We start from the raw sequence: 128,576 nt of genomic DNA, 5'->3' as shown, positions 1-128,576 counted from the left end.
CACACACGGGGGGGGGGGGGGCACGAGATCACAATATCAACAAAGTGGTTATTGGCCTGCAACTATCACATGGTACCTGGGCCAATCACAGCACCCTATACCATGTGATTTGCTGTAGCCAATCATAGATCACTAGTATTCATAGCTGTCATGAACTTAACCCATGACAGTTCAAAGCATTGCTGGTACAATGATCTTCAGCAAAAAAAAGATAATAGCAAAAAACAATACCCTGATCTCCTCTAAAAAGCAAAACGCTAAATATTGTAGCATGTCCAATTGTGGCTGAGGTCCCATCACCCTGAAACTCAATTTCTGCACTGAATAGCAGACACACAGAAATCTACTAAAAAGCTCCAACAGACTACAAGGACAAAACTTACCGGAACTGCATGGGACTTCAAAAGACATGAAATTAATCAAGTAAAGGCACAAAGCTGGATGATATTTTTACACAGAACACTGAGCTCATCGCCTCCACTGAAGTGCACTTAATGCTGTTTTCTTTGAAAGAAAATGGAAAATATATTTAGAACAAAGTTTTTTCCCCGTAACTTTAGAAAGGTTAAAAAAAGAAAGAAGAGGTCCTGAGACCTAAACACAATGCCATCTCTTTTGGCAGAACTTGCCAATAATGAATGGTCCAGGGTCTTTGTATATGTTTAGGCTAGCTTTCATTCAAGGCTTGCTGGTTCAGTGTACTGAGGGGGGGGGGGGGTCACATTTTTATAAACATACCAGCTTACATGACATGGCATCTATGGTAAGAAGGTGGCATTTAGAAACCTTTCACACAAGCATTCTGTTTCGGTAAGTCTGTCAGGAAAAAAAAAAAGATCTGCGTCCTTTTCTACTTTTGTGGATGTAAATGGATGTTGTTCATTTATGTCTGTTTATGGGCAAAAAAAAAAATTTTTTGTTTAAACTTTTGGCACCTATGAACATTTTCTTCAAACAACTGAAAATAATGGACAAAGAAAAATGGATTTAAACTGAACTGAAGATGGATGTGAAAACGAATGAATCTGATCAGTATTCACCGGGGTAAGAGGTGTAAAAGATGACATGAGTAAAAAAAAGATACATGGTCTTTTGGCATAGACAACCTACTGAAAATGCTAGTCTGGCTGCCATGCTGATCTAAAAGCGTCTGCAATTTCCAAGCTATTGACTTCACAATTGTGAAGTCAGTGATGTCAGAACTCCCAACCAGTATAACTGGTTTCAGAGATTAGCAATGGCAGTCTTTGCATGTATGCCAGTAACTTCAAGCAAACTACTACAAAAACCTCAGAAATAAGCATATACATTATCCATTTTGTCACCTCCCTGCCCCATCCTGTGATTGGACGGTGATGGAGCAGCAGTGAGAGATGAGGTCATCTCTCTCCTGTCAGTCTGTTTCTGGTGAGTCTATATATGCAAAAGGAAGATCACAATTCAAATAAAAGGTGTTTTTTACACTGACTGTATTAAAAAATGTTTTTAATGCATAACTGCCCTGATAAGTTTTCTCTGCCTGGCGAATGGCCTTAAATAAATCCATTCTTAATAAGATGAACTCCAGGCAGCTATTAAAAAAAAAAAAAAAAAAAAAAAAAAACAACACAAATGTACAACCTAAATTCTGAAAAAGTTGGGATGCTGTGTAAAATCAACATAACAATGCTGTGATTGGCAAATTTCAAATCTTTAACTTATTCACAATAGAAAACATATCAAATGTTAACACTTAGAAAATATAACATTAACCGCTTTCCCACCACCCTATAGCAGATATACTGCTACAGGACGGCAGGGGCGCGCAAAATCACCTATAAATACATGCCGTAGCATTTCCAGGTAGGGGGCACACGCCTTACCCAAGCTGCTATTCGCAGCCTCGGCTGTCAATCACCGGGTCCCAGCTATGATTACTCACTGGCACCCGGTCATCACCAAGCATTACCAATGGGGGAGAGAACTGTATGTTGAAAGCACACACAGCTTATAGTAAACAAGCACAGTTAACACTTTGATCGCCCCACATAACCCCTTCCTGTCCAGTTCCATTAGTATAGCGTCCGTGCTTTTTATTAGCACTGATCACTCTATTGGTGTCACTGGGGATGTCTGTGACACCAAGTCAGTTCCCCCCCCAGTGTCAGAATGCCCGCCGCAGTCCCGCTATTACTAGAAAACAAACAAAAAAAATTCCAGTATATATACACCACCACTTGTAACCACTAACTTTCACGTAAACTAATTAATTTACACGCATTGGGATTTTTTTTTTTTAGCAAAGACAAATACATTTTTTTACTGGACATGTTTAATAGCAAAAAGCCATAAATATTGTTTTTTTTTTCTCAAAATTGTTGGTCTTTTTTTCATAGCACAAAAAAAAAAAAAAAAGCACAGGCGATCAAATGCCACCCAAAGAAAGCTCTATTCTTGTGAAAAAAAAAAAAAAGACGCAAATTTCATTTGGGCGCAGCATTGCATGACCACGCAATTGTTAAAGTAACGTAGCGCTGTATCGCAAAAAATTGGCCTGGTCAGGAAGGGGAGGTAAATCCTCTGGAGGGCAAGTGGTAAAAAAAAAAAAAAAAAGTAATTTTGAAATTGATGGCAGCAATAAGTCTAAAAAAAAGTTGTGACAGGGCTATGCTTACCATAGTGGCATTCCCTGTTCTTTTAACAATACTCTAAACATCTGGTAACTGAGGAGATCAATTGCTGGAGTTTTGGGAGAGGAATGTTGTTGCATTCTTGCCTGATATAGGATAACTGCTTAACAGTTCTGGGTCTTCTGTCGTATTTTTCGTTTCAAGATGTGCCAAATATTTGCAATTGATGAAAGGACTAGACTGCAGGCAGGCCAGTTAAGCACCCAGACTGTTATTACTAATCCAAGCTGTTGTCATAGATGCAGTTTAACATTGTCCTGCTGAAATACACTATATTGCCAAAAGTATTGGGACACCCCTCCAAATCATTGGAATCAGGCGTTTCAATCACCTCCATGGCCACTGGTGTATAAAATCAAGCACCTAGGCATGCAGACTGCTTCTACAAACATTTGTGAAAGAATGGGTCGGCTCTCAGGAGCTCAGTGACTTCAAGCATGGTACCATGATGCTACCTGTGCAATAAGTCCATCCATGGCAATAAGTCCATCCATGAAATTTCCTTGCTACTAAATATTCCACGGTCAACTGTTAATGATATTATAACAAAGAGGAAGCAACTGGGAACAACAGCAATTCCGTCGTGAAGTGGTAGGCCACGCAAAATGACAGAGCGGGGTCAGCGCATGCTGAAGCACACAGTACGGAGAAGTCACCAACTGTCTGCAGTCAATAGCTAAAGACCTCCAAACTTCATGTGGCCTTCAGAGTAGCAAAACAACAGTACATAGAGAGCTTCATGGAATGGGTTTCCATGGCCGAGCAGCTGCATCCAAGCCTTACATCACCAAGTGCAATGCAAAGCATTAGATGTAGTGGTGTAAAGCATATTGCCACTGAACTCTAGAGCAGTGGAGGCGTGTTCTCTGGAGTGACGAATCACGCCTCTCTGTTTGGCAATCCAATGAACGTGTCTGGGTTTGTCAAATGCCAGGAGAAAGGTACTTGCCTGATTACATTGTGCCAAGTGTAAAGTTTGGTGGAGGGGGGATTATGGTGTGGGGTGGTTTTTCAGGGGTTTGGCTTGGCCCCTTAGTTCCAGTGAAGGGAACTCTTATGGCATCCAAAAACCAAGACATTTTGGACAATTTCATGCTCCCAACTTTGAGGGAACAGTTTGGGGATGGCACCTTCCTGTTCCAACATGACTGCGCACCAGTGCACAAAGCAAGATTCATAAAGACATGGATGAGCGAGTTTGCGGTGGAGGAACTTGACTGGTCCTGACCTCAACCCGATAGAACACCTTTGTGATGAATCAGAGCGGAGACTGCGAGCCAGGCCTTCTTGTCCGACATCAGTGTCTGACCTCACAAATGCACTTCTGGAAGAATGGTCAAACATTCCCATAGACACACTCCTAAACCTTGTGGACAGCCTTCCCAGAAGAGTTGAAGCTGTTGTAGCTTGAAAGGGTGGGCCAACTCAATATTGAACTCTATGGACTAAGACTGGGATGCCTTTAAAGCTCATGTGTGTGTAAAGGCAAACGTCCCAATAGTTTTGGCAATATAGTGTATGCAAGGCAATCCCTGAAAAATACATCATCTGGATGGGAGCACATGCTGCTGTTATAAAACCTGGACATATATTTCAGCATTGATGGTGCCTTTCCAGATGAGCAAGCTGCCCATCCCTCCTCTGTCCATCTTTACTTATGACACAGACTCTCTAAGATGCCCTTTTTATAGCCAATCTGTTGCCAATTAACAGATGTAGTTATTCCCGCCTTCCTCATTAGTATCACTTACTTTGCCAGCTTTTTGTTGCTCGGCCCAATTTTGAGACGTGGTGCTGCCATCAATTACAAAATTACTTTATATTTTTTCTCAAAATGGCACATTTTCTCAGTTTAAACATTTGATATGTTTTTTCTTTTCTTTTGTGAATAAAATATGGGTTTGTGAGATTTGCAAATCATTGCATTCAGTTTTAAAGTAGATTTTACACATCGTCCCAACTTTTTTTGGAATTGGGGTTGTAACTCTGTATTTATGAATACATAATTAAATGTACATTTAATGCAATACTTTAGGTTATCCTTTTGGAGTATGTTACACCCATATTTAGGGTATAACGTGCAACATGCTCCAGGTACATCCACTCTGCCGGGCCCCCAGATGCCCTAACCCTGTGATGGGGGAGGGTGGGGGAATGATTCCCTATCCCAAACCCACTGTCACAATTTAACATTGGTGCAGCTGTGCGGGAATCTATGAATGAAGAGACTACAAGTTCCACTGCAGCAGACGGCTTGTAATTCTCTCCAAAGGAAGGTATGGGCAGGAAGGCTGGAGAGAGTGGTCTGCAGGAGCCCGATACTGCACCCACAATCTTATGGTTGCAGCTGCAAAAGCTCTGCAAGCTCCTTAAAAAAAAAAATGCACTTTTCCCTGAAAAAATACAGTGGGGCAAAAAAGTATTTAGTCAGCCACCAATTGTGCAAGTTCTCCCACTTAAAAAGATGAGAGGCCTGTAATTGGCATCATAGGTAGACCTCAACTATGAGACAAAATGAGAAAAAAAATCCTGACAATCACATTGACTGATTTGGAAAAAATTTATTTGCAAATTATGGTGGAAAATAAGTATTTGGTCACCTACAAACAAGCAAGATTTCTGGCTCTCACAGACCTGTACCTTCTTATTTAAGAGGCTCCTCTGTCCTGCACTCATTACCTGTATCAATGGCACCTGTTTGAACTTGTTATCAGTATAAAAGACACCTGTCCACAACCTCAAACAGTCACACTCCAAACTCCACTATGGTGAAGACCAAAGAGCTGTCGATGGACACCAGAAACAAAATTGTAGACCTGCACAAGGCTGGGAAGACTGAATCTGCAATAGGCAAGCAGCTTGGTGTGAACAAATCAACTGTGGGAGCAATAATTAGAAAATGGAAGACATACAAGACCACTGATAATCCCCCTCGATCTGGGGCTCCACGCAAGATCTCACCCCGTGGGGTCAAAATGATCACAAGAATGGTGAGCAAAAATCCCAGGACCACACGGGGGGACCTAGTGAATGACCTGCAGAGAGCTGGGACCAACGTAACAAAGGCTACCATCAGTAACACACTACGCCGCCAGGGACTCAGATCCTGCAGTGCCAAACGTGTCCCCCTGCTTAAGCCAGTACATGTCCGGGCCAGTCTGAAGTTTGCTAGAGAGCATTTGGTGACCCAGACGAGGATTGGGAGAATGTCATATGGTCAGATGAAACCAAAATAGAACTGTTTGGTAGAAACACAACTCGTTGTGTTTAGAGGAGAGAGAATCCTCAGTTGCATCCAAAGAACACCATACCTACTGTGAAGCATGGGGTGGCAACATCATGCTTTGGGGCTGTTTCACCGCAAAGGGACCAGGACGACTGATCCATGTACAGGACAGAATGAATGGGGCCATGTATCGTGAGATTTTGAGTGCAAACCTCCTTCCATCAGCAACGACATTGAAGATGAAACGTGGCTGGGTCTTCCAACATGACAATAATCCTAAACATACTGCCCGGGCAACGAAAGAGTGGCTTCGTAAGAAGCATTTCAAGGTCCTGGAGTGGCCTAACCAGTCTCCAGATCTCAACCCCATAGAAAACCTTTGGAGGGAGTTGAAAGTCCGTGTTGCCCAGCGACAGCCCCAAAACATCACTGCTCTAGAGCAGATCTGCATGGAGGAATGGGCCAACATACCAGCAACAGTGTGTGCCAACCTTGTGAATACTTACAGGAAACGTTTGACCTCTGTCATTGCCAACAAAGGATATATAACAAAGTATTGAGATGAACTTTTGATATTAACCAAATACTTATTTTCCACCATAATTTGCAAATAAATTCTTTCCAAATCAGCCAATGTGATTGTCTGGATTTTTTTCTCATTTTGTCTCTCATAGTTGAGGTATACCTATGATGCCAATTACAGGCCTCTCTCATATTTTTAAGTGGGAGAACTTGCATAATTAGTGGCTAAATACTTTTTTGCCCCACTGTATGAGCATTTAATATTTTTTTCTTGAAAAATATAAACCTAGCTTTTAAATACCTAAATATGACTTGGTGACCTCTTGCAATTCTGTACAGTAGAGCTCTTTACTGGGAGAGCAAGAAGCAGCAAAAGGAGCCCACTGGCTGTCCTTTGAGTGACAGAAATGAGCTCAGCTGTCCGTGGATTCTGTTTCATGGTCTAACCACATACTGCGGGTGGAATACGTTGTGTTACTGAACTGTAGCAGAGAAAAACCATGTCTCCTGCCCTAAGGTTTCAATCACACGAGAAATTTGTAGTTTGAAGTTCCAAGCTCTAAAAACACTCAAACCTAAAAAAATTGATTGTTCTCTATGGTGCCTGTTCACATGATCAGGTATGAACAGGCATCACAGAAAATAATTGACTTAAGTTTGAGAGTTTTTGGAGCTTCGAGCTCAAGTGTGAATGCAGCCTAACAGACAGGTCTGGGCTGTGTGAGAGCTGTGTACATCTCAGGACCAGAGGAAAATAAATACAAATCCTTTGGGAGGAAACCACTCCTGTATATATTTATTTCAGCTTTGTATTTAGCTGTGTGCATGGAGTTCAGCTTTCAAGATCTACCAATTTTAAAGCTGCATACTAAGCACTTCTACTCTCCAGCACACTCGGTGCCATGTGCACATCAGATTTCCCTATTCACATCAAAGGGACTAAATCATGACACTACAAATATGTGAGAGCTTGGAGCTGGACTTTCAATAACAGTGGAAAACAGGGAAAATTTAAAAAAATGTCCATCTCCTAAACCTCTACCAACTAAAACACCTACATACCCCCACATATTCCCAGCAGCAGTATGTGTAATCACATTGGGTAATCACAACATTCATAAATAATGAAAACACACTGCAACAGATTTCCAAAATGTCTCAACATAATTTATTTTTTTACGTTAAAATGTACAGTTTTTTTTTTCTGAAAGCACTTACTAGAAAGGAGGAGAGGGGTCTGGGAAATGGGGTGAAAGTCTTATTACATACAAACCAGATGGGGGCAAGTAGAACCCCACAGCGTCAAGAAAAGGCCGGAGGAAATAAAATAAAAAAATTAAAAAAAGATACAATTACAATATGAGCTGAGAGGATAAAACCATTATTTAAACCCTAGAAATGTATGGAAGGAAGGAGATGTCAGTTTGTATAAGCATCTTCGGAACTCTTTACTGCCTGTCTTTAAGGAGTCAAAGTGTCAGAAAACAGCTGGTGGTCAGGGAAACTACAGGTTTTCTCATTTCCCACCTAAAGCCACTTGTGTGGTCACAGGCAGACTTTAATATCTACCTAGGGCAACGCACTGCCATAGAGCGATAAGCAGGACAGACTTTGGATCTCTTTTACCATGAGTGCATTGACTGGATGCATTTCATCAAAATGCACTCATGTTTAAAAGAGATTATCTGCTCCGTTTGGGGTTCCTTGCAACAAGGTATCCATGAGGTGGGAACACCTTTAAGCATCCATATCCAGCTGACATTCAACTGTTCCATCTAGGAGGAATCTTCATAAATCGTTCTTTGATAGAACTAGTCACCTATATAAGGGTGAAGGCTACAGTTTCATGGATTCAATGTATGTCTACTGTACTTGTTAGTAAAAACCAGTTCTATGAGAAGAATTAACAGCAAGCAAAATAACTGACTTCCCTAATGTTGGCCATACACATCTATGTAAGCTATATGAAAACAAAGAGCAAGAAAAGATGCCTGAAGCCTTCCAAAGTTGGTAATGACATCAGATATCTTCCAACAAGCTGGAATACTTTTAACAAAATCCAGAAAGAAAACAGAACTTGAAAAGAAAATACTGCAAGTCATAAAACAGATATTACAGGGAGAATTTAGAGTCAAGCAGGGCTTTTTAAACTTTATGCTGTTTATTTGGCAACAGAGAAGTAGACATATTGCATTTGCACACCTTCCCTCCTGTACATGGAAAGTATACGATAGCAATTGTGTATTTGCTGTTTGCCACTGCAAACCTTCCAACAGTTCAAATTATTGTTAGGGCCTGTGTCAATTGGCTTTTGTTTTCTGCAGAATTGCTTCTCTATGGGATTACAAAAGCAGCTTAAAACAGGTCAACTGCACCTGCAATGAATTCTGAATAATCTCAAAAGTATATCATACTGATATAAAAAACACTTCATTTTTCCTCATCAAAACCTGTTGACACAGGCCCTTACAAAATTATGTAATACTTTATGTGGCTAGCTTTAGTGAAAGCTGAACACCACAAGGACTAATCCATGTTCTGAAAAGTAACTTGAGAAAAAAACAATTTGTACAGGATGGGGATCTGTTTTACGAGCGCCATGAATTGTTCTGTGTACAGCAAGACCCTTGTGGCATATGGAGATCTTCTTGAAAATGCAAGCCCTGAACAGATCAGGGTATTGCAGCCAATCATATCTTATTAACCGTGGATGGCAACTTCTCTCTCAACCATGCTATCATAGCTCCTATTTGGACAGCTGAAGGCAAATTTTACAAAGATCACATGGTTTTCACATAGGCAAAGAACAAGACACTGCAAAAGTACTGAAAGCTTTCTATGCATTTTTCGCTAAATATGGGCCAGACATTGCCTGTCTTTGTGGCTGCTCTGCTATATAACAGAAAGAGGAAGGAAAAGACGGCATTTGCTTAATTCCATATGATGGGAGCAAGGGGCCATTGAGACAATGTGTATGGAGAGGCACTGCTCTTGTGAAGATCTGCCCAGCTATTGTGATTATCTACATCTACCTCATAGGGCACACAGACTGGCAGGCACACATTATTGCTATGGCAAGGCATCAGCACACTACATAATATTACTTCCCTTTAATGCTAAACTGGAAAGGAGTCATGAAGACACAAGCCAACCCATCTGAAGAGCAAAACTGGCCAGGAAGAAAGTGACGATATATCATATATACATAGGGACTCTAAATACTTAAGAGTAAAACACATTTAAAACGTACTAAAAATATAGATGCAGTCAGTTTGCACTCTTGATGAGTGACTATATAAGACAGTTATAAAATGCCCACCCCTGCACATAGGGGGGTTTATACACAATGACATGGGTCTGTTCTTTGCCCAGCGAACTATACCTATTGATCTCTGGCATTAATCGTGGAACCATCACCCTCAAAAGACTCCAAGCAAGGGTTCCAGTGGAAGAATTTTATGTAGAGGCAGTCATATAACCATCAATCTGATGACATATACAAACTGTTCCTATGTACCCCCTTCCATCTGTGGCAATAAGTGCTTATTATTAGGATGAAAGAAAGGTCAAGTCAGCTCGCGTGGACAAAGCAGAGGAGCATTAAGTTTAGGGAGGAGTCCCATGTGAATAATAAAAAGACGTCAAACCACAATTAAATGTGAATGCAGGGTGAGTGCTTCCAACAATGTTGTCATTCTTTAAGCTATATATCCAGAAGAAGGCAACATTGCTGTGGCAGAACTCAAAATCCCAGCATTCCTTGACAGATTCTTGTAGGGCATACTAAGCCTTGTAGTTCTTGTTGCTGGAAAGCTAGATGTAAACTTACAACTGCTTTACCACAGCCTTCAAAAACCACTAAAAGAAAAAAAATGTTCCAAGACCACTACCTGAAACACTTGATCTTCAAAAATTCTCTTCGTCATGTGACTGGGGATAATTTAATGCTCTTCTGCTCCCAATATGAGCACTAAAGTATTGTTCTCCCTTCCAACCCCATTCTAGAGATCGAAAACGATGAGCAAAATAAACAGCGGATGCACGGTTAAAGTACACAGTCACCATGGCTCTTGTAGAGGCCTATGGCGGAATAAGGCTACAGGGTTACAATTTTTTTTGTCTTTCTTAATATTTTTTTCTTTTAAACTTGATTTCTAAAAACAAGAATTGTCTTTTTTTTCCTATGACCGTGCGACTTTTACCGTTAACCGTTTGATCTGCCATTTTTGTGTGTTTTTTTATTCTGTATATCAAAAAGAAACAAAAACAAAAAATAAAAGCATGGGAAAATTTAAAAAAAAAAATCCGCCGACACTTTTATATAAACTGAAGAGAGAGAGTGAGAAGATGAAAAAAAAAAAAGAAAAGAGAAAAATACCTTTCTACAGAAGAGAAAATAACAGGAAAACCCCACAAAAGTATATTTTTTGCAAGGGAAATAAAATAACAATAAAAAACATAATATTAAATCTACAGCAAAGGGATATAAGGTAGAGGGGACACAAGTCCTGTCAGTATAAAAGGCCGTATTTATAGTCTGCAAGAGAACATGAGGGGTGGGTGAGCAACTTGCACAGGTTGCACTAGGGCCCCCCTCATCTCCCTCATATAGGGGGAGTTGAGAGTTTGTTTGGGGACTGCAGGGGAATTCATATAGGAGTGGTGAGGAGGTGGTGTGTACATCATATTTCCATGGGGATTCGGCTGCATAGGTTGCTGGGTATAGGCTTGGGCACCCATCATGCCCATGCCAACCTGCATGGGGTACTGTGTTGTCTGGTTCATATAGGCTGCGTTGCTATGATAGGAGCTGTTGACCATAGGTTGGGACATGCGGTACCCTCCCATGGCATTGAGTGGGTTCATGGTGTTGACATTGTACGGTCCGGTGGGCATAAGGTTGACACCCATGTTCATGCTTCGCTGGACGGTAAGTGCCCGAGTTGCAGGCTGCATACCTGGCGTGCTGCGCCCGTACAACTGTTGCTGGTGAGGGGATGGAGGAGCGGGCAGTGGTGCAGATTTGGAGCGGATTGAAATATGCCCCTTGACAGGCATTTGACTCTGAATACGCTGGCTGTGGGGAATGCCAAGGTTGCCCGTTGGCATGTTGCACTGGAGTAGGTTCATGGCAGGAGGTGGGGTCATGGTGGCTTGTGCTTGGGATGCCCCTGCTAGTGGATGAGAAGAAGTAAGCTGGGGAAGGCCTGGGTTAGAAAGGGACACACTGTTTGCATAGGAGGTGACGGCCGGAGCATGGCTGTAAGGCATAGGATGAGTGTCCATGATAGTGTTGGTAAGCTGCTGCAACTTTGCCAGGCTGAAAGTGGCTGAGGGCTGAGAATAGCCACCAGCCCCAAAATCCCCTGGGTAGATGCTGAGATTGCTGCCATTACTCTGGTCTGGGATCTCCATGATCATTGGTGAGGGGCCAAAGCTGTTGTTCATACTGCACTGTGACATTGGGGGCTGCTGCTGTGGGGGAGGTTGGGGCTGCTGAGGGGGCATCGGAGGTGGTGGAGGAGGGGGTGGCGGCTGGTTGTTGCTGCTGCTGCTAGGAGGGCGTTCTGAGGCACAATTCTGTGGTGACTTAATGCTACAAGCCTGCGTCGTTTGCAGCATGCTTGCCATTCCAGCCATTTGTTGGCTCACAACACACCCATTTTGTGCCATGCTGGCAGAAGAAGGCAGCCCCCCAGCTCCACTAGCATTTCCACCACTGGCATACGAACAGCTGCTTTGGGAGGATATGCTGCCGCCTCCCATGCTGGAGTCATAACTGCTGGGATTTTCATAGTTTTCAGTCGTGCTTTCAATACTGCCCAAATCACTGAACCCACTATCCACAACCTGTTGTGAATGGTCTGACACAGAGGGCACGTCCATCATTGGGCTGGTTGTTTCCAGGTTCTGCATAGATGGAGCAGAGAGAGATCCTGCATCAGGGCTGATTTGCGGATAAGCCCCAGTTCCATTACTTTCCAGTGCTGGAGGCACACTGGGACTGCTTGCTGAGCGCACCGACTGACTGGGGTGAGAATGAACTGAAGATATTGGACTACCATGGGCAGAGGGATGGCATTCATCTGACAAGCCCAACTGTGGGTCCTCCTCTGCTTGTGTAAAACTCTGCAAAGTCTGGCAAGCTGTCAGGGTCTCATCCTCACAATCCCCATATGTGCCATCATCACGTTCACTGCCTTCTTCCCGTGTTAATGATTGCACTGCTTGCACAGTCTCTAAGTCTAACTCAGTGTGGGGGATTTCCTCCTCAGCATCATCCTCCTCTTCTTCCTCTTTGGGGTCCTCGTCTACCTTTTCTGGACTCTCCTCTTCCTCTTCTAGACAGGAGGGTTGATCAGGCACCTCTGTTGCCTCTTGCTCCCCTTCTGCTTTCTCCTCCTCTTCACTGCTGCTTCCAACGCAAGGTTCCTGTGGTTCTGGCTCCTCAGGAACAGGGCCCTGTTCTGTATCTTCCCCTTCATCGGCCTCCTTTGCCCCTTCATCTTCATCATCGGCATCATGATCTTCTTGGTGATTTGATGCAGGTGCTATTGTTTCTTTTTCCTCCAGCACTTTTTCTTCCTCCTCTTCTTCTGGTTCTTGCTCTTCAGCAATAGGTTGTGGCTCTTCTACAGGCTCTCTTTGCAGTTCTGGAGACTCTGAATGATTTTCTACTTCCCGGGAGGAACCATCACTACTACTGCTACTACTGCTGCTGCTCTCAGAAGGGGATGCTGGTTGCACAGCAGTGATGACAGTCTCGGGCTCCTCTTCATCATTAGTCTTTTCTACCACTGTTTGTGTCTCTTCCTCTTCTTGTTCCTTTATCTCAGGGACTTTATCCTCTGCTGGAGGCTCTTCCTCTCTATCACGTATCCTTGGTTTGCGCCCAGGCCGGGCAGGAGGGGGATGATGTGTGGGCTCTGGAGCAGGAGGGGGATCCCGGTTGAGCTTGAAACCTGGTTTACGCCCAGGTCGTTTCTTCCAGTGAAGAGGTTTTCTGCTCTTCCCTTTAGGCCATCCTTTCTTCTTTACAGGTGGAGGAGCAGGGGTCTCCGGTACGGCCGGTTTATCCTCTGGAGGGTGTAGATTTGCCACAGGTGGCTGCATTGATGCCGCTGCAATGACAAAACACACATTAAAACACTATTATGTGTAACTTTATTGCAAAGCTAAACAAAGGAATGCAGTATTCAAGATGTAGTCAGAGCAATCATGAAGGCAGTAAGCACACTCAAACCAGGTAATACATTTCTATTAGCAATAATTAAAAAGGCTAAAAAAAAAAAAAAAAAGAAAATTCTAAAAACACATGGGACACACTGGCTGCATAGCTTCCATGATTGAACCAACTCCGATCAACACAAAACAAGAATGGAAAAAATATGCATACGGTGTCACAAATAAACTGTGCTATAGTCTCACCTTGTAGTTGCTCGCTGATTGATCTCCTTTTGCCCAAGGGGCGGTTGCGTCTCAGAAGAGTGTGCGGGGTGAGGTAGGGGAAGTAGCCTGGAGGGAATGGGCCGCCTCGGTCGTTTCCCTCCTCTTCTGGCTCCAGTCTTGGCATAGGACGCTCAGAGTCAGAATCATCAAATGGTTCATCTAACACCTGGGTAGTCTCAGATATGGTTTCGGTTACTACACTGCTGTTGTGATGGTGCTTACGCCGCCGCACACGCCGTCTTCTATGTGGCCCGGGCTTCTAGAAAAACAGAAGACAGCAGTCAAAAACAAAAAAAAACACCATATGGAATATCATGGATACTTGTGTAGTAAAAACATTTTTTTTTCTTTTAGAGTGTGGATTTCTGTAAGCTATTTGCAGGGAATTTGCAGAATAGAAGAAAAACAAAAAAGTACAAATCAAGAAGCATTTTTAAAGGACAAGTGTACTTTAAGTACACGATTCAGAGACAGGCAACCTCTGACATCAACGGTTTCAAGCATTGTTGCCTGTCACTGCTGCAGAGAAATCTTAAATGTACATCCTCCTCTGGAAGAATAAATATGAAGATTGCAAGGTGCATGTGCAATAAGTGGAGAGCCCACCTTGGAAAATTTTCAAGAAGAGACTATGCATTGAGATCTCTCCCTCCGAGTGGGACTAGGCAAGTATAACACTTGAAAGAGCTGCTGGGAAGGGTACCCAAGGATAACAAAAAAAAAAAAAAAAGTCAGTTAAAGGAGCTGCAAGTTTTAATCGGTTGAATATAAAACAAAATATTATCATTGGTAAATTTAATCAGTGATTAAAGGGAATGGGATTTAGTGTACATAACGTTACTGTATTTTTTTATGTTGTTTCTATGTACAGTGGGAAATTAAATGCACAACCCTATTTCTATTGAGCATGCTCCCAGCACAGGATAGGGACGTCAGCTGACTACATATCTAGTGGGAACCCACTGTCATGCTACCACGTATACGTGTACAGCCTTGCGGGGATGGGTTAAGAAGTTGATATGACATTTTTACTGTCCAAGTTATAATATAAATAATCTGCTCTGGGTACTCAGTGGGTATGAATTACTAAAGAAGAAGAGACTATTCACTTGTTAAATAGCAAGTTAATTTTTCAAAGTAAATAGCATGCAGAAGAGTACACGGAGCTGAGAACTGAAGACAATGCCCAGAATTGTTAAATCACTCTTACATAACTCCCCATGTAAACAGGGAGCTGTCAGTAAAGTCACTAGTGACACCTGCAGGCTTCATGCAGGATAGCCCATACTATTACAACAGTACATACTAGGAATAATTTACAAAAACAGGATGGATGAAAAGGGCTGCTCTGCCACAGAAACCAGAGTTCATCCAACAGAAGAAGATGAGTTGTTTCCATTGACAATCACCCCCCCAAGAACTCTTCCCTAAAACACCAGCTGCATGGTTGGCTTCAATGTTTACTGAGTAGATGACCCAGAACAAGGTTAGAGAGCGATTCAGAACTCCTGGTCTACATACTTGTCCCAGGTCAGTGACTTAAAGTACTGAGGTGATCGGTTCAACTTGACAGCTGACAAATTTCAGAAGAAGGTATCAGATTTTGTAGGTTTCTCAGTACAAGCTTGCTTTCATTTCTTTGAGTTTTCAGTTTAGTGGGCAGAGGTGGTATCATGTGATTGCTGTGACCAATCACAGCACGTCACACGGCAATTCTACACAAAGGATTCCATTTATAGTCATTCATTGCGCACTATTGTGTTGATCTCGGTGATTGGTCACAGTGATTACATGGTACAGACAGGGCCAAATCACAGCCCATTTGTACCATCCAATTAGCTGTGGCTAATCACAGCTAATCACAATAGTACAAACAATGAATGGATGTCATTCATAAATAATGGTTGCCTACAACAGTGATTATCACAGTCATAAGCAATCATAATGCATTAAAAAAAAAAAAAAAAAAAATCCTGATCACCTTCCCAGAGTAGTACAGTGTTACTATGGTAACACTGTAATGCCCTGGTCACAGTAGAAGGGAAAAAAAACAACAACACAAGACACCACACCAGTTATACGATGACGCTGTACTGCACTGGTGACAGTACAAAAAAAAAAATTGTGAAAAACATTTCTTCACTTTGCAAAAAATGTGATACATTTTAAATTTTTTTATTGTAAAACTCGCCATGGTTCTACCGAAATACATTGGACGGTCTACTTTCCAAAAAGGGGTATCTGTACTGTCTTGGCATTTTTGGCTCTCAAGAAATGAGACAGGCAGTCAGTACATCAGAATTGATAAGATTTTCATACTACATTTTGGCCTAAAATTTAAGAAGAAAGATCGTTTGCACAATTTTAGAACAGAAACGAAGAAAAATACTTTCTTTCAAAAATGTTTGGCTTTTTTTTTGTTTATTTAGCAAAAAATAAAAAAAAACCCAGTGGTAGTTAAATACCACCAAAAGAAAGCTCTATTTGTGTGAAAAAAAAAGAATGATAAAAAAAGTCATTGGGTACAGTGTTGCATGACTGAGCACAAGTGTGACAGTGCAGAAAACGGGCCTGGGCAAAGTGTCCCGTATTGAAGTGGTTAAAGCGTGTGTAAACTCTTAAAACAAAAAAGTTTCTCTTACTTGCTTTCTTTTGGTCTTTCAAATATACCATTGAAAGCATTTGAATATATCTGTTGAACAACTGCAATAAAAAAAAAAAGTAGCTGTTCAACAAGCCAGAAAACTTGTGGGTGAATATTTTTCTATACTCTCTGCCTCTGGACTGTTAACCATTGGCATGGTTACCGTGCTATCTCTGGACTACAAAACACCGCCTCCTGTTATGGAGAAAAGAGAGGTTATGCAGTCCTAACAAACTCCCTGTCTTGGGGGGGGGGGGGGAAATGCTGCACAGTTGTCATCCTAGGACAGGATGTGAGTTATTGGTAAGTTAAAATAAAGTGGGGAAAAAAGAAAACTAATGCAGCCACCACATCTAACCACAGGTAAACAGCAATAACATCATATTTTGTTCCTGATTTTAGATATGCTTGAATACATCATTAATAAATGTATTTTTAAAATGAGCAGTAAAATGTCCTCAATTTGACATATTAGCTTCTTACAATTCCAGCAGAGTTCAGATTAGGGGAAGGAAAAGCAGCACAAGGAACCAGTCAGTTGTGCTACAGTGCTTATATGCCAACAAGGAGCAAGCTGACAGGATGACAGCAGAGTGACAAAGATGACATCCTGCTGCTTCTCCTTTTATGCTCTAATCATGGGCTTGAGGATGAACAAGACCTGTAAGTGTTTAACTGCAGCTGAGAAAAAAAACAGGTCTCCTGCCCTGGCAGAAAGATCAGTGCCGTCTGACAGAGCAATGTAAATGATAGACATGAATAGGCAAATACACATCCTTTGGCAAGTAAAACAGCTCCATATATACATTTCATGTTACCCTGGAGTTCAGTTTTACTTTTCAACATCAGTACACTATCAATAAAGTAGTTAGTGGCTTTTCAGCTACAGCAGAGCCAACAGTGCCCAGGTCTATCTAGGGAGAAAAAGGCTGCCACCATCTGCCATACTAATGTTAGTATCTCTAATTTCCCCTTAACTGCTAGGTAAGCAAGGACTGCCAGGTGACTGGGAAATAACCTAGTGAACTGGTTATTATTGAACCCATAATTAGCTACATGGTTCCCCCGCTGTAAAGGTAACAGCATTTTACATGATGCAGCTGCGGGGGTTTTCCCCTTACCTTGCGTTTGAGCGTTGGTTTGGTGAGAATAGGTGGGGACTCGGAACGCAGACTGCGATTTTCTTCGTCATCTTCTTCATCCTCCTCCTCCTCCTCACTGCTCTCACTAAACCTTCTTAACTGGGAGCGTTCACTCTCATACCGCTGGGAGAGCCTTTCCTGATGCTCTAAGAAGTCTCTTCTTAGGATAGAGTCTGCCAGTCTCTTCAGTCTCCCTCTCCGAGAGCCAGAACGGCCACGTTCACCATTGCGCCTTGGAGGTCCTGGGACTTCCCTTGCCAGTAAGCGCAGCAGATCGGCACTTCTGCTGGAAGCGGAGCAGGGAGCCCGTCCACGGCGCCCTCGTCTCCCTCGACGTCCTCTTCCTGAAGGTGGGTTATTAGAGGGTATGCTTTCCCGCAATAAATCCTGAAAATGCCGTGGATTTGGAAAGCAAGGTACTGTTGACTGTGGACTGAGAGGCCGCGGAGGTGGACTTTTCTCCTTCTCCAACACAGGGCATGCGTCTCTCTCTTTGAAATCTAGAGACATGCTTCGTAACACTGGTGTCTGTAAATGAAGAAAGATTCTCTCACTATCAAGGATTAAAGAGCTAACAAATTAAAAGGCATATAGACTTTATACTATATAAAGCTATGGTTTGTATACAGAAACAACCAGTTCTGAACAAAGGATTAAAGGAGAAGTATGCCAAAGCTTGTTTGGCTGTAGTTCTGTGCATCACAGGAGTGAAATTCGTTCTGCACTCCTTGACCTGTTTTCAGCCAACAGCGGACTAAACTCCACTGTTGGTTGATGTCACTCAACCGATCCAGGCTGGGGAAAGACCGTGACCATATACTCAGGATCCACCCAGAAGCCTAGACCGACACCTACCTCAGCCTCTCAGCGATTCGCTGAGAGCCGAGCCTGAACCAGCAGCTCCCACCCCCTCCACAGCCCAGTGCTCAATTGAGCACTTGGGGGAGGTGAGGTGGCAGAGCATACAGTGAACACGGACAAGCTCAGAACGGCAGGGCAAACTGAGCTATTAGCGGTGTCTGATCGCTCAGTTCTCACCCTTAGAGGTGGGGAACAGATACAGCATCAGATCTATGCTGCATCAACCTAGGAAGGTATGATTTAAAAACAATATACATTTCCATACTTCTCTTTTACGCTATTAGAAAAAGTGCCACAGTTAATGTCGTTGTAAAGGCTGAAGGTAGAAAAAAAAAAACCCTCAGTGCTGTATCCCACCCAGTCCCCTTAATAATCACCTAAGCCCCCTCTCGATCTAGCGATGTGCAATGGAGTATCGGCTATCCCGGGACTCTCTTCTCATTGGCTGATACAGAAGCGGGAGCCATTGGCTTCCTCTGCTATCAATCACAGCCAGTGAGCCAATGAAAAGAGGGGGCGGGCCAAACCACAGCTCCATGTGTCAATGGACACGTGGAGCAGCAGGTGCCCCCATAGCAAGCTGATTATTGTGGGGACACCCGACAGGAGGGAAGGGCCAAGAGAGCCTCCAGGTGACCCAAGAAGAGGAGAATCTGGGCTGCTTTGTGCAAAACCACTGCACACAGCAGGTAAGTATAGACTTTTTTTTTCTATAAAAAAAATAAGCTTTTAGAATCACTTTAATATTTAAATACTGAGCCTTTGAGAAAGTAGATTGGGACGCAACGCGTCAGATGGGCAGTGACCTCATCACGCTGGCCAACGCTTAGATGCCATTTTGGAGGGTTGAGTATGCCAATAGCCTGTTACATGCCTCTAAGAACTTTTTTTAACACGTGAATGGATTTTTAACTTTGTTATGGAAATAAACTAGCGGTCTCCACTATTGCATGTTTCTGTTTATTGGGGGGGGACGGGGGGGGGGGGGGACGGGACTGTTTCTCATAAAGGATTATGGTATGAGGATAAAGGATATTTGATTTATGTTATACTGGAAGCGCTTCACCAGTGTTTGATATAGGATATTAAAACACTAGCAATTAACCTAAAATTCAAGCACATAATATGCAAAGACAATTTGACTTGAATGAAAGCAGTATTATTGTCCGATAAAATACACCTTTCATCTGTACACAAAGTATGGTCACTGGTTTTGGACAGAGGAGAGGAATTAGAACCCCAGTTTTTATTGTTGTCTGTGACCCCGTTAGGGAGATTCAGCCTCTATTTGTTCTGGTGACCATTATCACTGAGAGTGAAAGTAAAAGAAAATCCCACAATTTTGATGGTCATCAGAACAGGAAGAGAGGAAAGCTTCCAATGGAGATGCTAGTTCTGGTGCCCTGGTGTCAACTATGGATTGCCTCACTTTGCTGATATTACCTCTCACTTCCTCTTTTGGCTGAGGGACAGTAAGTAAAGAGAAATCTATCCAACACAGAAAAAAAAATACCCCAAAATATCCTAACAGGGGTTTTAACCCTACCTTACTCTATCCAAATTAACAAAATGTCTTCATTTCCACTTTAACTGTAAACTAAGAGTAGGTAGGCCTTGAACAGTGACCTTTCCATACAAAACACAAATCATGCATCCTCCTTTGTAAGAATAAGGTTCAAGGCACCCTCTAAAGTGTCGATATTGTCACAGATGGGCATCTCCCAACAACCTCTAGTGGTAATGAGAGTGTGAGCATTCCAGTACTTCATAAAGCAGTCACATGGAAAATTTCACCTATAAGCTGACAAACTTTAGTAAAGCATCACCTAAAGTTGTAAAAGATTTACCAGGACTGTACACAAGCAGATCCTGCATTTAAAGCGGCATGCTGTCTAGCGGCTCAGAACAGCAGCACATCTCTCATGCTTTCCATGGACCACAAATAAGAACCTCCTAGTACGCCTGCTCATCTGCAGCCTACTATTGCGACTTACATTGTTTTCTTTAAGGGGCTGCCCTTCTCCCTCCTCTTCCTCATCTTCAGACTCCACTTCATCATCAGATACCACAGAGTTGGTCACTATGACAGGTGTCCACCTCAAGGCCTCTGGGTCTACTTCCACCTGCCGCGGCCGAGCGTGCAGGCGGCTCATGTGGGCTTGTATTTGTTTTTCTCGGCGCACCATCACAATCCTAAATTGAGACAACAAAAAAACCATATAATAAAACTATTAAAAATAAAAGAAAGCACTGGATAGGAAATCAAGGAATTTACTGAAATCATACCGTTCTCCTCGTAACTCGAGCATGTGCAACTGATGTAATGTAGCTGCAATGTCCTGGGGACATATCCCCGTCAGTTTGGTAAGTTTCTTGATACTCAGCTGATGGTCCCGGTTGTGGTGTAGACACTCCAATACCACACTCTTCCAATAGGCCATGTAAGATAGACGGCCAAGGTCTGAGAGTGGCTTTTCTGGAGAACCAGCTTGACCTTCACGCTTAGACAAAAGATAACCTAAAACATAAAAAGATACCAGTAAGGCACCAGCACTCAGGGCAAAAACTTGGCACGTCTTTCTGTGCCAAGAAAGGGGCATTCTGGAATCTATGTCAGTTTAATTTAGCAGGACAAGACAGATAGTGTCACTGGTATCACTGGAGTAGACACTGCCCCCTCCCTCCCATTGTCTCCTGTCCTTACTGAAGTCTATGAGGAAGCGGCCGTATCCTTTTCTCTGGTATTGGGGAAGGATCATGATGCAGGACACGTTGTACTTCTGTTGGCAATGCTTCTCCTGAGGACAAATGAGACACAGCAAAGTGTTACAGCATAGGACTGGGCCTTCAATTCACACAGCGTGAAGATAAGAAACATTACCAACATACACAGACAACTATTTATCTCACACAACCAAATAACTTCATTTTTAATATACTATAAGTAATATAAAAGAAAAACAATTTTACAGACCCTGCACTGTAAACAAAATGCACACCAGATAAAAAGTTCCTCTATAACAATTTATGCAAAAACATCTGATCTGACTAGATCACATTAAAACTAATTAATATGCCTTGCTGATCTCAACTGCTTAAATACACTTCCATGTAAATCTCATAAGTGCTACATTGAGGGGTTTTTTGGGAGCGGTTTAAAGGAAACTTGTACTAAACTACTGCTTGGCTGTCTTCCTCATCTGGACTTAGAAAGTAATGGCTTTCCTATGATTTTACTTACTGTATGTGTGTTATGAGGCAAAACCAGAAACAGCCAGACAACTACCATTTCCAGAAGCAGGTCTGCAATGACCGCTCACATATTTACCTCAGTAATGGTTCCCTTTAAGCCCCCTTTCAGACCTAGCCATTATAGGACACTGTCGCATCGCTGTGCTTTTCATTGAGAATGGCACACCAACGCACATGTACAGTAGGTGCCAATGGACCTGTATTACAGCACACAAGATACAAGATGTGCATTGTATATAGAAAAAAATTATAAAATATATTACATAAACAACCTGTGCTAGGCAGATGACACAACACTCATCACCAGCAGCAAAGAAGATATGCTGTATCAGCTGAGAAAAATTAAAATCGAGAGTCATAACATGGGATTAGAACTGAATATAAACAATTTTGAGCTTGATGTTGACAGAACAGAAGTTGCAAATCATATTAATCTCCTTGGCTCTCTCAAACAAGAAAGCTAAAAGCAGTGATTATATATTCCGCAGAATTGCACTTGGTAGCTACACAACGAAGACTCAACAAAGTTTTCAAATGCAAAGAAATTACATTGAAAACAAAGATCAGACTTGTCTAAGCTCTCATTTTCTCAGTTGTCAAGCTGGACACTACGGAAACAGGATAGAGATCTACTCACTTGAGCTTTGGTGCTGGAGAAGGAATTTATGTGTGCCATGGACAAGCTCATAGAACTAATATCCGGTTTGATCCTTTACAAAATTTGTGTGCGCGTGTATTTAATATATAACATTTCCTACCTATGGACAATTGATGAAATCAACACACAGCTTTTTTTAGGCAGTAGCACAAATACTTACCTGTGATGTGCCTTACAATGAGAATGTATCTCCACCAAAATTAGTTATGGATGAAAAATCTCATTTTTCCTCATGACCACTACACTGTAAATCCTCTAATACAACATAACTGAATGCTTATTGTTCAGCTACACAGGGATTATTTTAACATCAAAATTTCTCAAATTTACACCCTGCCCTCTAGTGGTCATACAAAAAAGTTCATGTATATGGTTTTTCTGCGATGGGAGGAGTAAGATATCCTTGCTATTTATATTCAGTTAGAGCAAGGAATAGCGGATTACAAGTGTGTGTCATCAGCCTCTGTACTGATCACATTTGGGCACCTAAGGAGGCATGAGTGAAGGAGACACATTGCAGTTTAGCCATCTGGAACCTGCATTCTACAGAAGAGAATTACTTTTTTGCACTCACTGTAAAATCCTTTTCTTAGAGTCCATTGAGAGACACAGAAATCTACTGTTGCCTACAGGACTGGACACTGGCAAAAATAGTATGATGCATTCCAGGATGACCCCTCTTACTCCCAGCATGCCTCAGTTTTGTCGTAAAACGATACCAAGAACACAATCATAAACAAGGGATTGGGACCTGTGTCCCTCAATGGACTCCAAGAAAAGGATTGCAAGGGGAGTACAAGAGAATTATATGTTCTTGTCCATTGAGGGACACAGGAAGTTGTACACGGTTGAGTTGTCCAAAAGTAGTCCAACTGAGGGGTGGGCAAAAGCAAACAAAATGCTAACAAGTCCAAAAAAAAACCAAAAAACAAAACAAACAGCAAAGGAGACTGCCTGCAAGAGCTGCCTGCAGAACCTTATGTCCGATGTGGAGAACACGTGTGTAGTAAAACTTGTAGGTGGTGTCAACAAGAAGGTCAGGTGGCAGCCTTGCAAACATAAGAAACAATGGCCTGATGCCGAAATGCTCAAGAGGTATTTGCAGATCTAATGGAGTGTGTCTTAAGGGGAATGGCTTGAACCGGACTCTTGAAACCATAAGCTTGCATAATGTCTGAGCCACTAAGAAATGGCAGCTCACATTCACAAGGACAATCAAATCACAAAGTCAGTCAGTCTTTCTGAAGGATGGAATGGCCACAAGAAACTCTCACAGCCCAAACTACATACAGGCAATGCAAGGTGATCTCTTTCTGATGAACTGAAACCAAAGAAATAGACCAACAATATTCCGGTTGAGGTGAAAAGCCAAAACTACCTAAGGCAGAAAGTTCTAGGCCTCAACACCACTGTGTGCAAACCCAGAAAGGATCCTTTACAGTAGAAGTCTGCTAGCTCAGAAACTCGCCTCACAGAGGTGATAGAAACAAGAAAAGCAAACCTGCAAATGTGAACAGGGTAATATTTTCAATAGGTTCATAAGGCATTTTTTTTCTTCTCTCAGTCAAAAGGGAAGTGAACAGGGGGAGCTACGTGACAAACTTCCAACACTAAAATCTTGATCAAAGAATGAGAAGCAACAGTCTCTGGAAAATGATAGCAAGAGCAGAGATCTGACCCTTGATGGTGCCAATGACCAGATGATAATCAAGACCAATCTGTAAAAAGGAAAGGATTCATCCCACTGACAATTTTGTGGGGTTAAAACCCCTTGCCTCGCACAAAGCAATGTCTGGAAAGCACAACATGCAGAAACCAGAGCCTTAAAGTCACATTTCAAGCTAGCCACACAATATCCAGTATGGTGGTATCCAGGTACATGATTCTGAATTCAGAGTATATGCCAATCAGGATAAATGCCAACTAGAGACCAGCTCTATCAGAGATGTAGGAGGAATCTTGATTGAAATAAAAAAAGAAAGCTAGAAATAAAGCTTACTTTTCTCAGCAAAGCTGAAGAGACACCTCACATATACACTAGCAAAAAGTGGAGGCAGGAGGAATAATCCTGGTCTGGCTTACAATTATTTTTGTTTTTCAGTGTCCAACCCTCCTGTTAGGTGGCAGTGTAACAGACAGTATATGATCTCCTGTGTCCTTCAAGTGATAGAAAACTTCCACTGCACACAATACAAAATATGGTACTAAAAAGCATAGCTGCAACTGTCTGCAAAATACAAACCTGTCAATATTACTGAAAGGAGACAAATTCTCTGCTTCACGTTTTTAGACAATGAAAGGAAGAATTTGATTGAAAATTATGGACAGTATCTTGTATAGGGTTCACTTTTCGTGTTACCATGAAAAACGTTTTAAAATGTGTTTCAAATTGAATTTCACTATTACTATGATTTAAACCATAACTTCCATTCATACAGACCTTCTTAATTTTGGCATCCTCTTGCACATTCTTGCTGCATTTCATTCGGTATCACCGAGTTGCCAGTATTGTTACTTGTGCCTTAAATGATCCAGTTATATGTGCAAATAGATCAATAGATAGTCCATTCCTACCCAAAGTCCAAGCTTTCCACAAGAATAGTGAATTCACATTCATGGTGAGGACCAAAGTAAGGAGGACACTTTAGCTTACCTAGGTGATAGCCACACAAAGCCCTTCTCTTATGCTGACTGAGAGGATATCCCTTTAGACTGCCACAACTGTATTGAGACACTGCATTTTGTCTCCTTTAAACCAAACATGCGTTTACCCGGGTATTATCCCTTCCCACCAGAATATTCATGCTTTCCTTACGCTGCTGCTCTACAAGGAAATACAGCCCTGAGTAATCTCAATTTGAGTTTGCTGCAGGAGGAAACACACACCCAAGTGACATCGTCAGGCCAGTTACTATGCACCAGCTTAGTAACAAGCATTTCACTGAGTTCATGTTTTGACCCTAGCACAGCTGCAATGATCTACTGGAGCCTCACTAATTAGTTTCTCTTGTTTAAAATTGTTGCTTAACCTTGTCCAAGTTACTGAATTGGATTCCCTAGATCTGTTCTGCTTTAGCATGACCTATGCTGATGAAAACTACTGGAGGGGAGCAGTTGTGAAACACTAAAATATGCCTCTAAATTGTTACCTTTTGCAGGTTGGATGCTGAAAACTACACTTTTATACGATACTCTGAGCCACTGTCACCCACAACACAAGTCATCAAAGACTTATAATATGTGGTCCACATAAGTATGTAATATATGGTACATATATAGTAGTTAAAGTGGTTGTAAAGGGTCAAGGTTTTTTTTTTCGTTCTATGCATGAAGGTAAAAAAAAAAAAAAAAAAAACACCTCTGCGCAGCAGCCCCCCCCAAATACTCACCTAAGCCCCCTCTTGATCCAACGACGTGCACTGGAGTCTCAGCAGTCCCTCTCCTCATTGGTCAATCACAGCTAGTGAGCCAATGAGAAGAGAGGGGGTGGGGCCAAGCTGCAGCTCCATATGTGAATGGACACACGAGGCAGCAGGTGCCCCCATAGCAAGCTGCTTGCTGTGGGGACACCCAACAAGAAGGAGGGGCCAGAAGCACCAGCGGGGGACCGGAGAAGGAGGAGGATCAGGGCTGCTCTATGCAAAACCACTGCAGAGAGCAGGTAAGTATGATGTGTTTGTTATTTAGAAAAAAAAAAAAATTGCAGAGCATAAACTTTTCTTACCAAATCCCTCTCAAATTGTACCCAAAGCCAAAACCTTTTTGGGCAAAATGTGGAAAGATTAGAAATTCTATTGGGTAATAATTGCTGTCTGTGTCCCCGTTCTCTACTAGTCCTGGTGATCATGGTCTCCAGTACAGAAAGTACAGTTTTGATTTGTCAAAAATAGAAGCGGGAGGAACTTTTCCTATGGGGAAACATTCTGGTGACAACTGTCTTCAAGGGGATATTTGCCTTGGACAGGTCCGCTCTTACCTTCTGCTCTGCAAAGAGAATCTCCACGATGGGACACAGAAATGCAAACAAAAAAAATAAAAAATAGTTTTGAGTCCAGGGAGGAACACAGATTTCTGTCACCTTCGCCTACAGGAGGATCAGACATTGAAACTAAAACTGCTGACTCACAAAGTGGGGTAGAATTAGAGGGGAGGTGTTCAAGGGGTGTGTCTTCTAAAGCTTTGTCAGTGTCCAGTCACTTGAAGGTACACGCCTATAACCGATGGCATATGAATATTATGCCCATGTCATACACTGGAAGATTAAGATACATTTTGGCTTGTCATGCTGTAAGAGCAATACATTTAGCAATTTTTAACAAAGCTTTGTTTTTCTTAGGATGTAATAAAGATACAGAAGCTCATGTTGATTATCTAAAAGGTGGGACATGTGGAAGTGTGTATTACAATCAGGTCAACCATTAAGTCACAGGAGAAGCGTGCAAAGACCTCTACTAAATCACAGAAATACAGTGGTAGGTGTGGTTTACTGCACAATAGACTATACTGATAAAGTTTAAGGTCATTGTGACACCAACACATTGTCATGAGTGTTCATAACTCTTCCAAGTCAGCCCAGCCATCTGTATTAGGCTGGAAAAGAAGCAGTTTTATGTAACCCTTTTTCTGGGGAGCACTTGAATTAGAGGTTCTTCCCAGTGCCATAAACTCACCTTAGAGAAATAGCCAACCAAATGACAACCTTTTCCATCATTCTGGGTCAGCACATAGAAGAGGAAGGGTTCCACATCATAATACAAGGTCTTGTGGTCAAGGAAGAGCTTGGCCAGAAGGCAGAGGTTTTGGCAGTAGATCGTGCTGACCTTTCCATCCACCTAAAGAGGGTTTTAAACAAGAGTGTGAAATCAGCTTTTAATTATATTAGAGAAAACTGCTGAAATGGCTCAGTATATAGAACACCTCCAAGAATTCTCCAGAACATAAAAGTTAGAAAGTTGGACAACTGAGGGGCAAGAGAGCGATGCATTTTTATTCTTTTGAGGGCAGTGATAAACGCCGAAAAATTCTGCAAAGATATCTTACTGTTAATGTTTCAGAGATATTTATGATGATGGTGGGCGATTCAACAAACCATTCAGCTTCTAAAGCAAACCTCTGCTTTTCCTTTACTGGCTCAAAGAAGATACCTGGCATATCTGGGTATGAAGGAGCATCCTAATCAATGTGCCAGCATTGGGCCAATCAGCTCTGTCACACGAGGAGTCCTATTACTCTGTGAAGGCTACAAATCCAGGGACTGCTTATACAGGGCTTTTCATTTGCTTCCCATGGCTGAAAAGGAGCAGCATAGCAGTAGAAGAAAGGTAAGAATGCTTCTGGGAACATCTGCATTAAAAAGAGAACCTATTGCTTTTCTCTGCATGAGCAAAACAAAAACTCACTTAACCACTTGCCTACCAGGCACTTATACCCCCTTCCTTACCAGGCCAATTTTCAGCTTTCAGCTCTGCCGCACTTTGATTGACAATTGTGCGGTCATGCAACATTGTACCCATATGAAATTTTGATCATTTTTTTCTCACAAATAGAGCTTTCTTTTGGTGGTATTTAATCGCCACTGGGCGCTTTACTTTTTGCGCTATAAATAAAAAATTGCCAAAAATTTGAAGAAAAAAAAAAAGTTTCTTTGTTTCTATTATAAAATTTTTCAAACAGGTAATTTTTCTCCTTCACTGATGTGCGTTGATGAGGCAGCACTGATGGACACTGATAGGCGGCACTGATGGGCACTGATAGGCAGCACTAAAGGGCACTGATAGGCAGCACTAAAGGGCACTGATAGGCAGTACTAATGAGGTGGCAGATAGGCGGCACTGATAGACAGCACTAATGAGGTGTCACGGATAGGCGGCACTAATATGCAGCACTGATAGGTGACACTGATGATGGGTACTGATAGACGGCACTGACTGGCATCACTGCTGGGCACTGACTGGCACAACTGCTGGGCACTGACTGGCGGCACTGCTGGGCTGCACTGGTGGGCACAGGTGGGTGGCACTGGTGGGTGGCACTGGTGGGCACAGGTGGGTGGGCACAGGTGGGTGGCACTGCTGGGCACAGGTAGGTGGCACTTCTGGGCACAGGTGTGTGACATTGCAGAGTGGCACAGGTGGGTGCACTGCTGGGCACAGGTGGGCGGAGCTAGTGGGCGCACTGCTGGGCACAGGTGGGCGGAACTTGCGGGTGGCACTGCTGGGCACCGATCATCAGGGCACTGATGATCGGTGCCGATCCCCGCTCTGACAACTGCCGGTTCTCGGCAGTACTTTCCTCACGATCTGACAGCGTGAGGAAAGTGCAGCCGAGAACAGGCACTTGCATTTCCCTCTGATCAGCGTGTCATTGGACACCGCTGATCAGGTGGTAAAAGGCCGCTGTGATTGGCCTTTTACCACATCACGTGATCAGCTGTGTCCGTAGGACACAGCGATCACGGAGATCGACGGGTGCGCGCCCCCTGGGGCGCGCAGGAGAGCGTGTTCTGGGGGGACGTCATATGACGTCCACTCAGAACTGGCCGGCCGCAGTGCAGCCGTCATTCGGCTATCTGCGGTCGGCAACAAGTTAACCACTTGCCAACCGTGCTATAGCCGAATGATGGCTACAGTGCGGTTGTTCAGTTCTGGAAGGGAATCATATGACATCTCTCCACAATGCGCTCTCCTGCACGCCCCCAGCGGCAAACACACGGCGATCTCTGTGATCGCTGTGTCCTACAGACACAGCTGATAACGTGATGTGGTAAATGGCCAATCTCAGTGGCCTTTTACCATGTGATCAGCTGTGTCCATTGATAGAAATCACTGGGTAAATACAGTTGCTGGTTATCGGCTGCACTTTCCTCACGCTGAAGAAAGTGCTGCCGATAACCGGCAATTATCAGAAAAGAGATCGGCACTGATCATCAGTGCCCAGCAGTGCCACCCACCAGCGCTGCCTATCCTTGCCACCTCATCAGTGCCCAGAAGTGCCGCCTATCAGTGCCCAGCAGTGCTGCTTATCCATGCCACCTCATCAGTGCCCATTAGTGCTGCTTATACGTGCCACCTCATCAGTGCCCATCAGTGCAGCTTATCGGTGCCACCTCATCAGTGCCCATCAGTGCAGCTTATCCGTGCCACCTCATCAGTGCCCATCAGTGCTGCCTATCCGTGCCCATCAGTGCTGCCTGCCTCATCAATGCACACCAGTGAAGGAAAAAAAGTACCTGTTTGCAAAATTTTATAATATAACCAAAAGAAAGCTCTATTTGTGTGAAAAAAAATTATAAAAATTTCATATGGGTAGAGTGTTGCATGACCATGCAATTATCATTCCAAGTGCGACAGCGCTGAAAGTGGAAAATTGGCCTGGGCAGGAAGGGAGTATAAGTGCCCAGTAGGCAAATAGTTAAAGTGTTACTAAACCCACAACAGTAAAATCAGTCTGCATATGCAGTAAAGCATGCTTGTTATACTCACTGTGGAACCAAAGGGGTTAATCCTCTGCATTGTGTAAAAAGGCTGTTTGATCCTGATTTCTCTGATCCTCCCCTTCTTCCAGTGCTCGCTCCCCCCCCCCCCCCTTATCTCCTAATAAAACATATCGTGTGGAGACAGACACTCTGTACATGCTCAGTTTGGGGTGTATTGCTAGAGAGGGTTTCTTTTTGCTTTGGATAGTGCATTGTAATCAGAACAGGGCCAATCAGCAGTCAAGGGTTCTGCATTCTCCTAGAGCAGAAAGAAAACTCCTCCTTAAAGCTTTAACCAGTGCTCTGCTGAGCAGTAATAGAAGTCACAAGACTGTTTGAACTGTTGATGGGAAAAGGTATTTAACAGTTTATATTTACTAAAATATTTGCATTTCCATGCTCTGTATAGTGTGGGAGACCAGATATAGTGAATGCAGAGTCCTGGGTTTAGTAACACTAAAGGTTTAAAAGGCTAGTTCAAGTCTAGCTCATACTACACATATACCGCATCTTACTAATGTATATGCTGCCAGCTGAACAGCAAGCTTGTTAACATGAAATCTACTTTACAACAGCTTTACGCTATCACAGTAGTTGCCATTTGCTTTAACCACTTGCCATCCTGAGGATTTACCCCCCCCCCCCCCCTAATGACAAGGCTTCTTCTTGCTACTCGGCGCTGCACTATTTCAACTGATAATTGCGTGGTCATGCAATGCTGTACCCAAACTAAATTTACATCCTTTTTTCACACAAATAGAGCTTTCTTTTGGTGGTATTTGATCACCTGTGCAGTTTTTATTTTTCCCGCTATAAACAAAAAAAGACCAAAAATTTTGAAGAAAAACGATATATAGTAAACTTAAAGTTAGCAATAAATTTAGGCAAAAATGTATTCTGCTACATGTTTTGGCAAATAAAATCCCAATAAGTGTATATTGATTGGTTTGTGTGAAAGTTATTGCATCTACAAACTATGCTACAGATACTGCAATTTATGCCATATTTTGCTATACAGCGCTACACTAGTTTAACTGACAATTGCGTGGTTTTTTTCCCCACAAATAGAACTTTCGGTGGTATTTGATCACCTGTGCGCTATTTTTGGCACTATAAACAAAAAAGACCAACAATTTAAAAAAACTATATTTTCTCATTTCGGTCATTAAAAAAAATCCCAAAAAACTAAAATTTTGTCATAAATTTAGGTCAGAATTTATTCTGCTACATATTTTTGGTTAAAAAAATCCCAATAAGTGTATATTGATTGCTTTGTGTGAAAGTTATAGCGTCTACAAACTATGGTATAGAGAATGGAATTCACATAGCATTTACTTTCTGACTGCCTATCACATTTCTTGAGGTGCTAAAATACCAGGGCAGTACAAACACCCCCAAATGACCCCTTTTTGGAAAGCAGACACCCTAAGCTATCTGCTGAGAGGCATATTGAGTCCATGGAAGATTTATTTTTTTTCCACAAGTTTTTGGAAAATGACAAACTTTTTTTTTTTTTTTTTTTTTACACAATGTTGTCATTTAAACAATATATTGCTCACACATGCCATGGGTATATGTGGAATTACACCCCAAAATACATTCTGCTACTTCTACCAAATATGTGGATACCACATGCATGATACTTTTTGGGAGCCTAGCCACATACAGGAGCCTGAAATTCAATGACCACTTCAAAAGCCTGAAAGTGCGCAACTTCCTCATCTCACTTCCTCACTACCCATCACAGTTTCGGGGGCCCTGAAATGCCAAGACAGCACCAAACACCCCCCCCCCCCCCAAATGACTCCTTTTTGCATAGTATTTTGAATATTTAATTTTTTCTCACAGCATTTTGAAAAAAAAAAAAAAAATATATATATATATATATATATATATATATATATATATATATATATATATATATATATTTATATAAAATATGTTTGTTTTCTTTCTTCATTTTCCAAAAACTTGTGACAACAAGATCTACAAAATACTCGCCATGCTTCTTAAATTCCTTGGGGTGTCTACTTTCCAAAAAGGAGTCATTTTTGGGGGGTTTGGTGCTATCCTGGCATTTCAGGGCCTCTGAAACTGTGATAGGTAGTCAGGAAGTGTAATGAGGAAATAAAGCCCTATAAAAGCCTGAAGGTACTTATTGGATTTTGGGGTCCTGAACTTGGCCAGACTGCCGAAAAGTCTCACACATGTAGTACCCCCATACACAGGAGAAGTAGCAGAATTTATTTTTGGGAGTAATTCCACATATACCCATGGCATGTGTGAGCAATAAATTATTTAATTGATGATTCTGTGTAAAAAAAAAAAAAAAAATATTTTTTTGCCATTTTCCAAAAACTTGTGGTAAAAAAAAATATTCTTCTATTGACTCAACAATCCTCTCAGCAAATAGTTTGGGGTGTCTACTTTCCAAAAAAGGGGTCATTTTGGGGGGTTGGGGCATTTTATGCCAACCATTAGAAGTTTTTGCCACACATCATACACTCTAACCACTGAAGCCTTTGTTTTGCTGGGGAGTATAGACATCTGCAAATTTTTGGTTAAGGCGATTTATGAGTGGCTGAATTTTGTGGAGCCAGTCAAATTCAGGGTCACCCCGAGGACGACAGAGCGTGTTGTCATCATAAAACACATTATACTCTCATATCTATGCCTGGCCATGGCAGCAGAGAACACAGGCATATGAAGAATCGAGTCTGTGGACCAACACAACCTCAATTCAATTTTTTTCAGTAATGCTCATGTTGAGGGTTAGGCCCAAAAAAAAAAAAAATGTAAATTTGGAAACCGTAATGGGTTTCAATGCAAATGGTCTGACAAGGTTTGAGAATTTGGGTTGGCGGCGATAAATTGTTGTGCATAGAAATTGCTTTCATCCACAATCAATGCATACAGATCTTCCGTGAAAAAAAACTCCAAAAAAATCAAGGGGTTGTAGTTAAATTCACTGTTTCCACCTGAATTCCGGGTTGGGCAGTGGAATGGGGGAAGTACAGGTGCTGCAGAATTTGTGGGCTGCCAATCAGGATTTGCAAGTACATCCAGAAGGATACTAGAGGCTCTACGGGCCTGTGTGCATATTCTTGGTGACTGCAGGACACTATTTGTGCTCGCCACCACACTGGCTTCTACTGCACATATGGTACTCGCCACGTCATCAAGTGATACTGCAGTGCTGGTATGTGAAAGACCAGGATGTACTAGACCACTGGTGCTCGCCAGTTCACCAAACGGTAGAGCGACACTAGTACTGGCACTCTGTTGCATATGAGGGTCATCAAAATTACCCGCAAGTGCTAACAGACATCAGGCCTGATCCTGAGAACATTGTTGTTTTGTGTGCAATGTATCAAGTGACAGTGACCTACTGACACTGCACTTGCTGGGGGAGAAGGTGAGGGGGTAAGCGTAGGGATTAAACCGCAGGTGCCGGGGCTGATCCCACGAACGCTGTGTTTTGGGGGACACTATACTAATGTGAACGCTGGTATAGTGCTGATCTGATCAAAGATATTGATCCGTTCACACACTATACTAGCAATGGAGGTTTATTGTGTATGAGCGTATTCCTGGCAATCAAGGGGTTAAAATGTGATTACTGGTGTACTGACGGGCAATCTGATGCCATCTGGGAGGGGCGTGAAAACCATGGGAGCGCGAATCACACATATATATATGTGATTTTGCGCATCCGTGCCGCTGCGTAGCTGTATTTCTGCTATAGGGTGGCCAGGAAGTGGTTAAAGAAGCGGTTTGCATTACTTTAACTGACAATTGTGCGGTCGTTCAACGCTGCACCCAAATGAAATTATGTCCTTTTTCCCCCACGAATTGAGCTTTCTTTTGGTGATATTTGATCCCATGTGTGGTTTTTAAGCGGTTAAACAGCAGAGAATAGGAAAAGAATGCAAAAGGTTAGCCCACTTTCTGGAAATCTTGGTGCTCCTGAATGTGGTGCTTTAGACCTGCATTGCAAATGAGTTTTAGCGAGACATCTCGTTCCTACTGTTGGTTTGACATGTCTGAAGTTGGCAAGTGTGCTGCTAAGGACTGGTCAATCCAGTTATCAGTACTGTAATTATTGCCCAACAAGCACAATTTACTGCTTACAGTATGTGTTGCCACCGGCTTAACCCCTTCGCTGCCAGTCATATTTGGCATAATTTTTTTTTCTTGCACACGTTTAAAAAAATAATTTTAGGCCTGAAGATTACACAAAACCCCAAAACCGTTATGTATTTTCTGAAAGCAGACACCCTAGAGAATAAAATAGTGGTAGCTCCAATTTTTTATGTCAGATGATATTATTGCAAAGGTCTAGGAAATGCACAATTTCAGTACAAATCACACTAAAGTGAATTCTAGGGCAAACAAAAGCAATACATTACCCAAATGTTTAGTAAAATATAAAAGAAAAGGTTGTGGCAAGTCAATAGATACCCAGCATGCTAAACCTTTAATTTGTGTGCGACTATGAAATGGAGTCAAACTTCAGTAGCCTTTATTTTCTACAGACGCTTCAATAGCCCCTACAGGTCATCAATTTAGAGTTATGGAGGAAGTCTGGTGCTAGAATTACAGCTCTCACTCCGGCGTGCGAGGCGATATGTAATTTGCGCATATGTGGGGGTGGGGCTCAATTTTTTGGTGGGTGGATGTTATGTGCCTGGGTGTAACTATTTATTTTTACAAAAAAAACTTTTTTTGTCCAACACATAGGGGACACAAAGTCCCCTATGTGATGATGTTTTGGCAACAGGTTCTCTTTATTATGATATGCAGGGTCTAAAAGACCCTGCATGTCTCCCCTGTGCTCCATTAGACGTATTGCAATGCAAACCATATTGCAACCAGAGACCGGGGCTGTGGAAGCAATTAGCGGCAGCAGAGCCATCTGACTGCTTCCACCTGACAGGTAGGAGTCTGCCTGTCCGTTTTATACACATTCCTGGCGGCTGCAGCCACTGGATTGTGTATAAAACCCCGTTGTCAAGTTCGTACGTCCCAGCAGCGAAAGGCTAAAGCAGACCTTTTTACTTTTTTATCTATACCTTCATACAAATTTTATGAATTTTTAAAACAGTCAAATTTTTGCCAAGGCACTTTGTGTAGCAGCGTGGTTGGACAGTTCCATTGCCACATTCTTCACATCTACCCACCTCAAAGACTGAGAGGTTGTCCTTCCTGTATATCTCATTGGCAGGCGGGTGGAACCAGCCGCATTTTTTCATGTGCTGCTGTAGCATGGTTTGACTTTTCATATAACGGAGACAGAATTCACAAAGGTACAACTTGGGAAGTCTAAAGTAAAATGAAGTAAAATTAAAACAATTAGAACGGTGTTCATAGGAACAAGAAAAAAAAAAATCTGTATTGGAGAGAAGCATGACAACTGTGATGTTTCCTAATGTAAGTTCCATTCACCACTCTAGCATATGGAACTCCACACAGTGCAACTGCAAATCAGCAGCTACAACAATATGCATTGCAGAGAGGATTCACAAAAGAGTCAGATGTGACAACAGGAGCAAACTCAATGGAAAAAGCAAAAGGCATCCACATCAACCAGAATCCATAGTGATCTGGTTTCGACTCACAGTGAATTTCTGAGGTTTACCACACTTTGACCATTTACATTGTTTACTAAATACGCTAAAATGTGTCAAATTAACCTAAGGCATCCTCTGTATTCAAATGCAAATATGATCTGTGAGAAGTAAGACTACATGGAACAGACTAATGAAAACTAGAGGAAAGTGCAGCTGTTGCCGATAGAGCAAGCAGATTTTTGCAGAAAGATGAAATTTGTTAATATGCAATTGGCAATAGCTACACTTTAATTTCAGAAATTGTGCACACAAAAATGTAGTTATGTGCTTCAGATACTGTTAACTACCAGCCCCACCATACTCATCTGGTCACTGGCATTATGGGTCTTTTAGTCCTACAACAAACAATTACAAGCTCCTTGAGAATGATATAGAACATCACTACAACTTTACACAAGAGACAAAGACATGAGCTGCTGAAAGAAAAGCCTGGGTCAAACTACCAAATAGTTATTTCTATCATGCCAAGTTAAACTAAAGAATATTCTTACCTTGTGTACTCCTGTGGGTATGGAGAGGAGTACCACGTCTGAATTTCGTATTTTCCAAATTCTATGACAGATGGGCAGCGGACTTGTGGGTCAGGGGGACCACTGACACCCACTTTCTGCAATGGAAAGAGTGAATGGTCACATCAGACACCCACAAGCAGTCTCAATATTGAATGCAGCTAGCCATTTTCAATATGTATCAAGATGGTTCACAGTAACTACATTTACTCATTTATTCTCGCTGTCTAAATCCCACATACAATTTGTACATCATGAAACATGAGCAGCAGGTTTTGCATACAAGCATTACTGAAAAAGCAAACGAACCTGAGCAATGTGTGCCTCGTCTCCGCTTTTTCTCCCCACAACTTCCTCCAGTTGAATGCCCAGGGTCAAAGTGGTCCCAGGACTCCAGTACAGCTGCTTACACATGGCTTCCTACTGTCTGAGCAGGGGGTCGAGGGCACCCGAGGTGCTTTTCTCACCCCTCCCCTTTTTAATCCTTCTATCCTGGCTCTTGTTTTTCTCTTGCTTCCCCTGGGCTCACTCCTCCCTGCTTCCTCCCCCTCCAACCCGTGCCTAGGTGACAGCAGCACGTAACACTCCTGTGGGAATAATCACAGCAGTGAACAGCCAGAAGAACACGCCAATTAACCAACTGGATACCAGAAGAGAGATGACCAGAAAGCCAGGTGGTGTTAATATGGCTATAGATATGCAAAGTGCCTGGAAGGTAGAAATCTATCAATGGAAAACAAAGGACCAAAAACATTTTAAACTTTGTGCTCCAAAGTAAAGGAAGACACACACAGTCCCACAAAATGATCATCAGCTGAGTCTTGCTGAATCGACTGAAATACAAACTGTAAGTGGCCCTGTGGGTCAAAACATTTGATCAACTACTATTACAATGGAAAAGTTTATAAATGTCACCATTGAGAAATATGTTCACATCTTGATATAGAACAAGCTTTTTTTTTTCTTTTCTCAGCCATGTTCCTGGCCAAAGAGGCTACACAGCTCCAGCTAAGAGTGCCGACTACTAGGTGCTGCGTGCGGTGAGAATAACAAAACCACTGTAATAGTACTGCCTCACCCACTTGCTCAGTGTGGATACTCAACACTTTAAAAAGGAAGATATCTACCAATGTAAAGAAAAAAAAAACAAAAAAACAAAAAAACAAAAAGACACCCAAGTAGATTTTGCACCAATACAGGACCAAACAAGTATAATGAAGAGTTAAAAGCCTTCATTGAACATTTTGCTGTTTCTGTCCTGTTGGCTTTTTGGGACAAGACATGATGAAAAATCTCACCAACAGGACAGAAACAGCAAAAAATTCACTGAAGGGTTTTTAACTCTTCACTATACTTGTTTGGTCCTGAATTGGTGCAAAATCTCCTGGGTGCCCCCCCCCATAGATCAAAACATGCAAATAACCTTGCAGTGCAGGCAGAGTCCTACTGCAAGGGATAATGTTTTTGTTGGCTGGCGTTGGGCTTTGAAATTAAAGTTTATGTATAGCCAAACCTTTCTGTGTTCTGGATACAGTTGGGAAGGTTTAGAAGTCTCAACCTTTTTTATTGCTGTTCTTGTCTTGACTCTGTAGGTTCACTTTTTTTTTTTTTTTTGTGTGTGTCTTGCTGTCTATTGTCACCAGTACAGAAAGCAATGGGAAACTAACATTTTAGCATTGTCGTCATGTCAAAAGATGACAGTAAATCTAATGGGAACACTTAATGAAAACTAAGAAGATCATTTCCAACAATTTATAGCCATTTCCTCTCACTTCTTGGCTTTTTGGGACAAGACGTGATGAAAAATCTCACCAAGAAGTGAGAGGAAATGGCTATAAACTGATGGAAATTTTCTTCTTCGTTTTCATTACAAGTGTTCCCATTAGAAGATTTACTGTCATCTCTTGACATGACAACTCTAAAACTTTAGTTTCCCATTGCTTTCTGTACTGGTGACAATGGACAGCAACCTACAGAGTCAAGACAAGAGAACAGCAATAAAAAAAGGTTGAGACTCCTAAATCTTCCCAACTGTATCCAGAACACAGAAAGGTTTGGCTATAAATAAAACTTTAATTTTAAAGCCCAACTCCAGCCAACAAAAACATTAACCCTTGCAGTAGGACTCTGCCTGCACTGCAAGGTTAATTGCACGTTCTGATCTACGGGGAAGGGGGGAGTTATGATTTACTTACTCGATTCTCTACTCCTCCCCAAAGGTAGACAAGTCCCCACAGCTTCTCCCCCCACTCACTAGCTGTCTAGTGTCCTGATGTCATCAAAACCAAGCCAGGCTCCATAGTCCTGCATTGGAACGGATGACACCAAGGGACAGTACACTGTTGGAAAATGTAGATGTGCCATCTGCCAAGGGTGCAGAGGCTCAGGTGATAAACTGTTTCTCCTGTCCCTGAGCCAAAACAATCATTTAATCCTTGGCAGTGAAGGCACAGCCCCCACTGCAAGGGATGATTTTTTAGTTGCCCCGAGTTGGCCTTTAAAGTACAAAGTTGTGTTTTTACATTAGGAACATGGAATCGTCACAAGCATTAGCCACATCCTGCTGTGCTTGAAGATATTGTTCTCTCTTTAAATGAGTGAACAATAAAGAAAGATGTATTATAGTCACTGTCCCTCAACACACAGCAGACCGCACAGAAATGCAGACTATTTTAAAGAGACCATTCATTTTAACAATAACCTTCCCTTGAAATTTTATGTGCATTTAACATGTTTTAAAGTGGAGTTCCATCCAAAAGTGGAAGCTCCGCTTGTATGCCTCCCCCCCCCCCCTCCACTACCATATTGGTCACCTTTTGGGGGTAGAGGGGAGCGAGAACCTGGTTCTGACAGTTCACCGCAGCAAAGAGCAGGAAGTTCGGCCCCTTCCTTCCTCCCGCAGTCTCCTGGGAACTTTCACAAGACCAATCAGGATACACAGCACGACTCGTGCATGTGCAGTGGGCACCAGGCTGTGAAGCCACAAGCTGTCACAGCCTGGTGCCCACACTTGAGATGCTGTTGCCGTGGAAAGAAGGAAAGAAGGGACGGTGCAGGTGAGTACATCACTGGACTCTGGGACAGGTAAGTGTGTGTTTATTAAAAGTTAGCAGCTACAGTTTTTACTTGCCTGTAAAAACATCCAAAAGGCTTGAGACTGCAGGTGGGTGCCACCATTTTGGATGTGATTAAGCAGCCTCAGAGCTGTCACTCATGTATATACTCTATAGCCCTGGTACTCAACCTGTGGCCATTTGGCACTTTTTGTGCAGCCCTCTGGGTCATTGCAGACACTATTGTGTGCTACCCTATTGCGCCATTAGGCAGTGATTTCTAGTGGTCTCATGTAAAATGAACCCAGTCTGCAACAACTCCTGTATCCTGTCCGAGGTCTCTGACCATTTCCTGTATCCTGTCTGCCGTCTCTGACCATCTCCTGTATCCTGTCCGCCGTCTCTGACCATCTCCTGTAACCTCTCCGTCTCTGACCATCTCCTGTAATCTCTCCGCTGTCTGACCATTTCCTGTATCCTGTCCGCCGTCTCTGACCATTTCCTGTATCCTGTCCGCCGTCTCTGACCATCTCCTGTATCCTGTCCGCCGTCTCTGACCATCTCCTGTATCCTGTCCGCCGTCTCTGTCCATCTCCTGTATCCTGTGACCATCTCCTGTATCATATCCGCCGTCTCTGACCATCTCCTGTATCATGCCCATGGTCTTTGACTATATCACAGAGAGTAACTGCGCTCCCAGAAGGGGTGAGGGCTATGACATATAAAGGAGGGAAGAAGCTATGCTAGGGAACTAACTCAAGTTCAGAGGAACACTGCAAGTGAATAAATTTAGGGAAAGGAAAAACACTGCAAGTATATATTTACAATACTTGATTTCTTTAAGTTCTTGACAGTGTCCCCTAAACTTCTGTGTTTTATACTATCAAATTAGTGCCTGCTGCTCCATGCAAGTTGACGTTTATTACCATAAAGGAAAGGAAAGAAAACCTTATGTGTGCAATATAAGTTCACTTTACATTAGCTTGTAATGTTATCAACTGTCCAATAGATAGTCCTACTGACTTAAAGTGGAACTGCACTGCATCTGAGCAATACAAACCTAAAATGATATTTAATTGTTAATATTCAGAGCAAACTCCCTTATCCATCCATGTCTCCATGATTTATTCTGCTGAGAAATCATTTTGAAAAATTGCACCCTGGCATTTTTGACAGTGGCCATCTTGAGTAAGGGCAGATGATTCATGTAGCATTTACTTCCTGGAACCCATCTGCCCCCATCTCAGTCATTGGCTGAGCTGTGAACTCTCCCCCTCCTGAAGACTGCTGAGATGTAGGACATCATTTGCCTAGGCATGGAAACCAGGAAGTAATCGAAGAAATGTAAAAAAAAGTTTAACACCTGTAATTATGATACTTTCCATTTACTAATGCTAGCAGCACGAGGATTAAAAATAGTCCATGTTGATTGAGAGAGGGAAGTTCCACTCGAAGAGTGTATGGGCAATAGATATGCAATGGCTTTACAAACCTGGTGCCGTAGGGATGCTACAAGGTGGCACTTTTTAACTATAGCACTACCTTTCAGAATCAGATCCCTAATAAGACCAGTAATAAAAAAGGATTGAGATCTTTACAGTATCAGCATTTCTTGTACAACTTAAATGTATGCAGATAACACCACAAAAAAACTCGACTTTTTTTTCTACAGGTTATGCAGTAACATTTTCACCAAATCAAGGTTTATTTGGATGAGGTAGCTTGTACACAACTGGCTCATTTAGCTTTTAGCTTCTGTGGATAATCAAACTGGAACATTTCACCAGGTATTTAATGACTTGAATGGTATATTCATCATCCTCCAGGGAAAACTAGTGTTAACAGGATGTGTGATCCAGTACCTTTTCAAATGCTAGATGCACATCATGCACCGTTCAAGGAAGGTAAAAAAGCACTTGCAATCCAAGTCAAATAACCAGTGCTTTCCCACCACAGTAGTGGAAGGGGTGTTGCATCCTCCACATTTAGGCTAGGTTCACACTCTTGTGGCTTTTCAGGCAGCATTTGTGCGGGCACAGCAGCCCATTCATTTGATTGCAGTGCTGTGGCTGCGTTTCACACAGGGAAAAAATGTTCCTGCAGCATTTTGAAAAAGCAGTAGCCGGGAAATCACTGTGGTTCGGGCACCCGCTGCGTTTTTGAATTCGTGGGGGTGCCATTAAGAATGAATAGCAGCCCTGCACGTTTTTAAAGAGAAGCATGTATTGGTTGCAGGAACAGTTGTGATTCCTCACCCGCAAGAGTGTGAGCCTAATCCTAAGTAGACTGAAAGCCATTTTTTTTCATAGATTAGTGAATAGTTAGAACACCTGAGACAGTTTTTTCTTTGCCATGTCCCATTTGGGTAGACTTCCCTTTACTTCCTGTCTTGCAGACACAAGTAATAAGAGAAATCTCTCCAAAAGGGAGGGGACTTTTTTCTATTAGTTGTTACTGTAACTGGTGCCAGATTAGATTTCTCCCTTATTACTGTTTTGGTGACAACTCAAAAAACTGGATTTTATTTCTATTCAGGTAACCATGCAAACCAGAACAAGTAATGTTAGCAAGTCTCCCTAATGGTTATAACCCCTTAACATCAAATCCAAAAGAAAATGTTTAGCTTTAGATAGAATTTAAAATAAGAAGTTAAGCCAAACCTATTTGGCTAGGCTTCTCCTGGGGATCACGAGTGCTGTTCGTTTTGTTCTGTTTTCGGCCTACAGTGGGCTAAAGTCTGCTGTTGGCTGATGTCAGTCAGTCCAGGCTCTGGATTGATCCCAAATGTAGTCGGGATCTCATTCAGATTCCTGACTGGCAGCTGTCTCAGCCACTCAGCCAGCCATGGAGAGGCTCAGCCAGCCGCTTCCACCCCCTCCCCAGCCCAGAAGTCCAGTGAGAGCTGGAGGGGCAGAGCAGACAGCTAGTAACTGACAGTCACCAGCTCTCTGCTCAGCGAAGACTGAAAACTGAGCGATCAGTGGTGTTTGATCGCTCAGTTTTCAGTCTTAGAAGCAGTGGGGGACAGATGCAACATCGGACCAATACTGCATCCACCTAGGTGAGCATAATGGGTTTATTTTTACTGAAACCCATACTTCTCTTTTAATGATAGGGTACTGACAGTACAAAAGACATGGTCCTTACCTGCAGTGCCTGTTGCTGAATGTCTTCAAAAAGTTCAATTTCTTTTTCAGGAACCATTCCTAGTCGGTCATCTGTATCTGTTTTGCAATCCCAACCATCTCGATTGTCTGTAGTAGAAAAGTGATAATTGCGTCATTCACTTTAGTATTAAATAAACGTTTGTCTAAAAAATAAGACACCTTGCACTAAGTTTACGTAGAATATTTAGCACCCACTTCTAAAGTACTCCCAAGTTATAAGGATTTTTATTTTGTTGGGGTTCCCTAACAGATCTTCTTCACTATGTGATATACTTGATTTAATAGAAAATGCGATCTCAGGTCCCACAGACTTCAGGGTTTCAGCAAATAAAAACAAGTTAACTTTCCTACCAAGATCATTACAAGGACCACTGAAGGAGGGATGCAAGAACAGGAAGTTAAAGATTAAATCCACCTTTTGCACAAACACACACACACTTTAGGCAAAATATGTGTATTATTAGCAATTTTTTTTTCAAATAAGCCCACAACGTATTGCGACTACGATCTGTGGATTGTGGGGGTAATGCAGACTCCAGCAGATTTTCAGTTATAAAGCTGGTGGATGTGTCGATCTACTACAAGTAGTCAATACAGTAATAACCACACTTGTGTTCCACTGAAAACTACAAGTCCGTCTGCCATGTTAGCAGATGGAACTAGTTAATTTACAGATCTCTGAGAAATAATGATACGACTGTGTGGACAGAGCCCTACACAGCCACACCATATATAAAATCGACAGCTGCCAACAGGGAGAAGAACTCCATGCATGCATTCAGGAGGGATGGTTTGGGGTGGGTTTTCTTGCAGCCATGCTACCTAATAAATACGGGTGTAACAGTCTTAAACAGATTTAACCTTAAAGGGTAGGGTAAAGGCAATGAGACCTTGGCTCGTCATTAATACAAATGCATTAAAGGTGGAAAGTACAAAAAAGGGCTTCACAATATAATCTGATCAGTTAATTGTAGAAACTTATGTCCCAGTTAGAAAACCAAAAATCCCTGCGGTATGTTTGTAAAATCAATAGTAGATACTGAAAGGAAACCTGTACTGAGGGGAACAGAGAGGCTTGCCAATGCTGACCACCTTTTGTAAATACTAGTTACCTGGCATCCCTGGCTTCGATACTTTATCAGTCACTGCCCTGGAACAAGAATGCATAAAATGTCAAACTCAGAAGTCCAGATCTCCATACTTGCTATGATAAGTGACTTTTAAAAGTATTCTGAATCGGCATGAAAGCCAAGAAACTAGCAGGTTCATAAGGAGTTCAACAACAATAGCCTCTATGTTTCCCTCTCTAAATATTTCCTTCAACCTGTAAATAAACCATTAGTCTGTTTTCAAAGGCCAATTACAAAGCCCTGGCTTTTCCAGTAATGTTCCCTTACCCCAGTCCATCTGTCCAGACTTGCGTGGCCCTCTCTTACGTGAACGCTGAAGGGAATAGTCCAATGCTTCCGCTCGTGCCTTGCGTCCATCAGGAGAAGGAGTGAAGAACTTAGTCAAGCCATCAATGAGACCTTTTGTCTTCTTGTTGAAGGGAACAGTAGGACCACAGCCATGTGTAGGATCAGAGTTCCTACCATCCTCCTCTGATGAAGATGTACACGTTGATAACTTGCGCTTCCTCCCTCTCCCTTGGCCACCACGACCTTTACCAAATGGAGCTTTAGACCTACAAAGCAGAAAAAGGGCAAATTAGTTTTATAAGTTTAGAAAAAGAAAACAAATGAGTTACACTTATATGAAATCTGTCAAAATATGTAGCTGGTGCCTTACTCCACGGCCTTTAACAACTTACTGTTGCCCATTACTGTGATCCGTACCACCATTGGGCAAGGATGGATAGGAAAAAGGCAAAGTTATTTCCTAGCAGGTGTCAGTGTTTACATAGTACAATGTACTCTAGAGTGTGGTACTGCATAATGAAATTCTCAGCAATGCCACTTACGATGCATTCTGCTTCTTTAAACGATTTTTAGGCCTTCCAATGGGGTTAGTGTAACGTCTTCGGATCTGTGCTGCCTTCTTGTGAAGTAACTTTCTGCCTTTCTTCCGTGGTCGACAGATCTGACATATCCACATGCCTACAAACGAAGAAGGGCGAAGGTGAATACTGATAACAAAAATGCATTGACATGTGGCTGATAATTACAATGCATCCACTAATGCTAACCACCCATTATAACAACATCAGTCCCATACACAGACTGCATTTCTTTTTTTTTTACAGATGAAAAATAAGCGAAGGTTCAAGTCTTTAGAAGCTATTGACGATGCTTTAGAGCCAGATGTACATAACCAGTTGTCCCCTCTTTAGTACCTTTAGCATATCTATGGTCAAAATTTTACATTTATATTCAAATACATTGTATTTCAATTTATAGTCTACTGCTAATAAATCTAAATAATCCTGATGTTTGTAATTTGTGAAGATCCCTGCACATTTACTTCCTTGCATTCTGTGACCTGTAGTCACTATGCCCTGTGAGTAGGCACTGCTGTGTCACACATTTCACAGAGTCTGCCTTCTGAACTACAGAGGTGCTGAGAGGAAAAGTTTCAGGAGGAGTCAGTACAGGAATCACTGCTTGCAGGCAGCAAGGTACCATGGGACAGGTAGTCCTTAGAAATTTAAAGTAAGCAGCAGATGAGAAGCTGCAAAGCATGCTGGAATACAGAAATTTGTGGAAAGAGATGGTTAGCAGACAGGCAGAGCTCACAACATGAAAGGTGGATTTTCAAGTATTTGCCAACAATAGCCTTTGTTTGTATTGCTATTATAGTGATTTTAGAACATGAAGATATATGCCGTGACCATAGAACTCATTTAATATCTGTGTCTGCCATTCATTCTGTAATCCCCTTTGTTTACCTGAATACCTGTACCACTGCATACATAGTAACGTTTACAACTTGATTCATTTCAGTGCTGTAAAAACTAAGAGCTATGCAGACAAGATCCCATTACTGTAGGACAGTGGTGGGCAACCTTTTTTTTCAACTGAGCCAAATCTCGCCAAAACCATGATTGAAATTTATTTTGAGAGCCACATTTTTAAAACTGAAAATACATCTCCCATATAGTAATTCATCCCCCATAGTAATTCATCCCCCATATAGTAATTCATCCCCCATAGTGTAATTCATCCCCCATAGTAATTCATCCCCCATATAGTAATTCATCCCCCATCGTAATTCATCCCCCATAGTAATTCATCCCCCATAGTAATTCATCCCCCATATAGTAATTCATCCTCCATATAGTAATTCATCCCCCATAGTAATTCATCCCCCATATAGTAATTCATCCCCCATAGTAATTCATCCCCCATATAGTAATTCATCCCCCATAGCAATTCATCCCCCGTATAGTATTTCATCCCTCGTATAGTATTTCATCCCCCATATAGTATTTCATCCCTCATATAGTATTTCATCCCTCATATAGTATTTCATCCCCCATATAGTAATTCATCCCTCATATAGTATTTCGACCCTCATATAGTATTTCATCCCTCATATAGTATTTCATCCCCCCATATAGTATTTCATCCCCCCATATAGTATTTCATCCCTCATATAGTATTTCATCCCTCATATAGTATTTCATCCCCCCATATAGTATTTCATCCCTCATATAGTATTTCATCCCCCCATATAGTATTTCATCCCTCATATAGTATTTCATCCCCCCATATAGTATTTCATCCCTCATATAGTATTTCATCCCCCCATATAGTAATTCATCCCTCATATAGTAATTCATCCCTCATATAGTAATTCATCCCTCATATAGTATTTCATCCCCCCATATAGTATTTCATCCCTCATATAGTATTTCATCCCCCCATATAGTATTTCATCCCTCATATAGTATTTCATCCCCCCATATAGTAATTCATCCCTCATATAGTATTTCATCCCTCATATAGTAATTCATCCCTCATATAGTAATTCATCCCTCATATAGTATTTCATCCCCCCATATAGTATTTCATCCCCCCATATAGTATTTCATCCCTCATATAGTATTTCATCCCCCCATATAGTATTTCATCCCTCATATAGTATTTCATCCCTCATATAGTATTTCATCCCCTCATATAGTATTTCATCCCTCATATAGTATTTCATCCCTCATATAGTATTTCATCCCTCATATAGTATTTCATCCCCCATATAGTATTTCATCCCTCATATAGTATTTCATCCCTCATATAGTATTTCATCCCCTCATATAGTATTTCATCCCTCATATAGTATTTCATCCCTCATAAAGTATTTCATCCCTCATAAAGTATTTCATCCCTCATATAGTATTTCATCCCCCACAGTACTATTCCCCCCCCCCCTTCTAGTAAGCCAAGTCCCCCGTGTCAATTCACTTACCTTTTGCGTTCCTCTCGCTGTCTTCCCGCGCCGTTCGGGTCTTCAGGGCGGACTGTGAGAGGAGCCTAGCTCCCCTCCCCTCACGTTCGGCACGCTGCCCCGCCTACACACATCCTGACAGCCACATCCGCGGGCCGGATTAAAAGGTCCGCGCGGACTTTTGGGGCTGCCAACCGAGAGGAGGCAGGGGAGCGGCCGACCGAGAGGAGGGAGGGGAGCAGGCGCCCGGCACACAGAAGAGCCGCATTAGAGTGGGTAAAGAGCCGCATGTGGCTCGCGAGCCGCGGCTTGCCGACCACTGCTGTAGGAGACTAACATTTTGGTTGTTTTGCCCAAGGTGGTCAAATAAAATTACTAAGCTCCACAAAAGGTTGCTGATTTATTAAACTGAATAATCATTTCTATATTAGTGATTCTTTACATAACAAATGGTCAAATGTTTGTTTTAATTCCCTTAGTCACTCCAGAAACATGACAGAGTTTGATACGGGCAAAAGAATAAGGTCTTACTGCTTTTCATCCAGGGCAATTTTTCAAAAACATATTAAAATCAGAATTTTTTGCTAGAAAACCCTCAGCATATTAGAACCCTCAAGCATATTTTCTGAAAGCAGAAGCCGTGGAGAATAAAAACGGTCGCTGTTGTAATTTTCATCTCACCTGATATTTGTGAAGCCTTTTACCAAATACAAATTGAGTAAAAAACATTACACTTATACTGTGCTTGTGTACACTAAAATTCATTTAATACCCAATTCGTTTAGCAAAATATAAAAGATCATGATGTGTTAAGAATAGAGATACCAAAGATGTCAAGATTTAAAATGGCGCCTGTGAAATGGCGACAAACAATGATACATAAAAGGCAACACTTTAAAAGCCTTTACAGGTTAGCAGTTTAGAATTTAACGTGAGCTATGCAGCTAGAAATATTTCTCACTCTGACATTTGTGGCAATACCTCACGTGTGGTGTAATTACTGTTTGTGTATGCGTGCCAGACCCATGTACGCATTTGCTCATGAGCTCAAGAGGCTGAGGATGCTTTGAATTTTTTTTAATTTTTTTTTATTTTTAAATACAAGAGCAGCTGATGACTCACAGATCTGTGATCAGCCACTTCCCTGGCTGTAACAACCAGGAAAAGGCAGTTCTGAAACCAGAATGATGAAATCCATGTTGCTCCTGACTTCATTTATCACAAGGGAGATGGGGGAACAGATAACGTGCTGTCGCACGAAACGCGCCAGGGAGGAGCCTTGCCGTGCTGACCTCACGCCGCCGAGGCCGCATGTTGGTCCCGCAGCTATCTTTAGTTCACATATTCCTGTCTTGTGGCTTGGTTTACTGAGCCATATTTAAGGAGGAAGACTGACATCTATTGGTGCCATGGCTGGGCTGTATTGGGTATTAAGGAGAAGTTCCTTCCCCACCCCCTGTGCTGGACTGGTCTGTTGGACGTGTGGAGTGATTCCCCTCCTGTATGAGTGTGCCAGTGGAGCCCTCTTCTGCCTTTGACCAGATCCATGATGACCACCAGGGTTCTGTTTGGATAATATCACTACATGCACATATGACTTGCGCTTCTGGTAAGAGCAAGCACATATTTATTGTTCACCATCTGAAGTCACGAGCACTGGAGTCATTCCTTATCCCAGTCACCAGTATCACTATTGGGTTTGAAGTTTGAAATCATTTGATCCTCATCCAGTCACGAATATATTTGATTACGGATTATTGAGTACTTTTGTGACATTTTATGAACTTTATTTATTTTACTTTATTTATATTTACATTCACCTTTTGGTGCAGTATTTCTCACTGTTCACATTTTTATCCAGCTACAACATTACTGGATTGCTTTTTTGCTGGCACTTTTAAACACTTTGATATATTCTTATATGTCTCCTAGATTGTAAGCTCGAAAGAGCAGGGCCCTCGATCCCCTCATGTTTTGCATTGTATTGTTATTGTTCTGTCACATGTTCTGTCCCCCTTTGTAATGTACAGCGCTGAGTGAACTATTGGCGCTTTATAAATACTGTATAATAATAATAGTATGTTTACAATTGTATATTTATAGTGCAATATATATATATCGTTAGTGCAATATTTTCGGTGTAATATTTTTATATTTTCATATTTATCATTGGATATAGTCATTCATCCATTCACTATATATCTTGATACCAGATTTTAGTTAGTCTCTTTAAATTTTTAGTGCTGCATATTGCTATACCAATTATATTAGAGGATTTAGGGGTTCTATCCTTTTATGCTAGCAGCTTTTTGATGTGATTTTACTGTGCGCTCACCTATTCTTTATATATTTATCCTCCGGTGTGCGGCTGACTCTTCTTCCTATTGTGTGTGGTGGCGAGCCAGAGCTTTCACCTGTTGTGGATTGATCTGGATTGTTTACCTGAGCGGTATACCTCTGTTATTTAGGCTTGCATACTTACACTGAACTTGACTTATCATTGTCACACCAAATGTGTACCATCCAATATGCACATCTATACTTTCATCACCTTTATTTATAAGGCAAATTATAAAGATAAATAACTAACAAAAATCTATACCGGTCTGTAGTAGTATTCTTAACTGTGCCAGTAATGATGGAGCAACTGACAACACAAGGATTGAACAGAAAACGTCACACAGATCTCACCTTTTGGCATTCGTGTAAGGGGTGGCTCGCAGCACTCCATGTGAAACCCACGGTCACACGAATCACAAAATAACATATTGTCCTGAAATGAAGGGTATAGTATCAGAACACAGCAGTATAAAGGACCAATAAAGAGTTACCCATTTAATGTTACAGGTGGAAAAACAGTTGCCAAGTTTTGCTAGAATTTCACGCTTCTTTCTTCAATTCTTTACAGCAACCAGGAGAATACCAACTGAAGTCACCACAGTCACACAAAAGCTTGATTTATAACCGATTATCTGATTTTACCAAATGTAACACTTACAGCATTCTTGCCCTGGTCACGGCACGAACTGCAGGTTTTGCACTCTATACACTGCCAGCGGAGGGCTTTAACTCGTACTGTGAGTTCAGGAGAGAACTTAAGACAGGACGGGTGACCTAAAGGCAGAGAAAAAAAGAAATGAGCAACATGACAAAACAAGTCACAGCAGGTAAGAGTAAACTTCAAGTCCCAAATTAGGTTTACAACAGAACAACCTAACAAAAAAGTGCAATCACCCAAATATAGGTAACAAAAGATTCTGTGATGGGAAACATTGTCTGAACCAGGTGAAAAAGAATTCACTTTAAGACCTGGTTTTGGTGCAATATTTTTTATTCGTACCTGCATTGTTGGGAATGAGAACACTGAGGTGCACAGTGGGTAACTTGCATGAATTTATTACCTCCACAGAGAGGAGCATGATGAGATAAGTGTCTTGCCCCAAACTCTGGAGGGGAGAGTTAAAGTACATCTATCTGCTACTCAGCAGCGTTGGCTAGGCCAATATTTGCACAAAATGAAAGATGTGCTAAAATATGACATGCCTCATTTGTTTCTACATTTGCGATTAGAAACCAGGAAAAAGCAACATAGGCAGCCCCTCTGTACCATGTTAAGAATTTATGACCAACAGTTATGGCAGCCTATTTGCATCCTATTTGCATAACTGCAGGTGTCTACAAAAGTGTGTAGTGATATTACAACCTCATCTGTAAAGAGCAAAGGTCTGATAAAACCAACAGGGCTTATTTACACCATATGCAATCAAACGTGGATTTAACATATCAGCAGCTTCTACTTCAGTGATTCCCCACTTCCAGAGGCATCGGCCAAATACATCATATACATCGTTACATTGGCCCAAGATGGACCAATGTAACCATGTATAAAATGCAGATGCCTGGAATTATTCTATAAAACACAGTACAAACGCATATGCAAGAAAAACTAAAAGTAGCTTAATGAGCCAAGTGTGTTAAAAAAAAAAAAAAAAAAAAAACACACTTGGCTCCATGCAAAAACACTGCAATTGCATAAAAATGCAAAAAAACAAACCGCAAAGGCATGCATACATACATAAACATGCATGCAGAACTGAGCACTGAACATGGGACTGCTGCTGGAACCAACTTGAACTCCTTACATTATACCACTGGTAGCTTTCCTAACAGCTTGAAAACTGTTTATAACAACATCCCCATGAGAACAAAATGATTTATCAGAGAAATGGGAAGGACAAGAAGCCATGCTGCCTCCAATAAAGACTGTTAGCTTGTCTCATGGTGTCCAGTGTACTGTTGGGCATAATACATTTATATTATGCTATGCCAAATACCAGATGGTAAACCAGGAGCTCCAGGGAGAAAGCAACCTGTAAGGCAGCAGGGGACAGGACAGTGCAGCCAGGAACAAGAGAAGACCTCATCATATTTATCAATTTGCTGTATTTACAGCACCAAAATTACAAAGCACTCTTTATGGAAAACAGAGTCCCACCAGTTTTTGCAATAAAGAAGCTCAACTATAGAACAATCTAAACAGACCTTTTAAAAATTCAGGTTTGTGTGTGTATATATATATATATATACACATACACATACATACATACATACATACATACACACACACATATATATATATATATATATATATATATACACACATACACACACACACACACACACATATATATATACATATATACACATATACATATATATACACATAAATACATATACATATATATACACATATACATATATATATATATATACACATATACATATATATATATATACACATAAATACATATACATATATATACACACACACACACACACACACCGTGCATTCTTAAAGTACTGAGACCCCTTTCACTTTTTTCACATTTGTCATGTTGTAGCCTGATACTACAGTTCCTTTTATTAATTTGTATTAATTTTTTTCTCATTAACCACTTCAGCCCCCAGCCATTTCTGCCACATTTTATTTACATTTTAAAATCAGTATTTTTTAAAATGTCTTAGAAACAGTAAAGAAGCCTTATTTATTTTAAAGCAGAGCACCTAGAGAATAAATGGGTGGGTTTTCCATTTTTTCTTACCTGAGAAACCATCGATCCCGGCGTTGGGCATAGAGATGAGAGAAGGAAAGATAGCCGCCACACATCTCTATGCCCTTGGAGGACCACAGCGATGTCACTTCCGTTTCTGGCCATTTTTTTTTAACCACCTCCTGCCCGCCTGTTGTATATAAACAGCCGGACGGTGGCAGTGCAGGGTCGGGTGGCCGTTTATAAATGGCCTCCCCGCACCCTGCTTGTGCGCGCTCCCTGGGAGCGTGCAGCATCGCGATCCGGTGCCCGCTGTGTCCTCTGGACACAGTGGAACACCAATCGTGGGACAGGACCTCCATGCGAGGTCCTGATCATGTGATCACTGATTGGCCAATCAGTGATCACACACAGAGTAGTAAGATGCCACTTGTGACATCATTGCTTACTACGTGTGAAATCTGTGAATGATCACAGAGTTCACATGGTACAATGCTATTCACAACAGCCTCGTACCATGTGACAAGCTGTGACCAATCACAGCTTAGTCAGTAGTTCTCAATGGCTGCAAGAATTCAGCTAGAGAGAAGGAGAAATGATTGCTTTTACAGCCTTTATGAGTATAACTGTACAATTGTCAGTTAAAGTAACACGGTGCCGTATCACAAAAAATGGTCTGGTCAGGAAGGAGAGTAAATCTTCCGGAGGGTGAGAGGTTAAAGTATGTTCTGGCACTGTGTAAAGAAACTCAAACATGTAAAGAAGGCAAAAGCTTCATGCAGAAATCTTAAAGACCCCAAAATTTGAAAACAAGCATGACAACCATTTAGCAAATGTTCTGCTTCATACTGGTGCTAAGGATACACACAACACTATATGTATACTAATGATCACCTAGAATAATATTATTCATTCATTAAGCACCATAGCCTGCAGGACTTAATGAAGAATTTATAGGATGCTTGCAGAGAACTGTATGATATAACGAGTAGATTGTCTTCTATATAAAGATGAAATTTTATGATTTTGCATTTTAGTAAGAAGCTGGAATATTAAGCGAAAACTTGAGAAAAAGTGTGGAAAACATACAAGTGCTATGCATATAGCTTTAGTGTCAGAATAACTGCACTTTTATAATTCATGTCCCATTAATATTAACCACTTCCCGACCGGCCGTTGTATATAAACGGCCGGACGGTGGCAGTACAGGGTCGGGTGGCTGTTTATGAACGGCCTCCCCGCACCCTGCTTGTGCGCGCTCCCTGGGAGCGCGCAGCACCGCGATCCGGTGCCCGCTGTGTCCTCCGGACACAGTGAAACACCGATCGTCGGACGGGACCTCTGTACGAGGTCCCGATCATGTGATCACTGATTGGCCAATCAGTGATCACATGCAAAGTAGTAAGCAAGATGTCACTTGTGACATCATTGCTTACTATGTGTGAAATCTGTGAATGATCACAGAGGTCACATGGTACAAGGCTATTCACAACAGCCTTGTACCATGTGACAAGCTGTGACCAATCACAGCTCACTCAGTATTTCTCAATGAGTGCAGGAATGCACACAGAGAGAAAGAGAAATGATTGCTTTTACATCCTATATGGGTATAAAAGCAATCAGTAAAAAAAAAAAAAATCTTCATCACCCCCCACAAGTAGTACTGTAAGACACTGTACTGCTAGGGTGACAGTATGTAAAAAAAAAAAAAAATAAAAAAAAAAAATAATATAAAAAAATAAAATAAAAATGTAAAGAAAAAATGTTTAAAAATTATAATTTTTGGTTATAAACTAATTTGTTTTTGTTTTGCTAAAAAGATAACGGAATACATTTTGGCAAAGATGTATGATGAAATATTATTTATTTGCAAAATATTATTAAAAAAAACACTTTTGTTCAAAATATTTGGACTTTCATTACATAGCAAAAAAAATAAAAATCCCAGTGGTGCATAAATACCACCAAAATAAAGCTTTATCGGTCTCAAAAAAAATGGTAAAAAATTAATTTGGGTACAGTGTTGCATGACTGCGCAATTGTCATTCAAAGTGTGATAGCGCTGAAAGCTGAAAATTGCCCTGGTCAGGAAGGGGGTAAAAGTGTCCGGTCTGGAAGTGGTTAAAGCGGAGTTCCACCCGGAAAAAAAAACCTAAAAGTCAGCAGCTACAAAAACTGTAGCTGCTGACTTTTAAAATACAGACACTTACCCGTCCCTCAGTCCAGCGGTGTCCTCACCGTGGCTGGTTTCACCGGGCCATCTTTTCTCCCTGGCACCGGCATCTTCAGTGTGGGCACCCGGCTGTGACAGTTTGTGGTTTCACACAGCTGGGTGCCAACTGCGCATGTGCAAGTAGCGCTGCGCTTTGTGAATGTCCCTGTCATCTTCTGGGACCTGTCATGTGTCCCAGAAAACTACGTGGAGGGAGGGTAGGAGGACAACATCCGCTTTTGATTGCTTTGGCAATCACAGCGATGGCAGGAGCTGGTACCTGTCAAATTCAGGTACCTGCTCCAACCCCCCCCAAAGGTGCCAATCCAAAATGGGGAGCAGGGGACAAAGGATTAAACTTCTCCTTTTGGGTGGAGCTCCCCTTTAACCACTTTCCCACTGCCCTATGGCAGACATACTCATGTACGTACGTACGTACGTACACACACACATATAAACGTGATTTTGCATTCCTGGGTAGGGGGCACGCCTGAAGCGCACGCGTGCCCTACTCACGACGCCATTCACGGACTGTTTGTAAACAATACAGTTCTCTCCCGTCAGCTCCTGCACACTGCTTTGCATGGCTGTGCATAGCAAAGCCATGCAAAGCAGTGTGCTTACAGTGAAACACAGACACAACCCATGTAAAACAGCAAACAGCACACAGTTAACCCTTTGATCACCCCACATTAACCCCTTCCTGCCCAGTGCCATTAGTACAGTGTCAGTGCTTTTTATTAGCACTGATCACTGTATTGGTGTCACTGGGGATGTCAGCGACACCAAGTCAGTCCCCCCCCCCAGTGTCAGAATGCCTGCCGCAGTCCCACTAGAAGTCGCTGATCGCCACCATTACTAGTAAAAAAAAAAATACAGAATCTATACCGCCATTTGTAAACACTATAACTTTCACGTTAATTTACACGTATTGGGTTTTTTTTATTAGCAAAGACATGTAGCAGAATATATTTTGGCCTAAATTTATGACAAAACTTGATTTTTTAAATTTTATTACTGGATATTGTTTTTTTTTCTCAAAATAGTCTCTTTTTTTATAGCACAAAAAATTGCACAGGCAATCAAATACCACCGACAGAAAGCGCTATTCGTGGGGGGGAAAAAAATTACGTAAATTTCATGTGTGTGCAGCGTTGCATGACCGCGCAATTCTCAGATAAAGTAACGCAGAGCTGTAACGCAAAAAACGGCCTGGTCAGTAAGGGGGGGGGGGGTAAATCCTCTGGAGGGCAAGTGGTTAAAGAATTCAGATTAAAATTGTAAACAAACATCATACAATAAGCAGATCCATGCTCTTTATCAGATTTGCAGACATGGTGCTGTTGGTGAAGCGTTTTTCCCTTCCTAGTCTGCCACCGAGTGGTGAGAACAGAATATTAAACTGTTCAGTAATGAAGCCAGCTGATTCTGGGTCCATTCACAAAACATGTTGTGGTAGTGCGTTGGGTGGCTATTCCAGTGCAGTCCACGACATGACAAGGCAAACGGTCTTGTCTCTTTATCTGCCCGGTTCACTGCGGTATTTTTTTTCAGTGCAGTGCAGAGCATCCACTACCTTGCACTGCATGGATGGCAATGAAATTGTATGTGATTTGTGTGTGAGATCACAATAGTTTGTTAAAAAAAAAAAAAAATGTAAAAACCGGAAACCATGCAAATTGCCAAGATTGGCGCATCATCACAGCACTGATCTCAGCTAGACTGCACACCAGCCACTGCGCTACAACACAGTGGCTGGTGAGAATGAGCCCCATTCACAGCTTGGCAACCTGGTGTGTTGCATATAATCTGGCCAGTAAAATGAATGAGCTGAAATTGCACCAAAAACATCCACACAAAAAAACACCTAGACACGCACCATTTTTGGCAAAGCAGAGCACGGCAGTGTATTACCATTTGTTATAGTACACTACTAAGCTTGTGCTTTGGAGCTGTGTTGTCTTCAAAATGAATGGCATCACAACAAATGCGCATTAACCCCTTCACGCCGCCGTCACACAAATATGCGGCCTCGAGGAACTGGGCTTTTTTTCCCTTGGGCCACATATTTGCGTTCTTGCCTTTCTGCTGGGAGCGCGCCGCACAGCGTGCTCCCAGCACAAAGACCAGGGTGTCACTGAGAGCCCCGGGTACCGTTCTAATGATCAGGACCTGGGACTCCCGATTCCGGGTCACATGAACGCTGTGATAGCCTCTGATTGGCTATCACAGTGATCAGTCACTGTATAGCCCGCCCCCTTTTTTTTCTCTATGAATGGGAGAGAGAGATACGTTGTAACTTCTTGCATAGAGAAAAAAAAGCAAACTGTTAAAAAAAAAAAATATTAAAAAGAAAAAAATAACTAAATCAAGGTTTGATCTAGTTCAATGCAAGGGTTAGTGTTTAGGTCAAAGGTCAGGGTCAAATGTCAGCTTTATATATATATATATATATATATATATATATATATATATATATATATATATATATATATATATATAAATAATTGGTACCAGTGTGTTTTAGGTAAAAACAAAAACAAAAAAAAAACACTATTGTTTCTGAGCTGTATTACAGGTACAAACAACAAATAACATACACATATATGTGGTACCGCTGCGATCATCAAAAGCTGGAAAATTTATTTTGGGTTGTTCTTTGGTGGTAGGTTATGGTAGTAACAAGAAAAACACAGCTAAATTTATTAAAAAAAAAATTTTTTTTTTTTTACTATTTTGGGCCAGTTTTCCTTTGATAATTAAAAAAATCAGGAGATATCTGTTACCATTTACCACCAAATGAAAGCCCAATTTGTCCTGAAAAAAAACAAGGCATAATTCACCTGGGTGTACAAAGTAGTTGTGATGATATGAATGGTTTTACCAACACGTCAACATTGCAAAATTATGCTTAGGCATTTAGATTTGTTTTACCCTTAGGCGTGAAGGGATTAAAGTGGTTGTAAAGGCTCAAGGTTTTTTACTTTCATGCATTCTAGGTAAAAAAAAATAATAAATTATGTGCAGCAAGCACCCCCAAATACTTGAGAAGGAGAAGCGCCTCTAAGTGCAGCATAACACTTTATTGAAGATAAAAGGTAGGAAGACTCACATTTATGAGGTAAAAGTAATGCATGGTATGATGGTATGATGTAACATCGGACAGGGGAGTGTAGTCATCCGTATAACTGAGCTGTCATTGGTAAAAGTTCTCAGCGTGCCGCTGGAGCAGCGTGGTGGCTGGAGGGCAGACAACTGAGGTGCGGCCGGCGTCAATGTCCTCACTCTGAGCCGGGTGGAACGCATGCTGGAACTCAGCGTTGGCGTGAGCGCAATGACGTCAGTATCCCAAGGTGCACTGCGACGCTTTTCGGAGCATGCGCTGGCCGGGAAAGGCAGAAGTGCGCTCCTTTTTCCCTGCTTGAAAAAAAGAGCACACTTCCGCCTTTCCCGGGAAGCACATGCTCTGAAACGCGTCGCAGTGCACCTTGGGATACTGACATCGTGCTTATGCCGCCGCTGCGTTCCACCCAGCCCAGAGGGAGGACGTGCACTCAGGCCGGCACCTCAGCTGTCTCCCCCCTCCAGCCACCACGTTGAGACCTTTTACAGATGACAGCTCAGTTATATGGATGACTACACTCCCGTCTGATGTTATATCATACCATGCATTACTTTTACCTCATAAATGTGAGTGTTCCTACCTTTAATCTTCAATAAAGTGTTATGCTGCAGTTAGAGGCGCTTCTTCTCCTTCTCATCCTAACAGAGTCCGCTACAGTACTTCTTGAGAGCTTGCCCTTTGTGCCATACGGGCCCCCCACCACAGACACCCTAACCATCATTACCCACCACCAGGTCTACCTAGGATTCAGTTCTTGTGCTGATTGACTCTCTTCATCACCACCACCGCATACCAGGATAGCCCAGGACCTTGAACAGTTTTGCGCTGATCACCTCCCTTCATTTTCTTCAACCCCCAAATACTTACCTGAGCGTCAACACAATCCATGATGTGCACAAGAGCCTCCGCTCTCTGGGGACTCTTTCTCCTCATTGGCTGAGACAACAGCAGGAGCCACGGCTCTGTGTGAATGGACACAGAGCAGCTGCTCGGGAGCGAGGCTGCCTGGGTGCCCCTATAGCAATCTGCTTGCTCTGGGGGGCACTAGGCAAAAGGCAAAGGGCAGGAGCATCGGTGGGGGATAAACGAAGAGGAGGATCAGGGCTGCTCTGTGCAAAACTACTGCACAGAGCAGGCAAGTATGACATTTTTTTTTTTTTTTAAATTGTCTTTACTATCACTTTAAGGTAAAGCACGCACCTCCACAAAGCACTACAGTAAAAAGTGCATTTGGCCTTTATACTCCTCAGATTCACCAACATTTTTTACAACTCCCTTGAAGTAACAATGACCATGAAAGGTACCTACCGCTATTTCCACAGTCTGCACATGATATGAGCTCCTCTGGTTTCTTCTCTCGGTTATGCTCCTTTGTTCCCAGACAAAAACTGCATATTGGGATAGGCTCAGCGACTGGCTGCAGAAGATAAAAACCACAGAAAAGCAGGTAAATGATGTAGTTATGCACAGTATATAGCGCTCTCTTAAGCTGTCTATAAAGGAAAAGATTTTCACTTTTTGCTGGGCTGGTACAAAAGCCCATGCTCAGTATGAAATGTTGTATTAGATGCAATTAAACCCAAAACAGGAAACAAACATACTAATAACCTACAGCACTGTATTTGTGCAAATAACTATTACCCCAAAGAATAAGAACAAAAAGGATTCAAAACTTGTCTGTCACTTCCAGGATAGCCACAAACAGAACTGGTTGCTGGGAGGCAATGCAGTTAGTTCTTACTAAACTACTAAACTGATGAAAAAGGGCCCCCTATTTATACTGTATGTGTATTTATAAAATACCAACTAAAAATGAATGAGTGATGGTGCCCAACACATTAGTACTCTAGAAAAGTGCTGGCAAAGTCACCCAGTCACCATATCATGCAGCACCTTCCTTGTTGCATACAGAACATGCATTCAATAGTTTAAAGGAGAAGTGCAGCCAAAGATTGTTTGGCTGTACTTCTATGGATCACAGGAGTGCGGTTTTTTTCTGCATTCCTGTGAAGCGTTTTTAGCCAACGGTGAGCTAAAGTCCGCCATTGATGACGTCACTCAACTGGTCCAGATTGGGAAAATACCCCAACTTTAAAGTTGGGATCCACCCAGATGTTTGGACCGGCACCTGGCTCAGCCTCAATGATCTGCTGAGAACCTGAGCCAACAGCTCCCACCCCCTTCACAGCCCAGCAGTCCAGTGAGTGCTGGGGGGCAGAGCAGTCACTGCTTCCTGCTCAGAGTGGCTAGGAGAACTGAGCGATCAGCAGTGTCCGACCGCTCAGTTCTCAAACTTAGATCCATCAGGAGACAGATGGAGTATGATTTTAAAGAAAATAAATAAATCCCACACTTCTCTTTTAATACATTAACATCTGTGAAAGTCCATACCAGACTTTGACCATAACCTCTGATATTCAGCACTTGAGATAACATATAATGCAGTACGCATGGTTGTATTCCACGTGTGGTCATGAAAGGGAACTCAGACTATTCCTTTAGTTTAACATCTCTAACACACACCTGCGCTTTGTCCATGCACAGGAAAGTAACAGGTTCCCTTTGAATGCTGCCACTAGTGATGGAAATACCCTTTACAATCAGGTATAGAAAAGCATGTTACAGCACTTGGTCCACAGCTGTCCCTTGGGGATGGGAAGACCGTTCATTATGGGTAAGCTCCAACTTAAATGATAAGTTCACATTTGGGAACATGTTGCACTGTCTTTTAGGGTGGAGCATGTAACATGTTCCAGCTACTGCAGCCTCTCCCCAATGCCCCTCTCCTATCTGTGACAACAGGCCAAATATCTTCTCCCTACACCAAAATTTTAAAAGAGTGCAGCCCACACAGCCATGTCATTCATTCACAGATTTCTGTGAATGAATCAAGTAACAACAGCTTTTGCAGCTGATGGTTTATAGTTCTCAAAGAACTACTAGGGCGCTTGAGTGCTCTAGGTAGTTCATTGATTCTTCCTATCACTGTGACTGCCTGCCTACGAGGTATGAGCAGACAGCTTACACTGAAGTCTGCAAGAGCCTGAGATTACACCCGAGAACTTCTGATCGTGAGTGCAATGCTCTACAGGCTTTGAAGGAAAACAAAAAATTTAAAAAAAAAAAAAAGTTAATTTTTTTACCTGCAAAAAAAAAAAAAATAAGCATTTTTTTTTTTTTTTTTTTTTAGAAAAGGTGAACATATTCTTTAAGCTTACACAGGGCTGTTTTTCCTCATCCCCAGAGGCTGAATGGAGCAGCAAAGACTGAGATGCAAGGCATCATATTCAGTTGGGGACAGAAGAAAGCAAGCCCAGCAAAGCGCAGTGTCACTTAAAAGCCAGGCATGGGAGCAGGCTTCTTGCTCATAACCAGTTAGCATATTAGATCTAATAAAGGCAAATTGGAGTTCAACACTTTGTCAGTAAGTGCAGCACATCTATAAACCTTCTGTCCTCATAAGGGGGATTAGATTGGAAGTCAAAGAACACTTTTTCCCCCATTCATAGCAAACCTCACCCCTCAATGTGCCTCACCTTTTATGTTCAGAGTGCTGGTGCCCAGTGTCATCAGCACACCTCCCTTTGCCCACAGACTCCCTCTCTTCTGACATTGCTTGATGTGTAGGACCCTCTGAATCCACTTCTTCTAAAAGGATTAGTTCAGTTTGTAATCAAAAATCAGTTACTCCTCTCTATTTACCCCCTATTATAACCTAGTACTCCATTCCCAGATGTGTACTTACCTCTCCATAACAGTGACAGCCACCCACAAGATATTTACCCTCCTGTGCCTAAAATACTCTTCAACCATGCCTGAGCTACAAGTCCGCATAGACTTCAATGGGGCTGCAACTCTAGGCCTCAGTTAGCTTAGGGTTAGGAATAATGGGTTACCATTTAAAACTAGACTTTACTTTAAATAAAAAAAAAAAAAATGACACACAGCTGCTGTTATACACAAGATCATCCAACAAGCATCAGCATAGTTTGTATGCAAGTAGTTGAGGGGAAGAAAAAAAAAAGGAAGCCAATACAAGGGGCTACTCATTCCCTGCCAAACACACAGATACTCCTGCATGTGGTTGCCTTCAGCAGCCATTATCTACTTGGCTCCTGGCATCTGTCCAAACCTGGGTATTATGTATATCTATAAACAGGGTAAAAAAACAAAAAAAAAAAAAACAAAAAACACATCCAACAAGACCAGCAACCAAAATGAATAGACTCAAGTGCCAAGTCACACGAATAAAAAGGACTGAGAAAGAACATGGAGTCATCTAGCTTATCTAAGACAAGAGATGGATAACTATAGAAGAGAAAGCAACCTCCTCCTCCCCTAATGTATGAGGAATTTAGACATTCACAAAGTGTACAGACACTGATGGTTATGTCCATCGGAAACAATTCCCCTTTAAGGACTGGCTAGGCTCCCAGCTGTCCCCCGCTCCCTGGTTAAGTGTCACTGCTAGCAGCAGATGTCCTCCATCTGCACACAGAGGAGAGCTGAGAACCTGAGCCAGGACTAAGGCAATACGAGATGCTTGTTTATCAGCTGAGAGATCCCGCGGCCGGAGACATCACACGCTGATACTTGTATACATGTTTCACTGTCAATGTATATATACACACACCTTACGGGGGGGAGGTACACCTCTGAAAACAAAACACAGTCTAATAGTGTGTGCAGGACGACATCATCCAAAGAAATGTGTCATGAACCATTTACTTGAGCAGCCAACCCTATTCCCAAAACTGTATGGTATAGAATAAGGAAAATGGTTATGTAGTAAAAAAAAAAAAGTTTGTGTGTGTGTGTGTGTGTGCGCTCGCTCTCGCACACGCACTCTCAGAGACGCATTCCCCTTCTATGAACAGCAGAGGAAAAACCATGTACTGTCTGAGCAAACCCTTATTGACTCAGAGTATAGCTCCAGCCAAACCTTTGCTCTTTTCCTAAAGTATATCTATAGTAACAACTTTCTAAACACTTTGGATACAGTGGGGAAGGATCAAAACTCCGGTCAGCTTTTACTACAGATCCCTTCCTGTCTGGTAAAAAGGTCGTCTTCAGAACAGGAAGTATGGGGAAATCTCTGCAAAGCTCACTACACACGTTACAATCTGATTGTACAATCTCATTTAGATCTACCAACAACCATGAAGTGCAAGGGTCTGCCTGATTGGATACAAATTTTCTAGATTAGGTAGATTCTCATACTGCATAGTTTTGTTAAACCTAAAGTTGACTGTACAAAGATATAGCCAGATAGCTACGTGTGTGGTGACCCTTAGGTTTCATGTACATTGAAGATCTCTTGGACACCAAGCTCTCCTGGCTGCTGAAAAACGCTAAATGCTACAAAAACGAGTGTAAAAGTGGTACCGTGTTTAGTGCTTTGGCGGTTATTCATTTAATTGGCCAAAGAATTTGCCATTGAAATTAATGCCGAAATGCTAATTGCGGCTTGCGCTGAGGCAAGTTTACACATTTTTGCCATGTTTTGCTGTTTTTGACCAAAACATTCCTCTCCTAAACACGATTCTTCTGTGTTTAGAAGCAGTAGTGCTTAAACTCTCATTGGTTTTCAGCCCACATATGCAAGGTGGATGGAGGATTCAATAAAAAAGAAAAAGAGAAGCCTCCTGTGCTGCCAGATATCCGAAAAACAAAACTTAAGTGGCTGCTAACACCTAACTATAATCAAATGGTGAACAAAATGTAGGAAAGAAATGGTGCTGCGCTACTTATCCATAAAGTGAACAATCAACATAAAGGCAAATAAATGATGTGTAAGAGGGTGCTGCACTACTGATTCATAAGTGATCAGCATAAAACCATCAAAAAATGAGTGAACAATCAGCATAAAACCATATGACTCATGTGAAAAAGAAAATTATCCCAACAGATGTGAAACAATAAGGCTACGTTCACACTAGCCTTGTGTGCAGGCAGCAGAGAGGCGTTTGGGAAGCGTTTTTACCGCTTCCCAAACGCCTCTGCCAATTCTGCACATTACAGCACATGGTGCTGTTCTAACAGGAGCGTTTGCGTCGCGTCGCGGCAAAACGGACGCCTCTGGTCGAGTCAGGAGGCTTTGAAGCGACGCGGTTGCGGGGTGTTTGCGGAGCGGTAACACCACTCAAATGCATTCTAGGCGTTTGTGGGGCGTTATTAACGCTCGGCAAACGCCTAGCAACCCCCGCTAAACCGCGCATGCGGCGTTTGCGGAGCGTTAAAAACGCTCCGCAAACACCGGACCAACGCTTGCCAAACGCTATAGGGGCGTTTGGCAAGCGTTGGCAAAACAGCCTAGTGTGAACGAGCCCTTAGTGTCACAAGTTGCAACAAAGGTAAATGGTGACCAATTAATGAATGCAAAAAACACAGAATCATCAAGTGTTCAGTGGATAAAATGCAATATAAATATATATATGGAACGCAAATAATGTCAATGGCGAAAAATTGTGGCATAAAACAAAATAGTCCCAAAAAACACAAATTGTGTGTATATCTTCAGCGCAAAGCCATGAAAACTCAGTGACCCCAAGCAAACGGGCAATCCTTCACCGCCTAGTGTGCGTGCTCACCTTCCAACTGCAACCCGCAAGGAGTCACAAAGCATTTCCAGGTCATCAGGACCTAACCCCAGCCTGTGACTGGACAGTGAAATTAGAAGCAGCCCAGGGATTCACTCATCTCTGTCACTCTGCTCACTTCCTTTCAGCATGCTTCTTGACATTACATTAACTGATTTGCTCCTTGTGCTGCTTCTCCTTCTCACATTCAAGAAATGCTGTGCAAAGGACTGCAACAGGCTGATACCAAGTCACATTTGGAAACTTGCATTGCTTTTATCAACTCATTTTGTAATAATGATTACAGAGATGCATTATGTGTTTCTTTATCTACCTAGATTTCAGCTTTAAAGTCAGGACATTCTGGAACATCTCTCCGCTTTTTGTGTTTCCTTGTTGCAGATTTCCCCTCATTTCCTGTCTGGTAAATGAAGGTCATTCCCAAAAGGGAAAGTGAGAGGAAATCTCTAACACACAGCAGTAAAACCTGACAGGGGTTCAAACCTTTCCTTATTCTGTCCAAAACTAAAAACGCAAGAACCTTAGGCTATAGATCTACTTTAATTATATGGAGAAGGGTTTTAATTTGTCATCTTTATCTTCATTTGGTTTACTTTCCCACACTTCCTGGCCTAAAGACAAAACAGGAAATGAGTAGAAATCTTCAGAAAGTGAGGAAAATCCCAACCAGGGCATCCATCACTGTAAAAGGTGGGAGGAATTTCATTAACCTTCTGTTTCGGTGCCAACCAAAATGTTTTTCAATATACCTTTGCTTTCTGAGAAATGTGTGAATCTCCAAAATGGGCCACAGAGCCTGCTACACAATCCATTGCCTAAGATCATCACAATAATCCCTCACATCTTTAACAAGTATCAGACATCATCTTTCCATCATACCCATCATAAAACCATCCCATCAACACTGCACTAAAAACAAGTAGAATACTCAAAAGCTACCACTATTTATCCAGGCCTCTATGTTTCCCAGGTGTTCCTCAGCTCCGCTCATTAGGGGTTTTTTCCCCTCAATTCCTGTAGGGACTTCAAAACGGGAAGTACAACACCTCTCCAAGGGGGAAGACGTTTTGTAATGAAGCAGTAGTTACATTTTGGCTGTAGTAGAGCTTTAACCCTTTTACAGCCAATGCCATATGTCAGTGGCAGGTGACTTGTTAGAGGCATTTGACAGGTGGCGAGAAGGCAATACATTGCCTACTCACTGCCTGTTTTAACCCAGTTACCATCAAGCTACGGAGTTATTCACATGGATGGGTCCATTAAACACGATAGAGCAATGCTCTCCGAACTGTGGGCCTTTGCTTGCCTTTATCTGACCCTTGGGGCAGCATTCCACCAAGAGCAGGAAGATCAGCAAACAAATTTCCAAAGTCATAATGCCAAAAGAACAAAAGTAAAAATACATAATAAAGTTCAATGTATGTAAGTCCACTTAGCACTAGGGCAAGCTCTTGAGGCTGTAGAAGGCTCTAGGTGAAGGCACAAAAAGGAAGAAGAAAAGTGCCTCTAAGTGCAGTATAAAGGACATTTATTCAGGAACAATGAAAACACTTATATGGTAAAAGTGTAAAAAAAAAAAAGCTCATCGGTATAGTGGGGTGTCAAGATGATGTCCAAGTCCTCACCGAGTATGCCGTGGTCCGGGCTAGTGGAGACTGTAGAAGGAGAAAGCAGGCCAGCATGTGTGTGTGTCTCGGAAGATGGGTGTTGGAACGCACCTTGGAGCGCGCAACATCGGCGTCAGCATGACATGCGACGCGTTTTGGAGAATGCGCCAGGCCAATAGAAGGCAAGCAAGCTCCCTTCTCAAGCATAAGCTGATGTTCCAACACCCATCTGCCAAGACACACATGCTGGCTGGCTTTCTCCATTAACAGTCTCCCCTAGCGCAGACCACGGGATACTCGGTGAGGACTTGGACATCATCTTGACACCACACCATACCGATGAGCTTCTTTTTACACTTTTACTATATGAGTGTTCTTTCATTGCTCCTGAATAAATGTCCTTTATACTGCACTTTCTTCTTCCTTTGTGTCTGCACCATTCCACCAACTGACACCAATGATGGGGCACCATTCCCCCCTACTGACACCATCAATGGGGCACTATTTTTGCCATTGATACCAACAACAGGGCACTATTCTTCCAATTTAAACCGATGGGGAACTGAAGCCGGGGGCTTTTTCTACTCCCACTGGCCGCAGGCTGGCCCCCCTAAAGCCTGCAGGGCAGTATACTAGCTCTTTGCTTAAAAAGTTCAGACACCACTATGATAGAGGGTATTAACCGCTTCCCAACCGTGCTATAGCCGAAAGATGGCTACAGTGCCGTTGTCCAGGTCTGGGAGGGCGTCCATGGACGTCCTCCCAGAACGTGGCCCCAGCAGCATGCACCTGGTGCTGTGTCCTACGGACACAGCTGATCGCATGATGAGGTAAAAGGCCAATGACACAGCAGATCACAATGTAAATACAGTTGCTGGTTATCAGCAGCACTTTCCTCACTCTGTCACAGCGTGAGGAAAGTACTGCCAATAACCGGTAAATGTGACAGGGAAGACCTGCACTAATAATTAGAGCACTGATAATCAGTGCCACCCATCAGTGTCCAGCAGTGCCTCCAGTCGGTGCCACCCAGCAGTGCTGCCTAGGAGTGCCTCCTCATCAAATGCCCACCAGTGCTACCTATCAGTGCCCATCAGTGCTGCCTATCAGTGCAGCCTCATCAATGCACATCAGTGATGGAGAAACATTACTGGTTTGCAAAATGTTATATTAGAAACAAAGAAAACCTTTCACTTTTTTTGCTCTTTTTTTCATTTACAGTGCAAAAAATAAAAACCCCAGTGGCATTTAAATACCACCAATAGAAATCTCTATTTGTGTGAAAAACAATAAGAATTTCAAATGGGTACAATGTTGCATGACTGCGCAACTGTCATTCAAAGTGGAACAGCACTAAAAGCTGAAATTTAGCCTGGGCAGGAAGGGGGTATAAGTGCCCAGAAGGCAAGTGGTTAAATTTGTCACACCTGTATTCAGGGGGCAGTGATGCTTCCAAATGCAACCCGCTCAAGTGAATAAGGTCATGCCGCAACTGTGCGCCAAAAACTTGCAGCATCCGTTGCAATTCAGTTTTTACACAGATAAATCTATTTCAGCTGTCCAAAAAATTACAACAAAAACACCATTCATAATCACGGGTTTGTATCATCTTATGAATATCTGCAAGCTGCTGCTCTTCTGCCCTCTGAAAACTGATCCACTGCAGATTGCTTTTCAGAGGCGCTGTAGACAGCCAGCGCTCCAATTAAAATCTGATGACACTCAATGGACCATAGACACCTGGTGCCTGACCTGCTGCCCATTGACACTTACTGTGTGACCCTCGGTGTCCTTGAAGACAGACTGTTTTGCCATTACTCAAAAATATTTTAGGCCATGTTCACATGTAAGTATTTTAGATGCAGGGCATTACAAATAATTTCTGCATGCTGCACCTTTGATGCACTTTCAGCAGAATACACAGTTTAATGGTAATGCGTGTCAAATACATGTGTAATGAACCTAAAACACGCAGCACAGCTGTGAACCAGGCCATAACCACTTGCTTACAGGGCACTTATACCCCCTTCCTGCCCAGGCCAATTTCCAGCTTTCAGCGCTGTCACACTTGGAATGACAATTGCGCGGTCATGCAACACTGTACCCATATGACATTTTTATCATTTTATCGTTTTGTGACAGATGGAGCTTTATTTTGGTGGTATTTAATCAACTCTGGGTTTATTTTTTCTTGAACAAATCAAAAACCACTAAAAATTTAGGAAAAAAAAATTTTTTTTTAGTTTTTGTTATAAAATTTTGTAAAGAAGTGATTTTTCTCCTTCATTGATTTGTGCTAATGAGGCTGCAGTGATGGGCACTGATAGGCTGCACTGATGGACACTAATAGGTGGCACTGATGGGCATTGACAGGCATCACTGATGGGCACTGAAAGGCAGCACTGATATGGCACTGATAGGCGGCACTGAAAGGCGGCTCAGATGGGCACTGATATGCACTGGTAGGCACTGATATGGCACTGGCATGTGGCAATGACAGCTGGCACTGATGAGCACTGACAGCTGGCACTGCTGGGGCTACACTGATCATCAAAGCACACTGATCATCAGTGCTCTGATCATCAAAGCACACTGATCATCAGTGCTCTGATGATCAGTGCACATTTCCCCTCCGCGGAATGCCGATTACCGGCTCTCCTCTCCTCACGAGCTGTCATTGTGACAGCTCGAGAGGAGAGAAATGCTGATAACCAGCATTTCCCTGTTTACATGTGATCAGCTATGATTGGTCACAGCTGATCACATTACTGAGCCGACATCTTCGGCTCTTTCCATGGATCGGTGATCCGCTGTGTCCGAGGGACATAGCGCACCACCGATCGCTCCGGGAGCCGCGCATGCGCGGTTAGAGTGGGAGGACGTCATATGAAGTCCTCCCAGAACAAGAGAACCACCTTGCGTCCATCATATTACTATGGTGGAGGTGGTTAAAGTGGCTTCTACAAGTGAGGGCCAGTTCACACAATAACGTCCTCCAGATCCGTTCTGGATGCATTTCTGCATGCACTTTAATGCATTCTAACGAGTTTAATGCATTTCAGATATTTTTTGGGGGTCATTTCAATTGCAAAATCTTTATTTTCATGAAGGATGGTTTTCCTTTTCCTGTTTTTTCCCCCCCCACTGTACTGGTGTCCTGTGCTTGTTTGGTACGTTTTTGATGCTTTGTACTGCATTCCAGTACAGTTCTGTGCAGGAAAAAAGCAGCATGTTCTTTTTTTTCCTGGAAATGAAAAGTACTGGAACGCACTGCACTGCGTAAGCTATGCCACTGGAACCCATGTGGCATGAACTGGCCCTTAATGTTCAGTTTACTGAATATGTGCAGAATGCCCTTGGCCTTCAATCTAACATCCATAGTGGGCCTTCAGTCTAACATCCATAGTGTGCAATCAGTGGCGGCAGCCCTGCTGCTTCTGCACATTATTGCTATTTAACATTCTTATATCAATGTTGATATCCAACATGGTTGAGACTTAGATATATACGCAACAATGGCAGCCAATAGTGTCCATTGTATAAGCTGTAAGTATTCAAATTTTAGCACAAGCATTACATAAATACATTCAACTTTTTTCTTTTTACACGCAGAATTCTGCTTAAGTCAATATGACCTTAGTACCTTAAACAAGCAAAAATGCATCCAGAGCCACATGCCAAGTTTTAGCACTTAGCTTCAAATTTTACTGCACACTACAGAAAAACAAACATAAAAGAAGAAAGCAAGTGCCCACATACACCCTGAATTCTACTTGCTAGGAAAGTGTGCAGACAAGTTTGTAAACATCATTCTAAAGCAGACAATTATATGACGGCTGAAGGACTGCTCCCCTGATTTATGAAAGTACTACACAAAGGCACAGCCAGAGCTACAGACACCAAGACAAAGAATCTGAGACTCATTGACAATGTGATCTGACGTGAAAGAGTCAGGAGGATGGCAGCTGGGAAGAGGTCATCTCCCTGTCTCTGGAAGGACACATGTGTCTGCCTGTACAGATTAGCACAGTCGCAGATGCTGAAAACAGGAAATGTTTCTCACTGCTCTCTATGACACCAGCAAACAAAACAAGCCAACTATATAAATAACCCAGGTATACTCCTTCCAGCTGACACCGCCTGACTGGAAAGTCCAAGGTACCTTCCCTGATCTGTACACACCTTTCACATTCCACCAGCATTCTAGAGATCCACTAGCAGCTGCGGGAAGACCTGACCACCCACAAGGTTTCTGTAGCAGCACGGCTACCAATAGAACATGTCAGCAATGCATCTATACATTACCAAATCAAAGGCCATATTATTAAAAAAAAAAAAAAAAGTGTATTTTGACCTCAGAAGCCAGTAAGATGTTTGTCTTCATTTTCTAATCTGAACCACAAAAATGACATCACAAGTCACCTGCTAGGAGAAATACCTTCAGGTTTAATCCACACATGTGCAATTGCGTTGACAAGGTACATACTAATAAAACACTGAGCTGAGTGTGAAAGATTATCACCTTTCTGCTGCCGCTTTTTCCCTGCTCAATCAGCAGGCTGGTAGCATTTGTTATGGCCACCCAGCGCACCCCGCCAACGGACATACGCTGCAGTGAACACATTGAATTCTATTATTTCTAGCCTACTTCTATGAATCTGAACAATCCTGAAGTTTGTAGATTTACTTTGTGAAGATCCCCACACATTTCCTTGAATTCCGCGACATATTCACTATACCCTGTGAGTATTCACTGCGGTGTCACACAATTCAGATCCTGCCTTCTGAGGAATCAATGCATGCAGGCAGCAAGGTACCATGGGATGTGTAGTTCTTAGAAATTGAAAGGAAACAGCAAAAGAGAAGCAAAGCATACTGGGAATCCATGAAATTGTGGAAAGATGGCCAGCAGACCGTCAGAACTCGCAACATGAAAGGAGATTTTTCAAGCAAATCTTTATTGGATTGTCAAATATAACTACCGTTTGTATTGCTATTGCAATGCTGATGTTATAAAATTAAAGCGTATGCTGCGACCAGAGATTTTGTGCAAAGTGGTTCTTGAAAGGCAGGTTTTTTACCTTAATGCATTCTCTGCATTAATGGAGGCATACAGGAATTTGAAAAAACCCAAAAAAACAAAAAACAATCATACTCACCTAGGTAGATGCAGCATCGTACCGCTCATTGGAGTGCTGGGCTTTGCAGGAGGGGGGCTTATCTGAGCCAAATCCCGATCCAACACTGTGCACAAGAGCAGTGCCTCTCTGTTCTCTCTCTCCTCATTGGACAGAGGTACAGCAGCGGAAGCCATAGGCTCCTGCTGCTTCTCAGACAGTGAGACCAAGCCATGCTCTGTGTGTCAAAGGACACACAGAGCGTGGGTTAGGTTCAAACCCGCACGAGTGCCCCCATGGAAAGCAGCTGGCCATGGGGTGCACTTTACAGGGGGGAGGAACCAGGAGCACTGACAGGAGACTCGAGAATAGGCGGATCAGGGCTGCTGTGTAACAATTGCACAGAGCAGGTAAGTATGGACAGGTTATTTTTTTTTTTTTAATTCGTTTTACAATCACTTCAAAAAGTACAGCTTTTAATATAACAAATCAAAAGGAGGCTATCAGAGCAAACCTTCTGGAAATACTTGTTTGCTGGCTGTTCTCAGTACTTCTAAGTCAGCGAGTTGAAACAAGCATGCAGAAAATGAGTGTGAAAAGTCAGCGTTCCCATCTTTATATTTATTCCAGGTCACTGCTGAAATTAAAGCAGAAACACGGCAGCCAGCCACCTACCAATTTATATAGAGGAGATTAGGAATGGAAGTATTTGTTGTGCTTTCACTTTCAATTTAGAAGCCTTGGAGGACACAGATTTTCAAAAAAAATAACAAAAAAGCAAAAAACACAACACTAAGGGCTCGTTCACACTTGACTGTTTTTCCAACTCTTGCGAAACGCCCCTATAACGTTTGACAAGCGCTGGTCCGGCGTTTGCAGTGCGTTTTTAACGTGCCGCATGCACGATTTAGTGGCGGTTGGTAGGCGTTTTCCAAGCGTTAAAAATGCCCCACAAACACCTATAATGAAGTTTGAATGGTGTTAACGCTCCGCAAACGCCTCGCAACTGCACCGCAAACGCCGGAGCGGCACCATAGACTTGAATAGGAGGCTTCAACTCCTGACTCGACCAGAGGCGTCCGTTTTGCCGCAATGCGACGCTAACGCTCCCGTTTGAACAGCACTATGTGCTGCAATGTGCAGAATTTTCCCAGGCATTTGGTAAACGGTAAAAACGCTTCCCAAATGCCTGTCTGCCGCTTGCTAACAAGGCTAGTGTGAACATAGCATAAGATACATGCACAAAGTTTCAGCCACTACAGAATCCATATTCATATGCACTTTGTTAACCACTGTGAATACTTTTTCCTGTAGTGACATTATGAGAAAATAAGCGTCCTGGTTTTTTAGTGTATGGAGCGGAGGAAACATTTGAGCAATAGTCTTCATTGTGGCTGATCACATAACAAGTATCCAGGGAAGTTGCTTGTAACCATGGGATGATAAGCTGCCATGTGCTCACCAACAAGTTGAAAATACATGAAATAAAGCATATGTGCATTTTCATGTACTTCCATAGACTTCAATTTGTTAGAAAACTCAGATAAACATAAAAACACATGTAAAATTGGGCATGGCTTTTTACAACCCATAGCACAAATATGAATGACCTCGATGAGGGAGATTTACTAAAACTGGAACATTCAGAATCTGGAGCAGTTGTGCATGGTAGCCAATCAGCTTCTAACCTCAGCTTGTTCAATTAGGCTACTTTCACATTGAGGAGTTTTTCAAGCATTTTTTGCGTTAAAAAAAGCACCTGAAAAGCTCAAGAAAACTGCACAGTATCTCACAGAAGTGAGTACACCCCTCACATTTTTGTAAATATTTTATTCTATCTTTTCATGTGACAACACTGAAGAAATGACACTTTGCTACAATGTAAAGTAGTGAGTGTACAGCTTGTATAACAGTGTAAATTTGCTGTCCCCTCAAAATAACTCAACACACAGCCATAAATATCTAAACTGCTGGCAACAAAAGTGAGTACACCGCTAAGTGAAAATGTCTAAATTGGGCCCAAAATGTCTATATTTTGTGTGGCCACCATTATTTTCTAGCACTTTTCTTAACCCTCTCGGGTATGGAGTTCCCCAGAGCTTCATAGGTTGCCACTGGAGTCCTCTTCCACTCCTCCATGATGAAATCACGTAGCTGGTGGATATTAGAGAGCTTGTGCTCCTCCACCTTCCGTTTGAGGATGTCCCACAGATGCTCAATAGGGTTTAGGTCTGGAGACATGCTTGGCCGGTCCATCACCTTTACCCTCAGCTTCTATAACAAGGCAGTGGTTATCTTGGAGGTGTGTTTGGGGTCGTTATGTTGGAATACTGCCCTGCGGCCCAGTCTCCGAAGGGAGGGGATCATGCTCTGATTCAGTATGGCACAGTACATGTTGGCATTCATGGTTCCCTCAATGAACTGTAGCTCCCCAGTGCCGGCAGCACTCATGCAGCCCCAGATCATGACACTCCCACCACCATGCTTGACTGTAGGCAAGACACACTTGTCTTTGTACTCCTCACCTGGTTGCCACCACACACGCTTGACACCATCTGAACCAAATCAGTTTATCTTGGTCTCATCAGACCACAGGACATGGTTCCAGTAATCCATGTCCTTAGTCTGCTTGTCTTCAAACTGTTGGCGGGCTTTCTTGGGCATCAGCTTTAGAAGAGGCTTCCTTCTGGGACCACAGCCATGCAGACCAATTTGATGCAGTGTGCAGCGTATGGTCTGAGCACTGACAGACCGACCCCCCCCACCCCTTCAACCTCTACAGCAATGCTGGCAGCACTGCTACATCTATTTTCCAAACACAACCTCTGGATATGACGCTGAGCACATGTACTCAACTTCTTTGGTCGATCATGGCGAGGCCTGTTCTGAGTGGAATATACCCTGTTAAACCGCTGTTTAGTCTTGACCACCGTGCTGCAGCTCAGATTCAGGGTCTTGGCAATCTTCTTATAGCCTAGGCCATCTTTATGTAGAGCAACAATTCTTTTATTCAGATCCTCAGAGTTCTTTGCCATGAGGTGCCATGTTGAACTTCCAGTGACCAGTATGAGGGAGTGAGATAACACCAAATTTAACACACCTGCTCCCCATTCACACCTGAGACCTTGTAACACTAACAAGTCACATGACACCTGGGAGGGAAAATGGCCCAATTGGGCCATTTTCACTTAGGGGTGTACTCACTTTTGTTGCCAGCGGTACAGACATTAATGGCTGTGTGTTGAGTTATTTTGAAGGAACAGCAAATTTACACTGTTATACAAGCTGTACACTCACTACTTTACATTGTAGCAAAGTGTCATTTCTTCAGTGTTGTCACATGAAAAGATAAAATATTTACAAAAATGTGAGTGGTGTACTCACTTGTGTGAAACACTGTATATCTATGTATGTTTTCACACGGAGGCATTGCGCTTGCGGTGTGGTGTAAAAGCCCCAAAAACACCTCTTCCCATTGAAATCAATGCAAAACACCTGAAAAATGCCTCCTAGTAACGTTTTTGGTGCAGTTTTAAGTTACGTGTCCTTTAAAAAAAAAAGCACAGCAAAGCCGCCTATGCGTTTTTGAGGCATTTTTGCGGCAGATCAATGTGAAAGTAGCCTTAATCTTTGATAATAAATCCTGAAAGCTGACTGGTTTCTATGCGGAGCTGCACCAGATTTGGCACACAAGTTTTACTAACGTTTCCCCAAAGTATTTTCATGACACATACATTTTGTGTGCTGCATAATGCACAGGTGTGAACCAGGCATTATGAAAAAAGGAGGCTCTATGCTACAAACACAACCCTCTCCTTGTGCAAGATCAGAAAAAGGAAAAGGCCTCCAACTTAGAGACTCACCTCACACAGGTGGGATGGCAAACAGATATGCAATCTTGCAAGTGAGAATGAAAAGGGGAATATGCCCAAAAGGTTCAAAAGGCTAATTTCCCATGAAATCACAGGAAGCACACACACAAGGAGCCACAAGAGATACAACCTGCACAAAAGTCTTCGAGTGGAAAGCTAGGGGTCTTTGGAACATGATTGCTAGTGCAGAGATCTGCCTTGTGATGACACTCGGAGCCAAACGTTTGACGCCCAATTGCATAAAGGCTGAGATTTATCCTATGAAGAAGTTTCTGGAATGGAATGTTCTCTCCTCACACAAAGCAAAGTATGCCTTACATGTGCAGAACTTGCAGAAAATAGCCTTCAGCATTGTGGGATTCACAGATTAAGAGATCCCTCTGCCCATGATGTTAAAGCCAGCGACAGAAGCGGTGTGGTAAACCGATCCATTGGACACAAGACTTGGACAATCTGGAAAAGCAAGGTGTCTGATCAGGTTGGAGTACCACATCTGCCTGGGTCAATCTAAGGGATCTATCTCAATCCATTCGTTTCAGGGGAGGAAAGATCTCATTTAAACTGTACTGAACCCCCGGAGCCAGCACAGCATCCACCAGAGGATCTCTAAGTGGAGACAAACCTGTCCAGTTTGTTGATGAACCTGGGAGGTTGACATCTGTCACACACAAAAATGAACCCCTCTGTATCTAAGTACCACTTGTTAAAGTGTTCCTTAAAGCGGAGTTCCACCCAAAAGGAGAAGTTCCGCTTTAAAGATTGGTCCCCCACTCCCCATTAAAGATTGGCACCTTCGCAGAGCGGGCGATCGGAAGCAGAAGTTGTCCTCCTACCCTCCCTCCCCGTAGGCTTGTGGGACACGTGACAGGTCCCAGAAGACGAAGGGGCCATTCAGGAAGCGCAGCGCTACTCGCTGCAGTGGGCACCCGGCTGTGAAGCTGCAAGCTGTCACAGCCTGGTGCCCACACTGAAGATGTCGGCCTCCTGGAATACAGGACGGCCAGAGAAACGGGCTGCGGCGGGGGCATCGTGGGTTCGTGGGACAGGCGAGTGGCTGTTTCTTAAAAGTCAGCAGCTACAGTTTTTGTAGCTGCTAACTTGTTTTTTCACAGAGTGAGTGGAACTCCGCTTTAACCCAGGACCCTGCAGTCACCATATCTGGTCTCCCACAGTACCCAAAACATGGAAATGCAATTATTTTAGTAAATATAAACTGCTAAATACCTTTTCCCATCAGCAGTTAGAGAAGTCTTGTGACTTCTATCAGTGTCCACCAGAGCACTGGTTAAAGCTTGTAGGAAGAGATTTCAATCTTCCCTAAGTGTCCTACAAGGCTGCAGGACCCTTGACCCTCTGTCTGGACAGCACTGATTGATCCTGTGCTGATCACATGCATTCTCCAAAAAAAACAAAAAAAACCCCTCCTTTCTAGTAATACACATCAAACTGAGCATGTGCAGCTTGTTCTGAAGGCTCCGATCTATCAACAGATGGACTGGGGACAGGAGGAGGATCAGAGAAGACAGGATCAAACATACTTTTTACACCATGCGGAGGATTAACCCCTTAGGTTCCACATTGAGTATACCAAACATGCTTTACTGCATTTACAGACTAATTTTATGGTTGGGGGTTTAGTAACACTTTAAGGTTCCAGACGCTGGCTGAGGAAGCCTGCCTGTCAATCATTAAGGTCTGGAATGTAAATTCTGAACAAGGCTGGTATGTGAAGTTCTGCCCAGGACAGAATTCTTTCTACCTCTCTTGCCATGGAAAGAATTCAGGATTTCTCCTTGGTGGTTGCTGCATGCCACTACTGGGGCATTGTCTAACTGCATACAGATTAGATGACCCACAAGTGGGAGTCTGGCATCGCAGGGATCAAATAACCCAAAGCTCCAAAATGTTAATCAGAAGATGAAATTCCTGATGTACAAATCACCTACACTGATAAAGTGTTCAGGACTCCTCCCCAGCCCAACATACTGGTATCTGTTATGGTGATCTTCCCAGACAACAGAAAGGACTTTCCCCTAACTTCACAACTGGATTCCTGAGCTACCAGGCTAAGTACAACTGACCGTAAAGTGTGAGACAAATCAGTCTATCCAGAGATTGACATGTCTGCCTTGAAAGAGGCTACCATCAGTCCCAGAACTGACATGCAGAAATCGGAAAGTTGGTTGACTCCTGGCATGAACAGTCTGAGCCTGCAAGTGCAGAGTCTGATTTGAGCTGTGTCTAGGATGAGACCCAAATATTCCAAGCGACAGAGTTGGCTTCATTGGGGATGTCCTGAAAATGTAGCAAGGGGAGCATTGGGGCCAGAACATTGACCACTTAAGGTGTGAAAGCTAGGCTGAATGGCAGGGACACAAAGTGCTGTGGATCAACAGAAAAGGGGGCATGCATCCTTGATGTCCACAGAGGCTAGAAAGTCTCCATGATGAAGGGGCCATGACAGACCTCGTGGATTCCATGCAGACTTTCTGGGCCCAAATGAAGACATTTAGGGCTTTGAGATGCCAGAAGCTACAGATGCCAACACTGAGTTTGGAGACTGTTAACAGGTTAGAGTAGAACCATTTCTCTTCAGGTACTGGGGCTATTACCCCTTGGATTATAGTCCAACTAACAGCCAAGTGTGGGCTGTCTTTGGAGCCTAAAGCCTGGGAGTAACAAAAGAAACCCTTCTTGCCCTCCGAGTTAGGGTGAGCCTTCCTAGGCCTCTTTGTTGGAGCAGATGGGTACTCTTGTCCCCACAGGCATCCTTGATGAGGGTGTCCAGGGATGCTCAGAAGAAACACCGTCCTTCAAAGGATATACAAAGCAGGTGCTTTTTACATGCCAGTTCTGCAGAACATCATTTAAGCTAAAGAGCACTCATCTCCATGGATGGTACACCCATACAAGAAATGAACTGAGAAACCTCTAAAATCAGGGGATGCAGAGAAGAACTTCAGACACTGCAAAATTAAAATATCAGATTTTAGGGACAGTAAGATGCACACTAATGGCTTAAACCCAATCAGCTAAAGTTTAGTAGACTAAAGTTGGTGCCAGGGCAAATCACAGGGCCTGCCAGAGGAAACCTAGTTTGAGGGGGCCTTCAAACGCTAATAAATGTGGCCCTTGGACACAGGTGCAACCCAAGAGGGATGGATAAAGTCTCGTTAAGAGGGAAAACAGCTGGATCCACATCAGGGTCAGTCTACTTCTTAAAGTCCTCTCAAAAACAGATACAGGATGGAGAGCTGCTTAGGAGGAAACTTGCCAGTGTTCAATCTTGAACGACTGCAGTAAGATCCTCACGGGAAATTGCTGAGGAGGGAAGCACACCTGACAAAAGTTACAAATGACTCCAATGATGGCATAGGACTTAAACATGAAGATTCCAGGCTGTCAATGTAAGGCTCTTCAGAGGGTGCATGGCAGGCAGCAACAGAACCATTAGTGGATTGAGAGGTAGAGGCACTGGGGGCACTGGGTTGGTTCCCTATTTGTCTTTCATCCGTGTAGCTCGAGGTACAAGGCCATGCCTTGAATACCCTGGAACTGGCTGGTAGCAGGAGAGAATTCAGATGGCAGAAGGTGACCAAGTCACTGTACGTAGGCAGCAGAGACAAATGGGAGATAGATCCAAAAGTTACTTACAGTCAATAGGAGGAGCGACAGGAAAATGCTCTCTCTATGCTTAATGGCAGGAAAAAGAATGGAGCTGGCGCACAACACACCACCCAGTGCAGATTGACCGGAAGTGGGGAAAAAATTGCCCCCAAAGGTCCAAATAACAAGGAACTTGTGCTCAGCCCAAATGGCTTATTCACAAAGTGTCAGCTTAGAGACCGCATCACACCTGGATCTTTGCCACGGCTCTGCCCCTGGAAAGTGCTCCACATTTAAACTAACCAGTACACTCAAGTCAGGAAAGCACAAAAACACAGGCTGCAGTCCCTGATGGTCACATCACAGGCTAGCCTCACACTCGTCCAGCAGCAGTACAACCCAAACATCTCTGAATTCTGTGTCCCTAGAGATGCACTGATGCCTGTTTTTTTTTTTTTTTTTTTTTAACAGCGAGTACGAGCACCGATACTTGTACTCAAGTACTCATCGATACCATGCGGTGCTATTTGAGCCCATACAAAATGAATGTGCTCAAATCGCACTGCAAAGAACAGGAATGCTGTGCGATTCCTGTCCGAATTACATGCAGTTTCCACTACCACATCATCGTGAACCAAGGGTGAAGACGCAATGACAAGCTTGGGTTCACAAGGGATAATGTATATTGGTGCACAAGGAGATAAGCCCCTGAAACAGTCCTAAAAGTCAAATAACAGTAGTCCATAAATTTAGCACCGGTGGCTGCTATGCCCAGAGTGAGAAGACAGCTCTGTAATGAAGCAGTATAGAAAGACAGGGAAGCATCAACTAATTGCAGCAATGGGCAAACAGTTTACTAAAAAATAGTTACAACTCACATGATAATAGTACATATCTCACGTCAAATCCAAATCTGCATGGTCATAGTGTCCCTGTCCCACCGAATATGGAAAACTGTTGCCGCTTGCGGTGCTTACAGGGCTGGATGAGAATCAACCATTTTATTTGGGGAGCATTTGTTCAAGTACTCATGCAAATGCTTAGTATCAGCACCGATGCAACCTTTTGTATCCCTGAATGGACACTAAAGAATTTTTTCCCCCATTCATAATTTTTTGAAGAGAAACAGTTGGGATGGCCATAACAGAGCACATCAGGTTTAAAGACGTTTAAAAAGGAAAGTGCATGCAAATCTAAGTGAAGGCAGCCCACTAATTTGACCAATTTAATAACATTGTGCGCAGGACAAGTGCATTTTACAGCAAACCTGTCACTACAGGTAACAGGTAGAAATCAGCTCAGAATTGAAAACTAGCTCTGACAAGTGCAGTTTCAAGCAGCTGCCTTCATCAATACTAAAGCATACTGTATATACCACCACACTTTCAGACTGTTAGTGTTAGGTTACTAAAAGTGAAGCAGGAATTTGTGTTTTGAACCATTTCTGCTCGTCACGATGGGGCAGCCCAACCACTTGAATAGGCTGCCCTACGTGTGACAAAAACCCCAAAAGCCTTTTGCGGCTTTTTTTTTTTCCACCATGCGCCAAAAGTATGCCTGCTACCCATGCATGACGTGCCCTTAATTATTGGCATTGCAAGTACAACGCACGTTTGAATCACACAATGTCTGTGCGCTTTGTCACGTGTTCTGTAAATACGAAGTGTGAATAAAGCCTCAGTCAGTTATGCACAGATAGTGTGTAAAGTAGTAGAAAGCACAATCTGGCTCATGCCTTTCTCGAATACAATTCATAGAAGGATAAGCCATTCAGTATATAAAAACACATTACATAATAAACATATGGAACTAATCAAGCTACTCCCAATCTATGCTGCAGATGTGGAGTACTGACAAACCGGTGCAGTGATACCCGTCCTTGGAGGTTCATCTCACAGTGCTAGGAAAGGGTTTTAAACTACAGGTTGCCCTTAAGCTTCAGTATCCAGCGAAGCAGGTGTGAACCAACATATGTAATACCATATTGGCACATTCAAACCAATGGCACAGGAGAACCTGTTAAGTCTGTACTCACACTTGCTGTTAGTAGGTTACACTTGAAGTTCAATCCTTCAGAGTGTAACAATTTACACCTGCCTCATTACATGTGCATTCATTTAATCAGGAGGAACATATGCTACACACACGCTAAGCTTGCTGAAAGCCTCTAAACACTGCTGGAAAACATAAGCTATTCTTGCCAAATCAAAAAGGAAAAAACCCCAGGAAATCTGATTTAGATTCAAAGACACACCCAGTTCGCTTTATTCTATGTCTCCACAAGGGAGAAGGAAGAACTCCAAAGCCAATACCAAGGTCCGAGGACATGTTTACTGTCAATAACACTGACCCAAGTACGTTCACTTCAAAGCCTGATCAGCAGCAAGAATAGATTTTGTCTCTAGTACATGAGGATTACCAACAGTCCCCTATAGTACCTTAAAGGGAATCTGTCACCTTGCACATTTAGATCACTTAAAGTGTAAATAAAAGTACTTTTTTTTTTAAACTTTGGATAGGGTGGAGAGGGATTAGAACACCTGTCAGTTTTTACTGCCGTCTGTATCCCCATTAAGAAGATGCACTCTATTTGTCCTGTTTACTGTTAACAACAAAAGAAAATCCCAAATTTTGGGTTGATATCAAAATATTAATAGAGGGGAAGTCTTCCAATGGGGACACTAGTTCTGGTCACACCACAGGATTCCCTCAATTTGGAGGACTTTCCTCTCACTTCCTGTTTTGGCTATAGGGCAGGGAGTGAAAAAAAATCTCATCAATGGGACACAGATGGCAAAAAATAAATAAATAAATAAAAATGGATGGGGGTTATAACCCTCACTTACTTTATCCAAAATTAAAAAAAAAAAAATTTGCCTTTAATTACACTTTAAGAAGGTCATAGACATGAAGATTTTTTTCCTTCAGTCTACTGGCTAAATAATAAAAAAAAAAACAAAAAACAACACATTAAGCTTCCTCCATCCACACAAAGTAAATATAAAATCCCCCATCCAAGGACATTATGTTCTGATAGCTCCAGCAGCTGATCAAGAAACGTTTTACCAATATTCTCCTTCGATATAAGTCAATCGACAGCCACACGCTGACCAAAATTCGGCTGGTCCCTACAAAACCGGATAAATGCCAATCCATCTATGGCTAGCTTTCCATAGACACAGAGCAACAAAGGAATAAAAAAAAAAAAAGTCTCTTTAAATGTACTGTGATGAATAGGCCGATTGTAAAGAGGTACAACTAGGTCTGACTGCAAATAGCCCATATCAGGAATATGCCTAAAAATCACATGGCAGTGGTTTTTCTTTTTTTCAAAACACATATTAAAACGAGCACAGGTGTATAAAACAAAAAAAAAAAAAAAAAAAAAAAAAAAAGGGGGGGGGGGGGGGGGGAGGTATTCTTTTTTTTTTTGTCTATACACAAATGTTTTGCCTTTCATTTTTATTTTAAACTGAATGGGTTTATTTTACAAGGTGAGGGTTTACAATCACTAAGTAAAACTAGCAGTTCCATTCATTCTAGCACCACTGTAAGCACCAAGACTCACAATTCTTGCTCTAGTTCAGTGAATGGTAGTGAGTTGTTCGCTCTCCACCTTGCTCACCCCTCATCCATTCACAAAATGTCTGTAAATGAACAAAGGAAGAGGAGCTGTAGATGAACATTGCAATCTTCTCTTATCCATTCACAGAACACCTTGTATCTTGGAGATGAAGGGGGAAAGATAGCGAATTACTATCCTTCAATAAATGAGAGCCAGAACTGCAAGTTACACATGGGACACCCATCACTAGAGGTTAAGGATGCACAAATACCCTTTTCTGATTGGCGAGTAGGAGTACCGATACTTCCGGTCAAGTACTCTGCGATACAGAGTACCAATACTTTGCGATTTGTGTACATACAAAATGTAAGGATGCAAATTGCACCACAAAATAATAGCATGCGATTTGAACAGGAATGCAATTTCTGTCCAAATGTCATGCAGTTTCCCCACTGCTCCTGTGTAAGAAGCAGTGTGGGAAACCTCCCTACACTGATCCCATTCTGTCACTTTAGGAAATGCTGGGGATTTTAAATCCCTGCAGCTTTATCTCCTCTCCTTGCAGGGATGACAGTATAGGCTAGTCTGTTTTTAATTGGTCAGCATTGCCACCATACTGACCAATCAAAGGCTGTCTAGCCTGTACCGTCATCCCTGCAAAGAGAGAGAAAACGCCATTTCACATTCTGGGGATTTGAAATCCCCATGGCTTTCTCTCCTCTCCTTGCAGGGATGAAAGTACAGGCTAGATGGCTTCTGATTGGTCAGCACTGTGGTGGTGCCGACAAAGCAAAAGCAGTCTAGCCCGTACTATCATCTGTGCATTGATAGGAGAGAAAGACACTGGGATTTTAAATCCACAGCTTTTCCTTCTGTGACAGTATGAGATCGGTGCAGGGAGGTTTCCTGCACCTCTCCTGTGTGAAAAGCCTGGGTTCACACACGAGCAGTGGTGAACGCGCATGCGATTTGGACAGGAATCACATTCCTGTTCAAACTGCATGCTATTCTTTGCTGTGCAATTTGCATCAATACAAAATGTATGGATGCAAATTGCACTGCAAAGTATCGGTTTCAGGTATTGGGAGCATTTTCATGAGTACTCCTGAAAATAGTTGGTATAGGTACCAATATCAGTGCATCCCTACTAGAGGTAATACATTTTTATATAGCAAACGTTCAAAAATAGTTCCCCCCCCCCCCCCAGAGTTCAGGTTCAATGTGTATATATCCAAAACGTTTTATTTTTACTTTAAAATTGTTTAGTAAATGGTTAAAACTCAACAGTTTATTTTTTGCGGTTTATGTCTTGTTGGGAAGATTCCCCAGTCATGAAAAGGCAAAACAGAAAGTGAGTGGAAACCCCTGCAAAGTGAGGGGAACTCCCCCTCAGACAGACAATTGTCATCCATTGGAAGATTTACCCTCAACTCCTTTTCTAGTGACAACTAGAAAATTGTAATCACCCATTACTTTCTCTCTGTGACAATGGTCCCCAAGAAAACTGAAGGGCATGACCCTACCCCAGCAAAGACACAGACAACAGTAATAGCTTGACAGGGGTTCAAACCTTCCTCCATCTAGCCAAAACAAAAAAGTAAGTTTTAGCTATGCATACATGTTAAAATGGTGATCTTTTGTATGTCCCTGGAGTTCAGCTTTATTTATCTCACTGACATATGGCTTCTTTTGTAAGTATATGCATATATCTAAGTGGCCATATTGGCTCGATACATACACGTTGCGTACAGCGAAAGCTAATTTGGGTATACATCTTCTGGGGATGGCAGGAGTGCAATTTGTTCTGCACTTCTGTGACCCATTTTCAGCTGATAGCAGGCTAAAGATCACAGGAGTGCAAAAGCCCGCTGTCGACTGACATCACTCAGCAAGCCCAAGCTCAGGAAAGATCCCTAAAAGTCAGGATCCACCCCGATGCCTGGACCACAAGCTGGCTCAGCCTCTCAGTAAGCCGCTGAGAGCCCAAACCAGGCACCCCTGCCCCTTCCACAGCCCTGCGCTTCAGAGTGGTGGAGGAGCAGAGCAGAGAGCCGGTGATTGGCAGTCACCAGCTCTCTGCTTAGTGAAGACCGAGAACTGAGCGATTAGGGATCTTTGATAGCTCAGCTCTCAGTCTTAGAGCCGGCGAGGGACAGATGCAGCATCGGACCAATGCTGCATTCACCTAGGTGAGTATAAATGTTCATTTTGTTTTTAAAAGCCATATTTCCCTTTTAATACAAAGTATATGTGTTACTGCTCCTCTCATATCCCAGCTCCACCATTCAGTGACTAAATGAACAAGGATACTCTATGTGAATAAATGATTTGCATGTTTAGCAAGGATGTTAAAATACTTCCCTCCCCCAGTATAAGATGGCCTCTAAAATAGAATATAAATTTCCCTTTAGGGTAAACAAGTAGAACGGTAAAGTCTTCTCTAATATTACATTATGTTACAAGTATAATAAACCAGTAAGGGTGAGGAGCTATCCAGTTAAGTTGCTGTTGCCGTGGTAACAAAAGACACAGTATTTAATGGTAGATACATTTAGAAGACAAAGCAGCCATCTGGGTATTTTGGCCAGATAAATCTATGTTGATTCACATTAAAGCCCAAACATATTTAGTTCCAATGAGTGCAGTAGGAAACAACTGGAAAATACACTTGGCAAAAAGCACACAGTCGGCGCACAGTGCAGACAATATGGAAAGTTGTTTAAAGTTTGGCAAATGCTCAAAGTGTGTCATTGGATCCTAAATAAGCGTACCCAGATCTTTACGTTTTAGAGTGCTATGAATATAGAGAGCAATGGGATACACAGGGATGTAAATAGCTTAGACTAGAACCTCCAAAGTGAATAGCCATTGATGTGAAGGTCCTCACTTCACGGATAATCCTGCCTGTATTGTATTAGAAGAGTCCACCTTATGGGTCTGGTCACACTTGAGCAATGGCTGGTGGCTTTCTGCACTGGAAGAACAACAGTTACCATAAGGGCACACAGAAAACAACCATTTTCATGTGCCCCATTCTCACTACAGCGCAGCCCGAAGTGCAGTGCGGTGAGGTGTGATAAAATGCAGGCACGCAGCACAATATCGCATGTCACCACACAGCAAGCAAGCAGTGTGCATGCTGACATGAATGTGTCACTCAGAACACTTCACATCAAGTTCCCAGAAATAAAAAAAGGAAGCTGCGTGATGCAGTAAAATGTACATCATACCAGCCCCTGCGCACATCACAGCAGCCCAAAATGCCTTGCTACCCACACACTAAAAGCAGAGCTTGACAAATAGGCTTTGAATCTAGGAGCCAGCTAAAAAAATTAGGAGCCAGTTTGTTTCTTTTTTACTAACGGCTTAGTAAAAGCGGCTAACGGTGATAGATCTTGAATTTACGGATAGAGGGGACTGGAGACGAGGTTTTTGATGTGTGTGGCATGCTGTGTGGGCTGAACTCTGCTCGCCTCCAGTGCCACGTGTGGCAAGGAGGAGGGGTGGGCCACAGTATGCATAGAGTGGTTGGTGTCGAGGGAGAGGGGAGTCTGGAAGAGGCTTTCTGCACAGCGGTGGTGGGTCTGCTGCGGGTAAGCAACATAGCTGGAGGTTTTTTTGTTTCTGGATGTTTGAGCTAGATTGGCTGCCTAGTGCCTCATGTCTGGGGCATTGGGCAACAATAGTTGCTCGTGCCTGGTCCCAGCGGTGAGTGGGCTGGAGGAAGCCCAGGTGTTGAGATGTGGTTACTGGTTGCCATGGCAACCTGGGATTTGTCAAGCCCTGCCCCCCCATATACATCTCACCCCCCCCACTTTGTATACACAATGAATAGGTTCGCCTCCCTGTTTACACACTTGTCCTGTCTTCCTCCTCTATATACGCTCCAAGTGTGGTTCCCCCCCGTATAAACCAAAGGTCTGGACACACACACACACCTCTGTCCCCTATGCAGGTGAACTTACAGCCCATGCAGGTCCTCCACTGGAACACCTCCACCGCGTTAGGCTCGTGCAGGGAGTACTGCCAGGTCCGCCTGCTCCATCAGGTGCAGGCCACATGGGGTGGCACACAAGCCGCCGTGTCCCCACCTCTCTACGCCCCTGCCAACTCCTTTGCCTCCCACAACAGATGAGCTCTGGGGGGGGGGGGGGGGGGGGAGAGGAAGGCCAGTTTGGCAACGATGTGGCTTAGGCATGGCAGCCAGCAAAAGAGCCAACAGAGCTCCCCCAGAGAAAAGCTGTTCATCCTCGGACCCTGCATGGCCACTGGGGGAGGGGATAGCGGCCGCCTAAGGAGAGAAGCCCAGCCTGCCAACTATGTCACTCACACTGGGCCAGACAGACGGACGTCGGACTCAAGCCCAGTCTACTGCCTTGTTCCAGGGAAATAATGGAGACCAGCAGGGGGGAGAGCGAAGGATAAGCGAGGAGTGTGTACAACTCTGCATTACCGAAGGCAAGGCTGGAGTTCAAATTCAACAGCTTTAGGACTGTCTGGCTGCATTGTACTGCGGACAGGAGGCTCCTACAGTCACAGCCACGTTCCTGTACGTCGCTGTCTGTATCCGGGTTCAGAGCGCGCACCCGCCCCCCAATAGTGACTTGTGCATAAATCCAGGTAATTCGATAACTCCCCACTTTTACACTGTGGTGCAATGAATGCACCAAATTCAAAATAACATACCGACAGTTCAGTAAAAGTTGAGCTAATTAAGATCAACTCTCTTTTGATGTAGAGAGAAACTGGCACAGATTTTGTGAGCGAGTCTCCCAAGCATTCTAAAAGTGGCGCAACATGAGCCAAATTCAAGTACAACTTCTAGACAGGTAGATGAATTTGCTGTATGCCACACCACTTTTAGAAAACATGAGAGAAACTTTTGAATCTTTATGAGTCTTTATGAATTCCAGGGATTGTATGTCTTCTGCAATAAAAGGTCTGCCCGTTTGCAAATTTTTTTCTTTCAGGTACTTATATAGCGCCAACAATTTACAGCGCTTTACATATATATTGTACATTCACATCAGTCCCTAACCCTCAAGGGGAGTACAATCTAAGGTCCCTAATTTACATTCATACATACACATACTAGGGACAATTTAGACAGGAGCCAATTCACCTACCATCATGTCTTTGCAGTGTGGGATTTGCACATTTAGTTCAGCTTTTAGTCTGGATAGTGGTTGGAGTGTTGTCAATTTTGCAGGATTCCATGTCAAGGGGTTTCCCTATAATATAAATAATCCAAAGATGATTCTAACCCCTGCCAAGGTCCCCATCCTGTTTTTTTTTTTTTAAAAAAAAAAGCTTGGTGAGTCAAAGCTTATCCATGCAGACTTGATACTTTAATTCTCCCTTACCCAAACCCTTTACCTGTTACCAGAATCACACATCATAACACTAATAGTACGCGGCCCACGTCCACATTCTGTACTACCCATAAAAGGCAAGTTCAAATAAACAGTTCAGTTTGGGTGGATAAACGGAAGTAGAATCAGCCACAAAATATCATACCTTTTAAAGGACAAATTTTTGATTTGTGTGGTGTGATAATACAAACTGAGAAATGCATGTTACGTCACACGTTGAAGTGTGTTGCATTAATGCAGCCTATTGAAATCAATGGATATCCAACTCAGGAAAAACACCGCAATTAAGATTGATGCACAAAGGGCATTTAGCTTTGATGCATGAAATCCCAACACTTTGGTGCGGGTAGAATCTACTGGTGCAGCGTCCAGTCCCACTGCAGGCAGCCTGTAAAACACTATGAGAGGCTAAGTCTGCGGCTGGACAGTGCACTGAGCAGTACTAAAGTTTAGGGCAGTATGCACCCAGAGAAAACAGTATGGATCCAGGATATACTGCTTGCATTTGTCCCTGGAAGCAGACTGCCCTGTTCAGGATCGATCTCTCAGCTCTGAAAAGCAGAGGAGCTGAAGTTGCATCAGTAAGGAGAGCCCCAAGAGCGGAGGGGAGGGTCACCACACACACACACTTGAGGCAGTCAATCACAGGCTGTGCCCTCCTGTCACCATTTTTCTCTTGGTGTCAAGAAAACTTGTCAGTAGGGGCTGACAGCAGAGGAATGAGGCAGCAAACAGAAAGGACACTTAGTGCTCTGGATTGAGAAAAGTGCACACTATAGAGCAGTGATGGCCAACCTTTTAGAGGCCGAGTGCCCAAACTGCAACCCAAAATCCACTTATTTATCGCAAGTGCCAACACTGCAATTAAACCTGAATACTGAGGATTTTGTTTAGAAAAAAAAAAACCTACTCATTAACATCTTTTGTCTTAAAAGAAAAAACAACAGAGCTTTTGATGATACAGCTTTTTAACTGTTCCACTGACCGCCAGCATAAAAGGGGGCAATGTTCCACTGACCTCCAGCACAGAGGGGCAATGTTCCACTGACCGCCAGCACAGAGGGGCAATGTTCCACTGACCGCCAGCACAGAGGGGCAATGTTCCACTGACCGCCAGCACAAAAGGGGGCAATGTTCCACTGACCGCCAGCACAAAAGGGGGCAATGTTCCACTGACCTCCAGCACAGAGGGGCAATGTTCCACTGACCACCAGCACAGAGGGGCAATGTTCCACTGACCACCAGCACAGAGGGGCAATGTTCCACTGACCACCCAGCACAGAGGGGCAATGTTCCACTGACCACCAGCACAGAGGGGCAATGTTCCACTGACCACCAGCACAGAGGGGCAATGTTCCACTGACCTCCAGCACAGAGGGGCAATGTTCCACTGACCACCAGCACAGAGGGGCAATGTTCCACTGACCACCAGCACAGAGGGGCAATGTTCCACTGACCTCCAGCACAGAGGGGCAATGTTCCACTGACCTCCAGCACAGAGGGGCAATGTTCCACTGACCACCCAGCACAGAGGGGCAATGTTCCACTGACCACCAGCACAGAGGGGCAATGTTCCACTGACCACCCAGCACAGAGGGGCAATGTTCCACTGACCACCAGCACAGAGGGGCAATGTTCCACTGACCTCCAGCACAGAGGGGCAATGTTCCACTGACCACCAGCACAGAGGGGCAATGTTCCACTGACCACCAGCACAGAGGGGCAATGTTCCACTGACCACCCAGCACAGAGGGGCAATGTTCCACTGACCACCAGCACAGAGGGGCAATGTTCCACTGACCACCAGCACAGAGGGGCAATGTTCCACTGACCTCCAGCACAGAGGGGCAATGTTCCACTGACCACCAGCACAGAGGGGCAATGTTCCACTGACCACCAGCACAGAGGGGCAATGTTCCACTGACCTCCAGCACAGAGGGGCAATGTTCCACTGACCTCCAGCACAGAGGGGCAATGTTCCACTGACCACCCAGCACAGAGGGGCAATGTTCCACTGACCACCAGCACAGAGGGGCAATGTTCCACTGACCACCCAGCACAGAGGGGCAATGTTCCACTGACCACCCAGCACAGAGGGGCAATGTTCCACTGACCACCAGCACAGAGGGGCAATGTTCCACTGACCTCCAGCACAGAGGGGCAATGTTCCACTGACCACCCAGCACAGAGGGGCAATGTTCCACTGACCACCAGCACAGAGGGACAATGTTCCACTGACCACCCAGCACAGAGGGGCAATGTTCCACTGACCACCCAGCACAGAGGGGCAATGTTCCACTGACCACCCAGCACAGAGGGGCAATGTTCCACTGACCACCCAGCACAGAGGGGCAATGTTCCACTGACCACCCAGCACAGAGGGGCAATGTTCCACTGACCACCCAGCACAGAGGGGCAATGTTCCACTGACCACCCAGCACAGAGGGGCAATGTTCCACTGACCACCCAGCACAGAGGGGCAATGTTCCACTGACCACCCAGCACAGAGGGGCAATGTTCCACTGACCACCCAGCACAGAGGGGCAATGTTCCACTGACCACCCAGCACAGAGGGGCAATGTTCCACTGACCACCCAGCACAGAGGGGCAATGTTCCACTGACCACCCAGCACAGAGGGGCAATGTTCCACTGACCACCCAGCACAGAGGGGCAATGTTCCACTGACCACCCAGCACAGAGGGGCAATGTTCCACTGACCACCAGCACAGAGGGGCAATGTTCCACTGACCACCCAGCACAGAGGGGCAATGTTCCACTGACCACCCAGCACAGAGGGGCAATGTTCGACTGACCACCCAGCACAGAGGGGCAATGTTCCACTGACCACCCAGCACAGAGGGGCAATGTTCCACTGACCACCCAGCACAGAGGGGCAATGTTCCACTGACCACCCAGCACAGAGGGGCAATGTTCCACTGACCACCCAGCACAGAGGGGCAATGTTCCACTGACCACCCAGCACAGAGGGGCAATGTTCCACTGACCACCCAGCACAGAGGGGCAATGTTCCACTGACCACCCAGCACAGAGGGGCAATGTTCCACTGACCACCCAGCACAGAGGGGCAATGTTCCACTGACCACCCAGCACAGAGGGGCAATGTTCCACTGACCACCCAGCACAGAGGGGCAATGTTCCACTGACCACCCAGCACAGAGGGGCAATGTTCCACTGACCACCCAGCACAGAGGGGCAATGTTCCACTGACCACCCAGCACAGAGGGGCAATGTTCCACTGACCACCCAGCACAGAGGGGCAATGTTCCACTGACCACCCAGCACAGAGGGGCAATGTTCCACTGACCACCCAGCACAGAGGGGCAATGTTCCACTGACCACCCAGCACAGAGGGGCAATGTTCCACTGACCACCCAGCACAGAGGGGCAATGTTCCACTGACCACCCAGCACAGAGGGGCAATGTTCCACTGACCACCCAGCACAGAGGGGCAATGTTCCACTGACCACCCAGCACAGAGGGGCAATGTTCCACTGACCACCCAGCACAGAGGGGCAATGTTCCACTGACCTTCAGCACAGAGGGGCAATGTTCCACTGACCTCCAGCACAGAGGGGCAATGTTCCACTGACCACCCAGCACAGAGGGGCAATGTTCCACCGACCACCCAGCACAGAGGGGCAATGTTCCACTGACCACCAGCACAAAACGGGCAATGTTCCACTGACCATTAGCACAAAAACGGGCAATGTCCCACTGACCACCAGCACAAAAACGGGCAATGTCCCACTGACCACCAGCACAAAAACGGGCAATGTCCCACTGACCACCAGCACAGAGGGGCAATGTCCCACTGACCACCAGCACAGAGGGGCAATGTTCCACTGACCACCAGCACAGAAGGGCAATGTTCCACTGACCACCAGCACAGAAGGGCAATGTTCCACTGACCACCAGCACAGAAGGGCAATGTTCCACTGACCACCAGCACAGAAGGGCAATGTTCCACTGACCACCAGCACAAAACGGGCAATGTTCCACTGACCACCAGCACAGAGGGGCAATGTTCCACCGATCACCAGCACAGAGGGGCAATGTTCCACTGACCACCAGCACAGAAGGGCAATGTTCCACTGACCACCAGCACAGAAGGGCAATGTTCCACTGACCACCAGCACAGAATGGCAATGTTCCACTGACCACCAGCACAGAAGGGCAATGTTCCACTGACCAACAGCACAGAGGGGCAATGTTCCACTGATCACCAGCACAGAAGGGCAATGTTCCACTGACCACCAGCACAGAAGGGCAATGTTACACTGACCACCAGCACAGAGGGGCAATGTTCCACTGACCACCAGCACAGAATGGCAATGTTCCACTGACCAACAGCACAGAGGGGCAATGTTCCACTGACCACCAGCACAGAGGGGCAATGTTCCACTGACCACCGGCTGTTGGCCTGCTCTGAAAAAGGCATCCGAGTGCATTCATTTTGTAAAGTGCTGAGCAAACTGTTGGCGCTATACAAATCCTGTATAATAATAATAATTTCTTACCTTGTGGGGACTTCAGCTAAAATCACAGCCAGTCCAAGCATATATAATTTCCTTGGCAGCACACTGACCGGCCATGCGAAAGCTCGGATGAGTCAAGGCAAATGAGTCGTGGCTCGTGACGTCATCACTTGGCACTGCTACTCCTTTCTGAGCATGCGCATTGGCCCCTTCGTGCGCCACTTTCCGATACTCGGCGGCTGGGGCGACTTGGCAAGCGTGCCGACAGAGAGGGCTCTGCGTACCTGCTGCAGCACGCATGCCATAGGTTCGTCACCAATGCTATGTTCATATTTCATGTCTGATGTTTACAACCACTTTAAATGTTAGTACCACAGCACTCTCCGTGTTTTACAAGTTGCCAGCAATGGGGCTGGATGCTGCGCCAGTGGCTTCCATCCACACCAAAACACAGGAATCTCATGCACTGGGGTTATTTACCCAGCGTGCATGAAGACTTATCCACCATATGAAAAACATTTTGACGTGCTGCCATGCATTTACATGTTTTAGCCTAGGTTCAGGACCAGCTCATACTAGTGCAATTTTTTTCCTGCGTCTGCCATCGCGCTTGATTTTGCAGCAGCACTAGTGTGAACCTAGGTTGATGCGTTGGGGTGCTACTCAAAATGAATGGCACCAGAATGCTTTAATGCATACAATATTGCCACGCAATATTGGCCCTAAATGTTGTCTCCACATTGCTTCCATCATACATTTCTGAAAAAAAAAAAAAATCACATACCTTTCTTTAAAGTTTTTCAATAAGGTCATGTGATTGCAAAGCTCCAGCTTTCTTTCCTTTCTCTGAGGCTGATGGACGTGAACTCTCTCCCAGCCAATGTCTTAGAGAAATGGATGCCAGCGTGATGACATCACTGCTCTATGGGGTTGGCTGGCCCTGCATAGAGACACAGACTAGCCAGAGAGTTGCAGTACCGTGACAACATTGATAAAAAAAAAAACTTTGTACCATGAGATCCGCTGCAGGCAAACACACTGGGTTTGGTGTGAAGTCAACTTAACATTGACACCTGCTGTAGATCACAACTATAGCGTGTTTTGTACAGGGTGCCTGAAATGTCCACAGGTTGCACTGCATTCTAGTGTGAAAGAGCCTAGGGCCAAGGCTCAAAATGGTTAGGTGCTAGCTTGATGTTTGGTACACTGGCTATCAGTCTATGATGCTTTTATTCACTGAAAAGTTCCAATTACAAAAGGAGATTGACAACTGCTCACCATGAGAAAAGGCACAGCAATATACAAACTCACTAGGTATGTTTTAAAACCACAGTAAGATACAGAATTCTGTTTTCAATATAAACACTTACAATGTCAAGTGCAAGTTTAACTCCATCTTAGAACAAAGATCCAAAACATATAAATATGATTTACAAGCCATTCTGGACTTCCCCTTGCAAGCATAAAAGCCTTTACACGGTCAATGAACCAAATGGCTTCAAGGACTTTCACTTGAACAGAAGGTACATTATGCCTATAATACGTAAATTTTTCTACAAAGAACAAGGTCATACACAGCAGCATACTCACCTTGTCTTTCTCATGAGGCAGTAGACAAACTGGAGGGAGGGAAGCTAATGATTCCCATCCCTGCTTGCCCTCGGATGCCTTGGCATTCAGCTTATAGAGGGATCCCTCCTTCACGATTCTTCCATGACCCAGTGCCCGCTTAACTGCAAGCCTTAGCTGCTGGTGGAAAGCAGAAGCTGCACCTGTATTGCCACCGAAGGACGACCCCACATCCCGCTGACTCCACAGAAAGCGTTCAATGCTCTTCAGAGTAGAGCCCCCTGGCTCAGCGAGCCATTCTAATGCTCGTCTCAAGAGCCGATGCCAGTCCAAACCCTCTGGCCGCCCCGGGCCTCTTCCAGTCTTAGGTAGTGACAAGCGGCCAGGGTTATCAGGGTCTTTGTAGGAGTTTTGCCCCTTGTTGGAAACCTTAAGGACGGTTCCATCCTTAACACTGAGTTCCAGCTGTTCCAAGACAGTGTGACGATCAAGGCCGTGCGACGTTGACACAGCATTGCAAACACGCTCCTCGGACGGGCGTTGTTTCTGCTTCTTCACCTTCCTGATGGCCTCCAGGATCCATTGCGTATATAAAGGATTTGCCAGCTTCACCATGTTGACGGTATATCCATAGAGGTTTAGCCCTGGTCCTGGAGGGAGGAAAGGAGGCTGGCACTGCCCGGAGGCTGGCTCACCATAGCACACACCAAGCTCTCGTCACACAACCTAGCCAAAGTCCAAGAGTCTTGTTATAGAGGCAAAGGTCCACACAAATGCAAGAAGCAACTAGATTTTCTCCAAAATACTGAAAAATGCAACCAGAAGTGACAGAAATTCAAATCTGTGAAAACAAAAAAACAATGTTATATGAGATATTAACAACAATAACCATGAAATACTGAATAAATATATTAAATTATACAACAAACACAGATTTCAGTTTACTGCAACCAGATGAGCAGATTACATCTCTTAAGGTACACTTGTACTGAGAGAAATATGGAGGCTGCCACCGATTACCTCTATCCAAAAAGGTTTGACTGGATGTCTCTGAAGTCTACATTTTCTAAACCAGATTAAGAACAGGCAGGCAACAGCTATAATGAAAATTGTCACCTGAACAATGGCTGCATCCAATCAGATGCAGTCGCTGTTCAGCCGTCACTGCCAGTTCTCAGAATACAATAGCCCAGCATGGTGGATTCCTGCAAGCTGAACGAAAATCATCTAATAGCGTAAAGTCAGCTTTACTTTCTTTGTAAGCATTGCTTACCGGTGTCAAGGAAGGAAATTGTCACATCTGAAAGTGCTTCCCAGGTCCTACACTGGATTGCCAGGCTTTCCAGTTCTACATGCTAAAGTCCGCTTCCAGATTAGTCAAATGTACTAACTGTGGTGTGTCAGCACACTTTGATTATTTTCAATTGTTTGTAAAGTGATGTCACAGTGAAGAACAACCAGCTTTGCACTTTATACCATGAAAAGAACTGGAATAGGTGTGGATGTAAAGCCCCTTCAGTAGCATCACATATTTTGCTACATTACCCCTGAAATAGTAAAGTGTATGTATAGCTAAAGCCTTTTTTCCAGTTTTGGATAGAATGGGAAAGCATTAAAACTATTTTGTCAGGTTTTCATGGTCAGAGACCCCGCTGGGGAGATTCACCCTCACTGTTGGTCCTGGTGACCACTGTCACAGAAAGTGATAGGAAACCCAATATTCTAGAGTTGTTGCCCTACCAGCGCTCCCTCACAGCTCCTGCCTTTGCCACAGCCACAAACAAAATCCTAGTTGTCGGCCACTAAAGGGAGTGGTGACGTGTCTCCCGCAGTATCTGGCTGCTAGCCCAAAGCACTCTCATATGGCAAGAGGTCATATGCACTGGGTATCATCATTGGCTGTGATGGGGGCAAGGTGACAGTCTAACTATCCTCTACTCTAGTGTTAACAAAAAAACAAAATACACACATTTCTGCTGTACATACACTTAAGGAAGGGGTGCTCAACCTGTGGCCCTCTGAGGCCCATGACTTCAAACTATGGAAGAGCACTGCTATTATATCCTGCAGGTTTGGTGGTTTTCAAAAAGTAAAACCATGCCCCTAGGATATAATAGAATTCTATGGCCAAGCACAAGAAAGCCACAGGTAAACTGAAGTGCATCAATGTGAAAGCAGTCATATAGGGGCTTAGGACAGTAAGGGCTCTTTTATATTTGTGGATTGGGGGGGGGGGGGGTGTTGGTAAAACCCCATAATTGAAACGTGTCTTTACCACATCCCCCCTAACCACTGATATAGCACAACCAAAATAAATGTTGTATTACCAAATGAGTTAGGTGGCACATACAAACTGAATGCCAGTATTCAGCAGATGCCACGTCTTATACAATATTTTTGGACAGATTATGCTGTAGCCTCAGTAAATAGAAAGAAACTTGGCAAGTATAGAAGTCCTGTACATGAAGCTAACATAAAAACAGGGCATAGCCACAGAGATCCACCTACACCACACACTTCTGGCTCACCCCAAAATACAAAACCACAAACAGCTTCGAAAAAGTTAATTTAATGTGGTAAGGAACCACTAGATCAGGAGCACCAAAACAAAATCTTCAATCAGAACATATAGAAAATGGAATTCATAAGAACTAATGGAGTGAAAGGTGTCATAAGACTGGCTAAACACGTTACAATCTGATTGTACAATCACGTTTAGATCTACCAAGACTAGTCAGTTAAAGCCCTACCTAAAAGAATCAAGTGGAAGAAAAGTTATTATTAAAAACAGTTCTGACAGACAGGCTTCATGCCAGCAAGATCAGAGGTGTTTCTATGCCATGTACAGCATTAATACTTATTCCTTGTTATTATACCATCATTAAGAGTCCCATCATAAAGTCAAAAGCCCTGATGAAGTTTGCCTGATCCTCAAAACAGGTTGGCCATTTTCTAGTTCGTTTTGCTGTGAAAAAATTTTATCAGTAGGTTGACTCCTAATCTTTTGTTCTGGCGTTCCCCATCAGATGCTTTACAAATGGACTCTCAACCCTGGGTGACGCCCATACCCAAGAGGTACCCAGATTATTGTGGGGAGCTGCCAATCCAGAGCTTTTGTGCCCAGTGTTAATTTACCTCATCTGCTGAAAATTTGTAGAGTGACTTGTTGCACCTGTTTTAAGGGTACTACTTTTTAAAGAGAATAGGCTGTACACGTCTCTTCTGTCAGAGATGTTTTTCCCTGCCTGTCGGCTTTTGTTTTTCTCCAGAGCATACACTGAGCCATGCATGCACAGCTTAGCTTACAGTCTTCTGTGCCAGGACAAAGTAATTCCCATTCACAGGAGTTATGTCACCCAGACCTGGCCAATCAACAGGCTGAAGACTGGAAGATGACCAGTAAATAGTGTGGCTGGTGATAGAGGAGAGCGCTAACAGTATTGCTTCGCCATGCAAATTTGCCATTAAGTGCAAATATGCTTCATATACTAAGATTGGCCACAGATGCCTTGTTTTTTTTTTCCAATCAGCCAGTGGGCAGATAAAAAAAAAAAAAAAAGAGAAGGATTCCTTCATCCTCACCTCTTTTTAACTTTGTTAAAGCGGAGCTCCACCCAAAAGGGGAAGTTCCGCTTTAAGCCTTTGTCCCTGGCTCCCCATTAAGGATTGGCAACTTTGGGGAGCGAGTACCCGAATTTGACAGGTACCTGCTCCCACTTCCGCTGCGATTGCCTAGGTAATAGGAAGCGGAAGTTGTCCACCCCCCCTCCCTATAGTCTTCTGGGACATGTGACAGGTCCCAGAAGACTAAGGGGCCATTCATAGAGGGTAGCACTTCTCGCGCATGCGCAGTAAACACCCGGCTGTGAAGCCACAAGCTGTCACAGCCGGGTGCCCACACTGAAGATGCCAAGGAGAGAAGACGGCCAGTAAAACCAGCAGTGAAGACACTACTGGACCAAAGGACAGGTAAGTGGCTGTGTTTTAAAAGCCAGCAGCTAGTTTTTGTGGCTGCTGACTTATTTTTTGTTTTCAGGTGGAACTCTGCTTTAAATTGTTACAAAATGATGTTTTAAGTCTATGCACCAACACGCTGTAGTGAATTGTACTGTGTGACAATGTCCTTATATTAAATCATTTTGTTAAAGGATAAGTTCACCTTTTGGTGAAAAAAATACATGCACATTTTTTTTGCAGGTTAAAAAAAGTTGAGCATGTATTATTTTTTGCTGCAGGAGCTTGTAAAGCATTGGACCAGCAATCAGGTCTCCTGCAGATCTGTCAGTATATCGGCTTGCCCATATGGGATATACGTGCAAACAGATATACTGCCAAGAAGATTCAATTAACTACAATGGCGCTCCACAGCACCGTGGTAGTTCATTGAAAACTACAAATTTATAAGGAGCCGCCCCCCTTAAGGCCAGATCACACCAAAAACATAGTCGGGTTCCTGTATGATATGAGTGCAGCGCATTTTCAGCCCTTTTATTTAAATGGGGTGAAATTGCACCGCACCAAAAGTAGTGCATACACTACTTTAGAAATGCACGGCACCAGACAGCATTGTACGTTTGTATCATGCGATCTGGTGCAGGCAAATGCACTGAATTTGTGCCCTGTGTTTGGAGTGTCTTTAGCTGACATCCACTGCAGATCAAAAGGGCAGTGCATTCTGAAAGCAGTGCAGGAAACAAGCACAGAACGCAGGTTTCCCGGACCACGATCTGGTACGAATTGGTTCTGAAAGCAGAACTAAACCTAGAATGTCAACAAACAGCTTTTTTAAATTTTTTTTTAATTGCAGAAGAACATGCTATGCCTCTTCCACAAGAAGACACACTTACATGCCTTTCTGCAGTCTTCTACTGAATGCAGACTGCAGCTGTGCCAAAATGACTGACTCCTACGTGCATGCACAGAATGTTAGCTGCACTTTAAAACAGAGATTGTACAATCAGATTGTGTAGTCATCTGAAAGGTGAGTGTACAATCAGATTGCATAGCAAATGATCACCAGAAAAGAGATTGTACATGTGTATGGTCACCTGAATGGAGATTGTACAACCAGCTTGCATAGACACTCGAACTGAGATTGTACAGATTCTATAAGGCTACGTTCACACTAGCGTTGTGTGCAGGCGGCAGAGAGGCGTTTGGGAAGCGTTTTTACCGCTTCCCAAACGCCTCTGCCAATTCTGCATATTACAGCACATGGTGCTGTTCTAACGGGAGCGTTAGCGTCGCGGCAAAACGGACGCCTCTGGTCGAGTCAGGAGGCGTTGAAGCCTCCTATTCTAGTCTATGGTGCCGTTCCTCAAACGCCCGGCGTTTGCGACGTGGTTGAAGGGCGTTTGCGGAGCGGTAACACCATTCAAACTGCATTATAGGCGTTTGTAGTGCGTTTTTAATGCTCGGCAAATGCCTAGCAACCGCCGCGCATGCGGCGTTTGCCGAGCGTTAAAAAACGCTCCGCAAACGCCGGACCAACGTTTGCCAAACGCTATAGGGGCGTTTGGCAAGCATTGGTAAAACAGCCAAGTGTGAACGAGCCCTAACATAGTTACCTGAAAGAATACTGTGCAATCAGATTGTATAGTCACCTTGAAAGGAGATTGTATAGTGTACGGTCACCTGAAAGGGGATTGTACAACCAGATTGCAAAGTTACCTGAAAGGATATTGTACAACCTGACTGCATAGCACATGGTCGCCTAAATGGATATTGCGAAATCAGATTGTATAGTGTATGATCACTTGAAAGGATACTGTGCTATCAGAAAGGAAATTTACAATCGGACTGTAGAGTGTATGATTATATAAAAAGGAGATTGTACAACCAGACTGTATAGTCACCTGAACGGGGATTGTACAACCAGACTGTATAGTCACCTGAACGGAGATTGTACAACCAGACTGTATAGTCACCTGAACGGAGATTGTACAACCAGACTGTATAGTCACCTGAACGGAGATTGTACAATCAGACTGTATAAACACCTGAACGGGGATTGTACAACCAGACTGTATAGTCACCTGAACGGAGATTGTACAACCAGACTGTATAGTCACCTGAACGGGGATTGTACAACCAGACTGTATAGTCACCTGAACGGGGATTGTACAACCAGACTGTATAGTCACCTGAACGGGGATTGTACAACCAGACTGTATAGTCACCTGAACGGGGATTGTACAACCAGACTGTATAGTCACCTGAACGGGGATTGTACAACCAGACTGTATAGTCACCTGAACGGGGATTGTACAACCAGACTGTATAGTCACCTGAACGGGGATTGTACAACCAGACTGTATAGTCACCTGAACGGGGATTGTACAACCAGACTGTATAGTCACCTGAACGGGGATTGTACAACCAGACTGTATAGTCACCTGAACGGGGATTGTACAACCAGACTGTATAGTCACCTGAACGGAGATTGTACAACCAGACTGTATAGCGCATGGTCACTTGAAAGGATACTGTGCTATCAGAGTACATAGTCACCTGAAAGGTCATTTGCAATCAGACTGTATAGTGTAAAATTACCTGAACGGAGATTGTACAACCAGATTGTACAGTCACCTGAACGGAGATTGTACAACCAGATTGTATAGTCACCTGAACGGAGATTGTACAACCAGACTGTATAGTCACCTGAACGGAGATTGTACAATCAGACTGTATAAACACCTGAACGGGGATTGTACAACCAGACTGTATAGTCACCTGAACGGGTATTGTACAACCAGACTGTATAGTCACCTGAACGGGGATTGTACAACCAGACTGTATAGTCACCTGAACGGGGATTGTACAACCAGACTGTATAGTCACCTGAACGGGGATTGTACAACCAGACTGTATAGTCACCTGAACGGGGATTGTACAACCAGACTGTATAGTCACCTGAACGGGGATTGTACAACCAGACTGTATAGTCACCTGAACGGGGATTGTACAACCAGACTGTATAGTCACCTGAACGGGGATTGTACAACCAGACTGTATAGTCACCTGAACGGGGATTGTACAACCAGACTGTATAGCGCATGGTCACTTGAAAGGATACTGTGCTATCAGAGTACATAGTCACCTGAAAGGTCATTTGCAATCAGACTGTATAGTGTAAAATTACCTGAACGGAGATTGTACAACCAGATTGTACAGTCACCTGAACGGAGATTGTACAGTCACCTGAACGGAGATTGTACAGTCACCTGAACGGAGATTGTACAGTCACCTGAACGGAGATTGTACAGTCACCTGAACGGAGATTGTACAACAAGATTGTATAGCGCATGGTCACTTGAAAGGATACTGTGCGATCAGAGTACATAGTCACCTGAAAGGACATTTGCTATCAGACTGTATAGTGTATAATTATCTGAAAGAAGACTGTACAATCAGATTGTATAGTGTATGGTCACTTGAAAGGAGATTTACAATCAGATTGTATAGTGCATAGTCACTTGAAAGGCTATTGTGCAATCAGATGGTATAGTGTATGGCCGTCGGAAAGGACATTATACAATAGTGTATGGTCATCTGAAAAAGGAGATTGTACAATCAGAATGTATAGTGTATGGTCAGCTGTACACATGCAAAACCCCAAATATTAAAACCCAATGAGTGATGTTGGGTTGAGCTGGAAGTCTGGTTGTGCCACCATCTGTTTCTGGTTCGATCTTGCTGATTCTTTGGTTGTGAAAGGCTGCAGCGGACCCACCAATGCCTTCCACACATGGGCACAGTGATGCAGGTGACAGTGGATGATCCTAGGTGCTGGCTGATCCCAGTAGAGGAGCTGGGCCAACACAGTAATGAAGCAACGCACCTGCCTGTGAAGCCCACAGCCCTGTGGACAGTGGTGGCCCTGTACCTCCCAGCATGGAGGTCAGTGCCTGGGATAGGCCACCAGCTGGAAAGTCCCCTGGGTCCCCCTTGTACAGGAGGCCTTGGCCTGGCTCAGGGTACCCTGTCCTCAAGCACACAGCTCCATGTCCAGCCTGTACACAGGGAGGCTCAGCCTGGCTCCTTCTCATCAGAAATGGCGCCCAGCATAACTATAGAGGTAAACAGATGTCACATATGTCATGGATGTCCGCCTAGAAATCACCACTCCCCAGGTTCTGGAGGCCGGGCGAGGGCAGTACGCGAGTCCCCGGCTCAGTCAGGCGGCGTAGGCCTCAGGCCGGGGCCTGGCGAGAGGTGGGAAGGCGGCCCTGGGTGGAGCCTGGCGGTGAGGGAAAATGCCGCGGTGTCACAGGGAGAAGCAGGGGACAGTGAGAGGCAGAGAAAGACCGACAGAAGGCTCACCACTTACCGGGAGTCCCTGGAGGCAGCAGCGACGGAGCGCGGAGACACCCCGGGCTGATGCGGCGGCCATCTTGAAAACTGAAACCCAGGGAGGTAAGGCGAAAGCTGGGAAGAGCGCGGCGGGCGGAGAGAGAGCTACGCGACACAGCGCGGAGGGAAGGTAGGCAGGTGAACGGAAGATCGCGGAGGGAGGGGCGCGCGGAAGATGGAACAGCAGAGGGGAACGCAGAGGGAGACGTGCGGAACAGCCGGAACAAGGGGCGGAGTTGTTGTGTTGAGTGTCACGTTATGGGCGGGCCTCCAGGTCGTGGAAACGGGGCGGGGGTGGAGCCGCGAGAAGACTAGGTCAGGGTTGGGGGAACCAGTTGGAAAACGGCAGCTGAGGTCCCTTCCTGATTGGTCAGTGACGTCAGCCCTCAGGCGGGGCATTTGGGTTGTTGTTGGAGGGATTCAGCGACTCAGAGAGGGAGGGGCGGACGTGAGTGGAATAGCGCACGGTTGCTGCTAGTAAAGAGCGGACGGGGTAAAGGCGCCTGGGGTAGCGGGCTGGATCACGTGACAGAGCAAGGGCAGGACGACAGCAGTCTCCATCTTAGTTTCGGGCAAAACAAAAGGCGTCCATCTTGTTAACCCATTCTGCGCCCGTTACCTTGAACTGTTACCCGACATAACCCCTCCCTTTCATGCATATGCAAGATGTTATTAATATTGGAATGTAAATGAGGTGTATTTGCATATCAGTATGTCCAAAGATAGGGGGATCGGGTATGTAGCGGCAGATCAGCAGTGTGCTGGTTATAGAAAAGCTGAGCAGGAAATGGAGGCGATGGAGGGACGCACGTACACCACACTGAAGTATGATAATCAGAGCACTGATGAGGACATCAATACTACAAATCTGTGTGTGTGCCCTGACCTCCAACAATGTGCAGCTATTCTACACAGAGTATTCCTACGACAAAACACGGCCAATGTCAGTGTTGTCTATGGCAACCATATTTACAAAGTGATGCCAAAGAGAAATGAAAGCAAACATCTGATTGGTTGTTATGGGAGACGAAATAAACAGAATTGCAAAACATTTTAGATCTCCGCTCCCTGGGATTCCATCATAGCTTGTGTTCACAAGGTTTAAAGCTAAACTAAAGTCAAATAAATATTCCAGAGATGCAATGGTTAAAGTGGTACTACAGTGCATCTGATCACCACAAATCAAAAACACTATTTAATTCATTCTTAAGCAGGCCATACATGGGTCGAATTCCGAACAATTTTTCGATCAAAAACATTGTTCATTCTGTAATCCGATGGTGCCACCAATGATTTTGATAATCGTTTTTCACAAATATTCCAGCATGCCCGATAAACGAAATGGGAAGAAACCACGAAAATCGTCCGATTATTCTTAGGTCCGATTTTCGAATTAAAAATCATTTGAAAATCGACCCATGTATGGCCAGCCTTAGTATTCAAAGCAAACTCACCCATCCATCCATATCTACATGCTTTATTTTTTTACAAGATCACCTTGACCCCCCTACCCCCATCATTTTTAGCTGTGGCCATCCTGGAATCCATCTTCCTTTAGCTCAGGCATGCAGACAAGATTTTCAACATGAAACAAAAATCAAGAACACGGGGACATGACCTTAAACTAACTGGAGGAAAGTTCAAAACTAATCCCAGAAAGTATTATTTTACTGAATGAGTAGTTGATGCTTGGAATAAACTCCCAGCAGAAGTAGTGAGCCAGTCAACAGTAAATAGCTTCAAACATGCTTGGGACAAGCATAGATCTATACTCAGACAAAAAAGTTAACAAAAGCAAAAAAAAACCCCCACAAAAAAAACAACCCACCCCCCCCCCCCCCCTTTTTCTGCCATCACTTTTCTATGTTTCTAAGATGGTGTGCTAATAAATGAATAAAGAAATCAGTAGTTCATTACAGGGTGGATTTGATTTAAATCAAACTGATTTAAATCACGATTTAAATCACTAGTCAGTAAGGCTTGATTTAAATCCTAGTTTTCTACATAAAGACTAATTCTTGCTGGTATAACTTTAATATGCAAGCAGATGAAGATTTTTAGAATAACAACTTTTCATATTAGTTTTTTTATCCCCAGTTTAATAGGTTAATCATTCATATTTGGACAACTTTTCTGTTGTACTTAGGAAGGAGAAAATAATAATTACCTTAATAATAACCATTTAAATCGATTTATTCAACTGAAACAATAAGATTACAGCATATGTTATATTTGCTTAAACAAACATCCATGTTTGTTAACTAATTTGGCTAAACAAAATATATATATTTTAAGAAACTTAGACTGTCAGCCCCTTCCTCCTCACACTTAGTTTCATTTTCTTCTTGTGCAGATCTATTCCACTCCAAACAATCAGAAAAATATTGTTTCTATTCACTGAACTTCTTGAAACTTAGCACTGAAGGGGTTGATTCTGTATTCATAGGTTTGTAGAAGTTAGGATGAAGGTCTTTTTCTTAACTCTGTTCATGTTATAACATTTTTGCTGTGAAGAAGAGGCATGTGATCTCCGCTGAGTCAAATTCAGTTTTGAGAACTGCAAAAGTAAACCAAGCATCTGTGATAATATCTTGTAGGCAGAGAAACTGCCCAATAATCTTACAAAAACCTCTGGAAAAGCATGACATTGTGAATGGATTAATGGAATTTATTTACCAAAAAAATTAAACATATACAGCCTTATTTTACATAATTAAAAAACTAATCTTTATTTCATGATGGAATAACCTTTGGATGGTAATATATTTTCCTCAAAAAGCATTTTATTTAAAAAAAATCCGATTTAAATAAAAAAATTCAGATTTAAATAAAAAAAATCAGATTTTTTTGATTTTTTAAAAAAAATCATTGATTTTTATCCACCCTGGTTCATTATAATAAATACATTATTTATAACACATAAATAACTGAAAGTTTATGCCAAAAAGAAAGATGGTGCTGTGACCAAGCCACTGTAATCTGGTGTCCATCCAAGTGCTCCCACATCTCAAACTGCACAAGCATCCTACCAGAAACAATAGACCTTTATATTATAGGAGGTCATTCACACGTTTTTTTTTTTTTAATGGTTGAACTGGATGGACTTTTGTCTTTTTTCAGCCAGACTAACTATGTAACATATGTTGTCACAAGTCACTGCTGCCCACCGTTTTACAAGTCACTGCTGCCCACCGTTTTTCCGGCTCCACTATATCAAAAAGTGACCCACACTGCTTTCACAACCTCAATCCCAGGATTATCGCCATGAAGGGAGAACAAAAATGAGACACATTATGTAATACTGCCAATAAAAACAAATCATTTGTTCACAGTAAGGTACTCACAATGTAAAGAACACAGACAGGCGCAAATAACATCGCTCTACCTGAGATGGCAAGTGTGATAAGAAAACCGCTCCTCCCCTCCTGAAGACTTTTGGGATGTATGATGCCATTTTGGCCTAGGCCAGAAACCTGGAAGTAACTGAAAAAAAAAATATTAAAAAAAGTTTTTAAAAAGTCAATATAATATAGCTTTCCATCTATTTACTAATGCTAATAGCCTAATTGTCAATGTAGTTAAAATAGTCAATGTTGATGGAGAGAGTTAAGTTCCACTTTAAATCCCTTGCTCACTGCTGTCATCTTTTCCCTGGCTACTTCTGGGTGGCAGGTTTTTGGCCTCTTGATTGGCTAGTCTGGTAATGACCTCATCCAGCGCATTCACATGGGAGTCTGTTGTTCTGGCACAGTTGGAGTGTGCCCAGAGTTCACGCTGAATGCACGTTATCTCCAGAACAGGATAAGGTAAATATGTAGAACAAATATTATATTTTACCTTTTCTGGAGCTTGTAATGTATACTATGTCCACTACAGCCTTTATCAACCAGGGTGCCCAGGAACCCTGGGGTGCCTTGAGGTTTTCTTCAGGCGTGTCTTGGTAAAATGTCTAAAAGTTGTCCAAAACATGTATACAAGCCAGTGGGTGGAAGAAGCCTGACTTTTAGTTACACAAAGCCACAGGTTTTCATTGTGCACCATTACTACCTTCTAGCCACCGGCATCCTGACAACCAATGACATCATCAGTTAATAGGGAGGGTGTCGGTTGTCTTGCACAGCATCCTAGTTTGACTCTCCTCTGCCCCTCTCCATCAGTGCTGGGGGAAAAACTGAGGGAGAAGAGAAACATTGGAATACTAGTCAGTACCACTGTGCAAATTTGTATATGATTTTGAAGAACAAATCACCTCTAATGTTGGGTGTCCTACATGTGTGGATGTTGCTGCATTATATACAACTATTAGAATAGTTTTTACATTTAAGAATGGGGTGCCTCAAGACTGCCCATAATTTTAGAGGGTGCCTTGACAGAAAAAAGGTTGAGAAACACTGGTCCACTACACAATGCCACATTTTGCATTGTCATAATGACACTATTGGCCACCATGACACACACACACACACACGCACACACGCACACACACACCCCCCCCCCCCCCAACCACCACCTCTTTGTTCTCCTTCTGGTCCACTCACATGCAAAAGTAAAGAGAACATTTGCCATTCAGAGAACACCCTGCATTTTCTTAATTAATGCAAAATGTTATCTGATTGGACGAGGTGGAGATTTTGATGTCATTGGCCCTGCTTTTTTACCTAGTCTAATCAAATAATTGCTGTGCATTCAATGACAAAACTTAAACCTGGGTGAATGTAACTATTTAAAAATTGTGCAGAAACCAATAAACCCTTGCACTGCTATAGAAACCGCCTCCCATGTGTATCAGTGAAATAAAAAGCATATAACTGGTGTACAGCTATATTCAAATAAATATTCAGACTTTCTTGTGTATATTTTTTAAAAACATGCAAACACAAACAAATAATTCAAAAATTGTTTCAAAATGTCCCAGTGCAAAAGCCGTTTGTATTTCCTCCATAGTGTTTCGTGACACATTGATATATATAAAGAAAACTGTGAACTTTTGTCCATTGTGCATACTCCTTCACTCTTTACACCTCCAGTGCTCACCATCTGGTATATCTGACCCACATATAGGGCTAGATTTACTAAAACTGATGCAGTCATGGTCTGGTGCAGCTGTGCATGGTAGCCAATCAGCTTCTAACTTCACCTTGTTCAATTAAATTTTGGCAAAAAAAAATGGAAGCTGACTGGTTTCTATGCAGATTTGCACCAGATTTTGCACCCTTCAATTTTAGTAAATCAACCCCAATAATGTAAGGTCAATAATAGCGCAGGTTCCCTTTAAATGGATTGCTCACTCCTCAGCTGGTTCCTCCTCCTGCACACCTCTTCTCCAAATGATGGAATAAAAAAAACAAATTAAACTCATAGTGCTGCACCTTTAACAATCTCTTTTATTGACACATATTGAAATAAAATCACTCACATTCTCACAGTGCACAAAGCTGCATCAACAAGCAAAAGCCTCATTGTGTATTACATATGCTGGTCTCCAGCTCTGGCTAACTGCAAAGGATACCACACTTCTGGGTTCCAGTTTCTGCCTTGCGTAATGACGTAATCCAGTTAGTCCACCCACCCCTACACGTTTCGTCACAGGGACACATGACTCAGGGACCCCCCTGAGAAAGTCACATGTCCCTGTGATGAAACTTGTAGGGGCAGGGCTAATTGGATGACATTATTATGCAAAACAGAACTCTTTTATTCACGCATAATGAAATATAATCACTCACATTCTCACAGTGCACAAAGCTGCATCAACAAGCAAAAGCCACATTCTATATTACATATGCCGGTCTCCAGCTTTGGCTAATTGCAATGGATACCACACTTCCGGGTTCCAATTTCTGCCTTGCATAATGATGTCATCATGTTAGTCCCACCCCTACACTTTTCATTACAGGGACACGTGACTCAGGGACCCCCCTGAGAAAGTCACATGTCCCTGTAATGAAACATGTAGGGGCAGGGCTAATTGGATGACATCATTATGAAAAGCAGAACTCTTTTATTCACGCATAATGAAATATAATCACTCACATTCTCACAGTGCACAAAGCTGCATCAACAAGCAAAAGCCTCATTGTGTATTACATATGCTGGTCTCCAGCTCTGGCTAACTGCAATGGATACCACACTTCTGGGTTCCAGTTTCTGCCTTGCGTAATGATGTCATCCAGTTAGTTCCACCCCTCCACAGGGACACGTGACTCAGGGACCCCTCTGAGAAAGTCACATGCCCCTGTGATGAAACTTGTAGGGGCAGGGCTAATTGGGGGACATCATTATGCAAAGTGGAACCCGGAACTATGGTATCCATTGCAGTTAGATGGAGATGGAGACTTGCATCTGTAATACATATTGTGGCTTTTGATTGTTGCTGCAGCATTGTGCACTGTGAGAATTAATATATTTTATTATGGGTGAATAAAAGAGATCGTTAAAGGTGAAGCACTATGAGTTTCTGTTTGTTTTTTTATGATTTGGCAGTAATCCACAGAGTAAACAGCTGCATGTTGATGGTGAGAACTCCCACCAACGTTATGGGGCAGAAATGAGCCCCTATTTATATGGTATGACTTGTAGAGGGCGGTAAACTTCTGAGAAAGAGCTGAAAATTTGGCCAGCAGCGTTAACCCTTCCTTCTCTGATCCACAAACCTAGCAGGTCAACCAAGGACAAGTGTTGCAAAAAGATACATTGTAACATTTGGTTTGTACACATAAACACAGTTAACCTGAGTAACCCCAGAGTTCATACACAACAGTATAGAAAAACGTTTAACCCTTTAGAAGCACATACTTAGTCTTCATGCACACTGGACGTTTTTACAGCTGCTGTTTTTGGCTTTTGACTTTTTTTTTGCAGCCAGTAAACTCCCAAGCAGGGGCGGACTGACAACTCATGGGACCCCCGGGCAATAGGAAATCATGGGGCCCCTGTGTCCTCGCCCACACTCAAACCACATCCAAAAAAGCCTATGAAAGGTACCAGGGCATCTCATGGGGCCCCCTACTGACCCAGGGCCATCGGGGCACTGCCCGAGTGGCTAAATGGTCAGTTCGCCCCTGCTCCCCAGCATGTTATCCTATGTGTCCATGCCGGACTTATGGGGCCCCGGGGCAATAGGGGATCATGGGGCCCCTGTGTCCTTGCCTACAATCAAACTACACCCTAAAAAAGCCTATGAAAGGTACCAAGGGCATCTCATGGGGCCCCCTACTGACCCCGGGCCCTCGGGCAGTGCCCGAGTTCCCAAATGGTCAGTCCGCCCCTGGTCCATGCACACATAGACTGTAATCAATGTTTTTTGGTTGGAAAAAAACCCAGAACTATTGGGTTTCCTAGGAGTTTTTTAGCTGTAAAAATGCTCTAACTTTCAAAAAAAGTGGCAAAACACAGTAAATCGCAGCAAACCAGCATTTTTGGACTTTTCTTGACCAAAAAAAAATAATTTTTTTTTGGTAAAAAAACCCAAAAAAGCGCAAACGTGAAAAAACGCTGCAAAATGCCACTAAGTGCTAATACAAAAAAGCTAAAAAAAAAGCTGAAAAACACATTTTTAATGTGACTTTACGCAGCTAACGTTAAAAAATAGTCACTGTCTGCACATCTGTACGATTAATGTACCTGTATTGCATTTAATTGATTTAAACTGAAAAAAAAGGCTTTAAAATGTATGTAAACCTAGCAAAACAAATAAAAACTTGTACAATAGTAGCTTACTCGCCAACTGTTCTAGAGGTGTGTCATTTTTTTTTTCATTACCTTGCCTTTATTTTGGTGATCCTTCCAGTGTCCTTACTTCCTATAGTAAAATGCAGGGGCGGACTGACCATTTGGAAACTTGGGCACTGCATGAGATGCCCCTGGTACCTTTTTCATAGGCTTTTTTGAGTTTGGGCAAGGACACAGGGGCCCCATGATCCCCTATTGCCCGGGGGCCCCATGAGTTGTCAGTCCGCCCCTGGTAAAATGTCAAGCATCTTTCCACTTTTGCAGTCAAATTTGAAAAAAACTACTAAATGCTTATGTATTCTCATTCACACAGCATATTTAACCACTTGCCGATCGTCTTGTAGCAGTTTTGTTCCTACAGGGTGGCCGCTGTGCATAAAATCATGTATATACAGTATACGTGATTTCACATTTCTGGGTAGGGAGCATGCACTCTGTCCCTGGCTCCTGTAGGTGTCAATCACAGAGTCCCGGCCAGGACTTGGTGATCAGCAGAGCAGCTGATAGGAGAGAGATCTGTGAGTGTAAACAACACAGCTCTCTCTCCTGTCAGCGGGGACATGCTGGTTTTTATCTCTCTGCAAAGCAGGGAGATAAAAGCCAGCACATCCCCTTGTAAAACAGCACAGTACACAGTGTAATCACTCACTAACACACAGTTAACCTTTTGATCACCCCAGATGTTAACCCCTTCCCACACAGTGTCATTAGTACAGTGTCAGTGCTTTGATTAGCACTGATCACTGTATTAGTGTCACTGGATATGTCAGTTGCAATTAGTAATTTCCTACCCAGTGTCAGTGTCAGAATGCCCACCGTACTATCGCAGATCCACTGTAATCGCTGATCGCCACCATTATGAGCATAAAAAAAAAGAAAATTCCAGTATATACACTGCCATTTGTAGACACTATACCTTTCACGCAAGCCAATTAATACACATTTATTGGGATTTTTTTTTACCAAAAACATGTAGCAGAATACATTTTTGGCCTAAATTTATGAAGAAATTTAATTTTTTTAAATTTTTTTATTGGATATGTTTTATAGCAAAAAATAAAAAATATTGCTTTTTTAAAATATTCTGTCTTTTCTCATTTATAGCGCATAAAAATTAAAAACCCAGTGATGATTAAATACCACCAAAAAAAAGCTCTTTGTGTGGAATAAATTTCATTTGTGTACAGTGTTGCAGGACCATGCAATTGTCAGTTAAAGTAACACACCGCCATATAGCAAAAAATGGTCTGGTCATGAAGGGGGGTAAATCTTTTGGAGAGCAAGTGGTTAAAAAAAGAATATTTCTTCCCTAATCTTGCCCCCCCCCCTTCTCCTCTCCCTCTCCCCTTTTTTTTCTTTCATTTTTTTTCCACCTTCAGAGCCATTCAGAGCAGTGTGCAGGAGCTGTCAGGGGAGAGATCTGTGTTGTTTATACACAGGTCTCTCTCCCGTCGGAGATACTCAGCGATCGCCAAGTGCCAGTGGTGAGTCACCGGCAGGGGCCCAGTGATTGACAGGCCGCAAATGGCACTGCGGGTTGTACCGCACTTGCCCCCAACCGAGAACTGCGAAATCACGTATATATGTGTGATTTTGCACAGCCATGCCGCCCTGTATTTCTGCTGTAAGGCGGCAAAAAAGCGGTTAAAGCAGAAATAAAGGAAATGTGTTTTTTTTCCATTTTTGGATAGAGTAAGGGAGGGTTATAACCCCTGTTAGTTTTTTGCCAGCTGTGTCCCATTGGAAAGGTTTCCCTTCACTTCCTGTCCCATAGCCAAACCAGGAAGTGAGAGGAAAGCCCTGCAAAGTGAGGAAATCACCAGAACTAGTATCCCATTTGAAAGATGTCCTCTTTATTCCTGTTCCGGGGACAACCCAAAATATGAGAATTTCTTTTACTTTCATTCTCAGTGATAACAAAATTCAGGATAAATAGAGAGGGTGAATCTCTCTAATGGGGGCACAGACAGCAATAATAACTGACTGGTGTTCTAATCCCTCTCCACTCCATCCAAAGTAGAAACAACCTTATACTTCCTAGATCAGCCTTTTCCAACCAAGGTGCCTTCAGGCTTCTTCAGGGGTGCCTTGGTAAAAGGCCTAAAAATTGCCTAAAAACTGTTTACAAGCCAGTGGGTAGATCAAGCCTGCCTTTTAGTCAGGGGCGGACTGACAACTCATGGGGCCCCTGGATAATAGGGGATCATGGGGCCCCTGTGTCCTCGCCCACGCTCAAAGCACTCCCAAAAAAGCCTATGAAAAGGTACCAGGGGCATCTCATGGGGCCCCCTACTGACCCCGTGCCCGAGTGTTCGAATGGTCAGTCCGCCCCTGCTTTTAGTACACAAAGATACAGGTTTTCATTGTGCACCATTACAACCTTTCAGCCGCCAGTGTCCTAACAACCAATGATGTCATTGGTTGGTAAGGAAGTCTTTGGGCACCTGCACAGCATCCTTGCTTGCCCCTTTTCATTAGCACTGGGGTCACATTAGCAGAATGAGGGAGAGAAACAATGCAATACTAGTCAGTACCAGGGTGCAAATGTGTGTTTTCTTTGGAATAAATCACCTCTAGCATTGGGTGTCCTATAGCCAGGTATCAGCAGCAACGTTGTTCTAAGCATCGGTCCTCCTTATCCACTGCACATCTGTACCAGTCTAAGAGGCTGGTCAGCAGCTCTGAGGAAAGGGACTCGTCCCCGAAACGCGTCAGCCATTTGACCGCACTGACAGTTGGAACACCTTGCCTGCCGTTGTGGCTGTCTTCTTAATGCAAAAGCTTTTTATATACATGCTTAGTCTGTGAGTATGTTTTTGTGTTTTATATCTTTGAATAAACCTTGGATAATGCACTAGGTGTGTGCCACCTGTTTACTCTTTATCTAGTGGCTGATCTCCCCGTCTGAGGAGGGCTGCACCCCTGAAGCATCTTCCTTTGGTTGCCTCTGTCCTGATCCCATTGGCTTCGCTTTGGCTGTCTATTTCCTGAAGCGCTGGAGAGTACATAAAATATCCGATTGGGTGTCCTATGTGTGTGGATGTTGCTGCATTACGTAAAAGTTTCATTTTTTTACATTTTAGAATGGGGTGCCTTGAGACTGTGCATAATTTAAGGGGTGTCTTTACTGAAAACACTGTCCTAGAACATTTTCTCCTGGATTTAGCTGTATAAGACCAGGCTAGATGGTCCCATAATGTAGAAATGTCTTGTTTCGGTACACGCAGTTAGACTGAATGCAGTTAAAGGCACCTGAACGTCTAGGTGTGCGTTCAGTTATAGTAAAGCTTTACATGCTTCCAGATGCATTTAGAAATGAGCTGTAAGCGCATCTGGACACGTGTTTTGACAGCTGCATGCAGGGCTGCTGCTAGGAACCATGGGGCCCCATACAGCTAACTTGACAAGGCCCCCCCCCCCACAAAAACACAGTTTACTAAGCTTCAGTTATGAATGAACACAGTGAGTGATTGTTACCCATTCATTGTGTTCATTCAGGAAAGGAAGGGGTTGGTAAATGTGACATATTTACCAGACCCTTCCCCCACTCTCCATCCTGAAGGATCCTATTGTGTGCTTGCAGCTGCCGGTAGGAAGGAGAGGAAGGAAGACGGCAGCACTGCAGGGGTGGGGGTACACAGGGGGAACTGGGCAGCAGGGGGGAAATGATGGTGTACAGGGAGGGTGATGAGTGTGGTGGTGGGGGGGGGGGCAATTACTGGAACCAATCCCCTGTATGGCTCTCTTTGCAGCAGCTGAAAGCCAATGAGAGGGAGAGCAAAAGAAGCCAGCTTTCAGCTGCTCCAGAGATAGCCATACAAGGGAAGGGGATTAGTTCCAGTAATTGCCCCCCTGCCATGCTGATCACCCTCCCTACCCACATCCGATTCACCCAGCTGCCTGGGCCCCGTACAGGAGGACTGGTGATACCCCCATATCCATGGTTCTAGCTGCATGCAAGGGGCCTAACTAACAGTGGGTTCTATATACTGTACATCATGAAGACAAACTTTGCAAGCAATTATTAAAAAGTAACAATTACATTTTACAAGGGTAAGATTTATTGTGTTACCAGGCTTAACCTCTTGGTGTCGGCTGCATACAAATGTGCGGCCTCCCGGGGTCTGGGCCTTGACGCCGAACGGCCGCACATTTGCATGCAATTAAGAAAAACATACGTGGTGAGAGCGCGTGCCCAGCACGCTCCCAGCACACATGTCCGGTACTGACGGAAAGGTCCCGATCTCCTCTTGCGATCTGGACCTTTCCCGATCATGTGACAGCGAATCACAGAGGTCACATGACCATAAAACCCCGCCCCACCTTCCGACTTCTGAAACCCTTAAAGGGCCGGGAGGCACCAGTGCCAAGGGGTTAAAGTAGTTGTAAATCATTGGTATGAAATATAGAGAAAGTATATCCATCTATAGTGTGTACTTGTCCCAATTAAGAGCACTAAGTGTCATTTCTGTCTGCTGCCTCCTCCCTCTGCTATCTGCTTAAAGTGGAGCTCCACCCAAAAGGGGAAGTTCCGCTTTAAGGACTGCTCCCCCATTAAGGATTGGCAGCCTAGGTGATCGGAAGCGGAAGGTGTCCTCCCTCCCTCCCTCCCTGTAGTCTTTTGGGACACATGACAGGTCCCAGAAGACTACAGGACCATTCATGAAGAGCAGGGGTACTCGCGCATGCGCAGTGGGTACCCGGCTGTGAAACCGCAAGCTATCACAGCCGGGTGCCCACACTGAAGATGCTGGCCTCCTGGAGTACAGGACGGCCAGTGAAACGAGCTGTGGGGGACACACCACGGGACCAAGGGACAGGTAAGTGGCTGTTTTTTAAAAGTCAGCAGCTACAGTTTTTGTAGTTGCTGACTTTTATTTTTTGATAGGTCGAGTGGAACTCCGCTTTAAGTCACTTCTGACAGGTTTTCCTGACACCAAAAGCTAAAAACACGACATAGGAGGGAGCTCCAGCACACAGCCTGTGATTAACAGCCTCATCTCTCTTCCTGTGTGCTGTGTGAAGGGGGTGTGTCCTCTCCTTCCAATCAGCTCTCATTAAGCTCTGCTGTGTGTAACTTCAGCTCCCCGCCCCCTGCCTTCTGAAAGCTCAGACAAGCTATATACATTCTTAAAGGATGTAGAGAACAGAGGGCTTCAAATAAACCGGTACAACTTTTGTAGGATGATTTATCTAATCTCTGTATATCACCTCAGGCCAGTAACTTCACTGGGTATATGTAAGGGTTTACAACCACTTTAAGTTGAAGAATGGCCTATAACTGTTAGTGTTTATTTGAACAGCAGAAAAACATGTAGGAAGTGGGCTTGACCAAGAAAGACATAGGACACCACATCCAAAAATTAGAAAATCCTCAAGAAAATACATGGACTTTTTAGGTGCCACAAAAACTAACACAAAATTACACTTAAATTACATTTTAACAGGGGGAATATTCTCCATGTAACAATTTATTCATAGAAAAGTTTAAAAACAGCACAGCTAAAATACATTAAAAAAAGAATTCTTTCAGCAACAAAACACCACCATATGGCACATTTAGGTTCACCATCACATTAATACAAAATACAGGAGCAATAACTCTTAAAAGAATATAAAGTCCATTTCAGAGATGACTGTAGTTGTTTTGCAGTACACCATGCCTGCTTCTTCAGGAAAAAAGTAGCTTCTGCTAGAAAAAAGAAAAATATAAAAAATACAAAAAAACAAATTAATGTAAATAAAATACAAAGTTACATTATGTGACAGAACTTGATACATACAAGGCATATGTAGATGGATAACGCTCCACAATACTCCCATGTGATGAAAGCCATATCAAGCAAGAAAAAAAGAGGGGAGGCCTTTTGGATCAACCAGGTTGGTTGGATACAGGTATCCCCCATGTGCGGATGCAGGGAACACAGGGTACCCCAAGAAAGGCTTTTATTCAAATTTGTAAAAATAACCCAGTGAAAATAAGTAATGATACTATATTGTACTTCCAAACAAACTATAGACATAAATCGCTACCAATAATCAAATCCACCTACCTAGGTGTGGTACACAAAATGCCCATACAACCAGGGGAGGACACAGACTGAGCAAACTGTAGAATACATAACTAGAAAGGACTGGTTAATCCAAAGCAAATACTTTCATAAAGCCAGAGATAGAACATCATAAATTAATCCCCCCCTCCCCGAAAGGAATTCTGGAACCACGCCAGGTGTGGGTTTCAACAAATAGACAGCTTCGCTATCTCTAAAAATAATAATAAAACCATTGTGAAAGAACCTCATAAAGGGAAAGAGAATACCATACAGAAACCCAAATATTAAAGAAAATGGGTCTTACCATCGCTTCTAAACAGAGGTATGAGATTATAGCTGCATTTGTCCAACACGCAGACAGTGCTGCTGCTATCAAGCAGGGTAAGGATTCCACTATATATGCTCCCACTGGAGCGTGTCCACGCCTTCCGAATAGCCAGCGTGTGACCTCACTACTGACTGGGTGCCGCACTAGAGCACAAGCGTGATCAGCCAAAGTGAACAGTAAAAGTGTCATCTTTAATGAAGTGTTCTTTATCACTGGCTACTGCAGTGTTTGTATAAATTTCTACTTTTATGCAGATACCTTTCAGCGTCAAATGTCCAGCGCTGAGACCTGTGGTTCTGGCTGCAGTACACTGATCATCTGACTCCTTATTTTCACTGAATGGAAGACTTTCTGTGATTGAAGGAGGTGCAGATGAACATCAATCTCCGTCCTCCACTCATAAAAAAGCCTTTTTTCACAGGTTGTAAGGCATTTTGTGATTGGAGGAGGGGGATTGTGACATTCATCTGCACCTCCTCCAGTCACAGAAAGCCTTGCACTGAGTGAAAATAAGGCAAGGCCTTTTCTCAATAGAGGAGGTGCTGAGTGAGTGACCTTCTGTGATATCTGTACTGCAGCTTGAACTACAGGTCTCAGTGCTAGATAGTCAGTGCCAACAGGAGACTGCAGCCTGAAAAAAGTAAAAGCAGCAAGAGATGGGACACAATTCATTAGCGGTAACTCAAGCTGGCCATACACTTATTGAAACTCAGTTGGTCCAGCAGGGACCAGCCATATTTCGATCAGTATGTGGGCTACCCTACTCAACATAAATTGATTGTATAATGGACAGCAGTTGAAGGAAGATGTTGAAAAGTTTTCCCATTGATCAACGGCTGAAACTGCTGATCAGTGTATGTAGAACACAGTGTCCTGGCAGATACCTCATCTGTGTGGATGGAGAAATCTGCCCGTTTTTTGTTTTTTTCTTTATATGTCTGCTGGCTTAACAAAAGGATACTAACTGTGTATGACCAGCTTTATTTTCACTGTGCAAATGTACAAAATAGCTTTTGGCCATAATTCAGCTTTAAAGAGAACCAGATGTGCATATTTCATCTTAAATAGACATAACTGTACAGTCTTGTTTAGAAACAAATTAAATCTCTCTCCTTAGAGCATAAATTAACTGAAAACTGTAAAAAATGTGAGCAGGCAGGCCCTTTATTGTAGAGGAAACATGCTATGAATAGATTCCTGTGCACACACGTGGAAATTAAGTAATTCCAGCCTAGCCAATCGAAATGAACCAAGATCCTGGACATGGAAGAGGACCGGGCAAGGATGTTGGTGTAGCCAAGGGAGCAAGGGGAGGCAAGTTTAGTTCCACTTTAACCACTTGCCCTCCTGAAGATTTACCCCCTTCCTGACCAGGCCATTTTTTGTGATACGGCGCTGTGTTATTTTAACTGACAATTACACGGTCATGCAACATTGTACATAAATTAAATTTATGTCCTTTTTTTCCCACAAGTAGAGCTTTATTTCAGTGGTATTTGATCACCTGTGCATTTTTTATTTTTTGCACTGTAAACAAAAAAAGACTGACAATTTTGAAAAAACAACAATATTTTTTACTTTTTCCTATTGAACATGTCCAATAAAGAAATGTAAAAAATTAAATTTAGGCCAAAATGTATTCTGCTACATGTCTTTGCAAAAAAAAAAATCCCAATATGTGTAAATTCAAAGGTTTACGTGAAAGTTATAGCGTCTAGGAATGGTGGTATATATAACAGAATTTTTATTTGTTTAATTTTTTACTAGTAATGCTGGCGATCAGTGACTCACTGCGGGACTGCGGCGGGCATTCTGACACTGGGGGGGAACGAACTGTCACTGACATCCCCAGTGACATTAATTCAGTGATTAGTGCTAATAAAGAGCACTGACACTGTACTAATAACAGTGGGTAGGAAGGGGCGATCAAAGGGTTAATTGTGTGCTGTGTGTTTTAGTGTGTAGACAAGCTGCTTTGTATTGTATTGCAGAGCAATACAAAGCAGCCTGTTTGTGCTGACAGGAGAGAGACATGCATTGTTCACATACAGACCTCTCCCCTGTCAGCTCTGCTGATGATCACGAGAATTGGCGGCCGGGACCCAGTGATTGACATGCCGAGGAGCCAATAGCAGGGTGGGTGGGGAGCGCACGTGCCCCCTACCCGGAAGCCACTAAGTTTACTTGATTTCTCTAAACCTGACACTTTTACTTAAAGTGGTTGTAAATCCTCACAAATACTCAGTGAAGTGACCGGCTTCAGATCATTCTCAGAGATGAAACAAATCCTCTCCCCTACAGGGGCTGACTGCCCACTCATGGAGCCCTTGGGCAATAGGGCATCATGGGGCCCCTGTGTCCTTGCCCAAACTCAAAAAGCCTATGAAAAAGGTACCAGGGGCATCTCATGGGGCCCCCTACTGACCCCGGGCCCTCGGGCAGTGCCCGAGTTTCCAAATGGTCAGTCCGCCCCTGCTCTCCTACATCCTTTCAAAGTGCAGAATTTACACAGGATCTCTCAGATCTGAAAAGCAGGAGGAAGAGAGTTAAAGTTACACCATTTTTTTCTTGGAGACTGAGAAGAGACTCATGCTTATAGCAGAGGAACAAGGCAGTAGACAGAAATGACATTTAGTGCTTTGGATTGAGACAAACACACATTATAGATGGATTTGCTTTTTCATATTTCTTGTCTGAGGTTTACAACCACTTTAAGTGTCAAGATTCAGAATTTACCTGTTGTCTACCTTGTCTGATCTATACACTGTCTTCCAACTGCTAATAGTGCATATCAGTGAATATTAACACTTCTTGTAGTTAAAGCGGAACTACACTGCATCTGAACACCACAAAGTAAAAAACACTATTTAGTTAATTTCCATTATTCAAAGCAAACTCACCCAACCATCCATGTCGCCATTCTTTATTTTGCTGAGAAATCACTTTGAAAAACCTCCCCCTAGAATTTCTGGCTGTGGCCATCTTGAATAAGGGCAAATGATTTATGTAGCATTTACTTTCTGGAATCCACTGCCCTTAGCTCAGGCATAGAGGCAGGAGAGTGTGCTCAGCTGAGATTAACCCTCCTCTCCACTTCCCCTCCTGAAGACTCCTGGGATGTATGACATAATTTGCCTAGGCATGGAAACCAGGAAGAAACTGAAGAAATGTTAAAAAAAAGGTTTAAAACAAGTAAATATGATGTACTTTCCTATCTATTCACTGGTGCTAGCAGCATAAAGATTATAAATAGTCAATGTTGATTGAGAGAATAAAGTTCTGCTTTGAAGCAGGACTATACTTGAAGCAGGACTATACTTACCTTCACTCTAGCAAAGTGGTGTCCATGAATACCCATGCCAGCTGCTGACACCTTTGGCCAGTCTTCTTACAGGTTATGACCTTTGGCCTTTTTGATTAGTCAGGCCAGAATGACACTCATTAATCTCAGCAGATGCCAATATTGTACACTGAGCTGTGCATAAATACAGTATGTCTCTTCTACATAAAAATATTCTGCCTGTTCAACAATATTATCAACATTCCAAGGCCAAGAAATACTCACCTATACTTCGCTGGTCTGAAGAGAGGTCCATCTTCAGCACCAGCATCTTCTCACCAGTTTTTTTTTTTTTAGGTGCCGATCTTCAGCATCTTGATTGGCCGATGGGATGATATCACTTCTGCACATGCTCAGTCATTCATCCTGTCATACTGGCACTGTACCAGAAATGTAAATGAAGCTGCGCATGTGCAGCTCTATGTTTTGTGAAATTGGGAGATTATTAGCTCAGTGATAGAAACAATTTAAGTGAGTCCATGGCAGTCCGAACTGTGGTGTAGATCTTGATGGCCCAATTTTAGTAAACAAACTTACAGTGTTACTAAACCCAAAACAGTAAAATCAGTCTGTATATGCAGTAAAGTATGCTGGTTATACTCATTGTGGAAACCTAAGGGGTTAACCTTTATTCTACTGTCTCCAAACAGGGCCAGACCTAGCTTATCTGATCTGATCTGGGGGTGCAGTATGAAAAGTCAGGGATATAACATCAACACTGTGTGTATTACTGACAATCTGTCACAGTGTCACAACCTGGGAAAAATTATTATGTATTAGGTTGTCATTAGATTAGGGTAATTAAGGAAAACCTGTGTCCCCTTATATCATATGTCCCTGGCATAGTCCCCCTTTACATTAGGAGTCCTCATCAGAGTCCCTCTTTACATCATAATTACTCAGCAGAGTCCTCATTTACATCAGGTTCCCATTAGAGTGCTCAATTACATCAGGTATCCTCATCAGAGTACCCCCTTACATCAGTGTGCCCATCAGAGTGCCCTCTTATATCAGGTGTCTCCTTCAGAGTGCCCCCTTACATTAGTGTCCCCACCATAGTTCCCCCTTACATAAGGTGTCTCCAGCAGAGTGCCCCCTTACATCAGTAGTCCCATCAGTGTGCCCCCTTACATCAAGTGTCCCCATCAGAGTGCCCCCTTTCATCAAGTGTGCCCCCTTACATCATGTACAGTATCCTCTTCAGAGTGCCCCCTTACATGGGTTGTCCCCATCAGAGTGCCACATTACATCAACTGTCTTCATGGATCAGTGGATGCACACTCAAGAGTACTGGAAGAAGGGGGGCACAACTAAAATCTGGGGGGGGGGCACAGCCCACCCCAGCACCCCCTAGATCCAGCCCTGTCCCCAAACAAGTACAGAGCAACAAAAAAATGTAATAAAAAGTAGCGGCCTAAAGCATTTGTATTCACAAATTAAACACCGGACTCACCAATGTCAATGACAATCAGGTGGTGTTTAAGGAACCATACTAGTCTAAGCACAAAAGGTTTTCATGGAACTCATAGGGAGTCCACCATTAAAGGGGTTCCAAAGAAAACAGCAGCGGTAAATACACTATATTGCCCAAAGTATTGGAACACCCCGACAAATCATTGGATTCAGGTGTTTCAATCACCTCCATGTCCACAGTTGTGTAAAATCAAGCACCTAGGCATGCAGACTGCTTCTACAAACATTTGTGAAAAGATGGATTGCTCTCAGGAGCTCAGTGAATTCAAGTGTGGTACCGTGATAGGTTGCCACCTGTGCAATAAGTCCATCTGTGAAATTTCCTTGCTACTAAATATTTCACGGTCAACTGTTAGTGGTATTATAACAAAGTGAAAGCAACTGGGAACAACAGCAACTCCGCCACCAAGTGGTAGGCCACGTAAAATGACAGAGCGGGGTCAGCGCATGCTGAAGCTCACAGTGCGCAGAAGTCACCAAATGTCTGCAGAGTCAATAGCTAAAGACTTTCAAACTTCATCTGGCTTTCAGATTAGCACAACAACAGTGCGTAGAGAGCTTCATGGATAGGATTTCCATGGCTGAGCAGCTGCATCCAAGTCTTATATCACCAACTGCAATGCAAAGCATCAGATACAGTGGTGTAAAGAACGCCACCACTGGACTCTAGAGCAGTGGAGACGTGTTCTCTGGAGTGATGAATCATGCTTCTCTGTCTGGCAATCCGATGGACTTGTCTGGGTTTGGTGGTACTTGCCTGATTGTATTGTGCCAAGTGTAAAGTTTGGTGGAGGGGAGATTATGGTGTGGGGTTATTTTTCAGGGTTGGGTTGGCTCCTTAGTTCCAGTGAAGGGAATTCTTAAGGCGTCAGCATACCAAGACAGTTTGGACAATTTCATGCTCCCAACTTTGTTGGAACAGTTTGGGGATGGCCCCTTCCTGTTACAACATGACTGTGCAAAGGTCCATAAAGACATGGATGAGCGAGTTTGGGGTGGAGGAACTTGACTGGCCTGCACAGAGTCCTGACCTCAACTGATAGAACACATTTGGGATGAATTAGAGCAGAGATTGAGAGCCAGGCCTTCTTATCCGACATCAGTGCCTGCCCTCACAAATGCGCTTCTGGAAGAATGGTTAAATATTCCCATAGACACACTCCTGAACCTTGTGGACAGCCTTCCCAGAAGAGTTGAAGCTGTTATAGCTGCAAAGGGTGGGCCAACTCAATATTAAACCCTACAGACTAAGATTGGGATGCTATTAAAGTTCATGTGCGTGTAAAGGAAGGCGTCCCAATACTTTTGGCAAAATAATGTATGTATAAAAGATTTATAAACTTTACTCATTACAGAAAATAGTAATAACATCTTACCAAAATTCAACAAAAGCCTTCCACCATACATCTATTAAAACACAAATGACAACGTTGTCAGATGTAAAAGAAAAGAAATCTCCCGGGCTCACAGGCACACAACACAATGCATTCTAATGCCCCTTAATAGGATGGTAAAATATGATAACAGGGAACCAGTAGTAGCCACTCCAGAAAAAAGAATAAATATACTGTAGCACTACCCTCTTAGGGATTACTGATGAATTGGATCCCCCTATAGTCCTGCACAGCCAGTCATTCAGCATTTTCCATACAAGCTTTCAGAAACCAGTCCTTGAGCGTTGGTTTTGTTATTTTGAGAGGATTAGAACTTGGATAGGGTAAGAGGGGTACAGGATGCCCAAGGGAACCAATATCTGAGGACAACTTCCTGAACTATTCACAAGCTTCTCTTCTCTGATGCAGTCTCTGTTGGAGAGCTAAAGGGGGGGGGGGGTGTGACGGACCACCTGTCACCCCGATTGGGTGATTTCGTCAGAGAACTGTTTCCTCACTGATGGGACACAGGACCAAGGTATTATAGCTGGGCATTGCACCCAAGACTAGGTGACACTAGCTTAGGTGCAAAACTAGAACTGTTTATTGAACAGAAAGACAGGTTTTTTATACTCTTCAGAAATAGGGGCAGTCCTCACATAAACAATAAAACCAAATATTACACATTGGGATAAACATCCCATACAGATAAGGTAAGAGCTTGATCACATTATCCTAAACAGTGCAAACAGCAAACAGTACAGCCAACAGCTAACATTGATCTAATTAACAGTAAGCTAATCAACAGCCAAGCACCCAGACAAGCCAGGGAGCCCACCCCAGACAGCCCGGCACCTCCAACCCTGAATACACAAAGTACATTACACATGCTGCCTTCCAGGTGTTTGCTTTCACTTGTATAATCTGTCCATCATAAAACAAAACAACATTCCAACAGTCTGAAAAAGTGGAATTAATTTATCTTCATAGATTTCTTGAGGGAGATTATTGATAAATATTTCTGTCTCAAGTGGAAGAGCTTCCCAGTCTGCAGGAGGGCCACCATATTTCCTCTGACCATTAACCTGTATAAGATTAATATTACACCTTTCCATCCACTCTATTAGGTAAGCTGTATTGTCTTCACTCAGAGAATTAATCCAAGCTTCGCTGTCAGCATTCATCATTCTATATACAATATACATATGGGTTGAATTTAAGGGCCTAGGATCCAAGAATACTTATAGACTCAATTCATTATTGAGTCCCTTAGGTACTAGTGTCCCCAGTCTGAAGGTCCATTCCTTTTCTTTCTGCAGCAAGACCATATTAAAGTCCTTCCCTGCGGTTGGGCAAATTGAGCACAAAGAAGCCCTTCACTTTGAGGCCATCAGGTCTTCCATTGTGAAAGGCTGCAAAGTGCTCTGCAATAGGACTTCTGTCGTGTCCACTGTTGGCATTTCTAATACTCCCCAGATGTTCCCATATACGAACACGTAACTGTAACTGGTGTTTGTTTTTGCCAACATATAATTTTTTATATGGACATTCCGAGATGTTGAGAACCCATGTGGTTCTACAATTAATAAACTGTTTGATACAATAGGTGTTTTGTCGGTCAGCATCAGTAAATTTGTCAGTTTTGTCAACAAACCTGCAGGTTTGTCACCACTGACAGGGCTTCCACCTTCCGGGTTCATGGGCTCTGGCCCTCTGGCTGGCCAAGCCGCACATGTCCGTGGGAGCCCTGGGCATGGCACAGAGCTCTGAAGGAGAACTAATAGGAAAGCAAAGGGACTGACAAGAACACCAGGGATTTCACACAAAGCAAGCAATACAAAGAGAACAGGATACTTTTGCATACAAGTACATGGTACAGCAGGCACATATCAGGAATATGAAATGTTGGGTTTACATATTTGTAGCATTACCCCCTTTAGGTGTCACTAGAGATTTGGGTCCCTCTATAGTCCTGCTCAGCCAGGTAACACTCATTTTCTATTCAGACTTTCATCCAGAAGACAGTGACCAGTCCTTGCGCTTGTTTTTTTGGATTTTGTTAGGGGAATTCAACTTGAATGGGGCAAGGGGTGTATGGGATGCCCAAGAGTAATGGCAAGAAAGGACAATCTTCCTGAACTATGTATAAGTACCTTTAACAGCAAAAAAACAGATTTCTGTTCTTGGAGAGCTAGCCAGAACCTCCTATTGTACCACCCCAGACCCTAGATACTCCTTATCCAGCTGTTCTTCGGGAATCCCTGAGCATTGGATCCAGTGCCTGTCTCTTTAAGAGAAGACAGTCCCGGGTAGTAGCTAATCCAGTTTCCCACCAAAGTGCTCCTTCCCCTTACTGGCCAGGGGGTGCAGGTCTACTCACTCAGTCCTTCTCCTATCAGCTGATGGGTCAGGCCTTCCGCTGAGCCCCTCCTTCCCTGCTGCATAGGTGGTCCGACATTTGGCCGTTGTGTACAGCATCCTGTCCGACAAAAGCCTATCTAACGACCAGCTTTTATTGAACGAGCATACTGGAAAACCATCATCCGATCAGTGCTTGCAGCCAATGGCTATGAGCACTGATCAGTGTGTTCTGCCGGAGGATGCGGTCCCCATGTCAGAACACAATAGCACAGCTCTTACTGTACATCGCATAGTTAGTACGGTAACCTCTCAGTTTTTTTTTCATTCAGCCCGCTGAGTTGAACTCCCCGTGTGTACCCTGCATTACGCTATGAAGATTGTGACGGGAGTCACTTTGGGTGGGGGGCCCATGAAACACAGCTCACTTTGGAGAGGTGGGGAGACCCCTGTCTTAGCTCCCCATCTCTCTCTTTTGTGTAAGTCACCCTGTGCCTGTTAGGGGTACAGGGTGATCTGTTCTCATATTGTGTAGACATGTCTAGAAGATAGGTGGGGGGTTGTTGATTATTTAATGCCATGTGATTGCATCCCATTGTTCTGTTGTGTGTCTTGCTTGGGAGCAAACTATTATGGCATATATGTATTTGTGTATTGGCTTGGTGGGGGGTGTTTCAGGCAGCCCTCCCCCCTGATGGGACTGTCTGCTGATGTGTCTCTTGTTACTGGGTGTGGCTTGCCCCGCCCTGTGTATATATCTTGTATCTCTGTTAAAATAAAGCATTCTATTTCCTGGTTTTACTTGAAGAGTGGTGTCTGTGGTTGGTGTTCGGACGGGGAAGCGGGAGTCTAACGGAAATACCCAAGTGCAGTCGGGGTCCGGGTCCGTTACAGGGATGCAGAAACTGTATGAACACAGCCACAAGTCCTAATTTGACAAGCGTGTGGATGCACGTGTAGGGTCCCGAACACACACAACTTGCAATCGTGGCCACTCACCCACATCTGTACAACTGTCAAATTAGGACCTGCGGTTGTGTTTGTACAGTCTCTTCATCCTTGTAGAGTAACTGATGGCTCCAGCTGCACAAACAAACTGCTCATTCACATTGTATGCGCAAGTATCCATGTGAATAAGCCCTTAATTTTTTTTAATGAAACAATTTTAATTTAATTAAAAATGTTTTAATTATTTTTTTACAATGCTTTTATGGAAGGAGAGCAGTGGATGGTGTCAGCACAGCAGTGGTTGGTGTCAGTAGTTTTTTATTTTTATTATTTAATAATTTTTTTACAGTTTAATTTTTTTATTATTGTTTACAATTTAATTATTTTCATGTTTTTCACAATGCATTGGGGGGGGGGGGGGCAGTGGATGTTGTCAATGGGGTAGTGGATGGTGTCAGTTGAGCAGTGAATGGTGTCAGTAGTTTTTTTTTTTTTTACTTTTTTATTATTTTTTTACAACTTTATATTTTTATTATTTATTACAATGTTTTTAACAGTTTTTTGGGGACTTTGGTGAAATTTCAGGGAAATCGGAAATCTCACATTTAAAACTGAGAAAGGGACTGAGGACACATTCCCCTGTCCCTTCTTCTGTAGCCTCATCTGCACTGCAGATGAATGAACAAAAGACAGAGGCTCCTGTCCATTCATTCCATTCATAAAATGATGCATAGAAAACACAGTTTGCTATGCTTCATTTATGAATGAATTACAAATCACTGACTCTTTTCATTCAGACAAGGAAGGGGTCAGTAAATTACATATTTATCAGCTCCTTCCCCACTCCCTAGCCTGACACATCCCCTGCAACAGGAGAGGAGGGGGGGGGAAGCTGGCAGTGCTGCGGGGGGCTGGGAGAGCACATGGGGGGCCCAGCAAGCAGGGGGAACCTGATGATGATGATGACGACTGTCGGTAATGATCAGTGCAGCGGGGGGGGGGCGGGGGTATGGGTGTTGGTACTGTATGTATGGGCAATAACACAATAACAGGCACCAATCACCCTCTATGACTCTCAGTGAAGCAGCTCAAAGCAGTGTGAGGGTGAGGAAGAGAAGCCCCTTTCAGCTGCTTCATAAAGAGACCTATGCAGGGAGGCTAGTGCGTGTGATTTCCCCCCCGCCACACCGATCAACTGTCAGATTCCTACTGCTGCAGGAGGTACCAGGAGCCTCTCATGGGGCCCCCTACTGGCCCTGGGCCTTCGGACAGTGCCCCAATGGTCAATCTGCCCCTGCTGGGCCTATATTAAGGTAGGGGCCTGGAGCTGCAGTTCCAATAGGGTATCCCCTGATAGGGAACTGAGACCCTAGTTCTTTCTTATATCCGCTTTACATTTGATTGACAGCACAGGCAGCCATAGTAGCATCAAAATCTGTGACTCACTGCTTTTATATAACTAACTTCTTATAAATCCCTATAAATAAATCCTTATAAATCCAATCCTTATGACTTTTCAACTGTTGTGTCCCTAAATGTCTATACATGATGGTGATGATAATGATTCAGGGAGTCTGGCACGGGGAGGAGATATATTGGGTAATCTACTGAGGTTCTGTAATAATAAACAGGTAAATGTATGTAAATCTAAGAACAAAAATGTAATATGTTGCAGCTTATCAGTCCTTAGATGTGTTGGCTGATTTTTTCTTTTACTTGATGATCCTTTCAGCAACACACTTCCTGTTCTATAGCATGACAACACTCATTGTATTATATTTATGAAGTAGCAGCATTGTCACCCTAGGGCAGGAAATGTATTAGGACTACAGAACATCCCCTTCTAATCATCTCAATAACTTACAGGGATGTGTTCTGTGGTTCACAGAAAGAACTGATAATATGCTTAGAAATACAGGAAGATACTAATCCATCACACCATACCATCAGGGAGGCGTGTGATTGGCCCCAAATTTATTCTGCAGCAGAACAACGACCCCAAACATACATCTGATATAATTAAGAACTATCTTCAGCATAAAGAAGAACGAGTCCTGGAAGTGATGGTTTGGCCCCCACATGATCTCCACATCATGGAATGGAAATACACTTTAAAACAGAGTTCCACCCAAAAGGGGAAGTTCCGCTTTAAGGATTGGCACCTCTGGGAAGTGGGTACCCGAATTTGACAGGTACCCACTCCCACTTCCGGTCCGATCGCATAGGTGATCGGAAGCAGAAGGTGTCCTCCCTCCCTCCCTGTGGTCTTTTGGGACACGTGACAGGTCCCAGTAGACTACAGGACCATTCACGAAGCGCAGCGCTACTCACGCATGCACAGTGGGTACCAGGCTGTGAAGCCACAAGCTATCACAGCCGGGTGCCCACACTGAAGATGCCAGCCTCCTGGAATACAGGACGGCCAGTGAAACGAGCTGTGGGGGACACACCACGGAACCAAGGGACAGGTAAGTGGCTGTTTTTTAAAAGTCAGCAGCTACAGTTTTTGTAGCTGCTGACTTTTATTTTTTGATAGGTTGAATGGAACTCCACTTAAGGAACCCCTGCCCTAGTGTAACCTACCCAGTGTAAATCTGTTACAATTCCTCGCCATCTTGTGGTCATAAGTGGTGTTGCAAATTTTTGAAGTTTTGCAATGAAAAATGCTAGTTGACCGGCTGTCATACCGATCAAATAGTTTTACTTTATAAATTGCTGACCTAGAACAAGTATGTTTGTACAGAAAATAATTTCAAGGGATGGTTTAAAGTCTAGTTTCATCTGTCTATAAAATAGCAAACCTGCACAGTGAAACAACCATGTAAATATAATTGTAAATGTATGTCTGAGATTACATGAAGAAACGGAAGGATTTGAGGCAACCTACTTCCACAGAAGATCTGTGATTAGTCCTCCAAGATGTTTTGATCAACCTACCTGCTTAGTTCCTTCAAAAACTGTATGTAAATGTACCTAGAATTGAGGCTGGTTTGAAGCCAAAGGGTCGTCACATCAAATATTGATTTGATTTAGATTTTTTTTTGTTCGCTCACTTTGCATTTTGTAAATTGATAAAAATAAACAATTAATATATATATATATTATATATATTTAATCACACCTGTCTTAATATATATTTATAATTTATTACTGACATTTTAAAGCATATTTCCACTTTTGCAACCAAATTGAGATAACACCTATTTTATTACTTTGTTACATATTTCCATTTACATACCATAAATAAAAAAAAATTTAAATTGGCTAAACTAACAAAGGGTTAAATATCTTAAGGCTTGGATAAAGCATGGCAGGTTAATGCACTTAAAAAAACTGTCCTTCAGTCTGTCCCCTAGTTGCCATTGCAAGCTCTATTCTGACCAATTTCAAGCAGCCCATAGAATCCTATATATAAACCTCTTCCAAAGAAACAGCTAGCAAAGGTAAAAAGTCAATTTTGACATTATTTTTAGGTTTTGGTGTATGGGAACACATAACAAGCATATAGTTGGAGTTTTTGAAATTAGACTGCAAAAGTGGAAATACACTTTAAGAACCCCTGCCCTAGTGTAACCTACCCAGTGCAAATCTGTTACAATTCTTCGCCATCTTGTGGTTATAAGTGGTGTTGCAAATTTTTGCAGTTTTGCAATGAAAAATGCTAGTTGACAGGCTATCATACTGAACAAATAGCTTTACTTTATAAATTGCTGACCTAGAACAAGTATGTTTGTACAGAAAATAATTTCAAGGAATGGTTTAAAGCCTAGTTTCATCTGCATGTAAAATATCA

General features: G+C 43.2%; 1 protein-coding gene across 2 annotated transcripts; it reads right to left on the bottom strand.

Annotated features, from left to right (window-relative positions):
* Nucleotides 1-7,562: 7,562 nt before the first annotated feature.
* KAT6A (lysine acetyltransferase 6A) lies at nucleotides 7,563-101,259 on the bottom strand. 2 transcript variants are annotated; one of them, XM_089670258.1, is made up of 18 exons: nucleotides 101,157-101,259; nucleotides 92,849-93,668; nucleotides 86,516-86,620; nucleotides 58,332-58,440; nucleotides 49,635-49,750; nucleotides 49,328-49,409; nucleotides 44,217-44,352; nucleotides 43,654-43,940; nucleotides 42,237-42,343; nucleotides 36,019-36,134; nucleotides 35,078-35,219; nucleotides 27,094-27,255; nucleotides 21,218-21,311; nucleotides 20,800-21,031; nucleotides 20,508-20,706; nucleotides 17,632-18,180; nucleotides 13,846-14,125; nucleotides 7,563-13,538 (listed from the first exon to the last, which is right to left on the bottom strand). In XM_089670258.1, the coding sequence occupies exons 2-18, from the start codon at nucleotides 93,440-93,442 to the stop codon at nucleotides 10,948-10,950; spliced, it is 5,901 nt and encodes a 1,966-aa protein (XP_089526384.1). In that variant the 5' UTR covers nucleotides 93,443-93,668; nucleotides 101,157-101,259; the 3' UTR covers nucleotides 7,563-10,947. The 2 variants fall into 2 exon arrangements, with proteins under 2 accessions (XP_089526384.1, XP_089526385.1); XM_089670259.1 differs by lacking the exon at nucleotides 86,516-86,620.
* Between the last annotated feature and the right edge of the window lie 27,317 nt (nucleotides 101,260-128,576).

The sequence above is a fragment of the Staurois parvus genome, unplaced genomic scaffold (assembly GCF_062004578.1).
Source record: "Staurois parvus isolate SC_StPar_1 unplaced genomic scaffold, SC_StPar_1.0 ptg000088l, whole genome shotgun sequence".
In the NCBI taxonomy this organism is placed as follows: Eukaryota; Metazoa; Chordata; class Amphibia; order Anura; family Ranidae; genus Staurois; species Staurois parvus.
The sequence above is the reverse complement of the archived record's forward strand: the minus strand, read 5'-3'. Positions and strand labels throughout refer to the sequence as shown.

Coding starts and splice junctions, on each gene's coding strand:
- KAT6A (XM_089670258.1), bottom strand. CDS start 93,442: ATGGTGAAGCTGGCAAATCCTTTATATACGCAATGGATCCTGGAGGCC. Junction 36,135..42,236: donor TTCAGCAACAGGCACTGCAG/GTAAGGACCATG, acceptor TTTCCATTGCAG/AAAGTGGGTGTCAGTGGTCC. Junction 35,220..36,018: donor TACCCACAGGAGTACACAAG/GTAAGAATATTC, acceptor ATTTTACTTTAG/ACTTCCCAAGTTGTACCTTT.